Source organism: Girardinichthys multiradiatus, chromosome 5, assembly GCF_021462225.1.
Source record: "Girardinichthys multiradiatus isolate DD_20200921_A chromosome 5, DD_fGirMul_XY1, whole genome shotgun sequence".
Classification (NCBI taxonomy): Eukaryota; Metazoa; Chordata; class Actinopteri; order Cyprinodontiformes; family Goodeidae; genus Girardinichthys; species Girardinichthys multiradiatus.
This window is the reverse complement of record NC_061798.1, coordinates 11,648,464-11,755,503: the sequence shown is the minus strand read 5'-3', so window position 1 is coordinate 11,755,503 and position 107,040 is coordinate 11,648,464. Positions and strand designations below refer to the sequence as shown.

The 107,040-nt window shown below is 41.2% G+C and overlaps 2 protein-coding genes and 1 pseudogene across 7 annotated transcripts; all 3 read left to right on the top strand.

Annotated features, from left to right (window-relative positions):
- Positions 1 to 6,695: 6,695 nt before the first annotated feature.
- Positions 6,696 to 23,329, top strand: LOC124867896. 2 transcript variants are annotated; one of them, XR_007038169.1, is made up of 18 exons: positions 6,696 to 7,188; positions 8,112 to 8,270; positions 8,573 to 8,691; positions 8,771 to 8,954; positions 10,688 to 10,800; positions 10,880 to 11,936; positions 13,164 to 13,288; positions 13,654 to 13,912; positions 14,126 to 14,253; positions 14,357 to 14,453; positions 14,549 to 14,671; positions 14,958 to 15,130; positions 19,216 to 19,313; positions 21,663 to 21,790; positions 22,355 to 22,535; positions 22,641 to 22,785; positions 22,952 to 23,079; positions 23,289 to 23,329. XR_007038169.1 is itself a non-coding variant. In XM_047364583.1 (17 exons), the coding sequence occupies exons 1-17, from the start codon at positions 6,762 to 6,764 to the stop codon at positions 23,024 to 23,026; spliced, it is 3,591 nt and encodes a 1,196-aa protein (XP_047220539.1). In that variant the 5' UTR covers positions 6,696 to 6,761; the 3' UTR covers positions 23,027 to 23,329. The 2 variants fall into 2 exon arrangements, 1 of the variants encoding a protein (XP_047220539.1); XM_047364583.1 differs by having other exon boundaries at positions 22,952 to 23,329.
- Positions 23,330 to 25,450: 2,121 nt separating this feature from the next.
- Positions 25,451 to 97,124, top strand: LOC124868162 (RNA binding protein fox-1 homolog 2-like). Of its 5 annotated transcripts, none has more exons than XM_047365023.1 (13): positions 25,451 to 26,739; positions 45,517 to 45,567; positions 65,952 to 66,158; positions 73,072 to 73,239; positions 73,522 to 73,575; positions 73,738 to 73,830; positions 78,444 to 78,531; positions 79,604 to 79,660; positions 82,478 to 82,628; positions 83,759 to 83,795; positions 86,864 to 86,952; positions 91,167 to 91,239; positions 94,280 to 97,124. In XM_047365023.1, the coding sequence occupies exons 1-13, from the start codon at positions 26,488 to 26,490 to the stop codon at positions 94,322 to 94,324; spliced, it is 1,365 nt and encodes a 454-aa protein (XP_047220979.1). In that variant the 5' UTR covers positions 25,451 to 26,487; the 3' UTR covers positions 94,325 to 97,124. The 5 variants fall into 5 exon arrangements, 3 of the variants coding, with proteins under 3 accessions (XP_047220979.1, XP_047220978.1, XP_047220981.1); XR_007038256.1 differs by lacking the exon at positions 94,280 to 97,124 and adding an exon at positions 83,246 to 83,291 and having other exon boundaries at positions 25,452 to 26,739; positions 91,167 to 91,219; XM_047365022.1 differs by lacking the exon at positions 83,759 to 83,795 and adding an exon at positions 83,246 to 83,291 and having other exon boundaries at positions 25,459 to 26,739.
- Positions 97,125 to 99,935: 2,811 nt separating this feature from the next.
- On the top strand, positions 99,936 to 100,581 carry LOC124869126 (annotated as a pseudogene).
- The last annotated feature ends 6,459 nt before the right edge of the window (positions 100,582 to 107,040 follow it).

Sequence of the window (107,040 nt, the reverse complement as noted above, 5' to 3'; positions counted from 1 at the left end):
AGTCATCAGTTGTTCAGGTTTGCTGAGGTGTGGTCTGTGAAACCTTGTGTTTCTAATGATGTACACTATGGCTGGATGATATTAGGAAATCAAGCGATTTGTTAAAATGTTGGTGAATGTTGTGATGAAAAACACATTTAAACAATGTTAATATTTTTCTTATTTGCATGCATTGCAACTTTAGACTTCAGAGACTTTAGTGAGTAGTCTGTCTAGCTACTGGAAACAAAGTAAATTCATTATTTTCAACTAAACAACATGGTTTTTATAGAAAGTGTTGCAATGAAACAAATTAGTTACAGTTTTCTAAATTACTTTACCAGAACATCTTAATACCCCCCACCCCCCATTTTGGAAAACAATAGTAAATGTGATTTTTTTTAACACATTACCATTAAAACTGACCTACACAATGAAACATGTCCTGTCCAGAGCATGCATGTGCTTCTGGTATTCTAGCATTGCTAAAATCTGAAGCTAATCAGGATTTTCTATGCCAGCCTCACCAACGAGTTGTAAATCTCAAAGAAATACTTTATATGTTAGCCATGACTGTTCTCAGTAACAGAATGGACTGTGTTAATCTCAATATTCTACTGCTAAACCGTTACTTTTCATTCACACACATAATTAAACACATATCGTCAGACAGCTATTGTTATTGTAAGCATGGGTCAAGTAAAGCCATCATATTAGGGGATTAAGTGGCAGATAGCACACATCAAGTGAAGCCTTTCTTCATCCATCTTGGATGAAACAAACTGTCATAGTTAGCTTCACAGAGGAGTGTAGCTATATGACAGCCAGTGATCCCTCAGTGAAGACTGTCTGGACTGATGAAGTCCTGCTCTGAGCCCTACAATGGCTGCTTTATCCTGTCTGAGAGCTGGGAAAGGGACAGACACATTCACTTCCTCTTTTCCTCTCTCTCACTCTTCTCCTAATTTGTTAACTGTAGAGTTTTACTCTGCATGAGCAGACCAATGCCTCAGTTTACATGGTTTGATGTTAGTCGTAGAGAAAGTTTATTTTCTGAGAGACATGGGGGGGCTCAAATCAGATCACACTTCAGAAGAGTTATGCAAGCTGCCAGGGCCAACAGTTGGCCAAAACGTGCATGCAGCTGGAACTGGAGTTGGTAATGTTCTGGATTATTTGGACCACAGCAAACCTGTCATTGGTGTTACATCAAACAGAGATAAAGGGAAGGAACCTAGAGAATGATAATATCTTCTGCTGAATAAGCTCTTGTTCTTATACTGGTCCCGAAGCTGCTATGAGTGGAACATTCCCATCATTTCCTTTCCTTTTCTGCAGCTTGCCTGTTCCCTTTCCAGTGCTTCCAGTTTATATCAGCCTCAAAGGTCAGCAAGCTTTTAAAAAATAACGATCATTCATGTTATGATTTTGCAGTGTTATGCTGCAGATTTGACATACTTGAAGTATGTTTTAGTAAACAGCTTTAGTAAACTGCCCATGCAGAGAAGCAAACCATTTGCAGTACAGTACAGATGTTTTAGTTTCAGCTTCTCTTTAAATGTAATATTAGCTTTTTTTTAAACAACTATATATATCTATCTATCTATCTATAGATAGATAGATGGATAGATAGATAGATAGAAATATATGTCTCTATACATATAGTTATTTTTGTTTAACTGAACTGGGTCCAGTGTTGAACCTATGCCAAAAACAATAGGCACATTTGGGAAGCATCTGAGGGCTGCTACGTTTACAATTCCTGTGTTTTCCATTAAGTCAACTTAATACATTAAAACCACTGAGTTTTAAAAACTATTACATTTTGTAATTTTCTATCTATACCTTCTGTACCATAAATTAAATGCAATATTTCAATATAACAATTCTAGTTGAAAAGGGATGTGTAAATCATTGCCTTCTTAAAGAAAGCCAGATGATTTCCTAGCTTCGTGTGGTGAAATGGTTTCTATTTTCTTGATCTAGGAAAAAAACTCTAGTCTCTTCTCAGTAATAAGAACAGAATACAGCTCACTGTTTCTTCCCTAACGCTTGCTCTGCTTAGCCAAGTTTAATGAGTGATCGTGACCAAGTCTGCTTTTGAGTAAAAGTCCCTGGATGTTGATACTCATGTTCACTAGGATATAAAAAATTAAGCAAAAAGCAGGGTAGTTTGTTGTATGTAAAATGTTCTATTTTATGAAAATTCTATCTTGCAGGCGAAAAGCTCAACATGTGCTAACAATTGCCATTTTCAGCTGATTTGATCAATTCTGTTTCCAGCTCTTTTTGTAGACATTTTGAGGTATTTTAATGTTGCCATGTGGTGTTTATAAACCCATATAACTCCAGATTGCAGCATGTTTCTCAAGACTCAGAGGTCTTAAACGCAATTATAAAAGCATTGTAAAGATAATTCACAAGCACTGGCTGTTGTTTAAATAATTCTTGATATTGAGACATCTGCTTGAAGTGATACTAAAATAAATCATGTTTTTTGTTTAGATAAATTGACTCCATTCACCCTGATCCAGAAACTCAGAATACAGCAGAGGGCGGATCTCACATTTGCTCAGGGAGATGTTTTAAGTTGTGTAATGACTTAAAAAGTGCCGGCTCTCTGGCTGTGGAAACCCAGATTAGCTCAAAACCAGTTTAGAAGCAGCACTCAAACCAGTCCCTGTTTAGCACTTGACTTGCTTTGGTGGGAAACCACTAAAAAGTTCTAGTGTTTGGTGTTATGATTATGTTAAGCTGCACGTTTGACATACTTGAAGTCTATGCAGAAACGCAAACCATTTCTTGTTTTAAACTGTACAGATGTTTCAGTTTCAGCTTTTCTTTAATCTTCATACACTGCTCAAAAAAATAAAGGCAACACTCAAATAACACATCCTATATCTGAATGAATGAAATATTCTCATTGAATACTTTGTTCTGTACAAAGTTGAATGTGCTGACAACAAAAATCATCAATGAAAATCAAATGTATTAACCAATGGAGGCCTGGATTTGGAGTCACACACAAAATTAAAGTGGAAAAACACACTAGAGGCTGATCCAACTTCGATGTAATGTCTTTAAAACAAGTCAAAATGAGGCTCAGTATTGTGTGTGGCCTCCATGTGCCTGTATGACCTCCCTACAACGCCTGGGCATGCTCCTGATGAGACGGCGGATAGTCTCTTGAGGGATCTCCTCCCATACCTGGACTAAAGCATCCGCCAACTCCTGGACAGTCCGTGGTGCATCGTGACGTTGGTGAATGGAGCGAGACATGATGTCCCAGATGTGCTCAATCGGATTCAGGTCTGGGGAATGGGCGGGCCAGTCCATAGCTTCAATGTCTTCATCTTGCAGGAACTGCTGACACACCCCAGCCACATGAGGTGTAGCATTGTCCTGCATTAGGAGGAACCCAGGGCTAAGCGCACCAGCATATGGTCTCACAAAGGGTCTGAGGATCTCATCTCAGTACCTAATGGCAGTCAGGCTACCTCTGGCGAGCACATGGAGGGCCATGCGGCCCTTCAAAGAAATGCCACCCCACACCATTACTGACCCACTGCCTAACCGGTCATGCTGAAGGATGTTGCAGGCAGCAGATCGCTCTCCACGGTGTTTCCAGACTCTGTCACGTCTGTCACATGTGCTCAGTGTGAACCTGCTTTCATCTGTGAAGAGCACAGGGCACCAGTGGGGCATTTTCCAATCCTGGTGTTTTCTGGCATATGCCAAGCGTCCTGCATGGTGTTGGGCTGTGAGCACAACCCCCATTTGTGGACATCGGGCCCTCATACCATCCTCATGGAGTCGGTTTCTAACCGTTTGTGCAGACACATGCACATTTGTGGCCTGCTGGAGGTCATCTTGCAGGGGTGTAGCAGTGCTCCTCCTGTTCCTCCTTGCACTAAGGCGGAGGTAGCGGTCCTGCTGCTGGGTGGTTGCCCTCCTACGGCCTCCTCCACATCTCCTGGTGTACTGGCCTGTCTCCTGGTAGCGCCTCCAGGTTCTGGACACTACGCTGACAGACACAGCAAACCTTCTTGCCACAGCTCGCATTGATGTGCCATCCTGGATGAGCTGCACTACCTGAGCCACTTGTGTGGGTTGTAGAGTCCGTCTCATGCTACCACGAGTGTGAAAGCACCACCAACATTCAAAAGTGACCAAAACATCAGCCAGAAAGCATAGGTACTGAGAAGTGGTCTGTGGTCCCCACCTGCAGAACCACTCCTTTATTGAGTGTGTCTTGCTAATCACCAAAGATTTCCCCCTGTTGTCTATTCCATTTGAACAACATCATGTGAAACTGATTGTCAATCAGTGTTGCTTCCTAAGTGGACAGTTTGATTTCACAGAAGTTTGATTTACTTGGAGTTATATTGTGTTGTTTAAGTGTTCCGTTTACTTTTTTTGAGCAGTGTATTAGCTATTTTAATTCCTTTAGGTTTTGGGCTTGTCAAGAAAAGAAAGAAAAAACTGCTTAAATGTATAACTTTCCTGACTCTGGTGCTTGATCACAGTTTGTTTACAACTCAAAACACCAAGAAGACAACAGCTGCCCAGTGATGAAAACTATTTTGAGTTAGACCTCAGATATTTTAGACCATGTGCATTATTGAACCCAAATGTTTCCTTTGAATTGAATGTATTTCCCATAAGATCCATGTGACCCAATTTTGTAAAATGCTAACTAATGGAGCGTTTAAGTCTGTTTTGATAGAAGCAGAGACAGATCATTTCAGAGCTGTAGCATTTTTAGAGGAAGTGGGAATGAACTAAGGGAAGCATCGTCTCATCACAGTAATTCAAAGCCATTATGTGTGACCCCTGTTGGTTTCTCATATCACAGTAATGATGAGTGGATGCTGAGCGGTGCTGGTTCCCTGTGCATGCCACTTCTGATCCAGTGGAGATTTCTATCCCAGTAACAACATGTGGGCTTCTGCAAAGCCTATGGTTTCATACCCATTTGTCAGTGGGTGGCCACTGGAGAGAGATTATACAGAACCTATTTAAAGTCTTTACATATTTTAGAAAGAAAATATATTTCTGTGCTACAGCTTCTCTGCGTGGAGTATAACACTTATGAGGCAGACACTGATGGATCTGTTAATAAAATGTATCATATATGCAAGACTGGAAAACATCTAAAATCAGGATAAATGTCTTCCAATATTAATGCAAAAACTAAAATGTTTTCTTTGCAAAAGCCTAAAGAATAACTATTTTTCAACCACTGCTGTGGAAAGCACTTAGTGCTTGAGTAAAATCTTGCCCGGATCTTTGGATTACAAATCTGTTTGCCCTTCGTCAGGCACACTACCATGATTCCAACCCTTTCTGGTCTCCACTGAACTGCCAGTGCAACAATAAGATGTTCTGTCACTGCTGTTTGGACGGACCTCAGGCGCAGATCAAGAAATATGCCCCAGTTATTTTCTATCAAACAACTCACACGGGTTGCATCTGGTCAGCAGCTTCTTCTTATGAAGAAATCTACAGTAGATACACTACACTGCCAAAATTATTCACTAACCAATCTAAATCTAATTCAGATATTTTGACCCCTTCCATGTTCACAGGTGTATAAAAACCAGCACCTAGACATGCAGACTGCTTCTGCAGCCATTAGTAAAAGAATGGGTCACTCTCAAGAGCTTGAAGGATAGTTCCTTTATAGGATGCCTTCTGTGAAATAAACTTCCTTGAAATTAAATACCAAATCAAGTGGAACCAATTGGGGATGACAGCAACTCAGCCACAAAGATGTAAGCCATTTAAAATCATAGACCGGGGTCAGCAGATGCTGAGAGATGAAGAAGAGGGAGAAACATGTTTTCCTGTCTGCACAACAAACAAAAAGAAAGATTGCTAAGTTGAAACCTCCACCTGTTGACTTACTCTGCCTGGGGATGGCCCATTGTGGTACCAATATGACAACAGTGCAACAGGCAATGTCCAGATAGACATGGATTGGGAATTTTGGAGTGGAAGAACTTGACTGAACTGCAAAAAGTCCTGACCTTAACCCAGGAGGACAGATTTGGGATGGATTAGAACAGATATTACTGTTCTAATAGTACTCGTTCATTATGATTCTACTCCCAAGAAATGTCCGTTAGAAAAACACTCGTCTTCATCAATAAAACGTGTGCATACTACTGACTGCAGCTGTATCCTTACTATTCAGATGTTTTTAGTACCGAGAAATCTCAGCAGGTAAATAATAAATGTTTATTAAGAAAAGTGGGTTAGGAACTGTTATTTCTCAAAATGTTTTGTAATGAATAAAAATATAAATGGATAAATATTCCCTGATATGTCTTTAGCAATATAAAGCAGACTAGTTATAACCTAAACAATTTACTAAAGTAGAATGATTGACTTAACTAGTTTGAATATAATGGTCTTAAAAATGTATTAGATTTTGAGAGGTAAGTGGATTTTTAATATTTTATGAAATGCAAGTTTATATAGCTTCAAATCTACCCAAATAAAATGTACAATTGTCACACCAGGTTTATTTGGTTAAATTCAAACAGTTCTTTAAACGCAATAAAACTGACTAAACGTATTTAAAAACTGTATATAATGACGAGAGACAAAGCAACCAAACTAAAAAAAACTGAAGAGTAGTGGGAGAATATCTCCCAGTCCCCATGTGTTCCCAGTTGCTGTTCTTTAATTGGCTCCTACTTGATGACTCCTAATTAATCGCCTCGTGTTCAGGTGACGCGCGAGTGTGCACGTTGGGAAAGAGCGTCTTCAAACCGGCGATGACTTGCGAGCTAAAAAGACAAATGCGTTCGTTTTTAATCGTCCTTTTTGTTCTTTTATATTCTTTTCAGTTTTGTTGTTCGGTTAGTTTAGCAAGAAGGGAAGATGATTCAACCACCCAGCGAGGAGAGTCAGCCTTGGCCGGGGAGGAGAAGCCTGAACATGGTCAGCAGGCACAGCCGCAGCCGTATGCGGTTGAACAGGTAACATGGACCGCTAGTCGGGATTTATCCCACCTGTCAGGACTCCTGAAGCCCCAGCCAGACTTTAAACCCCCTGCTAACCCACTCCCACTTGTGAGGGCTCCAAAACCCGATCAAACTAGCTACAGCTTCGCCCTGAACAGCTCCACCTGGACCACTGGTGATATCAAGGAGGAAAGAAGACCTTCTGCTCCAGAGGATGGTTATCAAGAAGATTTTACAGGTCAGGTCAAATGAATTTGCAAAGCACATCTTAAAACAACTACAACTGTCCAAAATGCTTCACATAATAAATGCAACTGTGCGGAAACTGGTGTAAAGTAAGACGTAATTTAACGAGTTAAACCCAGAAGAAAGTTATGCAATCCCATAACATAAATAAAAACATATAAAATTAACATTTCTGAAATTAATATCAAACAAGTTTGATTGTGATGGAAAATGATTTCCAATAATAAGTTTTTATTTACACTGTCCAAAATGATTTACACCCTTCTCATTAATGAATTGGACAATGTTTTGACACCATGGCTATCAAACCCTTAATGTAAGTGTTGAGCAGCTATCAGTCTCCACTTATATTTTCAACATCTTTGGGGATGAGCTTCAAATGTTTCAGGTTGGAATGCCTCCTGCCCAACACCCTAATCTCTGACATGGATCTGAATAATGGGGCTTTGCTGTATTCATTTTCTTGTTTTATAGATGTTTAACAAACTAGTTCAAGAAAGCTTGTTTTTGTTTTCTTCTTCATACATTGTAGCTAAAAAAAAAAAAAAAAAACTCATTCCAAATGGTTTATTTGTTTGAGTCCAGACTGGATTTTTCTTTCCATACCAGTTCTAACTTTATTTATTTTTTTACACAACCAGTACACCCTAGGTGCTCCAACTGTTCAACAAGTGCCTGAATTGCATTTTGCAGGCCAATATACCCAATACATTCTACGGGGTTGCATATGGTGAGGTCTGGGCTTTGAGTTTTCTGAATTGCATTCTGGGTAATGTATGCGTTTTCAAGGAGTAAAAAAAACAAGTTTCAACTTAAATTTTTTTTTTAATTTGCACTTTATTAATGCAAGAATTTAAGAAATTGAGACCTATTTCAGCATAAATCTGAAGAATAATTTTTTCCCATTTCCTTTAGGTTTTTCTGAAATTCAGGGGAAGGTTTTGGGGTTACTGTCTGACTCCAGACCACATTTTACTGAATGGGAGGCCATGAAACCTCTGGTGGAGTGTGCTGATGATGTCATGACCTTAACTGCTTCCAGTCGAGGCTTCACACACCTGCAAGTCGACAGACGTAAGGCTCAGTGCATGCTACATACATCTTAATAACTCGATTGTTTGGATGGTAAATGATGATGGTAAATGGATGGTGGCAGGGATGATTTCTTGTTCTGCCTGATAGCTGAACTGTCTTTGCTTTTGACTTTATAAAGCACCAATGTTCAACTTTCTTTGAGCATAATTATTCAAAATAGGTACTTTGTGATGGCTCAGAAGGACTGCTGTGGTTTCCTCTGTGTGTGTGACAGAGGGTCCTAAATTTAACTCATTTTTTCCTGTAGTATAACTGAATCCACACTATTCTTCCATCTCCAGAGAGTGCCTCCCCCATCTCCATTTTCCAGTTGCCTTCCTACTGTGGCTACTCAGTGAAGGTCTCATGGGCTTACCTGGAGATGACGGTGCCATATGATGGCTGCTACATCATTCAGGAGGTATCAGGATAAAAAGTGGGCTGTTATTTCTAGTTATAGTATGCCTGGGCTAATCAGCGTCTTATTTATCCTATCTCAGAATGACAGTTACGTGCTGCCCATGCTGTGGTTGGGGAGCCCGCTGAAGCTGTCCTGCCCGATGACGGTATCCACAGCTATTCCCAAGTACTCCCTGTCTGCTCCCTTGGTCTTCTGCTCTGCCTATGGCATGGCAGTGCAGATCCCAGGGCAGGAGCACAATGTACCTATCCTTGGTGTCATAGGTATGTAGGCTACAGTGACCGATTCACATGTTAGAAGTTACGGTTTAATGACTGATAAAATACTGATTGTATCCTGTGAAACTACATATAAAGTTCAGTTCTTAAACGTTTAAAAATAAGGGATCTTGGTGCAATCAAAGGAACTAATGTATTTCTTATAGTTGGATAAGTGATTTTAGCCATAAAGCCACGTGTGACTCCATAGGTTCGCCACCATTGTATGTATATGCTACATCTGCACAGAATTTCCACAGCAGACTGACCAGTGGGACAAAAAAACATGTTTTTCAGCCATTTTATTTATGAATGTAGTTGGTACAGTGGTGTGAAAATCCAGTCCAGAAAAGCCCTCTTACAGATTTCTTTTCTTTTGGCATATCTAATTATTATGTTTCCAAGTTGAAGTTTTTAAATGATCACATTTATTAATGGACAGACTTATTTAAACCAACCTGGTACCATGTAAAAATAAAATGTAGTTGGCCCGTAAACCTAAACTGTTGCTAAACTGCTTGGGCCACCAATGGGAGCAACAACTGCCATGAAGCATATGTGAGTTATCTGGCATCACTTCCATCAATTTGGGGGAATTGTGACCCACCCTTCTTTCCAGAATTGCTTTAATTCAGCCACACTGGAGGGTTTTTGAGCATAAAGGTTGTTTAAGGCCAAGCCACAACATCTCAGTTGGATTTAAGTCCAGACTTTGACTAAGCCACAAAAAGATTTATGGACTTTCTTGTGTCCTTTGTCCATTGTCCTGCTGGATTGCCCTAGTGCACTTCAGGTTAGGGTCATAAAGTAATAGCCAGATATTCTCTTTCATGATTTTCTGGTTGAGAGCAGCATTAATGGTTCCATCAATTATAGAACCATTGGACTATCACGCTACAACAACCCTCTTTGTCTTCTCCTTTTTTTTTCTTTTAAATGCTGTTTTATGCAGATAGATTCACACCTTTTGAAAAAGTTCTACTTTTGTCTCTTTAGTAAACATAATATTTTACTCTTGTGGAACATCAAGGTGTTTTCTGGTGAATGTGAGAGAGGCCTTGGTTGGCAGTGGTTTTTAACTTGGAATTCTCCTATGGTTGCCATTTTTGCCCAGTCTCTTATTTTTGGATCGTGAACTCTGACCTTAGCTGAGACAAGGTCTGGAGGATGTTAGATATGTTTCTGGGTTTTTTTGTGGTCTCTTGGATAGTTCCCATTGCTCTTTATTGGAGTCCCAAAGTCTTAGAAATTGCTTTAGTTACTCTTTTGATAGAGGTCAACAGTTTTGCTCCTCTGTGTTTAATTTCTTGAGATCTTTTAGCCTACCTCATGTTGTCTGTCAGGTTCTGTTCAAGTAATTTTTGATTATATCAGTCTGGCAGTGATCAGGCTTTGGTGTAGCTAGTGAAATTTCTCTCAGCTTTTCAAAAAATGTTAATCAAAGTTGGTTCATAATTTAGGGGGAGTTATTATTTATGGCTAAGAAGACTTTTCTGAGTCATCTGATTTTGATAAACACACATGGATTACTTGGGGGAGTTTAGTATCTAGTCACCAAACATTAAATGGAGTATTTCTGGATATCAGGTCCCGCATAACTGTTTAACAATTATAGGAGTGGCTGGTTTGTTTCAACATGCAAATCAAAAACCCCTAAATAGGAGCTAAATGCCTAAAGCTCATAATTTTTACTTCTTGACTGTGTTGGTAACAGAAATATGTTTTAATCTGTTTGACAGTGGATGGAGCAAAGGATCCTTTTGTATCTGAAAGGTGTGCGTTCCAGGTTGACTCTGAGGCCCAATACCTGACCTATCTTATCTCCCACACTGCTCCTTGTATCACAACTGATGTAAGTTCTCTCATTTAACTGAAAGCTGTGCCAGGATGCTCATCAGTAATTAACTTTTTATTTTGATTTTCTTCTGCAGGATAATCTGCAACTTCAGCTCATATTAGATGATGTACATTATGTTCTCTCCTGTCCAGTCATTCCTCAGTTTCCCCATGCCCCCTTCCTGCCTGATTATCCTCATCTGTCTCCTGGTGACACTTTGCCTCCATACTTCCTAGATCCTGTCAGCCCTACTTCCCCTCCCTCTCAGCAAGCCTCAGTTAAAGAGCAGACTATAGAAAATCCACACTATCAACACTACCTTGCTTCTGGGTTCCAGTACCAACAACTACCACAAATCTTCCCTCCTGCCTTACAGACCCGTCATCCACCTAAGCCCACGATTGGCCGCTTCCCTGCGTCTGTGCAGCAGTACCACCAGTACCCCTCTGGATCTGAAAAGTTATCCTATTCTTCTGACAGTCATCTACAATACTTTCCTGATCTCATTCACTCGAAGGATCATTCTGAACATCAGGTTTTTGAATTACCTGACCACCTGTCTCAGTATCCATATACTGTCTTCTATCCCTATGTGCCATTCTATTACCAGACATTGATCCCGGCAGCTGAAGAACACCCCAAACCTTCAGCAGGTCCATATTATCCTGAGTACTATCATCAGAAACCGTATTATCCTGTATCCACAGTGACCCAAGCTCCAACACCAACACGTCGTCCTTCCTTTCCACCAAAACACCAAACCAGTTTATTTTATCCACCGATGTCTTACTACCATCAACAAGCACTTTCTTACTCTGCTTCACATCCTGCTTCTGCTCCACCAGTTGGCACCCCTGATAGTCCTAGGTATCCTTGCAGCCAGTCTAATATCCAAACTCCATTTCACTTTCAGCTGCCTCCACATCTGCCACCAGTCAAACAGGAGCCTGAGAAACCAGTAGCCAGTCATCACATGTTCTACCAAGCACACTACCCAAAACTCCATCCCCTTTTCCCCCAATATCCGAAGATTCCTTCTTCCACCACAGCCCCAGACTGGATCACTCCTCAGACATCCCATATCCAGTGTCTGAATGAGAACATGACCGCTTTCCTGCCTTTTGCTGACCCAGAATCCATCCAGGTCAGAGGTCAGTATTTGTGTAAACATAACACTCTTTTTCAGAGGAGAGTGTGGCTCCCTATTGCCCCTTTTCCACCAGCATGATTTAGCCCGGCTCTGCTCCACTCAGCTCGCTTTGTGAGGGTTTCCAGTACTGTTTTTTTCCATACCGGTATCTAGTTTTTTGCTCCCTGCTCTTGAGCAGGTATGACCAGGGCTGAGTAGGGACCACATGTGACGTGAACAGACTGTTTAGCCACGGGACCAGGAGAAATGAGAGGAGAATTATGATCAAATGCTTTTCTAGTTTAAACCATCATGTGTTTTTGTTTGTTTGTTTGTTTGTTTTATATAAAAGGGTATTTCTACTCATTTATACAATGAGAATCTGAGCAGCCCTGATCTGTATTAATAGGTTATGACTAAACAGTCAACATGGCTTGTTTCAAAATAAATTAGGCTCGTTAAGAAGGTAGTTGGTGAAAAGGTTTTCTTCTGACAGTTTTATAAGTTGTATGGATCTTGGTGTGAATGTGCCATAAAAGATTTCACCACCAGTTCAGAGTATGCTTCCATATATCTTTCTAAGAGTGCCTGCATAGCTACTATGTCACACTTTATATCTGCTAAACTCTGTCTGTATGTAACTCGGTGTTTATAGAGTGTTTCTTTTTTGTGTGTGATTTAAGTTCCCTTTCTGATGTTTGCCTCTTATAATGCCGAGTCACCCAACTAAATGTCCTTATGTGGAAAATGCTTTTCCACGAGTGTGTCAGAAGCTGAAAGGTTTGGCTGCTGCTGCAGTCCACACTTCACAGTTGACACCAATGTTTTCTTTTTTTTTTGGGTCCTGCCAAGCTCTGTTATCAGGTCGGCAGTTCTGGGGTTTCTTGGTTTGATAGACACTAGATGTTCAGATGTTTTTTTTTCTGAAAAAAACAAATCAATAAATTATGGGTACTAGATTTATTTTTTTTTTTTTTACAGGATACTACCTTTCTGACATTTGCTTCCGAAATGTCAATTTCAATTACACAATCTGTTAAATTTTCTAAGGCTGCTTAGTGCTTAGAGCTTTTTTTTTTTTTTTTTATCTCAAAAGATAGCATGGGATCTTCTTTTTTCTGTTTTTGCTCAGAGGCATAAAACCTGTATAGAATCACTGGTATGATGAAAATGAGGTTTAAAGCTTATTTAAAGTTTGTTTTTTTTCCTAAACAGCAAAGATCTAACCTGCACCGCTCCTTTCCTTTAGACCCATTACAATCATGGCAGTCACTCTCCAGCGTGTCTCCATTCTGCAGCTACATGTTACAGAGGACTGCAGGCCACGGCGTAATCCTCCACTCTCCTCTGCCGGCCTGTCACAGTCATTTACAGGTCAGACTCCTCCTTTTTTGCCGCCAGTGTAGACACTGATTTATTATATTTTCTGTGTTGAACTTCATCAAACTCTAGTAATCTGTATTTGTGATTCGCTACCAGATCTGTACAGCTCTTTAAGGTCTGTTTTTTATGTTTAAATATAGCTGTATTTGTGTGTATATGTAGACCACAGAGCAGCAGTTTAGTTTTATTATTGTTGAAGATAAATCTATAATGGATGAAAGGCATTTGTGCAGGGTATTTTCCTTTGTTTTTTGCATCTTAGCTGTTAGGAACACAATGTTTTTGTAAGTGGAGGTAAATTCACTCGTAATTTTTTGTCTGACCATTAATTATTGATTTTGTCCCTCACTGTTTAGACTCCCACAACCATTTCTCTACCTATAAGTTATTGGGACTTCTCCACTTGGCAGAATAGGACTCTGGATCTGCAGTGTCCATATCAGAGCACCCCTGATACTCCACCAACAACTTCTCCGTGGACTTTCCCCACCCCTCCAAGCGCAACTAAGGGCAAGCCGGGTCCATCTGTTGTCACAAGGACTGACGTCTTCTGCTCCTTCCAGCAGATGAAGGTCGTGCTTCCCCCTGGACCCATTTCTGAAATAGTTCTTAAAGGTGTGTGCCTGCTCGTATGTGCACCAGGTGCATATGGTAGTCATCAGTTCTGCATGAGTTCAGAGGCTCTGCTGTGCGGTGAATGGGAGTAGGGGTAAAGCTGGGGTTTTTATTGTCACTCGGGATCTCCGTCTCCCAGTGCAAAGCTGTATTTGTTCTCTTTAAGGTCTACAGTAAAATATCTTATTGTATGTTTCCACATATATGTTTAAGACATCAATGGGAACCATATGAACCTCCCTGAAACCCCTAAAGAATGTGGATATTATGCAAGTGAGGCCAAGGATGGCACAATCCATTTGTTTCTCCAGTTACATTCACACTGTCATATGAGTGTGCAGGCAAGTATTGATTCAGATTTCACACTGAGCACATGACATTTTGAACAAGTGACTATTTTATGTGCGTATTAACTCTTTGTATGACTGTTTTCTTTTGTAAAAGGGTCAAATGTACATTATCAACATCCTCTACACAACACGCAGTGGAAGAAAGGAGGCAAAGGTTTCCTGTCCACTTGTGATTCCGAGGTTTGAGCATGGTAGATGATTTTACCTCTCTAAAAGGCTGTTCAGTTTGTCCAGGCCTGTCTGTTATTTCAACTGTGCTCCTGACATTTGTCGTGCTGCCCCTCAGAGTGCAACCTTCACAGCGAATACCGCCTCCCCTGCGGATCCAGCTCTATATCCCAGACACAGTGCCTCGCCATGGGCTGCTGCTTCAACAAGCACCCCCCTGCCTGCTACTACCCAATGGATGGTGAGCTGCACTCTGTATCCCTACTGGCATTTTCACGCCACTTAGCTAAGTGCAGTTGAGCTGTTTTAGAGTACGCAAAAGTACTGTAGCTGCTGGATGTGTGAAGAAGCATATTCAGGGCCGGCACAGCATGATTCAAGCCGCCGGTGACACAGAATGTGAAAAGGCTGGAAGAATCTTGGGTCTCATTATCAATTGCCTCCTGAGATTTCTGACCTTTTGTTCATGCAACCTTTTGGTAAGTGTGCATGTGTGTCTGTCTGGGTGTCTTTGTTCATCCCTCCAGAGTGCACTATTGACCGCCACATGATCTTCTCTGTGCCGGCCTCCCTCATGGACCCCCCTCTTTCTACTGCACTGCTGGTTGCTGCCAACAACTCCACCTGCAAACCTCAGAAGGTGACCCCTGAGTATGCATTGTTCAAAATCCCAATGGACGGCTGTGGGACGCGCAGAGTGGTAAGATTTATAAATCATCTCAAAATGCCGAAGAAAGAGTTGGAAATAAACGGCATTATGTTAAGATTCTCGGGTCTGTTTAAAGCAAAAACATTATCAAACAGTTTGGAGAATATCTTTTATTCATTATAAAAGGTAAAACCAGGTATTTACACAAACTATAAAAAGGTGCACAACCATATTTTTTTTTACTCACTGTTGGACATTAAATCAAACTCCACCTTCTGTTTTAGGAAGGAAGAGTGAAGTAAAATTAAGAGAAATGTTTGCGTTTGTTCATTAACTGTGAGAGAAGCTGACATGCATCATGATTGTTATGGCTTTAAAGCATTTAAGAATGCATAAATGTCCTGGCTTTGTGAGCTTCTCATTATTTTACATTTGAGTTAACCGGAGGGGCATCCGTGGGTGTGTTTTAGGGCAACACACTGATCCATTATTTCAAGTCACTCTGATATGGGTCTTCCAAACGTACAATGACCCTAAAAACAGCACCTAATTAGCTTCAAAGTGGCATAAGTACAACCAACAATAATGTTTTGAGGTGTTCATCACAATGCCCTGATCTCAGGCCTACTAACCTGACCAAGGCCCCGTCCACATGAAGCTAGGTTTAGGAGTATCTGCCAAGCTTCTTGGTTGGATAGGGTGTTCCTGTTCACACGAAGTGGCGGTGAAACCTGCTCAGAGTGGGAAAGTTTGAAGCATCTTTAGGGTCAAACTTTTCTGTTCAGATACCATCTCCGAATCCTCAATTACAGCAGTTCTGTCAGGAGGAATGGGCAAAAATTACCATGTTATTTACATACTGTACAGGTCCTTCTCAAAATATTAGCATATTGTGATAAAGTTAATTATTTTCCATAATGTCATGATGAAAATTTAACATTCATATATTTTAGATTCATTGCACACTAACTGAAATATTTCAGGTCTTTTATTGTCTTAATACAGGATGATTTTGGCATACAGCTCATGAAAACCCAAAATTCCTATCTCACAAAATTAGCATATCATTAAAAGGGTCTCTAAACGAGCTATGAACCTAATCATCTGAATCAACGAGTTAACTCTAAACACCTGCAAAAGATTCCTGAGGCCTTTAAAACTCCCAGCCTGGTTCATCACTCAAAACCCCAATCATGGGTAAGACTGCCGACCTGACTGCTGTCCAGAAGGCCACTATTGACACCCTCAAGCAAGAGGGTAAGACACAGAAAGACATTTCTGAACGAATAGGCTGTTCCCAGAGTGCTGTATCGAGGCACCTCAGTGGGAAGTCTGTGGGAAGGAAAAAGTGTGTCAGAAAACGCTGCACAACGAGAAGAGGTGACCGGACCCTGAGGAAGATTGTGGAGAAGGGCCGATTCCAGACCTTGGGGATTCCTGACCAAGTATTGAGTGCATAACTGTACATGATTATTTGAAGGTTGACGTTTTTTGTATTAAAAACACTTTTCTTTTATTGGTCGGATAAAATATGCTAATTTTGTGAGATAGGAATTTTGGGTTTTCATGAGCTGTATGCCACAATCATCCGTATTAAGACAATAAAAGACCTGAAATATTTCAGTTAGTGTGCAATGAATCTATAATATATGAATGTTAAATTTTCATCATGACATTATGGAAAATAATGAACTTTATCACAATATGCTAATATTTTGAGAAGGACCAGTATATGTAAACATCTGACCTGATACATTTTATTCATGGTTTTAAAAATGCACTTGGTCAAAGTCTTCTCTGTTCCTAATAATACATTTGTGATAATAAAATGTTTGAGATTATAGAATAATGGCAGGAAAAAAGCTTTTATGTTGCAAATTAAACATGGACATTAAATGTACCTCACATAAAAATATTGGTCAACAATATTTGATTGCAGAGGTTTTAGCAACAACATGCTCCTCACCTTTCGGCTCTCAGATTTCCGCTTGTTTTCTATAACTGTAGATTCCAACTCCCTCCAAATGTTTTTACTGGTTTTAAAACAGGATTCATTGCAGATATGTTTCAATCATTATTTCTACATTCTCTTTAGTTCTGTTGCCTGCTTGCATGATTTCACTAAAGGATCTAATTGGAAAACTATTAGAAATGTATCAATGTTATTGCTGCCATTTCATATTGCTCTCCCACAGCAGTGGGATGTCAGCTCTGCTTCCAGCATAACTAATTGTCACGCTCTAGAAGGCCAGACAGTGTTTTGAAAGCTGTTACTCAGTTCATCAAGAGAAATCAGAATCAGCATGTCGGTCTCTGTGAAAACAACCTAAAATTCTCATCTGTGTAAAACTACAGTGTTGGTCTAAAGATGACCTTAATTACAATAATAATAAGTGCTGACATTGTCGTATAAAGGTTTCATAGAAAGACCCTGAAGTTAAGCCTCTGTCACTGAAAACTTTTCTCATGTTTTACAGCAGTATCTGCAGAACATAATCAGCTTGTTTGACAAGAAATCCATCATCTCAAACAGTATCATGGTTTTCCATAAGGGTAGCAGTGCATGAACACCTCATTACAAGGTTGGATGACTATTTTAGAGTTTTGCATTAAAATCTGCCATAAACACTGGTGTACAGAGGGTCAGATGTAGAGCTACTGCTGGCTGTGATTGGGCCCTGTTAATGATGACTCTGAGAATCAAGGTGTTGACAATCACTGGAGACACATTGATTGTCATGGTCGGGCATGGTTTGCATACTATTTTAAACAATAAACCAGCTGAGGCATTTCACTGGACGCCTCATTATTTAGGTGATTAAGATGAAAAATACTGTACTTAAATAATGAATGAAGTTGGAGACACTGCAGAACACGATGAATCTCAGGTTCTGTATAAGCCAATAGGTGATGGTAGTTTCAATCAGTCAACCTTTATTTATAGAGTGCTTTATACACCCAAGTGGCCAAATTGCTTTACAGGTCCAATAATCAAAAAAACTCCATAAAAATAACCAAGACAAAAACACCAACAGTACCACAAATAACCAAGAAGAAAAAAACAGTTCAATACAATAAAAATGATAAGAAAAAATAAGACTTAAAAAAACAGCCTGATATTATAGTTGATTCAGTAGTTAGTTATGTAATGCACTCTGAGCAAAGCATTTCCTGGTGGGATGAGGTCAGAGGCAGCCTGTTAGTGATTTAAGAGGAGAACTCCTCCCACTCCACTTGGTCTTCACTTCTACCCGTGTTGTCCCCCAGCTGACTGCTAAGGAGTGCACTCCTTAGCAGTCAGCTGGGGTTTTTCAGTGACTCCCATGATGATCGTTTTCTCCCTTATTAAGAGTGGTGTCCTCTGGTATGACGCTGACCTCGTCCATAGTTGGTAAGGCCTAAACATAAAAATGATTTGCTGGTGTCTGTCTGTTTTCCACATATCAGTCCAGTTGTAAAGACCTGTGGAAACTTTCTGGACTGATTTTTCCACCAGTGAAATATCTGTTTAGCGAGAGGATATTTTAGCTGTCACCTTAGCAGTCAGTCACAGCAAATGGCTGGTCACACTAAGCTATTTTCTTCATGTTAAATGGAGTCTTCTGTCTTATACGTGGGAAGTGATTACTGCAAAGTCCGGCATTCGTCACAATCTGCTGGTTTTCCTAAGATAGAAAACCTTTTACCAATTGGAAAAATTAAACTGAATGTAACTGCAATGTTTCATAACTAAGATGAATCAAATGTACATAAATGAATTTAAATCAATCTAAATGATTGGGTTGCACTAACTGTATATTTCTTTATATAAATTTGATTGTTTTGTAAAAAAAAAAAACTTGGTTAGTTTGCAATGTGCCTGGGGATAACATTTGTACTGAATCTGTGTTTATATTAATAAATTGAATTTAACTGAATATTTTCCAGACCTTCAGGTTCATTTTTTAATGAAAGGTTCTGGCCATGGACACATTTACCCCATTAGCTAAGAGTTTAACATATGGAAGCTGAATTTCATTTTAATTTTAAATCTTTAATTTCTTTATTGTATCTGTAAAATATACATTGGCTGTTTAAACACCTTTGCAGCACAGGATATTATATGAATTGCCTATATTCTACTTTTGTCTTTATAGGTGGTGGGGAAGACTGTGGTCTATCTGGTGGAGATTACAAACGTAGTGCAAACTGTCAGCCTCAACTATGGCACCATTACAAGAGATTCACCTGTCAGGTCAGCCAACATTATTATATTCAGAGGAAACCCTGCTAAACAACACTATCTGAACAACCAGAGATGATCTGTTGCTTTGATAAGTGATGTGGACACCTCCAGTAGGGGCCTGACATGCACATAATGTGTAGTTTCAGGTTTTACTCCCCTGTTTTACTGTTTGTGGACTGGAGTTGTCATTTATTTACAGGTGCATTTTAATACATTTGAATGTGATTCTAAAATGAACTTATTTCAGTTATTCAATTCAAGGAGAAGAACTCGTATAGGTTTATTAGACAGTGATATATTCAGGCATATATTTCTGTTTTGATGATTTTGATTTGCAGCTAATGAAAATGTGAAATTTTGTTTCTTAGAATATTAAATATTACATAAGAACGACTAAAAGGATGTTTGATACAGAAATGGGATGTTATACCCTAAACAATCATCAAACCTGCTGGCTTGACAGTTTACCAGCAGACTGCCATTTATACCTTCCACAAGGAAGGTAAGCAACAAAAAAAACCAATGCTGTTCAGTGTTGTATGCAAGCATATTATTGGATAATTTAGTGGAAGGAAAAAAAGTGCACAAGTAGCAGGGATAATGGCACCCTTGAGGGGATTGTAAAGCAAAGCCCATTCAAGAGTTTCCGGGAGATTCGCAAGGCAATTTCTGACTGAGTTGTTTAAGACAGTCTTTTAAGGTGGTGTTAATAAATTTTACTTGAAGGTTGTTTTTAACTCGCATTCTCAGTGCGGATAATGCTGAGAGATCAGCTGATCAACATTCTTAAACAATGCTTGCTGTTTTGATGGTGGTTTTATTAGGACATCTGCTTGCAGGGATTCTGGGACAAATATTTCTGTGGTTAAAGCTGCTGTAGGTAACTTTTGTAAAAATGTATTTTTTACAAATTAAAACAATCAGAGCCAGGAGAAATGTGTTAGCTGTGTCAATCACACTCATGTACGCACTGCTCACACCCCTTCCCTGAAACAGCGCGCACAAGCTAAAGATTGCCAGTGTTCTGCAGCTGTGCTGATAGTGGAAAAACAACCTAACATTACAGGAAAACTGCCAATTTCTCAAATGGCACCTGCTCAGAAAACAAAGACGGGTAAACAGAAGAAGACTGATGAAAAAGCTGCACGTTCACGGCAGGCTCCGTTGTGGTGAAGGAGCTGTGGAGGGAGGGCTGTAGCACAGCAGAAAGCAAGGGGGAGAGATATGTAAGGTGTGCTAGTTTAAATTTTCAGGCGAAGTCCACGGTTTTCTCAAAACTCCCTACTGCAGCTTTAAGTTGTTTCCCTGCAATATGAGACTTTACAAAAACACAAAATAAGAGAGAGGATCAAACATCAACTGAATGAGAGGGTTCTAATGACTTGGTGACTTGGCTCACTTGGAGATTAGACCTGGCGCTAGCACCTAGGCCTGGTTAACAACTAAATCCTCTTCGTTGGAAAAGCCCTATATGATGATTTTGGAAGCCAAGCCATCTGCTGTGGTTTGTCAACATTTTCCAGCACATTGGCAGCTGCCCACACTGTAAAAACTACCACCAGCTCAGCATATTCACAGGCTGATCCCCTCCATGCCATGCTGCATTGATGCAGTGATTCATGCAATGTTGATTGAATATACCGTACACGTCATGTACATGCTTCTCAGTAAGCTGACATTTTTGTATCAAAAATCCTTTATTTTACATAATCTTCTAGTATAACGATACTTTGGGTTATAATAATAAAAGAAACAGGGAAAAAATGCTTTATTTATGTAACTGTTTAATAAATCGTCATGAGTTTCACATTTTGAATTAAAATCTTGAAGTAAATGACCTTTTCAGTGATTCTAATTTGAGATGCATTTGTAAAAATGTTAACCAAAAGTTATTACAAAGATGAGTCTTATTTGAACATAAAAATTAAATATACGGTTGATATAAAATATACGCATCTGTTCTGTGAGATACCCGTTTTCTAAATGAACACATTTAGAAACATTCAGGGCTCTCTTTACTGCTTTAAGCATGCATCAGTTTTCTGTGTGTTTAACTTTGCAAGCAAAACAAATTTGAACTTGTTAGAAACGCTGTAGAACCGATGCTCTGTTGAAACATTTCCAGTGAATGCTTGGGGAGCAATAAAGCCACTAGTTAGCCTTAGCAGCTGTTTCTGAGCTCTCGGAGCTGGTACTTCAGGCTTGCTGTCTCACTGCAAGTTGTCTTTTAATTTTCTTCACCAAGGTGACAGTAACTCTGTGTGATGGACTAGTAATTTTTTTTTTTTTTTTTGGTACTTTCAACCAAAAGTTACAAAGCAATACATTAGACTTAAATGGGGTTTGTTCCATCTTCAGGTTGCTGGTGGAGTGCAGGTACATGCCAGGAACAGTTCTGAGTGTGAGCTACGTCGTTAAAACTCCCACCTTTGGTCCTGATGTTCATACTCAGGGAGTGTTTGGAGTCCAGCTGAGGATTGCCAAAGGTAAAGGATCTTCCTTCCAAAACCAAGAGGTTCTGTTAATGTTCAAGGTCGGAGGTGTAACAAAACCTTATGGCACGAGATCTCGTTACATTAAAAAAAAGGACACTATTTTTCGTCAAAGGGGAGTCTGTCCTGCATTGCATCTAGTTGCTTTCGATTTGACTTTATCCAACGAAAGAACTGTAAGCTACTAATAAGACATTGATATGAAGGTGAGTGTTTGAGACTTATTATAGAAGTAGTGCTAGGATTGCATATTTTTCTTGATTCGACCCAATTATTTTCTGATTAGTTGCTCTAAAGAACGGTGTTTGTGAAACCTTTGCTTCATTTATAAAATTAAAACTTGATTCTTAGTTTTCAAACAATTATTGCTAAAATGTCTTTTTGTGAACCCAATGGTGTTTATCTTCTAAAGCAGAAAAGATCATTAAACCTCTGTAAAAGATAATATCCTTTTTGTGTCCTGAAGAAAGTAGAGCCTTGCTGGTTGAGAAGGGAGATGAATAAATGAAATTAGTTGAACTGATAATGTTATCTTCCTGTGCTACCATCTAATATTAGATGCCCAGTACAGCAGTTATTACCCACAGTATCACCAACCTCTGCACATGTTGCTGGGGAAACCTCTCCACCTTGAAGTGCGCCTACTCAACTCCCCAGATCCCAGTTTGGTGCTGCTGGTGCACTTCTGTGTGGCCTACCCCCGCTCTGGAAAGGCTGCGTGGGTGTTGCTTTACAACGGGTATGTAAGAACATCTCCACTTCTTCTTAAAAAAATCCAGTCTCAACTAAAGAGGCTGTTTTTAATATAATTACAATGCTCATGCCATTACTTAACATTCTCCAGATGCCCCAACCCTTTGGACCCAGCCCCACCGAAGACCGTTCTGTCAGACCCTACTCCGCCTTCTCCTCAGAGTCAGACACGGCGCTTCACCATTCGCACCTTTCAGTTCCTCCCGGATGGAGAGTTCCAGGACATGGAGGAAGAGGTAAGGCTCAGCAGAGACACTGTAAATATGAGCTGACATTCTGGGAATACGTTTTAGGAACAAAGCTGTTGTGGTTGAGTCAGTTAAAAGATTGTTCTCGCCTGTGACTGATCACCTTAATTTTATAAAACAGTTTATTCCTGATCTTCATTTGCTTCCCTTTCAGATCTACTTCATGTGTTCAACTGAGATCTGCTCTCCTCAAGATGGTCCTTGTGTTGAGGGATGCTTTGGTCACTGAGTGAGAAACCGAATTTCATCAATTCACAGCATCCTTCTGAGCTCCAGCAGAAGGTATAAAACACAGAGCCTTATTACAAACCATCTGAAGAGAGCCTGAGAGTTTGTGGTAGCTACACTTTGATTTAAATCAATATGTTTTCTGTTAGTTACAACAAGGCTGATGCCTTTAAAAGTGGTTAAAAATGAGGCTCAGGTAAATGTACAAACACCTAAAACTGAAGGATTTCATCTTCATGCTGTCTTATCTTCTTTATCCTCAGATGTGATGCATTTAACCATCCAATAAAGGCTCTTAAACAACTGTGAAGGCTCTGCTGTGTTACCTTTAAACCTGCAGCTATTTGGTTTTATTGAAGTGTGGGAGAGCAATAGACATTATAGTCAGTAAGAAAATCAAGAGAAACCCCAGCAAGAAAATGTCAACTTTTAGCTAATCAGAACTGTCATTAAAAAAATAGATGCTAGCTCTTAGAGCTGAACAGTTTTGGTAAAACATCAAATGGGTTGCTTGCATCTTACTTATTCTCCTGATTAGGAATTTTGGTTTTGCTACAACTGTCATTCTGTTTGTTTTCAAACTAATTCAAAGGTGAAAATCTCCAGTCGAGAGGAAATCAGGTACTGAATATTTGTGCCTAAGATGGATCACACAACAAGACAAAGTAGCTGATCCCCAAGTCACTCTCCCCATTTTTTAAATTTTATTTATAAACTACTAAGTTGAAACTTATGTCTGCAAAGGAGAGATCTCAGTATTATATAACGAAGTACCACCTTTTGCCTAATGATTGGTGAAATACATTTTTTATTCACCTGTACAGCACTTTGTTTGCCTTTTGGTTTGTAAAGCACTTTATAAATAAATAAAATAACAAATGTTACTTTACGCAAATCCTTGTAAGTGCAGCTGTAATAAATACGTATGTCCCCCCATGCAGTAGTGTAAAAATATATATTTTTTGTGAACATATGTTCAAATTTCAGTGAACCTTCAAATGCATAAACTTGTTTAACAATTCTCCACCACCTGCAACCTTTGCATCTCTGCAGCAGTACTGCACTTATTTGCATAACTTACCCAAGCTTATTTTGGTATGATCTTTAAATAGCTGTCAAATTCTCTCATAGGAAAGTATTTTTCTTTACTGCTGGTCTTGGATCCATCTTTACAAATGCAAACCATTTGTTTGGCTGCAGGAATAATGTAAAATAAAGCAAGGTGTGTCACGATGTCAATACTTCATAGAGTTAAATTTTCAGCTGCAAGACTTTTGAGGCTATTGCAAAGAAAACATTTATGATCCCTTTAAACACTGGCACATTTTTTGCTAAAAATTAAACTGGACAATTTATTATGTGGATGAGAGGAAAAATATCTGCATTACAGTGCTACTAAAGCGCAAACAGGAAATGCCATCCCCATGGTGAAACATAGTGGTAGTGGCAGCATCATGCTGTGGGGAAAGAGAGAAAAGTTGGTCAGAGTTGGGTGAATGGAGCTGAATAAAGGACAGTCATGGAAATAAAACAGTTGGAGGCTGCAAAAGATTTAAGACAGGTGGAGGTTCACCGTCCAGCAGAAATACCTAAACATACAGCCAGAGCTATGAGCGAGTGGATTAAATCAGAGTATATTAATGAACAACCAAGAAGTCCAGACCTAAGTTAAATAGAGTATGTGTTTAGAACTTGAAAATTCAGGTTCACAGATTTTCTATACAGCTGTAATTTTAGTGAAAGGTGGTTCTACAAAGTGCATGCCACAATTTTCCACTTTTTGATTAGAAATGTTAAAAACCCTTTTATATTCACCATCTCGTGGTACTTTGTGTTGGTCCGTCACTCAAAATCCCTAATAAAAACCCAAATGTGAAAATGTTAAGCGGTATTAATTCATATGCAAGGCACTGTTACACGTGAAAGCCCGTTGGTGCCCAGTGTCTGCTGAAAGTGTTGTCATTGTCCTCAATTTGTGGTTCACGTTTTAATGTGAGAGGGTGTGGAGCACTGACTGAAACTAGGTCACGAAATTACAAATTGGTTTGCATTTGGGTAAATTCTGGGAACCACTACTTTCAAAACGTTATGTTAAGATGTTTTTATTGAGCCTACAAATAAGCATATTCTGTTAATTATTATGACGGGTCAGTTTGTTTAGGAGCCAATAAAGCCTTCTCAGTTCCTTTATTTATATACATTTTCCTCCCTTTGTAGCCTTTTGACCACTGGGTGTCATCCAAGCAATAAAATTGCCAGAGGAACATGAGGTTCTCTGAGCTGCATGACTCACAGCTGGGCTTGTGTGAGGACCTTGGCCTGGGTAATGGTTGTGTAATGAGTAAGGAATGAAGTCTGAGGAGCCCACCGCGTTAATATTTAGTCATGCGAGGTGACTGCATTGAAACAGCTGGAAAATCTGTATAACACGCGTACTAAAGGTAGAATTTGATTTAAAGAATTTGGACCGTGGGGAGCAAAGCAGCACCTCTTCAGGGCTGCCCTCCTCCCCATAAACACACCTCCCCTCGGTGAAATGTATGGAAGCACTGCGGCAGACTGCGTGTATTTGCAGGCTGCATGGCTGCCTGGCTCAGCGTTCAAAGGCAGAGCGGAAGATAGGAGGAGGGGAATGACTACAGCAGGAGAGGAGGAGGAGGGAGGGTGGACAGTTTCCTTTCTGTAACACACGCCACAGGAACACACCGCCGGGGAAAAAACGAGGAGAGGGAAGAAAATAATAACCAAGAGAGCGAGAAGGAAGCACCGCAGCCCCTCCGTCTGTGCGCCCGTCCTTTTTTTGTTGGCTCTTTTTCCGTTTAAGCCCCAGAAAACGTTTTCCCCCCTCTTGCGGACTAACATGGACAAAGAGAGCTCATGAGGAGGACTGACTTTCAGTGAACCTCTTCTCTGGAGCTGATAGGGAGGAAAAAGGCGACGGGGAAGACATGTTTGAGGGGCTCTTCGTCTTCTGGTTACAGTAGGCTGCTGTCGGTGTTCCACTCTAAACACTCGGCTCCGGTAAGAGTAGAGGAGGCTTTAAAAAACGGGGAAAATGGAAAGTGAGCTCTGCAGCCAGTTGGTGTGTGTTTAATTGGTTTTGTTATGGTCTGAAATAAGGCAGGCCTCTGAGTCAGCCCGGCAGTAAATAAATACACGGAGAGCAGAGAAGGGGCTACCTGCTTAGCTTCCAATTAAAACTGCTTTTTATTTTACAGGGACAGTTTCATATTTGTTAGAGTAAAAACAAAGCAGGCTTTTAGCTATTTGTTGCTAAAGAAATTTACAAACACACCAACTCTTTATAGGGTTTATACAAGGGCCCAAAAAAATCGTGCCCTATTAAGACGTTTTTCTTTATCCTCCACCGTCAGGCTTTAGGCACGGAGGTGCAGAAAATTAGGGTAGGCGATCTTAGCCTCGGTTTAGTTCGGGAAAAAAAGGAACAAAAGATTTTTTTAAATGTTAATGTCGACCGACGTCGCATCCATCATGCTGCCGGTGTCCCGGGCTCTCCTGGACCGGGACAGAGAGCTGGACACCATGGCCGGGGTGCACGCCAACCCGGGCGGCGCTCCGGCGGCTGTGCGGGGCATGAAGCGCGGGGACCCGGAGCCCGACGGCCAGGCGGCGGCCGCGCTGGTGGACGCGGCCGGGGCGGAGTGCAAGCGGCCCCGCATCGATGGCTCTGGAGGGATCGGCGAGGTTGGACAGGTGAGGACAGGAATCGATCAATAAGGTTGTTTTTATTCAGTATGTATCTGTTTATCCAGCTGATGGTTTGCTGTTGGAGCTGCAGCAGAAGGCCCTGCATGCACTCTACTGCTTCCATTACCAGCTGTGAGGGAAATACCACCATGTCTCACAGCTGCAGTACTAACCAGGAGTTGTGCACGTTTACATCAGGCTGCTGCTCACACGTCCTGTTCAAACTTTTAAAAGACATCATCTGGTTGGTAAATATCCTTCAATCACAGCTTAGCTCCAGCACTGGGTGGCCAATGTAAACCAACCTGGCCTTTATGTGGCATAAACAAAGTTTGCAATGTCTTATATTGATATGCCAATGTTAGGGTAGCAGTATAAATGCACAGATCAGCCTTTTCCCGGCCGATGCAGGTTTCTGATTCTTAAAGATTTTCTCCTATTATATTCTGGACTATAAAACAGGGAAGAAAGTGCTGCAGGTCATTTAAATTAAAATCCAAAGAGCAATAAACTCTTCTGCTCATTTAAACATCAAACCGTATGTCTCTAACATTTATCTGATTTTTACTAAACATTAAAAAGGGAATCAAAGAAGCTCTTTCTCACCCTCAGTGCACCAAATATGGCTATCTTGTTGTTAATAGAGCATCACAGGAAGGCAGGGGGGGTGCTTGCGATATCATTAGAATGGATTATGTAGGCTGAGGTACTCGCTGGAAGACAGAAAGCTATTTCTCCGCCGCTGAAAGAGCCAGTAATGGAGGTGAAGTGGCCTGTTCGCTCCTGTTTGGGCAAACTAAATGGCTTGCTTCAGATCGTCATCCCGTCTAGTGAGTGCTGACACACAGTGCTTGCTGTAATGCACTTACACACATGTGAAGGGAGGGTGAGGGCCCTGTATATGTATGTGTGTGTGGAGGGGGTGAGCTCGGATCAATCGCATTCGGGCTCTAAAACGTATCGAACTGCCTGGCCGGACAGTGCGGAAAACAGAGTGGTAAAGGTACTCTCTCCCCTTCTCACCCCCCTCAATGGTAGCCCCTGTTGGTACTGCAGGAGCAGATTTGCACTATCAATGGCAGTAAAGAGGCTTTGTCTCCAGCTTATGGGATCACTTCGCATACTGCAGGGATCTAAGATTCTTATTTAAAAGGGAAAAAAAAAACTGAGTGGAAGCCTAAATATCAGTGACATGTGCAGTAAATGAAGATGAATGTTATTTGTGTGGAGCTGCTATAATCAATTAATAGAAATGTGATGATCAATTAGTAAAATCATTTTTCAAGCAGACATACCATAGCAATGTTAGCCTTTCAGCTTGGAAGGCAGCATATATCATTGTGAAATGTGATGTTTGTTAGTTTATTGCATCTGACAGGTTGTACATTAAAGATGATTTCATTGAGAAAATAAGAAAGTGAATTTAGACGGCTATGGATACCAAAAAACTGCTTCAAATTTGGCTTCTGTGAGACTTCAAACAGTTATGGTCGATGTTAGATTGGAGTTTGACTTTCAAAAAACTCCTTAATAGACTTTGTAATGTGACCGTTTACAGTAATTACCGTCAAAGCTCATTTTGTGTGTGTGTGAAAAAAAATGAAGACACACAGAGCCTTATGAAAGTATTCACACCCCTTGAACCTTCTCATATTTTGTCACAGACTTTAACATAGAAAACCTGTAAAGAGTGGCATGCTTGTGTATTCAACCTTTAAATAATAGAACCACCTCGCTGCAACTACATGTGCAAGTATTTTTGGTTATCTTTTGTCAGCTCTGCATGTCTCTTGCCCTTTCGCCTTCATTGCATAGCTCAAGCTCAGTTTTGTTTTTAATTTGTAAGTCTTGCCATAGATTCTTAGTTAGGTTTTCTACCCTGATTGGTTTTTATTTAGTGCCATCATCCCCACAGCATGATTTACCACCACCATGTTTTACCAGGGGGATAGTGTGTTCATTACATTTGACAGTTTGTTTCCTCCATACTTAAGCTAAAAAGTAAAAGGCTGTTCTTGTCTGAGTAGAGTAGCTTGTTCTATGTATGTCCCATGTTTCCTTAATGAGAAACTGCAAACAGGACATGTCACGCACTACTTTCAACAAAAGCTTTCGTCTTGCTGCTTTTCTATAAAGGTCATATTTGTGGAGTGGACTGCTTATAGTTCTGCTGTTAAGGGCTTCCCCCACCTGAGCTGTGGATATCTGCAGCTCTTCCAGATCTACTGTGAGCTCTTTGCTGTGATTTCTGAATAATTCTGTCCCTTCCCAGCCTGTCAGTTTCGGTAGACAGCCATGTCTGTGTGGAGTTGTAGTTGTGCCACAGTATATTTTTCCCATTTCCAGATGGTGATTGAACATCTCCTTTGAGATGTTCAAAGCTTAGGATGTGTTTTTTTTTTATAGCCTAAACCTGTTTGTGTTTCTTTGTCTTCATGGTGCTGTTTATTCACTAATGTTGGTTATACTGGATATTTTTCTCCAGGTTATCGGAGTAAAGGGACTTAAATAAAAATACATTTCACACTTTTGTGGTCTGTCACAGGAAATCTAAATAAAATACATTGAAGATTATTGTTCTAACTTGATAAAATGTAGAAAGGTGGTATACTTCAACTTTTTCCATTTATTTTTGCGAGGTACTAAATTCATTTTCCTCCAACCCGCTGATGCCATAAATATTCTACGGTTAAACTGAGCTAAACGGCGTTCACTTTTCAGACTTTTGGAAGCTCATTTCCAAGAAAACCCAATGAAAGTCTGTCTGTTAAGCTAATCAGCAGAAGATGGAAAATATTACAGCTGCCCTGACTGGCAGAAGCAACAGAGTTGCCCTTACTTAATCCTTTCCATCCTTCATGTAAAAAAAAAGAAGAGAAAACTTTTATTGCTGACATCATGGCAAGATTTGAACTTTGACCTGCCTGTGAGGGCAACACATTCGGGTGTGGTTGAAGCAGTGAGTGATATTTTAGCACTGCCACAGTTTAACAATGAGAGTTTTATCCACTTGGTGTGATGTCTTCACTGTGCAGGGGAGGACATGCTGTGTCAGGTCAGATCTGCAGAGTTTTAGCCAAGCAACAAAGCATTGCTAAATTAGTGCAGCATGAAGGAGGTGACTGAATGTTCAGCTAATGCGGCCAAATTAAAGGCTGCGGGTCTAACAGGAGTTTGAGCTGTACTTGCAAACCAAGGGTTTGGATTTTATATTGGCGTCTGGCTCGCTGCCGCTAACTTCGCAACATGTAATCAGTCTACCGTATTTTCCGCACTATAAGGCGCACCGGATTATAAGGCGCACCTTCAATGAATGGCCTATTTTAGAACTGTTTTCATATATAGGGCGCACCGGATTATAAGGCGCATAGAATAGAAGCTACTGCAGTCAAACGTTTGACTGGGGTTGCGTTATGCATCCACTAGATGGAGCTGTGCTAAAGAGAATGTCAACAAAACAGTCAGTCAAACTTTATTAATACACTACAAACCAGCGTTCTGATAACTCCATTCACTCTCATGGTAAGGTCTCCTCTACATAGAATTCTATTGAATAGAGCCAACCGCACGTTAGGAATGCATTGGAGTCTATGAAGTTGAAGTTGAAATCAAACGTTAGTTAAAACGTGAAAGGGAACTTTTCCCTGATTCAGTAAACACGTAAAAGAAACAGTTTGATGCACTAAATCAAACGTTAGTACTGTTAACCTTTCCTGTTTCTGTCCCCTGACCGTAGTCTGATGACACAGGGGAGACGCTTTCTCCAGGGCCGAAGTTACTAGTTTCCTCGGGGTTAACTCCCTCACTCATACGTTGCTGAGTTGAGCATGAAGAAACAGCATCAAAACACTGAGTTGTTGACCAGATTTGGGGTTCTTTTTAATGACTTTGCAGCACGTAAAAACACAGGGCTTACAGACTCATACACCGCTGCTCCGGTCGCCGTCTCTACCCACCCCACACACACAATAATACCAACGTCACTCCTTCACTCTTGATTCTCAGGTACGGCAGCACACAGCGCCACCTCTGTCCGGAGGAGTAATGTCAACATCTTCCATACACACACGAAACATACACCCCACACACTGAGCTTCTAATCACATATAGTTCAGGCAATTCCTGCAACAGTACATTCAAACGTTATACACACACAAGTGGTGTTGGACTAGGAGTAAGCACAGTACAGGTGTTTACCGCTATTACTTCGGCGACGCCCCTGACTACGGTAGCCGTAATGCTGCAAGCGGTGCGGCTTTGTAGTTTACCAGTCGTACTGAAACATTTTGACAGAGCGCCGTGTACAACCAGTATGGATCAACCAATTAACCAATTGATCCATATATAAGGCGCTCCGGATTACAAGGCGCACTGTCATTTTTTTTAAAAATTAAAGGTTTTTAAGTGCGCCTTATAGTGCGGAAAATACGGTACTTTATATTCATGTGCCGCGCCGGGGAAGTCCTGTTTTTATTTTCAGGATGGCAGGGGATTTATAACACCTCTCATCTTCAGCTCGAGTCAGATTATTGGGAATATTGAGAGGAGGTTGTTGGCTTCAATATCCGTCTGGCCTGCTGTGAAGCACTTGGTGTTATGCGGTCGCTCTGTGTAGGAATCGGGTCTCTCTCTAACCTAATATGGACCTGCCCGGAGTGGCAGCGCAGAGGACAAATGACTGGGCTAGAACATTATTATATGTGGATCACCCTTTCATGCTTTAGTCCCAGCCACAGCATTGAAATGAAACAAAAACATCTCGAAAAAATGTCCTCATCCAGCTGACTGAAAACCTTTTTAATTTTTTGAGCTTCTTTAAGTTTCTGGGAGAAATCGGACTGATTTGCATTTCTGAGGTACCAGCAGTGTTTTGGGATGCAGATCTGCTGAAGAGTTGATGTGCTTAAAGCGTAATTATTATCCTGTATGAACTGCAGCTGAGTGCGTTGCTCCTGCTGTGTTCCTGGTGCTCAGCTGTATAATAAGACCAGTTTATTTGAAAAATAAGACACCAGAATTTGCTTTCTGAGATAGTTGAAGATGTTTGATGGCGTAAGGCTTTTTTTCCTCCACGTTTTGAGATGATGCCAGTACATCATCATCAGTACATTGCCTGTGTGTTAGTATGTATAAATATTAAGCTTTGTTTTAAAGAATTTCTGTTCTGTGTCGACCCTTCCAGTTCAGATTTGGTTTTAGAGAGGTGATCAAATGCAGTCCAGATCTCTTAAAAACAGTGAAACAATCCTTTAATAAGACCAGTGGTGACCAAACGTTTTGCCACATGGTCTCAAATCATCAAGTTGGAAGAACTTGCGGAACAAAACAAATGTTTATTTTTTTCTTTAAACCCCCCAATCTTTTTTATTTATTTTTTTATTTTTGTTTACCTACTCAAAAATACACTACACATTAAACTTTTAAGTCAAACAAATTGTCATTTTTAACAAAGGAATCATTGTGGTTTCAAAGCATAAACAGGGGTTTGTAGGTTTGCCTTAAGAAAGTTTAGATGTTTTAAAAAAAAATTTTTGGAATGGGGGTTTGACAAATTTTTGTTTTCTTGTCCATTACAGATACATTAACTGCCTTATTTAGCAAAGTTGTTCCTAATATTTTCCATTTTAATATTTCAAAATTTCGGTAGGGTGTGTTCCAACTACAGGGGGATCACACTCCTCAGCCTCCCTGGTAAGGCCTACGCCAGGGTATTGGAGAGGAGAGTCCGACCGATAGTCGAACCTCAGCTTCAGGAGGAGCAGTGTGGTTTTCGTCCCGGCCGTGGAACACTGGACCAGCTCTATAACCTCTACAGGGTACTCGAGAGTTCATGGGAGTTTGCCCAACCGGTTCACATGTGTTTTGTGGACCTGGAGAAGGCATTCGACTGTGTCCCTCATAATGCCCTGTGGGGGGTGCTCCAGGAGTATGGAATCGGGGGTCCTTTACTAGGGGCCATCCGGTCCCTGTACGAGCGGAGCAGGAGTTTGGTCCGCATTGCCGGCACTAAGTCGGACCTGTTCCCGGTGCATGTTGGACTCCGGCAGGGCTGCCCTTTGTCACCGGTCCTGTTCATAACTTTTATGGACAGGATTTCTAGACGCAGCCAAGGGCCGGAGGGGGTCGGGTTTGGGGACCAGTGGATTTCGTCTCTTCTTTTTGCGGATGACGTGGTCCTGCTGGCCCCCTCTAGCCAAGACCTACAGCATGCGCTGTGGCGGTTCGCAGCCGAGTGTGAAGCGGCTGGGATGAGGATCAGCTCCTCCAAGTCCGAGGCCATGGTACTCGACCGGAAAAGGGTGGCTTGTCCTCTTCAGGTTGGAGGGGAGTTCCTGCCTCAAGTGGAGGAGTTTAAGTATCTCGGGGACTTGTTCACGAGTGAGGGAAGAATGGAGCGGGAGATCGACAGACGGATCGGTGCGGCTGCCACAGTAATGGGGGCGCTGTGCTGGTCCGTTGTGGTGAAGAGAGAGCTGAGCCGAAAAGCAAAGCTCTCAATTTACTGGTCGGTCTACGTTCCTACCCTCACCTATGGCCATGAACTTTGGGTCATGACCGAAAGAACGAGATCCCGGATACAAGCGGCTGAAATGAGCTTCCTCCGTAGGATGGCCGGGCACTCCCTTAGAGATGGGGTGAGGAGCTCGGCCATCCGGGAGGGGCTCGGAGTAGAGCCGCTGCTCCTCCACATCGAGAGGAGCCAGTTGAGGTGGCTCGGGCATCTATACCGGATGCCTCCAGGACGCCTTCCTCGGGAGGTGTTCCAGGCACGTCCCACCGGGAGGAGGCCCAGGGGACGGCCCAGGACACGCTGGAGGGACTATGTCTCTCGGCTGGCCTGGGGAACGCCTTGGGCTCCCCCTGGAGGAACTGGAGGAGGTGTCTGGAGAGAGGGACGTCTGGGCGTCTCTGTTGAGTCTGCTGCCCCCGCGACCCGGTCCTGGATAAAGCGGAAGACGACGGCGACGGGTAAAAATTTATCTACTTATAATAATACAAAAAACATCTCTACCTTTAACAACCGGCTGTGCAGGGGGCAAATATGTACCATTCTGTAATTGTGTTCCAGGGGCCACACAAAATCGGTTCAGGCCAAACTTTTGACACCCCTGACTTATCACCTGACTTGTACCTTTCTATCAGCATCTAACTTTAACCAGCAGCACTATATGGCCGGTAATAATATAGTCAAACTTATCCATCAAGAGCTGAAGAAAAACTGCTTCCTTTCCTTTGCTTTCCTTTCATTTTTTTTTTTTTTTCAAAATATGAGTCACAAAGTGCTCACCTTCATATACAAGTCCTTCTCAAAATATTAGCATATTGTGATGAAGTTCATTACTTTCCATAATGTCATGATGAAAATTTAACATTCATATATTTTAGATTCATTTCACACTAACTGAAATATTTCAGGTCTTTTATTGTCTTAATACGGATGTTTTTGGCATACAGCTCATGAAAACCCAAAATTCCTATCTCACAAAATTAGCATATTTCATCCGACCAATAAAAGAAAAGTGTTTTTAATACAAAAAACGTCAACCTTCAAATAATCATGTACAGTTATGCACTCAATACTTGGTCGGGAATCCTTTTGCAGAAATGACTGCTTCAATGCGGCGTGGCATGGAGGCAATCAGCCTGTGGCACTGCTGAGGTCTTATGGAGGCCCAGGATGCTACGATAGCGGCCTTTAGCTCATCCAGAGTGTTGGGTCTTGAGTCTCTCAACGTTCTCTTCACAATATCCCACAGATTCTCTATGGGGTTCAGGTCAGGAGAGTTGGCAGGCCAATTGAGCACAGTGATACCATGGTCAGTAAACCATTTACCAGTGGTTTTGGCACTGTGAGCAGGTGCCAGGTTGTGCTGAAAAATGAAATCTTCATCTCCATAAAGCTTTTCAGCAGATGGAAGCATGAAGTGCTCCAAAATCTCCTGATAGCTAGCTGCATTGACCCTGCCCTTGATAAAACACAGTGGACCAACACCAGCAGCTGACACGGCAGCCCAGACCATCACTGACTGTGGGTACTTGACACTGGACTTCTGGCATTTTGGCATTTCCTTCTCCCCAGTCTTCCTCCAGACTCTGGCACCTTGATTTCCGAATGACATGCAGAATTTGCTTTCATCCGAAAAAAGTACTTCAGTCCAGTGCTGCTTCTCTGTAGCCCAGGTCAGGCGCTTCTGCCGCTGTTTCTGGTTCAAAAGTGGCTTGACCTGGGGAATGCGGCACCTGTAGCCCATTTCCTGCACACGCCTGTGCACGGTGGCTCTGGATGTTTCTACTCCAGACTCAGTCCACTGCTTCCGCAGGTCCCCCAAGGTCTGGAATCGGCCCTTCTCCACAATCTTCCTCAGGGTCCGGTCACCTCTTCTCGTTGTGCAGCCTTTTCTGCCACACTTTTTCCTTCCCACAGACTTCCCACTGAGGTGCCTTGATACAGCACTCTGGGAACAGCCTATTCATTCAGAAATTTCTTTCTGTGTCTTACCCTCTTGCTTGAGGGTGTCAATAGTGGCCTTCTGGACAGCAGTCAGGTCGGCAGTCTTACCCATGATTGGGGTTTTGAGAGATGAACCAGGCTGGGAGTTTTAAAGGCCTCAGGAATCTTTTGCAGGTGTTTAGAGTTAACTCGTTGATTCAGATGATTAGGTTCATAGCTCGTTTAGAGACCCTTTTAATGATATGCTAATTTTGTGAGATAGGAATTTTGGGTTTTCATGAGCTGTATGCCAAAATCATCCGTATTAAGACAATAAAAGACCTGAAATATTTCAGTTAGTCTGCAATGAATCTAAAATATATGAATGTTAAATTTTCATTATGACATTATGGAAAATAATGAACTTTATCACAATATGCTAATATTTTGAGAAGGACCTGTATGGGGCTCCTAATAATAGCTTACACTTGTTTCAACAGATGGAGTACCACACTGACCTGATAGCGCTTTGCAAGACAGTTTTTCGAGAAGCACCGCAGCTTTTTGTCTTGTGCCACAAGACCTTGTAAGACACTTAGAAGACATTCTCACGTGCTCTCTCTCTCTCCTTTGGGCTGATCACCTCTCTGCATCATCATGGTTAACAGTTTTCCATCTGCAATGCAATTTCTTAATTCACATGATTTCACTTGACTTTAACTCCCTTTGTTGGTGCTAAGGGTCTGAACTAGACAAGGGGATAAATGGGATTTAGTGTTTGCAAAAAAAAATATTTATTAATGATCCAGAAATGTATAACTTGTTTATTTCTTTTATTTAAAATAGAAAATCAAAAACATTTTCCACAACTGCCAAAATAAGATACCATTTGTTATTACAGTTAAGATATATATTATTTTGATACAGGGACCTAAAAACTGTGGGTTGGTGCTGTATATAGTAACAAATTGGTTTATTAGTCAGGCTATCGGCACAGGCAGTCTGTAGTCAGCTGCTTGACAGACCTATTGCTAGTAGCATGCTTACTGTAGTTTTTAAAGTATGACCTGAATCAGTCTGATGGGCTTTTCTCTTTTTGTTTAAACAGCATACCAATCACTACTTTATCCAACCATAAATCATACCAAACAAGGGAAAATCCTTTTTAGACAGCTGACCGGAAGTGTGCAGCTATACGAGGGAGCGTAACCATATTCTGCTCCATACAGCTGGAGAAAACTTTGGCTACTCTGGTATTTTTTTTGACATCTCAGTTAAAGAGCTTCAAGTCACTGGAACAGTAAGAACATTGTATTGGTTTTGAAACCATCACTTTTTAAAACCCTGATTCTTTGTATTGCCAAAGTATTCACTCACCTATTCAAACAGTTGAATTTGGTTGTTCCAATCCCTTGCATGGCCAAAATCAAGCTGCCAGAAATGCAAAGTGGTTCTACAGATAAGCTGCACCCTAGGTTTTCATCACCAAGTCTCAATGTAAATGAGTGGTGTAAAGTATGGTGTGTTCTCTGGTTGGACAAATCATGTCTCTCTGTCTGGCTATCCAATGGATTCTGGCTTTGGCAGCTGCCAGGAGAACCACACTTGCATGGCTGTACTGTCGAGCATAAAGTTTGGTGCAAGGAGGGTTATGGTGGGTGTCTGTTTTTCAGGAGTTAGGTTTGGCACCATATGCCTCTTTTCCAGCAGTTGTATTTCCATTGACTCACTGATGGCAGGAGTTATGGCTATAAGTCCCACCTTAAACCTCGACGGTGTGCGGTTTGCTGCTCTTAATGTTACTGTCTTATCGGGATGGGTACCTTTCAAGCGGAGTGTGAAGCGGCTGGGATGAGGATCAGCTCCTCCAAGTCTGAGGCCATGGTTCTCGACCAGAAAAGAGTGGCTTGTCCTCTTCAGGTTGGAGGGGAGTTCCTGCCTCAAGTGGAGGAGTTCAAGTATCTCGGGGTCTTGTTCACGAGTGAGGGAAGAATGGAGCGGGAGATCGACAGACGGATCGGTGCGTCTGCCGCGGTAATGGGGGCGCTGTGCTGGTCCGTTGTGGTGAAGAGAGAGCTGAGCCGAAAAGCGAAGCTCTCAATTTACCGGTCGGTCTACGTTCCTACCCACGAGATCCCGGATACAAGCGGCTGAAATGAGGTTCCTCCGTAGGGTGGCCGGGCACTCCCTTAGAGATAGGGTGAGGAGCTCAGCCATCCGGGAGGGGCTCGGAGTAGAGCCGCTACTCCTCCACATCGAGAGGAGCCAGTTGAGGTGGCTCGGGCATCTATACCGGATGCCTCCTGGACGCCTTCCTCGGGAGGTGTTCCAGGCACGTCCCACCGGGAGGAGGCCCAGGGGACGGCCCAGGACACGCTGGAGGGACTATGTCTCTCGGCTGGCCTGGGAATGCCTTGGGCTCCCCCCGGAGAAGCTGGAGGAGGTGTCTAGGGAGAGGGACGTCTGGGTGTCTCTGCTGAGTCTGCTGCCACCGCGACCCGGTCCTGGATGAGTGTAAGACGACAAGCACGAGTAATATTTTATCATAATTTTTTTATTTTTAGTGGGGTTTTTTTATTATCATATCATTTTTATCACTTTTCATGTACAGCACTTTGAATTGTCTTGCTACTGAAATGTGCTGTTTAAATAAACTTGCCTTGCTTCTACCAGCGGCTACTGATGTCATTACGCTCTTGAACATGTATTGCTGTGTTCATGTCCTGCATGGAAAATCGCCCACTCTTCCACTCCCTCGATGTCACAATGATGCATTTAGGTACCGAAACATGGTGTAGTTTGATTTTACGTGGATTGGTACTCAGTAGTACAGACTAAATTTAGTCGGTACCTATTAAAGTACCAAATTTGGTACCCATCCCTACTGTCTTTTGGTACGGCATGAGCCTACCAAACATGAGATACGTTTCAAGTAAAAAACTCGGTGTTGCACATCATGTTCTCCAACGGTGATTTCTAACCACGGAAATTCCCACGTATGCTTTTCTAAACCTTATGAAAAGCATCTCCAGACGAGCTGAACCTGATATGGCTGCAAAGGGTGGGTCGACATCAAACCCTACAGATTTAAGTATGGGATGTCACTTAAGTTCATATTTGTTTGAGGGTAGATGAGCAAATGCTTTTGGCAATGGTGTTTTCCTAAATTGCACCAGGAGTCTGAACTCCTGAAAAGCATTTATTATATTGATGCAGAAGACCAAATGCAAAATATTCAGGATGATGGAAGAGGAATATATCTGTAATATGGACTATTCTTTAAGCTGATATCAATCTGATGCTGAATGTATCTGCTGTGCCATCAACAACTTAATATTTTTTTTTCCCCTATTTATATATTAATGTTAATGTCTTCATTAAGAGCAAAGTGAGAGTAGAAGTCAAATTCCTTGTCTGTGAGCTCAAACTTGGCAAGTAAAGCTGATTCTGAATCTAAACATAGCACACATAGAAAAAGAAATGAAAAGAAAACAGTTACCTGAGATACCTGCTCAATTCACCAATTAGACCTCATTGAAGCTGCACACCAGAGGGCTGGCAGGTCAAAGCCAACGTGAAACCCAATCCGACCCTTATTTAACAAATTTCTTATCAGCACATTTATCAGATTTTCACTGAAGTGTCAGAGCAATGCATTGGCCACAGTGTTTTCTATATACAGGTCCTTCTCAAAATATTAGCATATTGTGATAAAGTTCATTATTTTCCATAATGTCATGATGAAAATTTAACATTCATATATTTTAGATTCATTGCACACTAACTGAAATATTTCAGGTCTTTTATTGTCTTAATACGGATGATTTTGGCATACAGCTCATGAAAACCCAAAATTCCTATCTCACAAAATTAGCATATTTCATCTGACCAATAAAAGAAAAGTGTTTTTAATACAAAAAACGTCAACCTTCAAATAATCATGTACAGTTATGCACTCAATACTTGGTCGGGAATCCTTTTGCAGAAATGACTGCTTCAATGCGGCGTGGCATGGAGGCAATCACCCTGTGGCACTGCTGAGGTCTTATGGAGGCCCAGGATGCTTCGATAGCGGCCTTTAGCTCATCCAGAGTGTTGGGTCTTGAGTCTCTCAAAATTAGCATATCATTAAAAGGGTCTCTAAACGAGCTATGAACCTAATCATCTGAATCAACGAGTTAACTCTAAACACCTGCAAAAGATTCCTGAGGCCTTTAAAACTCCCAGCCTGGTTCATCACTCAAAACCCCAATCATGGGTAAGACTGCCGACCTGACTGCTGTCCAGAAGGCCACTATTGACACCCTCAAGCAAGAGGGTAAGACACAGAAAGAAATTTCTGAACGAATAGGCTGTTCCCAGAGTGCTGTATCAAGGTACCTTAGTGGGAAGTCTGTGGGAAGGAAAAAGTGTGGCAGAAAACGCTACACAACGAGAAGAGGTGACCGGACCCTGAGGAAGATTGTGGAGAAGGGCCAATTCCAGACCTTGGGGGACCTGCGGAAGCAGTGCACTGAGTCTGGAGTAGAAACATCCAGAGCCACCGTGCAGGAAATGGGCTACAGGTGCCACATTCCCCAGGTCAAGCCACTTTTGAACCAGAAACAGCGGCAGAAGCGCCTGACCTGGGCTACAGAGAAGCAGCACTGGACTGTTGCTCAGTGGTCCAAAGTACTTTTTTCGGATCAAAGCAAATTCTGCATGTCATTCGGAAATCAAGGTGCCAGAGTCTGGAGGAAGACTGGGGAGAAGGAAATGCCAGAAGTCCAGTGTCAAGTACCCACAGTCAGTGATGGTCTGGGGTGCCGTGTCAGCTGTTGGTGTTGGTCCACTGTGTTTTATCAAGGGCAGGGTCAATGCAGCTAGCTATCAGGAGATTTTGGAGCACTTCATGCTTCCATCTGCTGAAAAGCTTTATGGAGATGAAGATTTCATTTTTCAGCATGACCTGGCACCTGCTCACAGTGCCAAAACCACTGGTAAATGGTTTACTGACCATGGTATCACTGTGCTCAATTGGCCTGCCAACTCTCCTGACCTGAACCCCATAGAGAATCTGTGGGATATTGTGAAGAGAACGTTGAGAGACTCAAGACCCAACACTCTGGATGAGCTAAAGGCAGCTATCGAAGCATCCTGGGCCTCCATAAGACCTCAGCAGTGCCACAGGCTGATTGCCTCCATGCCACGCCGCATTGAAGCAGTCATTTCTGCCAAAGGATTCACGACCAAGTATTGAGTGCATAACTGTACATGATTATTTGAAGGTTGACGTTTTTTGTATTAAAAACACTTTTCTTTTATTGGTCAGATGAAATATGCTAATTTTGTGAGATAGGAATTTTGGGTTTTCATGAGCTGTATGCCAAAATCATCCGTATTAAGACAATAAAAGACCTGAAATATTTCAGTTAGTGTGCAATGAATCTAAAATATATGAATGTTAAATTTTCATCATGACATTATGGAAAATAATGAACTTTATCACAATACGCTAATATTTTGAGAAGGACCTGTAGAGCTTCTGACATTAGTCCCAGAAGCCACTTTTCACTCTCTAGTTCACTGAATCATGTTGCAGACAAGCAGTGAGGCAGAGCAAATAATTGTGGGCAATTATCTTCAGCAGTAAATAATTACAAGCAAATGTTGATTCTGTTTTATCAGATCAGAAATAATTTGTTGGGGGAAAAGAAACCGTATTTTCTTTCACTATTTAAGATCAGTGCAATGGACTGTGGACCATTGCACGTGATTTGGCAGCTGATGCCACTCCATGATTATCTTGATTCCAGAAGTGTCAAGCTCGCTTCCAAAATCCACTTTGACTTCAGCCAGCATCCCCTTGAGGAAGCACGTGTAGCTTTACTGTAAAAAGTCGGAGGAATGTGAGGTATAATAAGGGAAAACAAAACTTCAAATCACTGGGCTGGATGTCTGAAGAGTTAGCATATAGGTGCTGTGGAAACAGGGGATTCACATCCTCCTGAGTACATGTGGTGTGCCGCATTGCAGCGAGGAAGGATAACTCTCAGGGTAATGAAATGTGGATCCTCCTCAGAAAAGCAGCCATCCCAGGGCACGATGAGAATAGACCCGGGTCCTGTGGCCAGTTTTAAGACCAAACACCTGCCGTGACCAGCAGTGTTTGGCGGAGCACCGAGGTTGATATGTTCAATAGATGGTACAGCTATGTATCCTCGTCCCTCGTCTCCTCTTTTACAATCTGTTGTTCTCAGGACATTTTCTTACTCTCCCCTGATTGCTCATCCCATGCTTCTCTGCAGCATTCCCTGCATCTACGTGCTCTCTTAAAAAAAATAGAGAGTTGGCAACAGGAACAGGACATTTTGTGCTTCGTCTTACTGGTTTGTCAGAAACTTCCTAATCTACTCTATTCCGATCGGTGAATGGACCATACACAAGTCTTACGTACGTTGAGTTGAGAAAACAAGACTTAAAGTTAGCTATTTTCAATATCTGTGAAGTGTTTTCAAATGAAGTCACAAAAAGCAGGGATTTAAGAAGTTGTTTAAGAGGAAACTATTTGCTGCTAAGGGCTGAGCCATGTCTGCAGTTCATTCACGAAGTGGGAAAGTGAAAGCAAGGCTTTCAGCAGATAATAGGAAGGTTTAACAAAGTTGGGCAAAGCTAACAAACATTATTTCCTTTTTGAGCTTTTAATCTCAGTCAGTATTGGAATATAATTTGATTTGGAAAAGTTGGCAGCTGTTTGGAAATCTTGAGTTCAGGTAAGGTGGTACATTCTGTAGGAATGCACATGGAGACTGCGGTTACCTGCCAGCCATGTTACCTCCACTTATGACTTAAGAAAGATATAAAATGCCATTGCATAATCATTTAGTGTTTTTTGTGCTTTCTCTCCTACACACACTGTGATGTTGCCTCTGCTGCTGATATGAATAATTAATGAGCCCTCGCAGCAGGAAGCATACGGGGAAAAAATGTAATGCTATTTTTTATTTTGTAGAAATTGGAGTTGGCTAAATAAATAAAAAAGCTTTACACAAACTAGGATTTTACCACAAAAGGCTAATTGGTGCGTTTCCCCTGAAAAGTAACCCGTCACCACCTCAGGAATCAGCTGTGCTTCATGTTGTTGCCATCAGAACCCAAATAATGAAGCATGACTGCGTGACATACATTTTTGTTTCTCATATACAGTGCAAGTAAGTGGGGCGTGGAGAGCGAGAGCGAGACTCACTCATGTGGTGCTCCCTCCACGCAGCCCCCCTTCATCTCAGCCCTCCTGGTTCCTTAAGGAAATTAAGCACATGACTCTGCTCATGTATGAGTCATTGTCTTTGCTCCTTCCATCGTTTTTTTTCCCTGTCCGTTTCTTGTTATATTCCCAGCTCCATATTCAGTCTCTTGCACATATGAGTTCCAGATGTTTCCAGATGTGTGTTTTCATCCGACACCCCCCTTCTTTTCCACACAGCGTGCAGCTCCATAAATCTTTTCTTTTTTTCTTCTCGTCTCCTCTCCGGGTGTTGTTTTGCTCCACCATACCTGCAGTGTGTTGCACTCGGAGTTTGCCCTCGTTGCAAAAGACGGTTTATACTTTATTCATGTTATTCAAGCCTCTAAGAGGTAATTTATTATTTAGAGCTTTTACCTCCCAAAGCCAGATCACTAAGTACATTTTTGGCTCTGAGATAGACTTGCACAAGCTGTATTTTTCAATCACGAAGGCGCTTCCTGCTCCCTCTTCTTCCTCCTCTTCCTTGCCTCTGCCTCTTACATTTGGATACATTGTGCTCAGTTTTAGTGAAATGGCCTCATGGGGTCCAGAGTGAGATGGTTCCAGTATTAATCGGGCAGCTCGAGCTGCGCCGAGCGCAAAGCAAAGTGCCCCCTCCACCCCGGGGGACAGAGCAGACGAGGGGACATTGGTTCCACATGAAAGGAAGATCAGAGGAGGAAGGACTGAGAGAAGAGGGAGGAGCAGAGATGTTTTGTAATCTACTAATATGAAGTCAGGGACAAGGGAATCTGTTTCCCCCCATTTCTGAGTGTGCTGTAATTGCTGTGATTCTCTTTTTTAATGAAACGCATTTGCATAATAGCTGGAAAAACTGTTATGAGTATGCATAAAGTTGTTTCCAAGATGTATTAAGACGCATTGACCCGTAAAAGATTCTCATGCTATAGTATTAAATCAGTTTATTGATGATGTACTAATTTAAAGCAGATGTCATCTGTAGGCGCTTTGTATGCAGGTTTAATTATTCACTTTGCAACCATATCCTGAACAAGTATGCGGAGACAGTGGAAAAGAACATCGCCCCTCTAGCAGGACCTGGCTCAGTTTGAGCAGCCCTTCGCCATGACTTGCATGGGGTGTTACTACGTTCCAACTGTACTCAGAAGTCAGAACCACCCCCTTCCAGGTCAGAATTACGAGTCGGAAAGTAGGGGCACCAGGACCATACCTGATTTCTACATTCAAGATGGCTGCTACTCGCATCATTAGTAGTACAACATTCCCACTTTGACAGTTTTTGAACAGTTTTTTATTTATTTATGTAACATTTAGCCAGGCATACACGTACTACTTTTCAGTGTGTATAAGACGAGATATTTTAAGGCTGTTTATATGCTTGAAATACCGCGTAGAACAGTGTAATTGTTATTGTTGAAACAGTGGCCATATCCGAGCAATGAAGAATACGGCTGTCCATGTTTTTTCCGAATCTCAGACAAGCAGCAACATGAAACGCTATCACCTCTGAGATTACGTCTCTCTGACTTCCGAGGTAAATGGAATGCAGCATAACTGAGCAACAGGACGGTACTCCGGTGCTAACCCCAAAGTTTTAAAACAAACCTGTTTAACATGATCAACTGCTTATTTTTAATATGGAAAATCAAGGTTTCCTATTGCTGCTAAAATAATGTAATGATAAATTAGGTTATAGTAATGCTATAACATTTATTTCTATTTTGAAAGATAGACTTCATTCAATCTTTGAATGAACACCCTCTTAATAAACTTAATAAAGTGATTTTATCTGGTAATTAGTCGGGCCGTGTGGTGATGAGAACCTGCGGGCAGGTGCTTCACATACATGCCACTCAGCTTTCCAAATATATTCTTAGAACAGCATTATTACGAGTGATGGGTAGCACTTCTATAGTTTCATCAATATGACTATTTTGACTGGAAGCTTTTCAAACTGTTGAATAAGCTAGGTGTAAGTGTATTTGCGTCTTTTATGCACATGCTACTTTATGAACAGTTAAACTGTTGTCACATGTGCTTTTGGTGTTTTAAAAAGAAGCCCAAGATTATTTACATTGTAAATCAAGTTTAAAGGTAGTGTGCCACCAGTGATTGTCCTGTGGGAGTCACATACTGGGAACGCAACAGAAAGCATTCCTGCTCAGAGTAAGTATCTTATAGAGTAAGGCAATTTAAAAATGAATTATAGTATTAAATTTAGTGCCTTTTTTAATGTTACACAGCTTTACTTTTATATCTGAAAATACTTCTGGCAGGAAACGTTTTACATTCTCTGTACATGTTTCACACAGGAAGATTATTGGTGACGCAACGCCTCCAGCTTCCATTACCTGTGTAAATAACCTTTAACATCCAGGACCAGGAGATCTGGATTTATACTAAGGGAAAATGCCTTGGTAGTCATCTTCTGCCATTAACGGATTAACTGCCTATAACCTTTAAAATTACCTTACCAAAATCCTGAACTATCCATTTAAGTAAATGTAATTAGACGTCGAAAATAGAAGTAGGGTAGGATGAAATTGCAACATGTAGGTATGAAATAGAGGTGCAAGTTGGCGAAGGGGTGAATTGTCTTGAAATAACTTTCTCTGCTTCCTCCTCCAGATGTTTGTAGTAGGCTTTGCTCTGTGCAGCCAGAACATTTAAAAGAACTTGTTAGAATAGGCATAAGTGCTTAGAAAGGCAAACCACACCAGTGGGCTTCATGCTCACCAACACTCCTGACCTATTTATGATTTTAAGAGCCGCGCCAACACTCGTCCTTTCTTTTCCTGCCTTTCATCTGCCGTTCGCATGAGCTCCCTCGCCCCCGTTATCACGTCTTTACAAACAGACAAAAGGATCTGCCGGGTGGAAAGCTGGAGAGGAGGCTGACTGGGGAGATTGCGGGAGTGTGTCACCAGTGAAGTTAATTTGATTGGGGGGGGGGGGGTCACACAAATGCCATCTAAATGTAAAGATAGATGGAGAGATGTGACAACAGATGAAACTGCTTTCCTAAGTGATGAAATGACTAAGTCTCTGCCTTTGAAATTACATGACATGTTTACCTAAAGAGAGAAAATGTGCTCCTCTCTTTCAGAACAACGATCCTTTGACCCTCAGCTACCATGGATACCCATCTCACAGTCAGGTAAGAGCACCTGTAAAAGTGTTTGTATCATGTTAAATTGTATAATTAGCCACATTCCTGTAGTCTGTGTACAGCACTGATATGGGTCGGTGTTGTTCTGTAAGCCACAAGGTGGGAGTATAGATTTCACTTTAATGGTTGTGTAGAGGAAGATGTGCCTCCACAACCATCACTCATCTATTCCTATCCTCCACTTACTTTTCTCCATCCTCGATGATAGTAATCATCTTTTAAGCTCGCAGGACACATTCATTTCATCTTTAGGCCTCTCCAAACGCCGGCACATTCTTGTTGTTTTGCCCACAAATGGAGGAAAAAAAATTCTAATTCCTAACAGAAATTCAGCTGTATCACGTTTTTTTGTGTGGATGTCTGTGTGTAAGTATACAATCTGTTTGCTCGCATTTGTATTAGCTGTCTGAATGTGTTATTAGGCTGCTTAGTTTATGTGGTTAATCCTTAGATCATCCTGTGTTCATCCACTCATCCTCTCAGCCTCTGCCCGTAATCCCCTCATCCCTCTCTCTCTGCGATGCTCGGCAACCTCTGGCTGCTTTATCGGCTCTTTATCTGTCTCAGGTCTTCACTCATGCGCTTTTATTTGCCGCAGTACGAGTATCTTTTGTTTTCCAGTACAGCTAAGTAGATGCTGTTGATGCCTGGGAGTCAATTAGATGGATTTTATTTCATTGGGAAATGATGAGGCTTTGAATCATTTTCTTCAAAGGATGTTTCAAGGCTACTCATAAGTTATTGTTTTTCTGCTGTGAGTTGGTAAGAACTCAGTCAGGGCTTTCTCTTGGGGCTCGGAGGTGTGAACTGGCCAGGGAGAAGGGGATGCAGGGAGGAAGAAGATGATGCCGGCCAGTGGAGATTTCCACAACACTGAGGTGCTAAACTGTCAACAGGAGTGTGAGAATGATGCGATCAAAGGGCTCCTGAAAAGAATAGCCCAGAGACTCGCTGAGGCTGTGTGTGAGAATGGAGAAACAACCCATTATATCAGGCCAGAGCTGAAATGAATCATACAGCTATAGAAATTACGTGGTTATGTTTTTAATGTAAAGTTTGGGTGGGTAGAGCTGATAGGTACTGTTCTAAAAGACCTTATGAAAACAGTCCTTAACCAGATTATGTATGAATCCAGAAAGTGACTCTAAATGTCTTTAAAAGCCTGGCAGCTAATATTGGATGCCAAAAAAAAAGAGAATATTCGTCTTCCTTTTTAAAGTCTCAAATCCAAGGTCTTCAAACACTGCCAGAGCTCTAATCATTATGTAAGACCGTTAGGCACGACTGCAGTTATTTATAGCAGCCAAAATAAATTAAGGGAAGGCTATTATAAAACGTATTATTAAAAAAACTACAACAGAAAAACTGCCATGTCTGCTGAAAAACTTTTCCATATTAAAAGCTGTTCCTCCTTCTTCCTTATAAACGTCATCATATCAAACTTGAACATTTAACTACATGCCATTTTAAAAAATCTATTTGGTTTAAAAATGAACTGCCGGAGACAAAGTTTTAACTAGAATGGATGTAATACAATCCAGTTTATACACAGTTAATATAACCGGAAATAAGGAATTCCTCATGACAATACAGTGCCTATGTTTATTCTTAGTGGATCAAAATTATGTGAGCTGAAACAATTAGTTACTTGATACATAGTGAATTAACTTCAGTGGCTGTAGTTAAGTTGCCATGGCTAAAGATGAGATGACCTGATCAGAGATTTGATACCTATTTCCGATCTGCAGCTTTTGATAGTCGTTGGTCTCCTTGATTTTATCCACTTTAAAGTCTCTGTAGCAGCTACAATAAGATCTGTTCAAAATATTTATTTTTTCTATATTAGGAGCAGAGGTAATGCCACATAGAGGCAATGTGAGAGAGAGCAGTGGCTATAAAATTATGTTTTACTAATTTAAAACAAAAACAAAATTATTTGGCTTTTTAAACATATTTTTTTACTGCTTAGCATTGTTAGCATGACCAACTGTAAACATCAGTCACTGTATGATTTAGAGAATGGAGACCTTCACCCTAAACAAGGAGAAATGCTTATAAATAAAATGCCGGGTTTGGAAACCAAGGCTTCCTTTCAAAATCCCAGAGTTAAAAGAAGCAGCTTGAATGAATATCTGGCATGCATCTCAATAGAACATGTTTTTTTTTAAGTAGCTTCTTGCTACTTTTGTACTTCCTCTGACTTCATATTTAAACATCTCACCAATACTGAAAATGGCGAACTTTGAACCTTCTTCCCACAGTGACCACTTCCATACAGAAGAAGGTTGTGGTTGGTGTCATAGTGTGGTGTGTTTACTGATCAAGAAAAGATCTGACTGGTCACCAGTCAGGTCTTTCGGTCTGTAGATTGGTTGATTGTGTTCACCAGCTGATTTCTCAGTGGCTCTTCATTAAAGTCTTTCTCTAAAATGACTTGATTTGATGCTGTTCAGCCTTTGCTGCTAGTCCTTCACTTCCTCAGCACAATGGAGGCAAAAATCTGACATTTCCTTTGTTCCTGTAATTTTCAGCCCACAAAGCGATAACTAGGTTGCATGAAGCAGGCTGTTGCACCTAAAGCTATAAATCCACACAGAGATGCACTAAAATCATCTTTTTTTATTTTGTTTTTCAAAACTGTGTGAATGAGAGATGCAACTCTGAAAATCTGTGTTTGGGAAAATATCCATGTAAGTGTGGACAGGGCCTCGATGCTTTGATTTAGTTTTAGCAAAATCCAAGGCTGTAGGTGGAGTTCGCTCAGATTTGACGTGTGTAAATGAGAAACAAATTGCAGCTTTTGATCCAACTTCCTGTGGGGTATGGACAATGGGTCCGATAGACCTTTTTTGTAGGTCCTGAGATGTTGGTAGGAGTTTGGGTTGCCGGTTTGAACCCCCGCTCTGGCCATCTCAGTTGTTGTGTCCTTGGGTAAGACACTTCACCCAACTGGCCTGCTGATGGTGGTCAGAGGGGGGGTGGCGCTGTTGAGCCATTCTTCTTGCGACTTTTATGAAACCCTTAAAATCTGTAATTTTTCACCAGGATTGACGCGTATGCAAATTTAGTGAGTTTTTGGAATATGTTTAGGCCTCCAAAAAGTACATTGTAAGTGTACATTACAAGCTAATGGGATTCAGTCCCATTAATACCCTCTGTTTTAGCTGATCATAACTATAAAACTGCTGAAACTAAAAATATTTATATATATGTTAGACGTTACGTTAGCGTTAAACGACTTCGTCACTGTACGCTAACATGTACAACAAATGCGTTGATACGGTTATCATATCAACAAGTTGGTTATCATTGATTGGTTGAGAAGCACCAATGGCTTGGTTTTTGCACAGCTTTGAACCTGGCCATACTATTCAAGCTTTTCTTTCTTTTCAATTTTTTTAGGCTTTCTGCTGTGAGAATTCATTGTTTACATTAGGTGCAGGGAGCAGTTGTAAAACTAGCTTTTGCTATTTATTTTAAAGCAATAAGGCTAAATGATCATGGAGTTTACTTCCACACTAAGAAGTGGTGTTATGTGTGACCTGTAACCATCAGGGATTGTGTGTTCGGAAAAAGTTCAAATTTTTGTGTTTCACCAGCAGTTTTTATTTGCGTCTCCATAAAATTATTCAAAAGGATGTAGTTGACTAAATTCTTCAACTGTTACAATTTGTTAAAATTTAGCAGGTTTGGTAGTCCTTTAAGCCTCTGATTAGATAAAGACATTTGGGGATTTGAGTTGGATATGATGGTATTTGTCCTGAAGCAATGTCTTGTGAATGTTCTTCAAAACATAAACCTTTTGTGCAGTCGGCAGCATGTTTGCGTAACAAGATGCATGTCTGAAAAGGAATGGTGGAACGAAGAGGGAAAGTCTTGTCTTTCTCTCCCAGTGGTGCCAGCAGCCCCAGTTAACTCACCTAGATGGAGAAAGAGAACAGAGGAAGAGAGAGACAGAGGAGGGGAGGACTGCGACATGAGAAGGAAGCGGAGGGGAGGGGAAAGTTTGCAGGTGTGACAGAAGCAGGGAAGTAGGAGGGGGGAGGAGGCGTCAGGCTTTCTGGGCGAGAGAGGAGCAGAGGAGGAGGACTGGAGAAGAGACAGAAGAGATGAGCAGGCAAGGACACAGCAGCGAAAAGGAAGGCTGGGGGTAGAAGGAAAGCAAGGAGCGAGTGGGAGAGGCAAAGAAGAAACAAGAGTGAGTGGGAGACGAGAGAAGCGGAAAAGAGGGGGGGAAATACAGAAGAAGGCACGCGAGGGAGAGTGACGGGGACATAGGCCAGCAAAGGAGGTGGAGGAGGAGGAGGTGGGCTGGGGGTTGGCAGGGCAGACGGAGCGAGCGGGGGCAGAGAGAGGGAGATTTTGAATCTGTGAGACAGACAAGAGAGACGGAGCTAGTGAGGTGACACAGGCTCTGAGAGAGGGAGAGAAGGCGAGGCAGCGCGAGAAGAGGAAAGGAGCAAGGAGCGGCGACAGTTGGAGTTGTTGCACAGTATACGATGATGGGACTGTACTATCCTAACGTGTTGTCGGTGAGTGTTTGTCTCCATATCTTTCCACGTCCACTGCTGCCGTATGTGAAACGGCACCGGGTACTGTCAGTGGGCATTAAATGTTAATTAAGTACTAACAGATGAGGACTCTGTCTGACCCGTTTACCACAGTGGTCCACGCAGGACATGCCAGACTCCTGTTAGCTCGGCGGACAAACAAACTAGTGTTGTTGATGACGGAGAGATTGTAACGTCTGCAAATCATGATTACGCTACAGCGAGACGCACGAGTGGCGATGCATTATTGTTACCGCCGTTGTTGTGGCATCTGTTCTCCAGCCCAGAGCTAGAACTGTGCGCACAATCTGAAAAGCGAGAGCTGCCGCTGCCAGAAACTGTGCTCGGCCATCTATTATGTATGCTCAGAGGAATCCATGTGAGAGCGCCGCTCACCGCGTTAGATCGTACAGCTGGATGTAGCAGTTTAGTAACACGCCAACTCTTCAGACATTTCTCGAGCAAAAGAGTGGAAATAAAGGAGCAATGGGGGGAGGAGAGGTAGGTGAAAAGTCTGTATTATCCCTGCAGCTGTCTCTGTATATTACCCCTGAGCGAAAGGGACAGGTGTCCACTGAACAGTTGCTCCTGTCTTTTTTTTACTCTCTCTCTCTCCCTTTGTTATTACTCATTTTTACTTTCTCTCATTTCCTTCTGCATCTCTTCTGTTCAGCTCCAAACACCTCCTCACTGTAATGTCTGTGTCACACATTTCACAAACGCACAGAAGCTGAGGCACACACAGTGGGCTGCAAAGTTGGTGTATGAAGTGTCATGTTCATATTACATTTCAGTTGGTGTGAGTCAGGATCAGTGTGTGTTTGTGCTTCTTTTTCAGCTGTACCTTAGATTCCTGCTCTCTTTACTGTTTGACCTCTTTTCTCCCTCCTCTTGCTCTCCCTGGGGCCCTAGCAGCTGTTATCTCAATGTTTTCATTCAAGAGCCCCTGGAAGAGAGGGGGATGGGCCTAGAAAAAAGAAAGAAAACAGCAGGAAATAGATTTTTAAGGTGAGTGGACACCTTTGGACAGTTCAATCGCTTGGGGCAGAAAGAAACCAACGAGGTGATGGACTCGGAGACGTAAATGCGCACTTGGTCTGGTGGAGCAGTTTGCTCTGTGGGACGTTCTTGGAGTTGACTTTGCAGTTACGACTGTGTAAAGGTGCTGTATGATGGGAGTTATTTATTAGCTCCCTGATAGTGCTGCATGTGCTAATAAGGTTGGCCTTTTGCTGCAGGAGTTGGAGCGACAGATCAGGTTCAGGAGACTGAAATATTTTTTCAAGCCCCACCTAAGCGTGCGCCCTGAGGCGAGGGAGAGACGCCTACCTGCTGCCGAAGCTGCGCATATACACATTGTGCCACGCTTGCCTAAACTGTTAACGGGTTTTGAGGATCCGCCCCCTCCTACATCTCCCTCGCCTCCCCAAATCTTGTTATTGATTCTTCGCTAGGTTTTACAATGAATGTTGTTGAATGAACCCGATGAGCCATGTTGCTGTGGCAACTTGCATGAGTCACTCATTTTGTGCTGATTTTTAGCTGGTTCGAGTCAGGAGGAGAGTGGAGATTGGGAGAGCTGTGAGAGGTTAAGCACCTTTTGGACTCTGAAAAGATAAGTTATGAAACGGCTTCAGTCTTGAGCTGCCGTGACAGTTCTGCCTCCTTAGCAGTTGTCTCTGACTGCTCTGGAACTGCTCGCTGGAAGGCTTTATTAAAAATAAAAATATAACTGCCTCTGTGACAGATAGGGGGTTGCCCTCATTGACTCTTCATAGGGTGCATTTGACAGTGACAACCCCATCCTCCAGCTGGCTTACGTGTGCTCTTTATAAGCAAACTGGACGACAGGACATGTCGCTCTAAAGCAGAGCCCTTCCTGAACAAGCCAAACTGGTTTCATGGTCATACTGTACTTTTTGTGCTAGTTGGGTAAACACATCTTTTAGTGAGCTTGTGTGCTCACCTGCACGCGTTTGACAGGTGTCATCTTCTCTTTTTGTTTTGGATTGTTTATCTTTCATAAATGGCCACTGCTTTTGTGGAGGCCTCAGACTCTGTTGTAGAGTGGCAACAATTGTTGAAAGAAAAGCCATAGGAAGTCCTGTTTTCCATGAGCCATGTAGCCAAACATGGAAGCTGGTGCTCTGGTCAGATGAAACCAAAACTGAACTTTATAGCCTACATGCAAAATACTGTGTGGCCGAATCCTGCCAACCCACCACTGTAAAACAAGAATGTGGCAGTATCATGCTGTGAGGATGCCTTTTTATTAGCACGGACAGGGAAGCCAGGCCAGTTTTATTTATAAAGCTCTTTTAAAAACAGCAAACACTGTCCAAAGTGCTGAACATAAAATATTAAAACAATAAAAAGCATTAGAAATTAACAGGTTTTTTAATGTATCATGAACACGGGTTTCTTAATTTGGGATTCTGGTGTGTTGAGCAACTGGGTGACCAAGAAGCTGACGATAATTAGTTGATAGGAAGATGGATGGAGCTGAATTAAGTCCATTCCTGGAGGAAAAACCCTTACAAGGGTCAAGGCTCACCTTTCAGCAACTCAAACTAATCCCTTCAGGTGCCATTCAAAGCTTTAGATCGAAGCATTTTTATGTATTGGAATAGCAATTTACAAAGAAAGGGGAAATAAATTTTACTTTTCAGATGTGCAAAGTTGGCAGAGACAGTACTGCTAATTCCCCTGAACAAATTGTCCCCATGTAAAACATGGTGGTGGCAGTATCATGCTGTAGGGTTTTTTTCTTCAGCAGGGACAGGGAAGCTTATGGTAGATAATGGGAAGATGGGTAGATCTAAATACAGGGCAAGGCTGTGAAATTAATATTTAAAGGCTCTCCAGCCATTATAACTGTTCAGCTATTTTACAAAGAATAATGGGTGAAGATTTCAGTCTTCAGACGTGCAAAGAAGGTGAAGACATACCTCAAAATACTTTGAGCTGTAGCTTTAATGGAAGTTGGTTCTACAAAGTATTAACTTTGAGAGAAGAAAACAAACCAGACTTTTCAGATTGTATTTGCAAAAACAAAAAGGAAAAATAATGCATTACTCGGCACTGGTCTGTCACATTAACAGTAAAATACATGAAGGTCCGTGCCAGCAACGTGATGATGTAAAACGGCTTTAAGAGGTATAATGTAGTAGTTGGGAGGAGGCGTTTGTTTGATGAACAGATATGTTACCCTATAAGGAGATGGAGAGTGGAGTGGTGGGAGGAGCTTGAACACTGCTGATATCCTGTTGCTAAGAGGCAAATGCGCTTGATTGACAAGTGTGGGGGCGGGACGTATGCGAGGGGTCCCGTCTGGATTTTATGAAGCGTAAAGAAGTGAAGCGCACAGCAGAGGGAGAGAGTGGGAGGAAAGGGAGAACATCAGCAAGAGGAGCGGGGAAGAGCAACTGGGTGAGGGGGGGAACGCGTGGGATGGAATAATTTAACAAGAGGGTGTCTCCTGGCTCATCACTATGCCACAGACACATGTCATGAACGTTTCTCCAGCTGTTTTTTTTTTCTGCAAGATATGATCCGAGCACTGAACTTCCTCAGTGAATCCGATCACTGAGCCAAAACGCGTGCGGCTGTTAACAGCGTGAATCACACTTTCCAGAGGCACCCAATCGGCCTCTAGAGAGACGTTGCCCCCCAGAGGAAGTAAAGATCCTCAAATGACATTCATGTGAAATGACCCAGTGATGGCCTAGTTAGTGTAAATCGTATTCCCTCTTCTTTTCGTCCACTCCGCTCTTGTCTCCTCGTGTTGCGTGGCGAGTCGGCCACAGACGAGCATGCTTTTTAACGTGCCTCCTCAGACCCACTTGGTGCTGCTAACTGACCCGAAAGGAAGCCAGCTACATCTACCGCTCTGACTCACTGGCGTTTGTGGGGGGCCAACACACACACTTACACACTACCTCGTAACACCCCAACGCCTGGGGGAGCACAAGCGCACACACACTTTAAGGCGTGCACACGGTTTGCACACTTGAACAGAGCAGACCTGAGTGCTAACACAAATGCACTGCATAAGTTTGGTCTCTTCCAATTGACCAGGAATGCCCTTCTTTTGTGTCTTTGTGTTCTTTCTCTTACCCTCAACCCCCCACCTTCCTTTCTGAGTGCATTTAGTCAGCTGAGGCCTTTATCCTGATGTGAATCTCAAGCCGCTAGCAGTCAGCAAAAGGCTTAGAGCTTGTCGGGATGCGAAAGCAGATAGAAAAAGCTTCACGCAAAGCACATAGTGTTTGTGTAGATACCAGGCTTTTGACTCAGTGTACAAGGTAGAGAGAAGACCGCCGAGATGCAGCCAAAATGAATCTCCTCTGAAAAGGCCTTTCGTGAAGCACAAATACTGGGTTGTTTTTGGCTTACATTCCTGCTTCTATTTTCGTCTGGCAGAAGCAGCCCTAACAGCCGGGGTAGTCCATTCTCCTGCTGGCTGGAGTCTGTTTGAGCATGAGCAACAGCACCGAGCAGGGCGTCTGACGGAGCTGACGAAAGCTTTAATATCGTGGAAATCACATCGCTTCAAAGCATCAACATGTCCGGTTCACCTGATCAGACCTGTGGTGGTGCTGTAATAAATTCCACATTACTATCATTCTGTCCAGTTGCATCACAACTTGTCAAGTCCAAGTCTGACTCATCATCAGTCGAATGAGATGTCATGAGTCATCAATGTTGGGACTCGCAAATGACAACACAGGAGCTGTGAGGAACATTTTATTGCACAGCAGGAAGGTAGTTTCCCCAGCGCATGGGTCAGGAGGTAGAATTTCACTACACATAGTCAATGATTTTCTCTGCAGCAGCCAGGTACCTGAATAAAGCTCCCCTTGCCGAGTTTAATTGGTCTGTTTTTTTGCTTTTTTTGCCCACTTTAAAGCTTAGTTTAGAATGTTGAGTCATTCTTTTGTAGTAAAGAATCCATATTGTGCAAATAATGACTTTAGGTTTTAAACAAGAGAGGTTTCAGTAAATAATGTCAGAACTGCTAGCATTCTGCAAATCGACTGAACGTTTGACTTTTTGTCACATTACAGCCACAAACTGCAATGTTTTTATAAGCATTGGTGTGATAGGCCAACACAAAGTACATTACTGTAAAGTCTAAAGAAAAGGATACATGTATGACAAAAAATTTTTACAAATAAATATCTGCGGATTGTGGCAAACATGTGTTCAGCTCTCTTTACTCTGTCACCCCTAAATAAAAGTGCAACCAGAAGTATTCTGCAGTCGCCTAATTAGGAATTGGTGTCTAATCCAGCTGTTGTCTGAAGGCCTCAGAGATTTGTTTGAGAACATTAATGAATAAACAGCATCATGAAGCTTTGAACAGCTGACAGAGCATAGTTCAATTCATCATCTGAAAATGGAAACAGCATGGCACAACTGCAAACCTTCCTGAGCTGACAGGCCATGTAAGTAGAGCATTAATTGGAGAAGCTGATCAAGCGGACAATGGTAACTCCAGAGGAGCTGCAGAGATTTATGGAGGAATTGTCAAACAAAAAGCTGTTTTTGAAAGGAAGTTGTAGGAAGTCTTGTTTGCAGTTTGCCAAAAGCCATGTGCAGGACGTACCGTAGCAAACGTGGAGAAAAATACAAATTGCGGATGAATACAAACTCATGCAGCACTTTTAAGGCTTTCTGAAAAAATGAGTGACAGAATAAATGACAATTCTCCCCCCTGTTCAGTTACATTTTACTTTGTGGTGTTCTATTACATTAAATAATGTGCAAAAACAGTTGTGGTATTAATGTAAAAGAATATGACAAATATTGGGGGACATGATCATTTTTGCAAGGCACTGTAAATCTCTAGAGTAAGTCAGGTTTTTACTTTCAAATGAAATTTGTGGCCTAGTCTTCTACAGGGACATCCACTATCTGTGACACAGACAAGCTAAACATCCACAGAAATCCAAAGTACATTGTTGCAGGCATTAAAGTTCTTCAGAACAAATGAAGATGACAAAAACATAAGTGTTCAGATGCTGTGTCTACGGTTTGCTTTGCTGATGTAAGTTTCTGCATAGAGCTATCAGAAGTGTTTTTCCAGTTTTTTTTTTACCTCATAAATAACTCATAGGTGATTAATAAATTATAAGGAAAACATTAACAAGCAAACATCACCTCCTTTTATAACTGTAGTTAGACATGTAGCCTAATATTAATAGCATCAAAATAAGCTGCTGTTTGAGCCTAGCTAGTAATTTTAGTCTCTATGTGCCCGCTGTAAGGCAAATGTGCATAGACTATGCCGCAATGCAAAACACCACCAAGGAAAAATAACGTTAAACTTGGCTGAGTGAAGGTGAGAAGAGGTTGTGCAATCTGGTTTAAAGAACTTCAACATTTATTGCCAGAAATTGCGAAAGCATTTCGTATAACTAATAGATGTAAGAAATTAGAAAAACAATATTTTACAGCAGTGGAAAGTCTGACCAGTTGGCTGGATGGATTTTTTAAAATGCATTTATGTTTAACTCTTCACTGGGAGGTAGCAAAGGAGAAAAAAAATCACTGGGCTTGGCGAGTTTGAAATGGAAATATCCTTTATCGTCCCACAGTCGGGAAATTTAGGTCTACCAGCAGCAAAGTCAAAGACAAGTGGAAGCATGCAGATACACACAAAGGTAAGAAATAAGAATAAAAGACCCTAAGCACATTGGCAAATTGAGGGATCTGTCGTATTCTGCAAGTTTAGACTTTGTTTTTAGCTTGTAAGTATGCTAATAGACAGAGATAGCTTAGATGTTTCTGGTTGTGTTTTGGGTGCTTATTATCTTATCTGCAGTAGACCACAGTCAGATCAATCTTAATTTGAATCAAGGAGTCAAGTTACCTCCCTTTTACCTGCCTTTTCAGACTTTGGTCTTTTCTGCAGCAATTACCAGACGTATTAAACAATTCACACATCAGAAATGAACTAGCGTTTCTGGTGTATTCTGTACATTCGGGGTGTCCAGAGGGCCATTCGCAGCCCTTGCAATAATTTTGTGTGGCCCATTGACCGTAGTTCAAGAATGGTATAAATTTGTCCCTCCAACAAATGGAGCTGATGCAGATGGACACTTTTGGAATTTTCCTCAATGACAAATTAATATCCCCTTAAACAGAACAGTCCTGTTGGTGGGAATAGACTAAAAACATTTTCTAGTCCAATGAGATACAGAGACCTACGATAATGTGTTCTATTCTACTTTGTTTCATTAAAATATTGCATGTTTAATATATTGCTGGGCAGGTAAAAAAGAAAAGAATTAACAATAAAATGTGTCTAAGTTTTTATTTGTAATAATATATACATTATGACCACTGACTACTTTCAACTTGGCAATTTTGCCCCATTGTGCAAAACGTTAAGACACCACTGCTGTACATATTGTAAATTTGTACACATCACTTTTGCACCAGATGATTAGTTAGTTTTTTTTTTTTTTTTTTTTTTTTACTTAAAACTGGCTTTAAAGCAATAATAGATCTTGATAGACATCCCCAGCTTGTGTAACCACCTGATCCAGAACTAATGGGGAATAGAAATCTACTGCATAGGTTTGGTGATTGTTTTATATGGAAACTACATGACTAGAACACACAATAAGTGAATGCTGCTGTAAAGGATAAAAAATAAATTATTTAAGACTAGAGCTGCAAAATATATCCAGTCTTGTTGTATCAGTGTTTGGAATATCAATGTTGTGCATTAAGACTTTGCTTTTACCCTCTTTCACAGTGGGGCGCGGTGCTGACATGGCGGTAGAGCGCGCAGGCTATGTATACAAAGGCTTCGGGCCTTGACGCGGCTGTCCTGGTTCGAGTCCCAGCCATGGTGACCTGTGCTTCATGTCTTCCTCACGTTTACCCCATTTCCTGTCTGTCTACTTTAAAAGAAAATGACAAAAAAAGGCCACTAGTGCCACAAAACAAATCTTAAAAAAAATTTTTTTTAGATAAAGGAGATACTGTTTGCCGCCTAGAAGACAGATTTTGCAAGCCAGGCGCATTTCATAAAATGACCGCTCAAATTGCGGCTTCACGACTCGCGGCAGGCATAAAATCACAGACAGTACCCTAACAAATTAACGTGTATCTGGAGTTGAGTCTAGTCATGGTATTGCATATCTTTAGCCTCATAGCATAATTGTCTAAGTCATATTTGGTTTACTGCTGCAATATCAAAGAAAAATATAATGTGCTTGCTGAAAAGTTCATTTTTTCTTGATTTCCTTTGACTTAGGCAATTTCGCAATGGGGGTCACGATATAAGTAATGTATTCTGCCTTGATTGGGACCCTAATGAAGAACAAAAAATCAAATGCATCCAAAAACCCATAAGTTGAAACTTTCTGGTCATGTTTGTGAGTAAGTAAGGTGCTTGTGAGGTTATACCTATGGTTGTCATTGTAAACCTGTGCTGTTATTATATGAACACGTTTTTGCTTATGTTGACGTCATCATTTGCTCACTCAGCAATTCTACTGAATATGTTGGAACATTTGCAGGATCGTCAGAGCAACATTGTTGCTGCTTTTAAGAACAAAATCATACGTGTTAATTTTTTCAGTTCTATAACAGACATAAAGATCCTTTGTTTCGAAATGTGTCCATAGGTCATCCTCTTCCTGGGTTTTTTCCCTCTTTGCCCAAGCCAGGCGATCAGCTTCCCACTTCCAGCTCTGTTTCTCCTCCTACCTGCTGACCCGAAATTAGTTCCACCTTGATCATTTTCATGTTTGCACGTGCATTTAATTTAAGACGGACCAATGCAACGGACTGTCATTTAACACAGGACGATTTCTTTTTCTCCGATTACTCGGCCTAAAACCTGATCTGACCTGACTGATTTACGTGTTCCTGCTCTCCCATATCCATCTCTGAGAGTCAAATGTTATAAATTCAAAGCGTTCGCATCAGAGGATTGCAGCTCGCATTATTACCATCGCAGATTCAATTTCTTTATATACAACATGAAGAAAATTCCTCACGTTAATGATTTGTTGGTGTATTTTAAGCTTCTATTCAATAATTAGAGCATAAAATTATATCAGGCATTTACAGAAAGCAAATTTAAAAGAGGTAAATATTGCATAGAAAAAGAAATGCTTTGAGGTCAGTATTTTTTATTTTCACTATGCGACCCAATTATAACCGAGAGCCTCATCATTGATGTGGAATATTTGAAATTATCAGAGAGTAATAATAGCTTTCATGGTGAGTGTAAACAAAAAAAAAACGAGCCCCCATTTTCAACGTATAATGCGATTGCTGCATGAAATGTACGCAGCACAGGAAGGCAGGGATGTGAGGGATGTTATCACTTAGCAAAATCCTATTTAGGACGGGCAATTTTGGACCAGGTTCATACAGCTGCGGAGCTGAGATGAGCGGACACAGCTGCTATCTGAGAATGTGAATGAAGTTAAACTTGGACACAGCGGTCAGTAAGCTGCTGGCAGCGCGGCTCGAGTTGCCACGCGTTGAAGCTTGAGATCAGGGTTTCTGTTTGGAGACTCTCGAAGGAGCAGTTCAAGGGTTTCCGTGTGGGGAAAAAAGCAACTGCTGTGCCAGGGTGTTGAGATTAATGGCATACATGCATTTACTGTGTGTTATCAGGGAGCAGGAGGGAGTAAAATAACAGGATTTCTGGTTGTGATTACACTGCTGAGAATCACAAGAGGCAGTCCAGTGCTGCAGTCTATAAAGTTTGGTTTCTAGACATTTTCTTTCAGGTAACTGAAATGCCTACTTTCGTTTTACATCAGCATGAAAAAGAGGAATAATTACCAGGAGCTTCTGCAAGGACGGTGTCTTATTAGTAAAAGTTTTTGTTGAAAGATTGTAGATTATACAGCAACACACGGTCTAATTTAGAGTACATCGCAACAGTATTTAAACCACCTGGTCTTTTTTCCATTTAATCATGTTACAACCACAAACTTTAACGTATTCTGTTGGGATTTTATGTGATAGTCCAACACAAAGTAGTGCGCTACTATGAAGAGGAAAGAAAAGATTTTATTGACTGATCGAATGGAGAGCAACTGTAAACATCAGTTTTTAGATCTTGCCACAGATTCTCATTTGGATTTAGGGCTTTGTCATTCTGACGCAGGAATAAACCATTGCAGTGAAGCTCTGGCTGTATGTTTAGAGTCATTGTCCTGCTGGACAAACCTCCGCTTCAGTGTCATGTCTTTTGAGCTTGTAACAGGTTTTCTTCCAGGATTCCCCTGTATTTAGCTTCATTTATCTTCTCCATGGTTCTGACCAGTCTCCCTGTCCCCACAGCATGATGCTTCCTCCACCATGTTAGCGATTGTGTGCCAAAGCGTTCGGTCTTGGTTTTATCTGACCAGGTTTAAACCATTGCCACATGTTTGCTCTGTCGCTTACACAGCCTGTGGCAAACTTTAATTGGGTTTCTTTCAACAGCAGCTTTTTTTTTTTTTTTTGCCCCTGTTCGAGGAAGGCCAGATTTGTAAAATCAACAATTGAGAATTGAAACTCTGCAACTCCTTCAGAGGTACCATTGGCCTCCAGCTGTCCCATCCTCTTTCAATTTTCAGATGATGGTTTTTACTTGACAAGATGTCACAGTTTACCAAGTATGAACCAGGCCAAGAAGTTGAAAGAACAGTTTCTCTACAAGCTTCGAGCGCTTCTTGCATTCATCCCATAGTTCCTGCTGTATTTATGTACTTTGGTTCGTCTCCGCCAGCAAACATACAAAGTTTCCCCCTCACAGTCTGCTGCTCCCGTGTCACAATATTGACGTGATCCGTGTCGACCGCATGCATCCCCTGGTTTGTTACTGACTCGAGGGGCTGGACTAGGTGTTCACAGGTGCGACGCTGAGAAAGGTCAAAAACTGGGAGACAGATGGCTTACGCACACACAAGCACAGACATAAACACCCTCCTACACACTTCTAACTCTCCCAAAGGGACAGTGATCCATTGTGCAGCTCAGATGGGCATCGCTGTCACTCAGGCATGGACAGACTCGCGTACACACACCAAGCAAATGTCTAGTAAACAATTATGATAAAAAGGACATCAACCATTACTGTTAAATTGCTACTGCCAGTGTGTTCTCTTTGTGCCACCTCATTACAGCTATCATTAAAGATTAATAACAGCAGAGGAAAGCAGAACCAGTATGTTGTAAAGAATTACATGATGACCGAGAACAAAAAAGACAATAGGTAGAGAAATAAAAAGTACTCATTACATGGGGGGGAAAGGCTTGTTAGATCAAATTTAAACTCTAGTTTTCCTTTTTACTGATTCTTTTCTTTAGTTTGATAATACATGAGTGCCCATGACTCACTTTTTGGCCTAATGTATCCATATTTTTGCGTGAACAGCATCATGTTTATCACGTGTCCTGTGGCTGCATATCACGCATACCACGTGGAGAAGCTGGTTGTTCCAGGACAGGATATCTGGAGATGGTATCCCAATTGCTTGATTGACTTTATTAAATCAGGGTGGCATCTGGCATCAGTGTGGGCAGGTTGCATTAATAAAAACCCCTTGTCTTGATTAAAAACAAGAAAAACCAAATCGGTAGTCCTACGAGCCTTTATAAGGCTGTGTTTTTTACAGTTTAATTGGCACTAATGTCACCAAAATAAGGTTAACAGTTAAGCTAGGAAATTCTTCAAATGGATGAAGTTTTTCCACACTTATGTCTCCCGTTCATTGATTTTCTGCAGATTTGATTGGTGTAGAGAGCAAATTGAAGCATTTCTGTTGTGTTCACCTTCTGTAGGTACCTGGCTGCAATGGTGAACGCAGTGAACCTGCTACCTTCTCCACATGTGTGTAAACATGCTGGTGTAAAGTTACATCAAGGGTCGCATTCTGACTGCAGACCATGCTTAAAAGTAATGTTGCACTTCCATGTTGCATGCCATGCAATTATAAAAGTTTCTGAACCTTGCGTGGATGGTTGACTAACTTGAGCTGCAGGTCTGTGAGCATTCCTGCCTTCAAAGGCATCTCTACTGCCCAGCGATATTTCTCATTGGCCTTCTTGCCATTGACGATCATAAACAGTTTTTTATATTGGCACCACAGACAAAGTCCCACTATGTGTGTGTGTGTGTGTGTGTGAGAGAGAGAGAGGAGCCTGACTTAAACAAGGTTTTACTGTTTCAATAAAAGATTAAATGATTACGGAGTTGATATATTAAGCTTTCCTAAATATCTTATATCAGCGATAGGGCTGCAAATAATGATTATTTTGCTAATTGCTTAATTTGTTGATTTTGTCAATTAATCAATTAGTCGGATAGCAAAAAGTGCTTAATTGGAGATTTTCTTTAAAGAATTTGAGCCAGGTGAAGCTAAAGCTATGCCTCTTGAGGATTTCTGGATAGAGCATATTTACAGACAAAGAACATTTTTATCTTCAGTGCAAAATGTGTATTTTTTGTACAATTTTGGCCTAATTCCTGCTGTGAGTGAGTTGTTCTTTCAGGAGATGGCATGTTTTAGAGTCTATATATTCCAGTTAACAATTATTCGATTACTAAATCAGTTGACAATTATTTCAATAATTGATCAATCCAATTAATTGTTTCAGCCCTAATCAGCGATCAGACCTGCTCAATTATGGGAAAAACCATAATCATGGATATATAAAAGAATTTGATTTCCAAAACAAATGAGTATCTGTTGCCCCTGAAGTGAAACAGTTGCCCTGAACATTTACCAATAAAAAAACATGTTTAATTATTAATAATTAATAAAATAAGAACATTACTCATTCTCACAACTATTAATAAATACAGCTAAGTTATTTTGTCCAAACAAATGCGCTCACATTTTAGTGCAGCTTCTGGTAAATACTACATGTGTTTTAGTTTTTCCTGGATATATGTATTACCTGTTTATACAGGTCCTTCTCAAAATATTAGCATATTGTGATAAAGTTCATTATTTTCCATAATGTAATGATGAAAATTTAACATTCATATATTTTAGATTCATTGCACACTAACTGAAATATTTCAGGTTTTTTCTTGTCTTAATATGGATGATTTTGGCATACAGCTCATGAAAACCCAAAATTCCTATCTCACAAAATTAGCATATTTCATCTGACCAATAAAAGAAAAGTGTTTTTAATACAAAAAACGTCAACCTTCAAATAATCATGTACAGTTATGCACTCAATACTTGGTCGGGAATCCTTTGGCAGAAATGACTGCTTCAATGCGGCGTGGCATGGAGGCAATCAGCCTGTGGCACTGCTGAGGTCTTATGGAGGCCCAGGATGCTTCGATAGCGGCCTTTAGCTCATCCAGAGTGTTGGGTCTTGAGTCTCTCAACGTTCTCTTCACAATATCCCACAGATTCTCTATGGGGTTCAGGTCAGGAGAGTTGGCAGGCCAATTGAGCACAGTGATACCATGGTCAGTAAACCATTTACCAGTGGTTTTGGCACTGTGAGCAGGTGCCAGGTCGTGCTGAAAAATGAAATCTTCATCTCCATAAAGCTTTTCAGCAGATGGAAGCATGAAGTGCTCCAAAATCTCCTGATAGCTAGCTGCATTGACCCTGCCCTTGATAAAACACAGTGGACCAACACCAGCAGCTGACACGGCACCCCAGACCATCACTGACTGTGGGTACTTGACACTGGACTTCTGGCATTTTGGCATTTCCTTCTCCCCAGTCTTCCTCCAGACTCTGGCACCTTGATTTCCGAATGACATGCAGAATTTGCTTTCATCCGAAAAAAGCACTTTGGACCACTGAGCAACAGTCCAGTGCTGCTTCTCTGTAGCCCAGGTCAGGCGCTTCTGCCGCTGTTTCTGGTTCAAAAGTGGCTTGACCTGGGGAATGCGGCACCTGTAGCCCATTTCCTGCACACGCCTGTGCACGGTGGCTCTGGATGTTTCTACTCCAGACTCAGTCCACTGCTTCCGCAAGTCCCCCAAGGTCTGGAATCGGCCCTTCTCCACAATCTTCCTCAGGGTCCGGTCACCTCTTTTCGTTGTGCAGCGTTTTCTGACACACTTTTTCCTTCCCACAAACTTCCCACTGAGGTGCCTTGATACAGCACTCTGGGAACAGCCTATTCATTCAGAAATGTCTTTCTGTGTCTTACCCTCTTGCTTGAGGGTGTCAATAGTGGCCTTCTGGACAGCAGTCAGGTCGGCAGTCTTACCCATGATTGGGGTTTTGAGTGATGAACCAGGCTGGGAGTTTTAAAGGCCTCAGGAATTTTTTGCAGGTGTTTAGAGTTAACTCGTTGATTCAGATGATTAGGTTCATAGCTCGTTTAGAGACCCTTTTAATGATATGCTAATTTTGTGAGATAGGAATTTTGGGTTTTCATGAGCTGTATGCCAAAATCATCCGTATTAAGACAATAAAAGACCTGAAATATTTCAGTTAGTGTGCAATTAATCTAAAATATATGAATGTTAAATTTTCATCATGACATTATGGAAAATAATGAACTTTATCACAATATGCTAATATTTTGAGAAGGACCTGTATATCTGTCTAAACGTCTATATTTGAACAGATTTCTTGTACTGCTGGGTGGTGCAGACTCCATGAGTAGCAAATGTTGCACATCATGTGTTTCTGATCTGTGTCTTAGAATCCAGTGTGTTTACCCACAATGAAACTGATGCTGCTGAGGTCACTATGGCTGCCAGTCATTTAGCCCCTTGGCCATTTCATACTGTTGCAGTTTTGGTTATTTCACAGCCGACTTCTTCCAGGCAGGAAATGGTGCCGTCTACCGCTGGATGTTTGGTTTCCTGGTGCATCGCTACAGATGGTCTTTTTTTTCGCCATCATATGTTTGTAGGAGGCACTCAGAGGCCAGGCTAGTGCTAGCACAAACTGCTACGGTGGTTTGCTGACATCACCCGTAACTTTGCACAGTTACTGTAAGCAGCTTCAGCATGTTTGCTTGCTGACATCAGCACTTACCTTAAAGCCTGCCTGCATTCTGGTGCAGCTTGGCACGGCTGCAGTCCTGATGTAATTATATTAGTTAGATCAATAAGCTAAAAGCAAAGGATTGTCCCAGTTTGTTGCAGCCTCTAATTGATTGGCCATCCCATGAATTCTCAAGAGTTATAAATAGATCTGAAAGACAGTGATGGATGGTTTATCTCTGCAGCTATGGATCAGAGGCAAAGCATGCCTCTTCTATCAGTCACCACCTTTTATTGTCCATCCCCCCTTTCCTCTCCCTTGCCTGCTGCCTCCCTTTGCTCACAAACTATTACCATTTAGGGTATTCATGCCCCACTGCCAGCAGCCAGGAATGAGTGTGTGTTGCTGTGTATTTGCAGATCTTTGCAGTGTTTTCCACTATATGTTGGTAACTTAAACTAGTATCTTATGGAGTAATTGTGTGTGAAATACTTAGGCTGTCTTCCATTATAAGTTTCATTGTGTGAGCGCTTAGGTGTGTGGGTGTTTGCGTGTCAAAGGTAATCTGTGTGCAGAGGCGTTTGTGAGTGTGTGTGCAGGTGTCAGACACTCATGGTTGTGCAACACACAGAGCATGGAGGCATCTGACCCTCAATAATAGATGTGGCTGCTCTGAATATTTAATGGGTAGGGGGCTGTAGATACATGCACACACTTTACAGAGGAGGGGAAAATTAAACATTGTTTCCACCATGTCTGCATGACTTTTAGGCCAAGACTCCAGGGACATGGTCTCGGAGTGATTGGGTGATGCAGGGGAATTTCGCCAGCTGCCTACCTTGGGTCTTGCTGCCTCCTCACTTTGCTCTCTTTCTATCCACAGGGCTCTCAGGATAGTGCTGGCGGTCAGGAGGGACTCGTACCCCCACCCTTCTCTGCTTTCCCACCTCCTCCGCCTCCGCCTCCTCAGAACGGCCTGGCTCTGGATTACGGGGGCAGCCTGTACGCAGCAGGAGCTGTGCAGGGCCCCGTGGAAGCTGGTGGAGCAGGGAACAGCGTAGCCAACGCCGCCAACAGCCTCAGTGGGCAGGTGAGCGCCAGTCTTGGGCCATCACGTCATTATCTTAGGAGGGAACTGAGAACAGGTTTTTAAAAATATGCTTAAGCTTGGAGCCTGAAGATACACCAATCAATCAGAGAGAGATTGAAGTCATCCAGGTTTTTTCTTGTCTGGCTCTGGTCAGTGTTTGGCAGGTAAAATACTGAAAACCTGAGGGATTTCTCCTGTTCATTAAATGCAGCAAACTAACAATTCCCACCGTATTTGGTCCATAAACACATCAGACAAACATCATGCTCTTTGATGCTAAAGTTAAAGAGCATGTGCCTTGATGACGAGTACATTTCGATGATCTTGTAATTCCTTCATTTTCTGATTGATGCAAAATTACTCCCTCTTTTAAAGAATTTGTATCTCAGTCCCTTCCATCTGTTATATCTGGGGGGAAAAAACATCAGCCCTGCAAAGCTGGGAATCGGTAGGTCAGACATCAACGACAACCGGATCGGTGAAACTCCACAGATCCATCTACTACAGAAAAATACCGATACTTACTATCAAATGTTTACTCCACTGATTTATCAGCCCTAAACAACTTGGGTTTAATTATTTTCTTTGTTTAATATAGTTAGCATTATATAATTATGTTTCTATTTTACTCTCCCTACTCAAGATTGTGCTCTCCAGCCTGTTGTCTGGGTACTTATTTTGAATTATTGCACTGCAGACGCGAAATTGGCTAAATAAATCAGCTAAGGCTCTCAGGCAATCAACATTACTTTCTCTCTCCACATTTGCCTGAGTCCTTCCTTTTCTGTTTGCTTAAACAGCATATATGCAGGTCTAATTTTCTAACATAAACTAGGTTGGATCAAACAGTCAAAAAAAACCACTAAAGCTGTTCATCGGTCTATAACGACAACAGAGTGATTAAAACGTTTGACCTACTTATGCCTTATTTCCATGAGTGGGCCTTAGTTGCATTTGTTAGGAGCAGAGGTGTTGTCACACTGTGTGAAAGAGGAGTCGCTATAAACTCTGGTTTTACTCTTTTTAAAAAAAGAAAATTATGCAGTTGACATTTTCAACCGTCTATCGTCTTATATCAACGATTTGCATTAATAACTGGAAACAGCTGTAGTATGTTCAGCCTTCCTGTTATCTGCTAAATGTCTTACTCTCCAATTTAAAGCAGCAGTCTAAATAAATGTAGAAATTGTTTAAACAGCTTCTTTAATCTGAGGCCTTCTTCCTTTTCATTTACTGCCTTCTCTTACTTCTTTTTAAACACCTCATTGATCCTGAAAATAAATCATTCTTCCTTCAGTAACACTATCCACACCGAATAGTGTTGCTGTTAGCGCGATCCCTTTCAAGTAGGACATGTTCACTGATAAGAAAAATAAATTTTTTTTAGTTTCTGACCAGGTAACCCAACAACTGGAAAAGAAATAATAATAATAAATTTAAATGGTTTGACAATGTGTTTACCACAAAGTGAATGCTTCCCCAGGCTCCCTCACTTAGCAAATTGAACCAATATTCTTGCCAGCACTAACAGGAAACTGTTTGGTCAGTGGGCACACATCTTTTTAGTTTGACCTGTTTTCTCCATAGGGGAGTAAAATTCAGTTCAGTTTTTTATTTATACAAGCCCTGGCAAAAATCATAGAATCACCAGTCTCTGAGGATGTTCCTTCAGTTGTTGAATTTTGTAGAAAAAAAAAACAGATCACAGACATGACAAAAAACTAAAGGCATTTCAAATGGCAACTTTCTGGCTTCAAGAAATACTAAAAGAAATCACGAAAAATAATTGTGGTAGCCAGTAACAGTTATATTTTTAGAACAAGCACAGGGAATAAAGAATGGAATCACTCAATTTTGAGGAAAGAAATATGGAATCACCCTGCAAATTGTTATTACAAACAATAACACCTGCATCAGATTAAATCTGCTTGTTAGTGTCCAGGTAAAAAGGAGTGATCACACCTTGGAGAGCTGCTGCAACAAGAGGACTGACATGAATCATGGCTCCAACACCAGAGATGTCACTTGAAAAAAAGGAGAGGATTATCAAACTCCTTAAAGAGGGTAAATCATCACGCAGTGTTGCACAAGATGTTGGTTGTTCACACTCAGCTGTGTCTAAAACCTGGACCAAGTACAAACAACATGGGAAGGTGGTTAAAGGCAAGCATACTGGTAGACCAAGGAAGACATCAAAGCGTCAAGACAGAAAACTTAAAGCAATATGCCTTGAAAACAAAATGTACAACAAAACAAATGAGGAACAAATGGGAGGAAACTGGAGTCAACGTCTGTGACCGAACTGTAAGAAACCGCCTAATGGAAATGGGATTTACATACAGAAAAGCGAAAAGAAAGCCATCACTAGCACCTAAACAGAAAAAAACAAGGTTACAATGGGCTAAGGAAAGCCAATCGTGGACTGTGGTTGACTGGATGAAAGTCATATTCAGTGATGAATCTCGAATCTGCATTGGGCAAGGTGATGATGCTGGAACTTTTGTTTGGTGCCGTTCCAAAGAGATTTATGCAGACGACTGTGTGAAGAAAACATGCAAATTTCCACAGTCATTGATGATATGGGGCTGCATGTCAGGTAAAAGCACTGGGGAGATGGCTGTCATTACATCTTCAATAAATGCACACGTTTACATTGACATTTTGGACACTTTTCTTATCCCATCCATTGAAAGGATGTTTGGGGATGATGACATCATTTTTCAAGATGATAGTGCATCTTGTCACAGAGCAAAAACTTGTGAAAACATTCCTTGAAGAAAGACACATAAGGTCAATGTTATGACCTGCAAACAGTCCGGATCTCAATCCCATTGAAAATCTGTGGTGGAAGTTAAAAAAAATGGTCCATGACGAGGCTCCAACCTGCAAAGCTGATCTGGCAACAGCAATCAGAGAAAGCTGGAGTCAGATTGGTGAAGAGTACTGTTTGTCACTCATTAAGTCAATGCCTCAGAGACTGCAAGCAGTTATAAAGGCCAGAGGTGGTGCAACAAAGTACTAGTGATGTGTTGGAGTGTTATTTTGTTTGTTTGTTTTTCATGATTCCATATTTTTTTCCTCAAAATTGATTGTTTCCATAATTAATGCCCTGTGCTTGTTCTAAAAATTTTAACTGTTACTGGCTAACACAATTATTTTTCGTGATTTCTTTTAGTATTTCTTGAAGCCAGAACGTTGCCATTTGAAATGCCTTTAGTTTTTTGTCATGTCTGTGATCTGTTTTTTTTTCTACAAAATTCAACAACTTAAGGAACATCCTCAGAGACTGGTGATTCCATGATTTTTGCCAGGGGTTGTATAGTGCCAATTCACAACACATGTCGTCTCAAGGCACTTCACAAAGGGTTTGGAATGGTATAGGGTTGTTGGGAAGGTTAGATTAAACTACTGAGTGTTAGAGTTTGGCCATTTTAGAATGGGCTATGTGTAGGGGTACTAAGTAAAATAATACAATGATAAAGTTTGTCCATCTAGAGCCCACTGATGGCCATTGTTATACTAAAAACCACAAGGATTGGAGGTACTTCTCTCTGTCAGAATGATTATAACCATTGGAAAAGAGAAGGGCTCGTACATGTTGCAGAAATGGAGGGTGTGTTTTCACCTCAACCATAACTGAGCTGGTTTGGATAAACCTGATTCCCCTTTACTCCATCCAAAAGGAGTGAGGAAGGGAGAGGTAAAAGTAATTGGAGAGTGTTGTTTCCTGTTGCATTGTGTGAAAGGTGGGTAACTTTAAAATGGGCTAAGTCAATTCAGTTGAATCATACAGATTTCAAGTCAGGCACATACATTCCAATTAATTGTAACCATTGAACAGTGCAGTCAGATTCAGTTATTTATTCAAATTGGATAAAGGAAGCCCAGCAGATTGCATCCAGTCAGTGACTTGCAGCATTCGGATGAGCATGTAGAGATAGTGGACAGTCTCTGGCGTTGACTTTGCAGCAATCCCTCATACTGAGCATGCATGTAGCGACAGTGGAGAGGAAAAACTCCCTTTTAACAAGAAGAAACCTCCAGCAGAACCAGGCTCAGTGTGAGCAGACATCTGCTACAACCGACTGGGGGTTTGAGAGAACATAGCAGAGACAGAAAAAGAACACAGAAGCGCTGATCCAGGAGTACTTTCCATGGGAAGGTAAAGTAGATGTTTATGGATGTAGCTCCTTTAGTCGTTTCCTCTAGGAAGAAAGAACAGATAAACTCTGAGCCAGTTTTCAAGGTTAGAGTATGAAAGAGAGCACATAGAGTTAGTTACAGTAAAAGCTCAGTCAATTTCCATGTCTAGGAGAGAGAAAGGGTTAAACACTAAAAGATAGGGCCATGTGGATCATCGGTAGAGGGTGAGCATTAAGTTGTTGCCAGCAGAAGCTTGGACGATGCCCCTCTCCATGAAGGTGTCACAGGTAGACACAGAGCCAGGTCAGATGTAGCTTCTAGGAAGAGAAAAGAGAACATAATGTTAAAAACTGAAATAACAGCAAATAATGCAGTATGTAATATGAGAATGTAGCAAAGAGGGTGAAAGTGGTCATTATGTCCTCCAGCAGCCTAAGCCTATAGCAGCATAACTACAGAGATAGCTCACGATAAACTAAGCCACTCTAACTATAAGCTTTATCAAAAAGGAAAGTTTTAAGTCTAGCCTTAAAAGTAGACAGGGTGTCTGCCTCACGGACTAAAACCGGGAGCTGGTTCCACAGGAGAGGAGCCTGATAACTAAAGAATCTGCCTCCCATTCTACTTCTAGAGACTCTAGAAACCACCAGTAAACCTGCAGTCTGAGAACGAAGTGCTCTGTTAGGAACATATGGACCAATCAGATCTCTGATGTATGATGGAGCTAAATCATTAAGGGCTTTATATGTGAGGAGGAGAATTTTAAATTCTATTCTGGATTTAACAGGGAGCCAATGAAGGGAAGCTAAAGTAGGAGAAATATGACCTCTCTTTTTAATTTTCATCAGAACTCTTGCTGCAGCATTTTGAATCAGCTGAAGGCTTTTAACTGCATTTTGTGGACATCCTGATAGTAAAGAATTACAATAGTCCAGCCTTGAAGTAACAAATGCATGGACTAGTTTTTCAGCATCACTCCTGGACAGGATATTTCTAATTTTGGCAATGTTCCGGAGATGAAAGAAGGAAATCCTAGAAACGTGTTTAATATGGGATTTAAATGACATGACCTGGTCAAAAATAACACCAAGGTTTTTTACTTTATTATCAGAGGTCAATTTAATGCCATCCAGGTTAAGTGATTGACTAAACAGTTTCTTTTTAAAGACTTCGGTCCAAAGACGACAACTTCTGTCTTGTCTGAATTTAGAAGCAGAAAATTTAAATTCAACCAAGTTTTTATATCTTCAAGACATGCTTGTAGTCTATCTAACTGGTTGGGCTCATCAGGATTTATGGATAAGTAAAGCTGAGTATCATCAGCATAACAGTGAAAATTTATCCTATGCTGCCTGATAATTTTACCTATTGGAAGAATATATTTAGTAAAGAGGATTGGCCCAAGTACTGAACCCTGTGGTACTCCACAATTAACCTTGGAGTTTAAAGATGATTTATCATTTACATGAACAAACTGGAATCTGTCAGACAGATAAGATTTAAACCAGCCTAGCGCTGTACCCCTGATCCCTACAGCATATTCCAGCCTTTCTAAGAGTAGGCTATTTTTCTAGATTAAGTAGGAATCCTCTAGGTGTAGAGCGCCATTTTCTCTCCAATTTTCTAACATTGTGCTTTAAAGTACACAACTCTGAATTAAACCATGGAGCCAGCCTCCTATGAATAATTACCTTCTTTTTCAAGGGGGCTGCATTGTCTAATGCATCACGCAATGATGAAGTAACACTATGAACAAGAGAATCAATTTGTGAAGAAACAAAATTATTGCCCTCCACTATGTTTTTCTGTGTTAATGAGGAAATTAAAAGTGGACCAGATTCTTTAAAGGTTGTTACAGCATTGTCTGATAATGATCTACTATAATGAAAATTTCTTTCAGGTGTGGAGTACTTGGTTAAATTAAACTCAATGGTTATTAAAAAATGGTCAGACAGGACCAAAATACTAAAGAGATGCACCGATTGCAGTCTGTTGTTTGGACCAATTTTTTGCAAAGCTTCGACCCATCAGTGCTGCTTTTTAAAGATTTACAATTTCTTAGCTTTAACATAAATAAATGACTAAAGTGCTTTCTCTTGTTTGTTATGGTATGTTCACAGGGCGAACCAAAATAAATGTTTGGATCAGCGGTGCCTGGTCAGGCCAGTTCATTTAAATATTGTCCCATTTCAGTCCTGTGCAGAGCAGTTGGTGCATCCTTACATTGAACTGCTGTTCAGATATTTCTTAGCTTTGCGTCGGGCTTAGCAGGTAGCTATAGAATAAGATTTTTGCAACAGGTATTTACTTTTTCTGTTGCAGTTATTAGAAGTACAAACATACACCACATGTTTTGTTTTTGCTGGATGTCCTAGGCAAAAGTGTAAAGCCACTCCAGTCTCCTCATGTTGCTTCCAAGGAACCTGAGTTTCCTCTTCTCATCTAAAGTGGGAATAAGTGGTGGTTGAACCTGACCCTTTGGCATATGGTCGTGTCTATTATTGTCCCACTCCATAATAATATGGTAGCATAGTATGTAGTTTGAGCCCTAATATGTATCTGATCTGTTGTCTGAAGTGAAACAATAAAAGTACCTAGATATATTTATTTAACAGATAGGTAGATTAATCTAAGGAATAATCTGCTAATTACAGCTTCTTGTTTATCATTAGTCTACTCAGGCTTTTATAATAGGAACAAAAATCTGTAACAGATGGAAATCAGTTCAATAACCTGCTTCATGTCTTATATCGTCTCCTTGACCCTGCAGTCTGATGGCTCCTCTCAGATTGACGGGCAGTCTGGAGTTGGCTCAGGTGGAGGGGGTGGCGGTGGGGGCCCTGGCGACGATTCAGATGGCAAGGGGATGCCCAAACGTCTCCATGTATCTAACATCCCGTTCCGCTTCCGAGACCCCGACCTACGGCAGATGTTTGGGGTACGCACAAAGAAATATTCCTCCTTTTCTCTCATCATGCGGTGCGCAAAATGTTTTCTCTGCCTTTTTATCACGACAAGGCATTTGAGGCCTGTCGTGATAACTGCTATTTGCTAAGATAAATACCTCTAAAATGAGCAGGGGAGAGAGAGATGTGGGAGAACCCGTACTGGCTCAGTGCCAGCTCATCCTGGTTGAACAGTGCTGACTCCCTGTGGCGAGCATGTGACTTCGGTGCTTCTCCAGGCTCCTAATATCCCTGCATCGTTTCTTTCGTTTCAGCAATTTGGCAAAATCCTTGATGTTGAGATCATCTTCAACGAGAGGGGCTCCAAGGTATGGTAGAAATATGGTAGAATAAAACCCTCAAGCATTTAAGTGTGGTATTTTGTTTTATTATTATAAAAATGCACCTTATAGAAACTGAACTGTTTGGTTTTTTTTGCCTATTTTGCCACCTCTCCTCTTTTCCCAATCCCACTCCCCTCCTTCTCGCAGGGCTTTGGGTTTGTTACATTTGAGACAAGCGCCGATGCGGAGAGGGCCAGGGAAAAGCTGCACGGCACGCTGGTGGAAGGACGTAAAATCGAGGTGAGCCTCCAGCCCTCCACAACAGTGTCCATTTTCTCCTCTGTCTCTCCTCCATTCCTAGCAGTGACAAATGAGAACCATTATGGTGGTTTCTACCCTAGAGACGGTTTCCACGTGGCTGTTCTGTAACCCCCCCCCGGCTTCACTATAGCATGGTGCAGCAGTGCCGTACGCTCTCTCCTGATGGCACTTCTCGTCATTGATGTTGTTGATGATGCTGGTGTTGTGGGCTCTCCATTGCACTTTGATCTTTGAGCTGTGTGGTTTGCAAAGCTTGCTGGGTGGAGTGGCTACACAACAGGCATGGCTGGTGAGACGCCACTAAGACTCGATCGCTGGCGATTTCTGCTGCTTCTGTCACAGCATGTAGGATCTGGTTGTTTTTTTTTTCTGTTTCCCTGCACCTTCTCCATCATCATCATCACTTCTTCCATGATCACGATGAGTGGCCGTTTTTGATTTCTGGTTGTGTTTATGACTGGTAGAGATATTAAAAGCCTCTGTGAACAAAAAAAGTGCCTGCTGGTGTCGCATGGTTGGAACGTACACTGTCTTGCAAAAGTCTTTAAATACTTGAAACCTTTTCACATTTCGTCACATTACAACCACAAACTGAGATGTATTCTCTCATGACTTTGTCGTAGAGGAAGCACAATGGAGCCTACATGAGTGAAGTGGAAGGAAACATTTTGATAAACAAAAAATCTGAAAAGTGTGGTGTGCATTTATATTTAGCCCCTTCTATCTTGATCTGAATATACAAGATCCCCACAGCCTGATGCTGCCACAGTGGTAAGGATGGTGTGTTCAGGGGTGCGTACACATAGCATTTTGCATGTAGACCAAAAAGTTACGTTTTTGTCTCCTCTGACTAGAGCTCCTTCTTCCACATATTTGCTGTGTCCCTTACATGGCATGTGACAAAATGGAAATAGGACTTTCTTCTCTGTTCCTTTTTTTAGCAACCTCTTCTTGCCCCTCTTCTTTAAAGAGCTCCTAAACAGCTCTTGTCACCTGAGCTGTGGATCTCCGCAGCTCCTCCAAAGTTACCATGGGTCTATTGCTTCTGTAATGCCCTCCTTGCCTGGTGGCCAAAATGTGTTGAACGGTGCTCCATGAGATGTTTAAAGCTTAGGATATGTTTCAGAACCGAACCCTGGTTTAAACTTCTGCACAGCTTTCTCCCTGACCTTTCTGTTGTGTCCCCTGGTCTTCAAGGTGCTGTTTGTTTGATAATGTTCTGTAACAAACCTTTAAGGCTTTCACATGACAGCTGGATTCACATTCAGGTTATATTACACACAAGTAGACTCCATTCACTACTTAGATGACATCTGAAGGCACTTATTTGCACAGGATTTCTTTTAGGGGTGTCGGAGTTAAGAGGGACTGAATACAAATTCTCACCACCACACTTTTCAGATTTTTATTTTTAAAACTTTTAAAACAGGGTGTCATTTTCCATCTACTTCACAATTTCACTTAAAGTCCCAATAAAATACATAGAAGTCTGACGTTGTAACTTGACAACATGTGAGGAAGTTCAAAGGGTGTGAATACTTCTGTGAGGTATAGTAAGGTCAGAGTCTGCTGGGAGTTTTCCCACCCTGTCACTTAACGCTATGTGACCTCTATGTGGCCGCATTTTAAATGTTTGCTGTGTTCAGAGATTGATGCATGATGAGGGCCTTTTCAGGGGTGGGAGTTGAAGCTGCTGTGAGAAGTGTGATGTCATTTCTGATTCTTCAGAACAAAAAAAATCATTTATGCGAAGTGGATGGCTAAATTAAAATAAAAAGTCTTACTGTTTACACACACCCTGCTTGAAAAAGAACACCAGATCTCATTGAAGTCCATTTTGTTGTGATATTTGTTATGCTTTTAATTTGTCAGCATGAGCTCAGATTTCAGTTGCAAATGGCCTTGGAGAGGTAACACACGCCATGCTTTCTGCCATTTGCCCGAGCTGTCGGTATTAAATCGTTTTTTTTTTTTTTTTACTTACTGCTGAAGCTCTTCTGCATGGTCTTTGGATGTCCTGCAATCTTCTCTTTGTCTGTGTGTAGGTGTGCAGAATTGTAAAACAAATGGAGGGTGGCGAAAGTAGTCCAGAGAATGCCAGAGATAGCTGTCATTTCCTCCCCTTTCTGTATTTCTTAATAGGTTTTCTTCCATTTCTTTTCACTCTCTTTCACCCAGCCAGTCCTGCTGTCTGTCTCTCTCTGTCTTCATGTCCACCATCCTCCCCCATATCTTTGTTCCTCTTTCTGTCCTGAGATATAGTAAAAGGGTTAACCCACCTAAGAAAGAGATTACATTTCTTATTTGATCATTGTATGGTGTCCCTCGAGTTTCACCTCCTTCCATTTCTTTAACCCTTATGATCTATCTTCATAGTGAGCAATAGAGGGTCCTAGAGGCTAGGTTGTTGGCTGATACTTGCAGGTGACTGTTGACATGTGACCTCTGACATCACTTCCTTTCTACCACAGGGTGGGGGTTGCTTTTCATTACCTCGTTTTGTTTGTCCCTCCCCCCTCCTATTTTATTTGTTTATTTATTTATTTTTTGGTTCATCATTTGTTTCTTACACATATTTTCTCGATTTCCCTGATGATTTTTGTATGTTGTTGTTGTTGTCAGTCTCCACGGTAACTGCTCGCGTGTCCTCACGCCGTTCCCCCGACAACGGTAAGTTGTGTACACATGGCATCATCTTTGAATGACCCCTCCCCCCACCCCATGCGCTCCAAACGAAATAAAATGCACCCAAATGAAGGATTCCCTTGGTGCAGGGAGCTTGACTGATTGATTGGTGGATAGAACCCGATTGGCTAATCCAGTGATCGATTGGGGAGGTGGTGAATGAAATTATCAGGAGATTAGCCATTGACCGCATGGCATTACAATAAGGCCACTTGTTTAACTGAATGTACCACATCTATCTGCAAGTGCAACAACTTCGACTACCACTTCTTAATGCATTCATTACAATCACCTTTCTAACTGCATTCAAAGCATTTAGTTCGTGAGCTGTATCCTGCATGGTTTACTCTCTTTCTGGTCATCTGTATGACATCATGTAGTACTATGTCATCTCTCTGTGTCATGTGTCAGCCAATTGCTGCATTCTTGCACCTTATTAGCAGGAGAGCATGCTGAAGCATGAGTGCTATGTTAGCTCTAGTGGAGAGGGGATAATAGCCGTCTGTATATCATGGCGTGCTGTAGTGCTTGATAATCACTTCCTGTAGCAGCGCTCAGACTGTTGTCGAAGTGCAGGTTTGCAGCCTTAATGTTTCAATCAGAGCTGTGTTTGTGGATGAGTAGCTTGGGTACCCAAATTGGGCCGATTTTTAAAGCAAAGCTGAAACACATAAAAGTTGCCCTGAAACAATTTTTGGCAAACCTAAATGAAAACAGCTTTGCCTTGTTCTGATTTCTGTGAGGAGGTGTCCTTGATTTATTTACCTTTTGATCAGTTTGGTTCTGGATGGTGTGTGTCGTTGGTTGTTTTCTGGTGTGCGACACTGGTCTGAAATGCCGGGCAGTGTTTCACAGCCATGATTTGATTGGTTTTGTTTTGGTTGACTTCATTTTTTTTATCTTTTCCATTTGAGAAATGATATCTGCATCCCCCATCCTCTCTGTCTTTTTTTCTCTGGCCTGTCCTCTCTCTCTGTATCTGTTTTGCACCAATCATCATCTCATCCATCATGGCTCTTGTACAGTTAGACTGGATGTAGTTAAACAACCAGATATGTGTATTGTATGTGTATCGCATCATATTGTTTTTTTTTGGGGGGGCGGGATGGAAGAACTGCACATTTGAATGGATTTTTCACCTTGGCTCCTCTCCACCTTTCATGTGGACTGACATCTCCCCCTGCATCCCTCTCTCTGTCTTTTCTCCGTTGTTCTATCGCCCTCCTCCCTTTTCTGTATGATGTGTTCTTGATTGGGGGAATCCAACCTTTTTTTCTTTTCTGTTTTTGATTGGTCTATTTGCTGCATCTGATGCTTGCTAATTGGTTAGTTTTGCTCACCTCCAGTTGTTGTCATGCGCTCCTGGTTGGCTGTCTGTGACTTGTGTACAAACTCTTCGATTGATGTCTCTTTTTTTTTGTTTGTTCTTGTTTTTTTTGCATTTTGTTTAACTGATGAATCTGCTGCTTAATTCGCCTTCTTTGTCCCCTCTTGTTTTTAGCGGCTCTATAATGGTCTTGGATTTCTTTTCGAATGCCTTCGCTATGAAACACATTTTGTTCTTTTCTTTGTTCTATGTGCCAATAGTTGCAATGTTTGCGTGCAAAACTTTTTGATTACTCACTGGGATCCTTGTTTTTAGTGTTTCTTTAAAAAGAAGCGCATGCATCAAATGCCATCGCTGCTCATCAACAGAATTAACAACCTGTCAAGGATAAAAACTGAAATTAAAAGGATGATGGCGCCTCGCATGAAAAGCAGACGTTTTCTGTGACCACTCAAATGTGTGTCGCAGAATTTTAAGAAAATGTATCCACTGTTAAAACTGATGTATTTTTTTGCATTTTGCTTATGTCTCTACTATAAAAAGAGAAAATTGGTTCCTAAACCTTTTGTTTGGTTTCCAGGTCAATAATGCCACAGCCAGAGTGATGACGAACAAGAAAATGACCACACCGTACTCTAATGGAGAGGGCCTCGCAGCACTACCATATGGTAATGTAAAATTCTAAGCTGTACTTGCGACAAATCGACTGTTTTTCTCATTTTTAGTTTAATACAAGCGTTGACTGCTTTTTTTGATAAAGTGAAAACTGGAAAAAAGCCTTTAACATTTTCTAAACCACAGCGCCAGGTTCCAGAGTGGCTCACGGAAATCCTACAATTTATAAATCCTCCAGGTTACTGAACAGAGAGGTTTTGGGCTAATAACACCCACCCTACTAAATATGACGGGGTAGTTCTTCATAAGGGAAAATAGGACCACTTCATATTATTCCCTCATCTTTAACATAAGTAGCTGTCAGTGTAACTACAGTTGCTAACTGCAAAGAGCAGCCTTGTGAATGTTTGATATCATAATTATTAGTGGTGTGAAGAGACAGGGTTCTTACGTAGTCTTGAAAAGTCTGGAATTTTAATTGACCATTGCCCAGGTCCGGATAGGTATGTAAAATTCTTGTCTTTAATGTTCTAAAGGAGAACAATTTCCAACTCAATGCATGCCATGGTTTTTATATTGATTTATATTTTAATGACAATTAGGGCTGAAACAATTATTCTTATTAATCATGATTAATCCATTATTGAAATAATCCTCAACTAATTTAGTAATGGAATAGTTCAATTATTAACTGGAGTATAGAGACTTTTAAACATGCCATTTGCTGAAGAACAGCCTGCTCGGAGCAAGCTTTGAAAAGCCCTTTTTGTCTTTTTTCAAATAGACCGAATTCTAAATGTTAAACTGGGTTTTAATGAATCTCTGCTCAGGGTGGATTTATTAGGTTTAATCCAAACAAATCTGTAGATATACACAAACAATGATGAAAAGGGGGTTGCGTTTGGTCTCTGACTCCAAAAGCAATCAATTAACGATGTCTCGACTGAGGTCAGCTCCGATATTTGGGTTCAAATCGGGACATCCCTGTTTGTTTGTGATTCAAAAATTACACTTTAAATTTGAGCCGTTACTGACCAGAAATAAAAAAATAAAATAAAAAAAACCTTATATTTGATCGATCTTTATGTAAGAATGTTCCCTCAATGTTGTTTTTTATTCTTACAGCTGGTTGGAAGTTAAGTCCTATGGTTGGAGCCATGTACAGTCCTGAGCTCTATACAGGTACGATATCAAAGACTAACTTTATTGTTCCCAGAGTGTTGCAGTCATTCAGTGTTACCGTTCTAGTAGATACTGAGTTTTACAGACAGAAACATGTAAAAAGTCACAGTAAAAATGTACGGGACACTTGCACAAGCATCGCCTAAGTTCCCCACTGACTATCTGAATGATTCAGAGAAAGCTTGGGAGAAAGTGCTGTGTTCCAATGAGACCAAGATCAACCTCTTTAATATCGACTTGTTCTTCCTTGTTTTGAGGAAGAGAAATGTGGAGTAGCAATATGCTTGGTGGTTGCTTTTCTGTTAAGAGTACAGCAGCACTTCATTGCATCGAGAAGCTGAATGTTGGGGCCATATACCATAAAATCTTTGATGAGGACCTTCTTATCTGAACCAGAATACCAAGGATGGGTTCTGGTCAGGGTATGGCTATTTTAGAATAATGGTGACCCAAAACACACCTACAAGGCAACAGAAGCATGTCTAAAGAACAACCACATTAAAGTCATGACTTGTCCTAGCCTTTCTTTAGACTTAAGCCCTTCAGAAAATCTCTGGAAGGAGCTGAAGCTTCGAGCTGTTGAGCAGCAGCCAAGAAGCCTGAAGGTTTTTGTTAGACTGTGCAAAGAGGAAAGGCTCAAAAGTCCTTTAGAGATGTTTGCAGTCCCGGTGACCGCTATAAGAAAACGTCTTTCGATTGTACTTGCCAAGAAAGGTTTTTCTACCAAGTTTTAATTGATGTTTTTCTTGGGATCAGATATTTATTTCACCAGATGGCATTAAAATTGTTTTTTTTACTTCTATGTAAGGTGTCCTGTTCTTAGTTCATATTGTCTCACTACATTAAAATGAAACTACCATAAAATGTCATTTTCTCCGTGAGCAAACGTGCAAAATCAGCAGGTTTTAAAATAATTCTACTTTCTACTATACTATACTATAAATTCTACAATAGGAATGTATTTTCTCATAGTCTGGCTATTACTTTGACAAGATGTACCTTTATCATCACCAACCTGACTTTGAACTATGAAGCTTTTTTGTAAGATTAAACACCAAACCACAGTGGTTTTACTAAATAAATCTATAAGAACGGATCACGATCAAGACGCTTTTCTCCGTATTTACAGGTCCTTCTCAAAATATTAGCATATTGTGATAAAGTTCATTATTTTCCATAATGTCATGATGAAAATTTAACATTCATATATTTTAGATTCATTGCACACTAACTGAAATATTTCAGGTCTTTTATTGTCTTAATACGGATGATTTTGGCATACAGCTCATGAAAACCCAAAATTCCTATCTCACAAAATTAGCATATTTCATCCGATCAATAAAAGAAAAGTGTTTTTAATACAAAAAACGTCGACCTTCAAATAATCATGTACAGTTATGCACTCAATACTTGGTCGGGAATCCTTTGGCAGAAATGACTGCTTCAATGCGGCGTGGCATGGAGGCAATCAGCCTGTGGCACTGCTGAGGTCTTATGGAGGCCCAGGATGCTACGATAGCGGCCTTTAGCTCATCCAGAGTGTTGGGTCTTGAGTCTCTCAACGTTCTCTTCACAATATCCCACAGATTCTCTATGGGGTTCAGGTCAGGAGAGTTGGCAGGCCAATTGAGCACAGTGATACCATGGTCAGTAAACCATTTACCAGTGGTTTTGGCACTGTGAGCAGGTGCCAGGTCGTGCTGAAAAATGAAATCTTCATCTCCATAAAGCTTTTCAGCAGATGGAAGCATGAAGTGCTCCAAAATCTCCTGATAGCTAGCTGCATTGACCCTGCCCTTGATAAAACACAGTGGACCAACACCAGCAGCTGACATGGCACCCCAGACCATCACTGACTGTGGGTACTTGACACTGGATTTCTGGCATTTTGGCATTTCCTTCTCCCCAGTCTTCCTCCAGACTCTGGCACCTTGATTTCCGAATGACATGCAGAATTTGCTTTCATCCGAAAAAAGTACTTTGGACCACTGAGCAACAGTCCAGTGCTGCTTCTCTGTAGCCCAGGTCAGGCGCTTCTGCTGCTGTTTCTGGTTCAAAAGTGGCTTGACCTGGGGAATGCGGCACCTGTAGCCCATTTCCTGCACACGCCTGTGCACGGTGGCTCTGGATGTTTCTACTCCAGACTCAGTCCACTGCTTCCGCAGGTCCCCCAAGGTCTGGAAACGGCCCTTCTCCACAATCTTCCTCAGGGTCCGGTCACCTCTTCTCGTTGTGCAGCGTTTTCTGCCACACTTTTTCCTTCCCACAGACTTCCCACTGAGGTGCCTTGATACAGCACTCTGGGAACAGCCTATTCGTTCAGAAATTTATTTCTGTGTCTTACCCTCTTGCTTGAGGGTGTCAATAGTGGCCTTCTGGACAGCAGTCAGGTCAGCAGTCTTACCCATAATTGGGGTTTTGAGTGATGAACCAGGCTGGGAGTTTTAAAGGCCTCAGGAATCTTTTGCAGGTGTTTAGAGTTAACTTGTTGATTCAGATGATTAGGTTCATAGCTCGTTTTGAGACCCTTTTAATGATATGCTAATTTTGTGAGATAGGAATTTTGGGTTTTCATGAGCTGTATGCCAAAATCATCCGTATTAAGACAATAAAAGACCTGAAATATTTCAGTTAGTGTGCAATGAATCTAAAATATATGAATGTTAAATTTTCATCATGACATTATGGAAAATAATGAACTTTATCACAATATGCTAATATTTTGAGAAGGACCTGTATATTGTCAAAACTGCACTATTGTTGTTGTTAAGAAAATAAAAGCTGCGGGGTTTCTTTAACAACCCCCTCTCTCATCAGTTCCAGGGTTCCCGTACCCGGCAGCAGCAGCAGCGGCTGCCGCCTCCACTGCTGCAACCTTTCGGGGAGCTCATCTGCGAGGGCGAGCTCGGCCCGTCTACAGCACAGTCAGAGCCGCTGTTCCACAACCTGCAATCCCGGCGTACCCAGGGTAAATATATATATATATATATATATATATAAATATATATACACGCACATAAATCCCAGTTTTTTTTATATTAGTGATGACAAACGGTCATAATACTGTTAATCTTCTTTGAAAGCGTGGCTTCACTTATTTGGATAGTGATTCAAATTATGCATGTTGTGTGTTTGTAACATTTTTATTTAAGATAATGACTTTGATAGTTTGCGGAGCTAAAATACCATTTCCTTGTACCTTTAATCATGCAATGTGACTGCAGTTTAAAATAAAATCAAATTGAGGATTTTTTGGTAAATCAGTCTCACCGACTGGAGTAGCAGTAGTAACACTTTGAAGTCGGTGCATCTGTATACAAAGAGGTGGTATTTAGTCTTGCATGTTGCACGGTGTGTAATAATCTCACCCTTCTTTTCTCTTCTCTCTCTCACAATTTCTTTGGCACCATTTTCTCACCTCCCCATCACCTCCTCTGTTTGTTGTTTTCTGCTCTGTCCACACGGTGGCGCTTCACTCCATTATTTCCTTCTTTTGTTTTATTTTGGTTTGGTTTTCCAAACACTACTCCCGTATTCTTTCTACCTTCCCGTCCTTTCTCCTGCTGTCGTCTGTCTCCCTCTCAGTGTGATGGCCTATCAGGATGGTTTTTACAGTGCAGCTGACCTCTATGTAAGTATGCCTGCCTCTCCTCCACTGCTTCACTCGTCACTTACATTTTCCTTCGCTTGCCTGTGGGTTTTCAAGTGTGAAACAGTGCGGATCAAACCCATAGAGGCGTGTACTTTTGACAGTTTTAATTAGTCACTGCATCACATGTTATGCCATTACGCCTAAATCTGAAACTGTAAATCTGTTTCACATCAAGTTTATTTTTTAGTTATTTTCTAAAAGCACTTAAGTACTTAATAATACATTTGGTGATATGTAGTATTCCTCCTCAGTGCAGCAAATCAGGCCCATTCACAAGTAAACTCTTCTGGGGTTTGTTTCTGTGCATTTGTGGAGTAAGTTTGTACCAATGTGATCATGAGTGTGTGGCTTTTTTTGTTTCTTTGTGTGTGTGTGTGTGTGTGTGTGTGTGTGTGTGTGTGTGTGAGAGACCAGGTTGACAATAGCTGTTTCTGTTCTCTCTGTAGACTAGTGTTTCAGGACATTAGTGGCAGATTGCCCCAGGTAGGGTTTACACACTCTGTGTGACAGCCAGTGTGCATCCTCCTCGTCTCCAATGACTGCGTGCTGCTAGACATTATTGACCATCTGAGATTGAATTGCCTTCTCTGTCTTCTTCTACTAACTCACTGGATTCTGACATGGGTGGAGGTACGGAAGGGGGAGAAAAGAATTGGGCTAAAATTCCCAAACAATAGAACGTTCCTCCAGGTGATGGGGATAAATAATTTATGAATTGAAATCCAGATAGCAGGGCCACTGTTGAAGTAATGGACTGATACATTTTAAGATACCTATTTACAGTGCTTTGCAAAAGTATTCATACCCTTTTTTAACCTTTAGTCATATTACAACTACAAACTTCCATGCGTATTAGGTTTTGTGCAACAAGACCTGAGTTTGTCCGTGACCAAGGTCACCTTGACCCCCAATGGGGTGTGAAGTGAATGGACAATAATCTTTGGTTTTTAACTCTATTTAGAATTACTAATCTAAAATGTATGAAGAGTCAATACTTTGTACAACCGCCTTTCACTGCATTTGCAACTGCAGGCCTTTTTGAGTAAGTTTCTTCACAAAGTAAGAGACTAAAGTTTTTTGGAAATCTTTCTTTGCAAAATAGCTCAAGCTCAGTTATGCTGGATGGAGAGAATCTTTAAACATAAATTCCAACTCTTGCCAAAGATTCTTAACTTTGACTAGGCCATTGTAACACATGAATGTCCCTTTATCTAAACTTTACCATTGTAGATCAGGCTGTATTTTTAGGGTTAATGTTGTTCTGGAAGGCTTTTAACAGGTTTTTCTTCCAGATACCCTGTATTTAACTCCAGCTAAATGTTTTTGTCGCTGGTTTAAGAAGAATATCCCGACAGCATGATGCTCCCACCACCATGTTTTTATTGTGGGGGCAATGTATTCTGTATGATACAGTGTTAGTTTTCCACCACACAGTGTTTTGCATCTAGGCAAAAAAGTTGAATTATGTTCTCATCTGACCACAGCACAGTCTACCAAATGATTGCAGTGTCCTCCTAACGGCTTGTAACAAACTGTAAATGAGACTTCTCATGGCCTTTTTCAAAAGTGGCTTTCTTTTGCCACTCTTCAATAAAGAAGTGCACAATCAGAGCTGTAGATCTCTGCAGCTGGTCCAGAGTCGTCTCCTTCCCTGTCCTGTAAGTTATATTTAGGAATAATAGAGTAAATGAAGCGGAAATCAAATGCTTGCCTTTAGCTTTTTTCATTTGTAAAAACATTTGGAAGCCATGTTACGTTATCTTTCTTCTTCACGATTATTCGCTTTGTGTTGGACTATAATGTAAATCGCAATAAAACACATTGAAGTTTGGTGTTGAAAAGTGACAACATTTGAAAAAGCTCAAGGGGTACGTTTGAAAGGCACTTTTTATTGTAAGTAAATTGCTTACAATGTTGACAGTTTTACATCTTTTAAAAAAGCTATTTTTGCCAAAACATTATGTTGGCCTAATTTGTCTTAACTCTTGCTTAAATTACTTTTAAAATCTCTCTTTTTTTACATAAAAATATCTCTGTGGGATTAGATGGAAATGTCAGAACTTTAGGTCAAATTTCACATAGAAAACTACAGTACACTGCATAAACAATGTGTTAATTGTGGAGTGGAAATTATGAGAGAAGAGCCGATCCAGAGGAGGTTATTTCACCTGTTAATGTGTCCAACACTTATGTGTTTGGTCCAGTGCCAGTGAGTCAGAGTATCATATATATTTAAAGAAATAAATGATAACTCAGTGTGCACTATTTAGTAAAATTGTGCATTCGAAGCTCAAAAAAAGAGATTTCGCAATACTGAGAAAAAAAGAAATGTTCTTAAGTAGTTTTGTAGTACACAGAGTGTACACTGGCAGTCAGAAGGATGTACTGTAGGACACGGATATTCATCCAATATGCAGTTAATTCAGACCCCTTCCAGGAATCTCCCTATCTGTTTCACCTGTGGCATGCTAACTGAATCAGTGTCAGCATGCAGATGTACTTACAAGGCTGACTCCCCTCCAATCCCTCCTGTTTCCTCCCACCTTTTTCCATCCTCCCATCTCACCTCTTTCTTTTTCTCTTCCTTCACTTAGCTGAAGTAGCTTTTCTATCCTTCCTCTAGCTTTTCTTTAATTTCCCTTCAATTTCTCAGTCTACTGTTCTCCCTAACTCCTTACATCTTCTCTTTCCTTCACCTCATTTATATCCTCCTCTGCTCCCACTTAGTTCAGCCTTCCCCCATAGCAGCCAATGTGTTGTCCTGAATGCAGGGACTTGGTCGTGACTGATTTATAGGATAGAATGCAGTGGTGTGTGTTTGTTGTTTTTGTTTTTTTTCATAGGATTTGTTTTGACCTAATTCATGTTCTAAGTTTGGGAAAGCATGCCGTGTCTGTCAGTGATTGGTTGCCAGCCACATGAGAGTGCGCGTGTTTGCTAATATTTAATCTGACTGGCTGACTGTCTCCTTCCACCTGTAGTTTTGTTTTATTATTTTTTGGTCTCTGTTCACAAGCTGTTCATGCACACATAAATAATGGCACAGTCATCTCGCCGCTCCCTTCCCTTTTCTAAGGCCGTGGGTTTTTGGAAGGGAACGGCGGTTGGGCACATTATTGGCTTTAGGGTCTCTCTCCCTCCCTGTCTAACACAGTGGGGAAGACGATGCACGTCAAGGGCTGCAAACAGCCCGACAAAAAACAGCGTCTCATACAATTGCGGATATTTTTCCTGCGTTGGTCATTGAGTGAGAGAGAAACACAGAGCCGGAGCTACATTCTTGTGAATGCTGTATTGCACCAGATTAGCAAGTTTTGCTGACTGTCTGCTTGTTAATATTTCGCTCTTCTCAGCAGTTTTCTCTCACAATGTAACCCTTTAGATTCACTACTAGTGGTTCGCTCTGCAGAAAAAACATAGTGAGCATTGAACAAATGTTTCATTTTCTTTTCCGTTCCTTCCCACCTGTCCTGACATTGTCCCCTTGTCCTCTTCCACATTCCTCCCACTTACTGTCATCCATCTCCCTCCTCTTCATCGCCTCCTCACAGGGCGGCTATGCAGCGTATCGTTACGCCCAGCCGGCTGCTGTAGCAACTCCTGCAGCAGCAGCCGCTGCAGCTGCAGCTTACAGTGACAGGTGAGTCAAGAGTTCAGAACATTGTAGGTAAAGTAAGATGCTTTTATTCAAACATTCAAAGGAAAAACAACATTTTCAAGACCTAGAGAACTGTAATGAGATGACATTTAAAATCTAAACATTAAAAGTCACTGTAAAACATTGGATTAAATAGTTTCTCTGAAATGTATCTAAAAGATTCAATAAAACCCAACAGTAAAGGAAAATATGTTTTCTGTTGCATTTTTCCTGACTGCCAGTGGCAATAAACACAGTGGACAGAGTCTCTTTGCTCTTGGTACAGGTCGAGATTTAAATTAAACAAAGTTGCCTATGGGACATGTACACTACCTGGGTGTCACTACTATAAATAGCACAAGGGAGGCTACATCTGGTCTCTTTGAGCTTCTCGGTGTTTACTCGGTGTGCTTTGTGGGTTTATTGATCTGTAAGTCTGTGTTTTTGTTTCTTAGTGGTGTTCTGCAGATCTAAGAGAGCTTACCATCCTGCCAGTGACTTTATAGCCGGAGTCCACTTTGTGGCTCTTTACGCGTGGGGTTGGCAATTGTTCCTCTGCCTCTTTGTTTGATTGTAATTGGTGGTACTTGGACCATCCGATGGTGGACTGCTCAGCCGCTTCCAGCGTTACATGACACTGGCTTGTGCTTTTTCTCTGGGTCATGGGAAAGAGTGGGTAGCTGGTAACATTAAATAAGTGGCTGCATGTTCTGACTGTGCTCTGTGGTTGAACAGTTCTCATTTGGATTAGTAAACGAGGATGTTGGTGTGCACTGGGGCTCCTCTGCAAGTGTAGGATGGCCATGAAATGTATCACAAGTGCCTTAGCTTGGTTCACCATAGAGGCTCTCACTGACCGATGCATTAATAGCCGCATCTTGCTGCTCTCCGTGAGAGAGAACAGGCTGCATTAAATAGAAGGCCTCTAGTTTGCTCGAGAGCTGCCGCTGTTGGGGGTGCCTCAAGTGTGTCCCGAGAGGTAGATGGACACCCCACCACCGGGGTCACGGCAGTCCAAACAGAAGAAGACGAGGTTGCAGCGCCCTTCTTGGCAGAAGGAAGGTTCATGGGTCAGACAACATGCCCCCCATGGATCACTGCATTTCCTTGATGGGTTTCTCCTCAAATTAGGTGTTGAAGGACAAAGTCTTTTGTCCAGACATCCAGTGCCAGGTGTTTGACAGCTTTTTGTGCCGAGACCAAGACATTGCAGCTCATTCAGGCCTGAGGCTGAGAGGGCTCTGGAAAGCTGACAAAACTCCAGTCAGGCCTCAGAAGTTTGGGGCTGCCCAGCAGTCATTAGGACCCTGGGAATCTGATCTGTAGGTCCCACAGCAAGACCCTTGGTATCGGTGTCAGGGTACCGCTCTACCACAGTCCGGGCAGCAGAACCGTGCTGTGGTGGGTACTTGGTGTCAGCCCAGGGTGGAACAGGCTCCTCCCCACAGGGTTGTTGGTGTGCAGGCGCAGAGTCGCTGCCCCTCCCACAAGCCAGCAAATGCTGCAAAACAGCCTGAGGTCTGTTGGCCAGCGGCAGCCAATTTTTTACAGCAGCAGCTGGTCTGTGTGTATGTAAAAGTTCTGTCTTTTTGCATGCTTTGCACTTGCTATGTCCTTCAGGCTATCCGTCCAGGATAGTGGTTCACTTCAATTTGAAGGATGCGTATTTCCATGTTTCTATCCATCCAGGATACAGGAAGTACCTGGGGTTTGCCTATCAGGGCAAAGTCTCCCAGTTTGCAGTTCTGCCATTCAGTCTCCATGAGGGAGGTGGACCTACCAGGCAGGAGGAACTTTATGTCAGACTACCTGTCTAACCGGACACTTTCCCCGGGGGATTAGAGGTTACATCCTCAGTTGGTACAGGGGATCTGAGATCGGTTTGGCTGGGGGTCTTGGGGGGCATGACGCATTGCCCTTTGTGGTTCTTCCTGGCAGAGCCAAGCTATCCACTGGGAATGGAAGCCCTCGCTAACGCCTGGCTGTGCGACCTGCTATATGCGTTTCCGCATTTGCTACTGATACTGCCCACTCTTCACCGAGTGACCTTGTCAGCTCAGAGGGTTCTCCTGGTGGCCTCAGAGTGGGCAATTAAGGTCTGGCTCCCACGGCTCTTTGGCCTGTGGCAGCTTCCAGTGAGACAAACCTTGTTGTCCCAAATAGACTTGGAAGGTTTGGCATCCATCCCCAGGCTGTCTTCGGCTCAGAGTATGGCCGCTGAAGGGGGCCGGACAGGCCCTAATGGGTATGGATCTCTCTCACCTTCAGACACCACAGAATGCCACTGCCCCTCTACATTTAGAGCTTATGCTAATTGCTGGCAACACTTAGCAGCATGGTGCAGTGACAGGGGTTTGACCCCATTTCTTTCCCTACATGACATTCTCACCTCCAATGTCTTTTTTGATGGACAGGCAGCGTCAATTATTGTCACATTTACGAACAACCAGTAAGGGCGCACTACTGGGTGATTCAGTTTCTCCGAGGGACAAGGAGGCTGCATCCTCCCCGACAGAGGCCAGCGGCTTCATGGGACCTCCCATTAGTGTTGAGGTCCTTGAGTGTGCCACCCTTTGAGCCAATGGTTGAGGCCAACTGAATCTGGTGTCTATGAAAACAGCCTTTGTTTTTGCAGTGACCACAGCTTCAGATGTCCTGCCTTTGGCTTTTACCTCCTAAGTGTAGGTGTGTATACCGTTCCTGACAACTTTGTGGCGTAAGTCATCCGCTTTGTTTACTTCCACTGGCAGTCAGGAAGGAATAAAAACAAAAGAGAAGTTAAGTTTTAACTATGGTTCTATGAATTCCTGGTTGATTGCCAAAGACACCAGTCACTCGGAAACGTCTCAGCGGAAGCATCCCAGGAGACCGGATGTAGTGATACCCGGGTAGGCTATACGTCACGTACGCGAGTTTACATTAAATCTTGACCTGCGCTGATCGCAAGAAGACATTTACACTTTGTTTACTGCCACTGGCAATCATCTAAGAATTCACAGAACCATAGCTGCTATCTAACTACCATTTTAGGATCTGCTCATCCAACCTGTTCATCTTAGATCTTCCTCTGAGAGATCAACATGCAGTCATTAAACAAGGTTATTTGCACTGTTTAGCTAAATTAGTTCCCAAATGAGAATTAAGATGTAAATATAAATTTTGTTCACAAAAATCTTGTCACAACTTTGGTCGCTGTTGACAAAAAACAGCAATAAAATCAAAAGGACCAAAACTATGACAAAATATTCAACATTTTTATAAACAAATAAAAACAAAAAATATTGAATGGAGATAAAAATTAGACTATCACATTTTAGTCATTTAGTGGAAAGGGTCGTTGGAAAAACAATAAATATTGCCTCTATTACAAATATTACTACTAATGTTTCAACCAGTGCTTCTTTTTCATTCACTTCCAGTCGTCCGCGTCGTGCTCTGTGCTCCTAATGCCTGTTACTGTTTTAGGTTCAGTTTTAGCCTTTTGCTTTTCCTGTCTTTTTATGTGTGTGTAGAGGTGCCTGAGACGCAGAGTTAGATGGAGTCAATTTTGCATTATGAGTTGAAGTTCCACTCAGTGACCTCCACTGTTCTGTGCAGGAAATAATAAAATTGCCTTCAAGAGGTTCTACTTTGAGCAGGAGCTATAGTGCAAGTTAAGCTGAAGTCTGACTTCAGTCAGTCTCACCCACAAGGATTGCTACAACATTTTAATAATTGCACTATAGCTTTTCGTAGCTTAATCAGTTGAACAGCAGCCTGTTCAGGTCACATTTCTGCTGACGAGCAGGGACCAAGAAACTCAGTATTGGGCCAGAAAAGCCAGTAAGGAAATGGTCACAAAATGGGCCGAGTGAAGCCCGCCAAAATGGAGCCCATGGAAAAGGGGTATTAGTTTGAGAAAATTACTTTCCTTAAGATGTAAGAGCTTTTAAAAAGTGCATTCTTCCATGATTTCATGCTTCACTCGACTTTTTTACAGTATTAATAGTCCACCAAATGTTGCTAGATTTAATTTACTAAAACTAGACAAAATTGTGACTAAAACTAAATTACATTCTAGTTGGAAAACTGCTTGAAACTAAATTGAAAATTAATACAGAGGTTTAGATAAAACAAGCACTCCCTTTTCTCATGGTTCTTGTTTTTATTTTTATTTATATATATATACTGTATATGTTCCTATTTGTCTCTAAAACATCATGTAATGTTTCCCATAGCTATGGACGAGTTTACACGACAGATCCCTACCATGCTGCACTGGCCCCAGCAGCCTATGGTGTTGGAGCCATGGTAAGTTTAAGTGAACCCCACATTAAACATTTTGGATTTCATGGAGCAATCAACAAAGGAACCATAACGCTATTTTCAGCCTTTCACTGATTGGTGAGTTGCTGATTTAAAATTGCTACAATAAAAAAAAAAAAACCTTGTTTGTGGTTTGTGTTTTAGGGTGACTTCACACCAGGAAAGTCCTTTAGTCCAGACCAAAAGTGGACTTTATTTTTATTTTTTTTTTGTTTAGTGCGGTTTGCTTTCACATTGTACTTTTTGCAAGTGAATTATTACTTGTAAACAAAGCCAGGCAGGTGACGATCATTGCTCAATTGGACAGAAATGACTGGCGGGAAACAGAACAGACCCAGAAATTTAGGAAAACAACTGCAGACATCCTTCGTGCAGCAGCTCTGTTCTGCATATTTGTGCCGTTATTACAGCTGCAATAATATTGTGAGTCAAGAGCAGCTCATTCAACACAGATTTTGCAACATTCTATTTATAATTTTAGAATGGCGACAGAGAATCCGTGTTACCTGTCCCACAACATGCCAGTAGTGTTGCTAGTCAACATACAGCTTATCAGGTATGATTTCAGTACAATGTACATCTTTGCTACCGGCTACAGTGACTTGTTAAGTCCAAAGAGACGTACGCTTTCTGTAGTTGGTTCAAATCAGGGCCAGTTCGTATTCAGACCATAAGTGAACCTCACCAGAGTCCATTTGAAAGCGGACCAATACCACCTCAAAAAGTGGGTCTCGGTCCGGTTTTTTGGTCCGGACCAGGGTTCGCTTGAGTGTATTGTTTGAATACACCCTTATATACATAAACCAGGTAGTTGCCAACGAGGCTGACATCTAACATTTAGGAATAAATCATCTGGAAAACCCTCTGAAGTGGGTTTACAGAGTTGTGAAGTGAGAGCTTTCTCTCCAGCCCACATTCAACTATGGTTTTTCATAAAAAATAGTTGGTTCCAACTCTGTTAAAGCACCTGATCTTCAGTCTTTAAAGACAGAAATGCATTATAGGATTGTATTGTTATTAGTTGTTAACCTGGACACTGCACAAGACATTTGACAAACCCAGGAACAAAGTTTATACATTCCAGGACCCTATCCAGGGATTTAAAAGCCATCTGTGGTAATCCCAGTCTGCTAGTTTTTTGCCACAGTGCTGGAAAAAATTAAGTCAAAATAAAAAAGAAAGACAACAAAAACTACAATTCTTGCATCATTCAGGGAGATATCTGCTGCAGTTCTGACCAGCATCTTTACCCTCTGTTGCACGTTGGCATAGCACATCTGCATAATTGTGTCACCAGAACTCTTTGTATTAGCGAGTTGGCCCATGGTTGGGTGAAACCTAGCACTAGTGAGTACAAGTAGCCACAAGTCTCACTTTGACATAAACAATCATTTTGTGTTCTTCTGTTTGAGCAGTCAGTTGCACCAAAGAAATGTATAAGTAGTGTAAGCTCAAAATGATTAATATCACTGACAAATTTAGATTTAAGGTTGTCTTACCGTGTTTCTTTTTACTGGAAGAAAAATGTTTTTGGAGTGGCTCAGTCAGAATTAAACTTCAATCTTCAATCTGTTGGAGACTCAAAAACTTATCAGCAAAGATGAATCATCAAATTACCAGTGGAAACATGAAAACAGCTGTTCAGCCATTATGAGAAGGGTTTGATTGGTTTAATGCCAAATAAGATTTTTCCATTTATTATTACAAAGGGTATAATTGTCTTTGACATGCTATAGCAGAATTGAAGCTCCTTTTATGTTGCTTTATTATCTTTTGACGGATTGGTTTTCTCATTTTGTATCAGAAATAAGTACCTGGCTAAATGGAAATTGGGCTGCACGGTGGCGCAGTTGGTAGCACTGTTGCCTTGCAGCAAGAAGGTCCTGGGTTCGATTCCCAGCCTGGGGTCTTTCTGCATGGAGTTTGCATGTTCTCCCCGTGCATGCGTGGGTTCTCACCGGGTACTCCGGCTTCCTCCCACAATCCAAAGACATGCCTGTTAGGTTAATTGGTCTCTCTAAATTTCCCTTAGGTGTATGAATGAGTGTGTGTATGGTTGTCTGTGTGTTGCCCTGCGATGGACTGGCGACCTGTCCAGGGTGTACCCTGCCTCTTGCCCATAGACTGCTGGAGATAGGCACCAGCTTCCCCGCGACCCACTATGGAAGAAGCGGTAGAAAATGACTGACTGATGACTAAATGGAAATAATTTTACATCTAAATTAGCCAGGTGTGTGAATAATATTGGGCTTAAAAGTTGCTGTCAAAATGTTATTTTGAGGACACCACCACTGAAACTCTGGAAGATCATCTCCAGTTCCGTGTAATTTAAGCTAATACTTCACATGTCAATGGGAGAGGTTCAAATAGCAAAAACGTTTTGTTGCTGCAGCTACTCTGGGTAGATGTGTAGGAGGAACGCTTGTAGGAGGTGATTATTGATTTCTTTTAAAGAAAAAAAAGGATCTGCAGACGTTCTGTGCTGACAGGGGGGACAGAAAAGTAAACACATTGTAAAAATGTATATCGTTTTACCTGATAAACTTCATGTTTCAACACAACTGACACCAAAGGTGGCCTTGATGTTCTGGCTGCTGACTCACTGTTTACGATCTCCGTTATCACCGTAGCATGAAATGTGTTGCGTCTTCATCTCCTAGCGGTGGTTTCAAGGTGCTTCCTTACCTTGGAACCAAGATCCTGTGTGGAATGTTTAAAAGCTCCTTTTCTTCATTGAATAAACTGTTGAAATTGATTGAAAATTACTTGTTTTGCTTTCCAGATTTGAACATTTTCTGGCTCTTAACTATAATGTAAGATAATGTAATTTTTGGGAAAGAAAATTGTTGTTACACTATGTTAAGCCGTTGGTTTTGTAGATATTTCACTGCTAAATTCATCACAGAGAAAAGTAAACAGGTCTGAGGAAAACATTTGTTTGTGATTTATTATCAATTATATTATGTTACGAGGTACTTCCTGAAAAAAAAAGCAAATCTAAATATTTGTTTCTATTTGTCTACAGGCTACGCTCTACAGGGGAGGCTACAGTAGATTTGCCCCTTATTAAAAGACACTACATGTCCCAGGATCTCCCCTCTCCCATTGAATTATTCCGAAAGAGCTCCCTCTGTTGTCCTGGAGGTGGACTGCGTCCTGTTTTAAAGTGTGGAGTTGACCACAGCAAAGCTATTTTAGATCCCACCCCAGAGCAGTCCATCTTTTTCTTATCTAAGCTTCTACAAAAATAGAGGAATGCTGTATTAAAGACTGAAGGTTCGCCTTTACATGAAAAAAATAAATAAATTGACTGAAAAACGGCCACCTTCTCAATTGCACGGCTGTATTATAGTCTCCCCCTGTTATCCCCTCGGCACTCAGCAGCACAAGATTTCTGGAACGAAGCACAGGCGTTCTTCCAAAGGCTGTATGTGGATAATGGACATTTGAGCAGCTGCCTTAGAAGGAGCCGAGCGCCGGCTGGCCTGCACACAGTCTGTGGAAAATGAGAGGGAAGCAGTCTTGAGAGAGGAGTAAGGTGCCTTCAAAGAGAGCACCAGAAGAAGATTTTTGAACCAGAAAGATGAAATGATAAAAGCACCCACTGGTGGATTTTAGAGTCCGTCCTCAATGTCGGCAGATGGTAAATGGATGCGTTCCATTCGTGCTGCGTTCTGCTATGAGGAAGACTGAACCCAGCATCTTGGAGAAATGATGGAAAGCTGAAGGAGGGAGGGTTTATTAGAGCTGTTCCTTACCTCAAGTTTCTCTTTGTATGTGGAAATGGTAAACCTTTAAACTTAAAAAAATTGTTATGATATGCAAAGAAATTAGTTTAGAGAAACAAAGTACCAAATTTATTATTACTATTATTGCTATTGTAATTATTCTCATTCTTCTTAATATAAAACCATTATTTTGTTTGAGACAGCTGCACCACTGTGGTGGAGGTTCATCAATGAAACCTTGGGGGGTGGGGGGCATAAAAAAAATGCATCTATATTAAAAACACTCCACTCTTCAGTAATATACCAACTATATCTCACATCTTCTCGGTCATGCACAGAATTTCAAAACATCATCTGTGTGTGGCCATCACAGAACACTGCAAAAAGTGCAACACTACACTGTAAACATTTTCTTGTTAAGTTTACATCCAGTTGGAGATCATCTTGCAGCCCCAGGGGTTGTTCAGGTTTCTGGTGGTCTGTTTCATGTAGAGCTCTATGAATTAGACTTTCCCCCTCATTCTTCATCTTTTATAGAGTCCAGCAATGGATGAGTCTTCCTGAAACATACTTTAGTTGGTAATTGCGTTTTAAGATGCTGCCAACAGCAATTACTGAGCAAGACAGAGATTCCGTTGGTGAGTTGATAGTAAATATTTAAATGCAAAACACATTACTATTGTGCATATTTCTATACTATTGTACCCTATATTTCCAAAATGTGGCTTTTCTTTTGGCTTTTTTTTTTTTTTTTTTTGTTCCAAAGATTTGTAGAAAGCACATTTTTCTGCCCTATCAATATATATATAAAAATATATTACCTGTAATATTATCATGCTATTATAGCTGTCTTTATTTACGTTGTTTTCATTCTCTGCCTTTGTTTTTTGTTTTTTTTTTTTTTTGTGTTTTTTTTTTATATATATATATATATAAACGTGTGGTGTTACTTCTCTAGTAAGGTGCAAATTTCAACTTTTTGGTTCGGATTAAAATTATTGAGCTGAGAGCATACATCAGTAGAGTAATTTAAAGGTATGCAGGTAACGTCACCAAAGTGTTTATTATTTGTCTTTTTATTTTTTTAATTGGTCATAGGATTTGTTATGACATGTAATCATATTTCACAAATACAAAAAGTGCTCATTTTTGTTTTCCGTTCCGTGTCCATACGCCATTGGGGTGAATGAGAATAGGTCTGTGGCGCTTTCATTAAATCAGTTTTCTTTTTTTTTCTATTACATTAGTATTTTGCTTCCTTTGAATGAAGACTCCTTATCATTTCAGTGGATTGTCAGTTTGAATGGCTGAAAGTGTTTTTACTCAAGCTTATACAGGTTGCTGTTCTGGCTCGTTGAATCATCTACGTTGTGTACAAAAGGATCGTTTCTTAACTGCTTTTTTTCTTTTTTGGTAGGTTTTTTCTTTTTGTTTGGTTTTTTTCCCTCTCACTTTTATAACTCTTGAGAAAAAAACGTGTTGGACAGTCACATGTTTAGTTTTTGTTTTTTTATTATATAACATTTCTACTTCTTCCCTCTGGTTTGGTATTTAATTTAGAATGTGCTCTAGATTAAATAAAAAAAAAAAGGCGCCAGCCAGAGATGTTAAGTTCCCAGCATGTTCTGGTTCCCAACTTGGAAAAGTGCTAGAAAAAAAAATACACGAAGATTGTCTTTTGGAGCCACTAATGGCATGGACAAACCAGCATGAGTGATAGTTGTCATGTTAAAAAAAAAAAAAAAAGGGAAAAAAAAACGTTTTGCATGAATCTCGTGAGTTTTCATATTCGAGTCCTGCAGCACCCTCCATCACCACCAACTTCCTGACGGGCAGCTAGGGGCTCGGATCTAGCTGACGACAAAGAGCACAACGTTGTTGGCAAAAAAACAAACAAAAAAAAACACCGGCTTACAAACAAAATGGCTGCTGAAAAACATCGGATATGGCAGCTTCATTTTCCTGTCATAGCTTTCTTTACCCTGTATTATAGAAAACTGTCGTCCTTCTTCATAGTTGTTATGGTTTCTCAATGAACAGTCCCTTTGTCTTGTCTGTATACCTTTGACTGCCATTGGTTTTTCTCCCTTTTTGTTATTGAATGTCCATATAAAAATGTTTTATATAAAATGTTTTGTTGTGGTTGAGCCTCCCGTTTGTTTTGCTTCTGTCATAACCAACTAAAGAAGTAAAAATTTAATCGGACAACCTCAAGAATTAGGTTCAATACTAACTAATTCAAGTGCTGGTCTATTTGCTCCTTCTCTGTTTTGTACTTTTGCTCTTTTGGTCGTCTCGTAACCAACTCTATGAGGCCAGAAATGGCGCCGTCTATCCCAGGACATTTGGGCCGACATTGGGGCTCGTTGTAAAATCTTTGAGAACCAGGAATTCCGAGTAATTTTCTATAGTCTAAGAAAAAGTTGCAATATACTGGTCCTTCTCAAAATATTAGCATATTGTGATAAAGTTCATTATTTTCCATAATGTAATGATGAAAATTTAACATTCATATATTTTAGATTTATTGCACACTAACTGAAATATTTCAGGTCTTTTATTGTCTTAATACGGATGATTTTGGCATACAGCTCATGAAAACCCAAAATTCCTATCTCACAAAATTAGCATATCATTAAAAGGGTCTCTAAACGAGCTATGAACCTAATCATCTGAATCAACGAGTTAACTCTAAACACCTGCAAAAGATTCCTGAGGCCTTTAAAACTCCCAGCCTGGTTCATCACTCAAAACCCCAATCATGGGTAAGACTGCCGACCTGACTGCTGTCCAGAAGGCCACTATTGACACCCTCAAGCAAGAGGGTAAGACACAGAAAGAAATTTCTGAACGAATAGTCTGTTCCAAGAGTGCTGTATCAAGGCACCTCAGTGGGAAGTCTGTGGGAAGGAAAAAGTGTGGCAGAAAACGCTGCACAACGAAAAGAGGTGACCGGACCCTGAGGAAGATTGTGGAGAAGGGCCGATTCCAGACCTTGGGGGACCTGCGGAAGCAGTGGACTGAGTCTGGAGTAGAAACATCCAGAGCCTCCGTGCACAGGCGTGTGCAGGAAATGGGCTACAGGTGCCGCATTCCCCAGGTCAAGCCACTTTTGAACTAGAAACAGCGGCAGAAGCGCCTGACCTGGGCTACAGAGAAGCAGCACTGGACTGTTGCTCAGTGGTCCAAAGTACTTTTTTCGGATGAAAGCAAATTCTGAAGAGAACGTTGAGAGACTCAAGACCCAACACTCTGGATGAGCTAAACGCCGCTATCGAAGCATCCTGGGCCTCCATAAGACCTCAGCAGTGCCACAGGCTGATTGCCTCCATGCCACGCCGCATTGAAGCAGTCATTTCTGCAAAAGGATTCCTGATCAAGTATTGAGTGCATAACTGTACATGATTATTTGAAGGTTGACGTTTTTTGTATTAAAAACACTTTTCTTTTATTGGTCGGATGAAATATGCTAATTTTGTGAGATAGGAATTTTGGGTTTTCATGAGCTGTATGCCAAAATCATCCGTATTAAGACAATAAAAGACCTGAAATATTTCAGTTAGTGTGCAATGAATCTAAAATATATGAATGTTAAATTTTCATCATGACATTATGGAAAATAATGAACTTTATTTCAATATGCTAATATTTTGAGAAGGACCTGTATGTTTTTCTGTAGGAGGCTGCTCAGAATAACTTTTATCAGGGGTCTAATTCAGATGGGGATAAGAGCCCAAATATATTGAAACTGGGAGTAATACAAAGGATTTAGGGAATACTATACAAATTATATTATACTTGAGATTGGAGCAGACCCTTTATTTCCATTATTCAGAAAAATACTTGACTGCTACGAAGAAAACTTGATTTGCCTTGGTTTTAATACATGGTTATAAAATATAAGTTGGAAGGGATAAAATGTTTCTGCTTGAGTAAGGTTAGTATATTGTCAAACATTGCCAGTATGGTAACCATCTTTTTTGTGTTGCCACAACTCCTGCAAAACTAGAAACTGCAGAAAAGGTAGTGACCTATCTTTAAAGGAAGTTGAAACATTTTTAACTGTAGAAAACCATCACAAATATGATAAAGGAATTTTATCCAGACATGTTGATTGTGTTGCATATGTAAAAAAAAAAAAAAATCAAGTCATGGCTTTAAAAATCATAATGACAATTTTTCCTTTCAAGTGGTAGAAATGGGATTCCGTACACAATCTAAAAATGAAGGAAATGTGCCCATTTCCACCCACTGATGCACATTTCACACTTCTGATTTACAAGGCATTAACAATTCAGAGTTCAGAGTTGGAGTGTAAAACAAAGTCTAGTGTAGACTCGTACGATGACCCCAACTAATTATTTATGTTGGTGCAGAACTTGAAACTGAATTAAGATTTCAACATTGCATCTTCAAAGTAGCTATTTCATGTGTTCTTACACTGTCCTCATGCAGAGCTTTGCATCAAAATTTAAATATTAGAACTATGATATTTTAATCTAATTTTGGCATTCATTTTTTATAAAATGCTAAATATTTATAGTTTTACATCGGTCAGTCATTTTCTACCACTTCTTCCATAGTGGGCAGCAGGGAAGCTGTTGCCTATCTCCACCAATCAATGGGTGGGAGGCAGGGCACACCCTGGACAGGTTGCCAGTCCATCTCAGGGCAACACAGACCCAAAGGATGAACAACCATGCACACACTCATTCACACCTAAGGGCAATTTAGAGAGCCCAATTAACCTAACAGTCATGTTTTTGGACTGTGGGAGGAAGCTGGAGTACACGGAGAGAACCCATGCATGCATGGGGAGAACATGCAAATTCCATGCAGAAAGACCCCCAGCTGGGAGTCGAACCCAGGACCTTCTTGCTGCAAGGCAACAGTGCTCCAAACTGCTCCACCGTCCAGTTGGTAGCACTATTGCTGTTGCTATCAACTGCAGCAACAGTTGCTGCTTTTTCTCTCCAGTGGAGGGAATTAAGTGAAGATGCCGGTAGCTGTAGGTCCATACGGCCAGACCCAGCCAAGCTGCTTTCACCGGGTCAAGATGGGCTTCATGATGCGGTTTGCAGTACGAATGGATGCAGGTGCCATACTTGGTACGTTCTCCTGTCTCAGGATCAGCATGCGGGGCAAGGAGCTGATGGGAGGAGTTGGGAAAACCATGATGCAAAGCGGGGGACCTTCATGGCCATCGGAATGGGCTGCTGAGGACAACCATAACCACCTCTTTGTTCTTCAATCAACTGTACAGCCATGTGACTTGTCAAACAACCCTAATCACAGCTCTCTGCAGTCATTTTCCTGACCCAGTCTAGTTTTGTCAATAACTGTTCTAGTTTCACATTTTGATTTAAAATCATGAACTTTTTAACCGTTTTTTTTTTGCTCAAGCTTCGCATACTATCAGGATCTCCAACCAGCTCATGCCTACTCATGGATATGATGGTTTTGAATGATGGTGAAAGAACATTGAAATGTTTCTTTTGGGACTGTAAATGGGTAGGTTTAGAACAACTCAATCTGGGTTATTCCACTAACCTAGTCCTTAGTCCTTATGGACTGATTCAGTCCCGGGTTGGTTCATGGGTTTGAGGTGGCATACTGGGTCAGGTTTTCAACTTTTTAATGCATTACCAAAGTTACCAAAGTTACTGAAGCATACACTTATATTATTTTTTACAGCAGAAACTAGAAGATAAAAAAGATTACCTCAATGTAATGTCTAATTAAATGTTTATTGATTATAGACAATAAAATTCATGCTTATTATGGAACTTGGGATAAAACTCCATTCTAAAATTATTACAGCTAAAACATTAATATTGTAACACTATTACTAAATAGTAAATGGACTCCATTTATATAACGCTTGTCTAGTCATACTGACCACTTATTTTACACTAGAGCCACGTTCACCCATTTGAACTCACAAACATTCATACATTGATATAATTGGTTGAATTGTTTCAGTCCTTAGGTGGAAAACCGGTGGAAAACCCAGCCAACGTAACATTCCTGAGGACATCGGTGTGCCTAATTACAGCACCTTTAATGACATGTACACATAACCAACTAAGAGTAGAAAGTTCTCACATTATTCACTATCAGTCATATTTTACTGTGAAGTTACAGTGTGGAGTTATGTGCTCAAAATGACAATATTTACAGTAATAGTGTTTATTAGAACCAGTGCCTGCTATGTCTGTCGTGGCATATACATTCAGAATTCATAAAAATACATACATCTCATCAATAGCTGTACATTAAGTGGAAATAACTCCAAAGAGGTAGGGTGAGAGTTGTAAAAGAGACGGAAAAATGTCACTGAACACTGAACAAAGGAGCACATGCAAAAGTACAAATACCGGGGGGATAAAGAATTTTGTTACAGATAATGGAGACCTCAGTGAAGCGTATACAACTCAGCAATTACCAATTAGAAGCAGTTTTTGACACTTCTCTGGGATAGGTCTGAGGAAGTTTTTAAGCACTATATCAACAAACAAGGTGAGGTCACTCAGTAGGCAAAAAGGAGCAGGTTGTAAAACATACGGGGAACAGGTGGCTTGAAGATTTGGGAATGTTTTCTAGATAATTCCATATTTGGCCAGGTCGCTGAGCTCCATGTCCCCAAAAGCTTCCCATGGACAGATCACTGTGATGTCTGTACCAAGGCCCTCCATGCCGGGGATGTCGTCGCCAAATCTACAATCAAAAATATGCCTTGACTTCATGGGAATCTTTTTCATTATTGAGCACATTACAGAGACAGAGGAATGTCATTGTGTTCGTTTATTAAAAACATTATTTTAACTAAATGCGTGGAATTTCTTAAAGTTAACCAGAATATATGCATTTCCTTAGTCCTTCATTAGTGTGTTACTTTAAATTACTCATAGCTCCAGGAGGACTATTGGAGTGCCTATAAAGTGTCATCTTGTTTCAGGTCATGCTATTAAATGAGATATTGTTGATTGTTTGGTATTGTAGTTTATTTAATAATGTTGAAGTCCTTTAAACCCCTTCTGGCCGAGTTTTGGAGCCTTGCTCTTGAAGGTGCGAGTTGTCCTCTGCTTGAATTTGGGTGGTACCTTCTTATCGGCAGGTGTTGCAACACCTGCGTCAGGCATTTTTTATATACTGGAAGAGAGAGAACAAGCACTAAATTGGGTAATCTTTTTCTCTAAGACCCTACAGGCCCATATCCAGTGACATAACTCTCCCAGATTAGATCAATTTGTACACCAATGTTGTTAGTCCTCTTTAAGACCCTGTTATGCAATGAGCTTAGTCTTTTGTTTTGCACTGGTCAATTAAGAGTTATAGATACCTAACCTGACAGCAGGACTGAAGTTGACAGACTTAGCATACGCCAATAAACTTTAGGTATGAGGAGATTTTGCTCTTAACTTTCCGTTTTTTTTGCGTTGTGGAGCTAACATGTCACAGGAAAACTCAGTTTAAGACCAGTAGTTGGCTTTTGTTTTTACTTTATTGACCAAAGTTCTTGGATTCTTCTTTAATTTTTAACCTGTAGCATCAAACAATACATTTTAGATTCCCTCATTACTAGGGCCTCTACGTCTTCAAGTTGGTATTTCTGTATGAAATCCCATCCTGGCAGAGATCCTCTACCAATGTACTACACATGGCAAGTACCTGCTTCGTTCAAAAGTCCGAGATGGCTCCAAGCCCTTCTAAAAACAGTTTTCAAATACCCTATTTTTGATGGTCGCAGAAGGTCAAATTTATATATATATATATATATATATATATAAATATACACACACTTTCTTTTTTTTTTCCACACAGCAAATAACCTAGATATCATTCAATGTTTTATAGAAAATCTGGTAAAATGTATACAGATATGTTTTTGTGTACATTAGTTTTTTTGTGAATTTGTTTTTTATTTAATTAAATACCAAAATAAAAACTGCAAAATATATATAAATTGACTTAGGCATGAATATACAGTAAAAAAAATTTGATGAGAATTTGACATAAATGTTTATTGGAAATTGCCAATATGACATGTTATAATGTAGCTGCCAGTACTAAGGTATGCTAAGGTATCCCCTGACTATTATTTATTTAAAGGGTTAAGACCTAATTTTTTATTTACACTTTATCTAATTAGAGCTTTAATCTGCTGCATAATAAATACAGAGTGCACTGTGCGTAATTCTGCATTTACTTTTTAGTTTGCATTGATGAAAGGAAGCTCTGTGTTTATTTTGTAGTGTTATTATTTTTATTATTACTATTATTATTAATAAATGGGACATTTATACTACATCAAGTAAACCAGACTTAATTTTACACAGGTGCTAGTTTGCTGTTCTTTGTATCACACTGAACTAAACAAGCAATAATATTAAATAATATGTTAAATTGTTTTTCTTTAAATGTTTGAAAGCTTCTAATCAAACAGACTCAAACATATTTGTATTTAGTATTTAGCTGCTATGGCCATCAGTACAAAAAACAAAACCATAATATACAGGGGTTGGACAATGAAACTGAAACACCTGGTTTTAGACCACAATAATTTATTAGTATGGTGTAGGGCCTCCTTTTGCGGCCAATACAGCATCAATTCGTCTTGGGAATGACATATACAAGTCCTGCACAGTGGTCAGAGGGATTTTAAGCCATTCTTCTTGCAGGATAATGGCCAAGTCACTACATGATACTGGTGGAGGAAAACGTTTCCTGACTCGCTCCTCCAAAACACCCCAAAGTGGCTCAATAATATTTAGATCTGGTGACTGTGCAGGCCATGGAAGATGTTCAACTTCACTTTCATGTTCATCAAACCAATCTTTCACCAGTCTTGCTGTGTGTATTGGTGCATTGTCATCCTGATACACGGCACCGCCTTCAGGATACAATGTTTGAACCATTGGATGCACATGGTCCTCAAGAATGGTTCGGTAGTCCTTGGCAGTGACGCGCCCATCTAGCACAAGTATTGGGCCAAGGGAATGCCATGATATGGCAGCCCAAACCATCACTGATACACCCCCATGCTTCACTCTGGGCATGCAACAGTCTGGGTGGTACGCTTCTTTGAGTCTTCTCCACACCGTAACTCTCCCGGATGTGGGGAAAACAGTAAAGGTGGACTCATCAGAGAACAATATATGTTTCACATTGTCCACAGCCCAAGATTTGCGCTCCTTGCACCATTGAAACGGACGTTTGGCATTGGCATGATTGACCAAAGGTTTGGCTATAGCAGCCCGGCCGTGTATATTGACCCTGTGGAGCTCCTGATGGACAGTTCTGGTAGAAACAGGAGAGTTGAGGTGCACATTTAATTCTGCTGTGATTTGGGCAGCCGTGGTTTTATGTTTTTTGGATACAATCTGGGTTAGCACCCGAACATCCCTTTCAGACAGCTTCCTCTTGCGTCCACAGTTAATCCTGTTGGATGTGGTTCGTCCTTCTTGGTGGTGTGCTGACATTACCCTGGATACCGTGGCTCTTGATACATCACAAAGACTTGCTGTCTTGGTCACAGATGCGCCAGCAAGATGTGCACCAACAATTTGTCCTCTTTTGAACTCTGGTATGTCACCCATAATGTTGTGTGCATTTCAATATTTTGAGCCAAACTGTGCTCTTACCCTGCTAATTGAACCTTCACACTCTGCTCTTACTGGTGCAATGTGCAATCAATGAAGACTGGGTACCAGGCTGGTCCAATTTAGCCATGAAACCTCACACACTAAAATGACAGGTGTTTCAGTTTCATTGTCCAACCCCTGTATAAACACAATACACAGTGGCAATGTAGAAAATAATGATATAAATTGTCAAAAAAAACGCTGCTATTATCATCAGGTCATTGAACAAAACATACTTAAAAAATCAACATCATCAATTCTCTTCAGAATGCAACTGAAGTGTCCCCCGAAAAGTTTAAAGCTACCACAAAACAACAAACAAATAAGCAAATAATAAAATGTTACCCAACCAGACATGTCAATAATTCTAACAAAACCCCTGAGATAACTCTGAAGAGTTTTCAAGGTTTTCAGGGTTACTCTAAATATGTTTTTATGCAACCAGCACCCTGCAGAATGTTGCAGACATTTTCCTACCTGTGAGACAGTCGGCTTCAGCCTTATGTGTCTCTCTGGTCAGCTTCCGTCTGCGTTGACTCTGTCATGTAATTGTCTTATATACCCCCCTCCCCTCTCTGCTTTCTAACAACCCTGCCCCGATGCTTCCCGACTTGTGAAAGTTTGCTGCCTTGCATAGTAAAACAGCAGTCTGTAAAGCAATGCAGTGCCTTGCAGCAGTAAGGTAAGGTAAGTTTATTTATATAGCAATTTTCTACGAGACACTCAAAGCGCTGTACATACAATTACAATACAATCACAAAGAAAATAAAAACAGAAAAACAAATCAAATGATAAAATCAAACAACAGAGGTAATAAAAATAAAAAAAAAAAGATAATAGAATGATGGATAAGAAAATGAAAGGAAAATTGGACTGCAAACATAACTAATAATGTTTAGATGGCACAGTCAAAGGCCACTCTAAACAAATAAGTTTTTAATCTTGATTTAAAGCAACTTAGGGTTTTGGTGCTTTTACATTTTTCTGGGAGTTTATTCTAGATTAGTGGATCTAAGAACTAAACACTGCTTCTCCATGTTTGGTTCTGGGTATGCAGAGTAGATTTGGGTGAGATGACCTGGGTGGTTGATACACTGACAAGTCTGTAATGTATTTTGGTGCAATATTCATACCCCTTGACCTTTTTCATATTTTCTAGGCCTCAGTCAGTCAGTCATTTTCTACTGCTTATTCCATATTGGGTCACGGGGGAGCTGGTGCCTATCTCCAGCAGTCAATGGGCAAGAGGCAGGTTACACCCTGGACAGGTCATCAGTCTGTTGCAGGGCAACACCCAAACAATCAAGCACACACTCATTCATACACCTAAGGGCAATTTAGATTGACCAATTAACCAAACAGGCATGTCTTTGGACTGTGGGAGGAAGCCAGAGTACCTGGTGAGAACCCACACATGCACAGGGAGAACATGCTAACTCTATGCAGAAAGACCCCTGGCTGGGAATTGAACCCAGGACCTTCTTGGTGCAAGGCAACAGTGCTACCAACTGCGCCACTGTGCAGCCCATTTTCTAGGCCTATAATCATAAATTTTAATGTTATGAGAAGCAAGGCTGGGGTTACTCGTTTTATCCAGGAAATAATCACAGGGAGGATCCATCTATCCATTGTCTATCATCGCTTATCTTTTCAGGGTCACAGGGTAAAAATGGTAAATGGGCTGCATTTGTATAGCGCTTTATCAAGTCCGAGGACTCCAAAGCACTTTACACAACAACCAGTCAACCAACCATTCATACACTGACAGTAGTAAGTTACATTGTAGCTACAGCTGCCCTGGGGCACACTGACAGAAGCGAGGCTGCTATACAATTGGTGCCACCAGGCCCTCTGAACACCATCAGCAGGCAAGGCAGGTGAAGTGTCTTGCCCAAGGACACAACGATTGAGACGGACGGAGCGGGGGTTCGAACCAGCAACCCATTGGTTACAGGACGAACCCCTACCAGGGGGCTGGTACCTGTCTCCAGCTGACATTAGGTGAGAGACAATACAGAGGCACACGAGACAAACAACAAGGCACACATGCACCCCTGAAGGGGGCAGGGAAGATTCTGGCTGATCCCTCCCACCCCGGTCACAGACTCTTTGAGACTCTCCCCTCTGGCAGGAGGCTGCGGTCCATCCGGACCAGAACCTCACGCCACAAGAACAGTTTTTTCCCATCTGCCACCAGCCTTGTTAACAAAGCCCGGAAACCACCCTGACACTCTCCCTTTCACCCCCCACTTTTTTTGCTGACAGGACACTTGTAACTTGTAACTCTATGCGTTACATTAACGCTCAGCTTGGACTCCTGCTTTACTTGCACAATGATCACCTGCACTGTTGTATTGCTCTTGCATCTTATACTGCTCTATACTTACTCTCACTCACTTAAAACTGTGCACATA

What these genes read in the sequence shown, in the direction of transcription:
- LOC124867896 (XM_047364583.1), top strand. Translation starts at nt 6,762, where the DNA reads ATGACTTGCGAGCTAAAAAGACAAATGCGTTCGTTTTTAATCGTCCTT. An exon ending in CTCCTTGTATCACAACTGAT is followed by an intron (nt 10,801 to 10,879) that starts GTAAGTTCTCTC and finishes TTTCTTCTGCAG; the next exon opens with GATAATCTGCAACTTCAGCT. An exon ending in TGGGTGTTGCTTTACAACGG is followed by an intron (nt 22,536 to 22,640) that starts GTATGTAAGAAC and finishes AACATTCTCCAG; the next exon opens with ATGCCCCAACCCTTTGGACC.
- LOC124868162 (XM_047365022.1), top strand. Translation starts at nt 26,488, where the DNA reads ATGTTAATGTCGACCGACGTCGCATCCATCATGCTGCCGGTGTCCCGG. An exon ending in TCAACGAGAGGGGCTCCAAG is followed by an intron (nt 73,576 to 73,737) that starts GTATGGTAGAAA and finishes TCCTTCTCGCAG; the next exon opens with GGCTTTGGGTTTGTTACATT. An exon ending in TGGAAGGACGTAAAATCGAG is followed by an intron (nt 73,831 to 78,443) that starts GTGAGCCTCCAG and finishes TTTGGTTTCCAG; the next exon opens with GTCAATAATGCCACAGCCAG.